The sequence below is a fragment of the Numenius arquata genome, chromosome 5 (genome assembly GCF_964106895.1).
Source record: "Numenius arquata chromosome 5, bNumArq3.hap1.1, whole genome shotgun sequence".
Lineage (NCBI taxonomy): Eukaryota > Metazoa > Chordata > Aves > Charadriiformes > Scolopacidae > Numenius > Numenius arquata.
This window is the reverse complement of record NC_133580.1, coordinates 48,297,660-48,424,856: the sequence shown is the minus strand read 5'-3', so window position 1 is coordinate 48,424,856 and position 127,197 is coordinate 48,297,660. Positions and strand designations below refer to the sequence as shown.

The window sequence follows — 127,197 nt, the reverse complement described above, 5'->3', positions numbered from 1 at the left end:
TCCCTTCCAACCCAAACCATTCTATGATTCTATGACACTGAACATGTCCTGTGTGGAAACTCATTCACATCAGCACTGTCTCCCAAACCCATTACGAGTCTTTCATGAATGTGCCTCCAGCACATCTAGCTAATCCTCTTAAGGATGGCTATCAAAGAAGGTTAAAGAGAATGCCAGGTTAAAGAGAATGGGTAACAAAGTGAATGTGATCTTTCTTTCTGCTCTTCATTTGCTTTAAAGGAAATTGAAACAGAGGAAAACTTGGACTTCCTTTATCTTTTACTTTTTTGTACAGTGCATACTGAGACATGATATCTGGAGTTGGCCCTATCCCAACACTCCTTACACTCTTCTGCCCTTTACTCAATGCAAACTGAACAAATTACTGCACAAAGACCTGCATATTTTGTCCAAATATTTTCCTCCTAGCAGCAAATCCCACCAAAGCACATGGGCAGCGTTGCACTTACTTACACTGAACCCCGACTCGGTACTGCCTGCATGTTCGCCCATGTCTGCAAAATCAGCTAGAAAGTGCCAGCCTGAGAGGTTCAACCCTACCAAAGCAAGGGCCCAATACCCCATGGGAACCTCTGTGGGGAAACACATCCTTTTTTTTTCACCCATTTCTTTGGCCTTCAAGGGAAGTGAGATGGTATAGTGATGATGGGGTAACACAGAAAGTCATTTTGCAGCTGCCACCGGTTTCCTGGGCATTTTTGGGATCCTGACAGGAGAGCACACTGCTGGCACTGGGGACGTAGCAGAGAAGGCATCAGGGAGAGGGCAGTCACTGAAGAGCAGAAGCGCTTGGAAGGTCAAGGTGAAAGCATTACTTCTCCCGCCTTCTACCCACCTCTTGGGATGCATGTGCACACATGCCACTGTTTGAGGGAGTAAATTTTTGCCACCTGGTGACATGGCTTTGCAGGTCTAACACAAGCAAGTGCATAATATACGCAATTTGGGGACACAGTTTAGGACGAGCTGATACAGACATCATCATAAGTATAAGTCTAGTCAAGGGGTAAGATGGACATTTGCCATAAAATGTTCTCTGATGCTCAGGAGCAGATTTTTCTGGTGTCTCTCCACAGCCAGACACTCATAGCTGATGGTAACATGTGCATCCATGACCATACAGAGACACAGACACATTTTGCAACATTTATATATATAAATGTCATCTCCAAAATGGCAGACATTGTCCTATAAATGGAGACTTTTCAGGGGCTTTTAGCAATTGCTGGCAAGCAGTTCATTCCTACAAATGAGTTGAAAGTATTGCTTACGCTTCTACCTGATCTTTTAAATATACTTCTTTCTTTTTTACTAATTTTGAAATATTTACATTTGCAGCATCGGGCCCCTTGAAAGCATCCAGAAGGGAAAGAAACATTAATCTGGGGGTTTATTACATAGAGAAATGCCCAGACTCTGGCTCATTTACTTACTGCATTTGATCAGTCCCTGAGGGATACCCTAGAAGATGCTATAGGAAAGTCTTGAGCTCTCTGTGCTGCATTCAGGCAAAATATTTGTTTCTCACCTAAGCCAGGGCCCTCCTTTCATTTAGCACCTTGCATCACAAGGAGCAATGTCAGGACCAGATTCTGAGGCTGTTGGTGTAGAGCTTCATTTAGAGTAAATGGGGCTGCCTTTGCTGGCAGGGGAGAAAGGCCAATGTTGAATTAAACATGACCTCAGTATCTAAAATTGTGCATTTCCCTCTGATTCACTTAACCTCCAACCTCTCCCAAGTTTGGAAAAACAGGCTCAGACCTTCAGGATGTAGATTTGGTCTGATCCCGCTGAGTTCTTTGGACCCACAAGGATGTGACCAGCTGAGGGTATGGCCCCATTTCTCCAAATTTACCAAGCAGGTCGTTTCCCAAAGCATCCGTACGTTGGTTATGCAGCAGCTCTCACCTCATTGCTCTGGCTTTGTGTCACTATGGCATGGTCAGACCTTGCTGCTTCGATGAACCAAGCGTGCAGGATAGTGAAAAGCAGCTTTTATGTCAGTAGATTCTCACGAGTCCTATTTAAGAGGGAAAGAAGGTCTCTGTCAGCCTGAGCTGGACTGAAGTTGGGTTGCGTTACTATTGTTTACAGTGTGTATATAAGTGTACATTTTCTTTAGCAGACATTGGAATTTTTTATGTATAGATTTTTATTTTTCATCCCCAGATGTATTTATTAGCCAGAGTATTTCTGTTTTGTGACTCAAGTTCTGTCAGATTGATGTAAGCTCTATGAAACAAAATGCACATATTTTTGTTTGTTTGTACCAAATACATGCACAAACCTGTCTAAAACATCTCTGTGTATTGTTGCTACGTCTGATTTTTAAAACAGGGGTTGTAGGGGTTGAGGGAGGGAGGAAAAAAAAACCTGCAAATTATCTGCCTTTTTTTTCTCAAAGACTTTTTTGTAATTTCACAAGGATAATTGCTCCCACATGCAAGAATTTATGATAAAAACTAGTCAGAAGAGGACTCTCAGCTTTGTGCCATGCGGAGATGAAGGCGTTGTACCAGCCATGTCTTCTCCGAGATACTCCCTGGAGCAGTAGGAATCTGGATGCAGCCATGATCCACAGGAGTGGAGGAGGGCAGGAGGAGGGAAGGCTGTTGTGTAGTTAGTGGTCAGAACAAGCTCTGGTGAAAGAACTTCTTGTAAGAGTACGGTTTTTTAATGAAAACTGAAATTTCAGCTCATTGAAGATTTCTCTGGAAATTTTTGCTTTTTTTCTAAAGTTAAAATTCCAGCATCACTGACAAAACCAGTACCTATGGTGAAATGCAAATAGCATTTCTTATGCTCCCATCTCACTCCAGGTACTCCATTTCACAAAATGCAGCCTGGTGGCGCCTCTGAGCAGTGGTGTCTCAGGTCTGGTTGTCATGGGAAGGACTCTAAACTGGAAAACCCAAAGGGGAGAATGGCAAAAGAAGACAAAACACCTGGCTCACCTTTGAGAAACTAGAGCAATATGATGTAGCAGAGTCTGAAATTCAGTGAGGGGAGAAACAGAGCTCTGCAAACATCCAACAACAAGTATCCCAGAAATATTTCTTTGCAAAGTAAATTACCAAACACAGTCTTTCAGGGACGGCTCCCAGCAGAGGCAAAGTGAGCAGCCACCAAGTGCAACTCAACAGCTTCAGAGGAAGATTGTCATGACTTCACCGTGCATTTTGCTAATGTTTGCGTGTGGCTGAGTCAGACTGATGCTGGGGAAGGGGATGGATGATGTGTGTCCCCTGGAGACCGTGCAGAAATGAATGCTCTTGACTGATGCTGCTTATACTTTTTAAAGGGACATCTTTCCCTTATGTATGACTGTCAAGTCAGGCTGCTGCCCTGCTTGGATGCCAGGAAGAAAGCATTAGGCATTTTGCTGTTGACTTCCCCAAGGGTATGATAAGAAAGACCCATGCCATGGCCACATGGACTGAACGAGCCTTCGGAGCCACAAGGCTGGGCTGGGCATGTTGCTTTTGGCATCCTTCCTTGTCCCAAGTTTAATCCATTAAGAACATTGTGTGCCCTCAGCTACGCAGACAGGGTCAGGGGCCACGGCTATGCAGCCCTGGTGTCTGTCAAAGCCTGTGCTGGTGCTCATCTGGCTCATCTCAGAGCAGCCCATAAAAGACTGTGCACCTATTAATGCAGCCTCACAGGGATCATATATAACCTGCACAACTCCCAGTGCCTCCTTCTCTCCCTTGCCCTATGCATCCCCAAATCTGTTCCTCCTGCCCACCAAAATCCATGCTAGGACATCTCACACTTTCTATGAGCTGGTTGGGCATTGCCCAGGCAGAGTGGATCCGCTCAGAAGGGCAAGAGTGCTGGGGCATCCTGGGAGGAGTTTGGTTCCCTTGTCTCACCTGAGTCCTTGGTGTCCCTTCCCCATGGCATGACCCTTGCATACAACCTCCAGCTGCAGAAGAGGCTTTCTTCTGCCCTGGTGGGCAACCAGTGGGGCAGGTGATACTCAGTGCACCTTCCTACTGCTGGCCATGATCCAAAGTGCAGTCAGTTATCAGGAGCATGTGCTCTTTGATTGCCAGTGAGATAAGGTGCACCCCTAAAAGCCTGGTGATAACTGTCCAACTAAGCTCATTACTATTTTTTTTTTCATTTTTATTTAGGTTTGAGGGAAGATACAACTTGATATTTTGATTGCTCTCCACTCTGTGATGGACTTGTCAGCATTTGAGACTCAGCATTTGCTGAGCTCCTATATATGGGTCCAAGTGTGTTGGAGCTAAATCTGGGCAAAGCCTGGACACTGGCTTGGAAGTGGGACCATCAGTGTACTTTTGGAGATGGCTTCTTTGTTTAACAACCTTTCTGAGGCTGGAGAAAACAATTGAGTACACAAGGCCCTGTGATCTGTGTCTGGCCACCCAGGCTCCACAAAAAGTTAAGCAAATGTTCTTCCAGATCCCTCTGCAGCCTAACAAATACCCTGGGCATTGCCTTACCAGTGATACATGATATGTAAAGAAGGTAGCCCAGAGACACTGCAAAAAGCCAATCGCTCCTTTAGAAAGCAAAGGTCATTGGTAGCACCTGGATAAATTTGACTCTTCTGTTTCTGCATTCCCATTTTGGGGCATGTCTGGACACTCCTAGGCAGCTTCTGCTTTCTCATCTCATCGCATCTTGGTCTCCTTTTGCCTCCTCCAGCAGCTTTCTTTAGAGCTGGTTGGCCTCATAGTCGACATGTCATCTCACCCTACAAAGTCTGTGCTTTCTTTCCTCTATCCTGCCCAGCTGTTTTGCCTATTTAAGTCCCATAGCTCTGTTCCCCTGACCCCATCTTTCACCCCAGGGTTGCCACACCTCTGATCAAGTCCAGGCGGTCCTGCCCCAACACCCACTTATAGCATTTTCTGCACGTCCTGAGCCTAGCACATCACAAGGAAACCTTACCAGGAAAACCTGACAGGGACAGCACAGCATTTGCAAGAGCTTAACAAAAGTGCTGCTGAGGCTTTGTGGAGGATCACATGTTGGGATAGATGAGACATAAATATATATATATATATATGATAAATATCTGAGATAGGAAAGGGAAAGGCAAAAGGGAAAATCAAAAGGGGACATAAATGAAAATATTGGATCAATATTTCATAGCAGTCACAGGCAAAAACTGCATTTTAGGGGATTTTGGAAAAGGTGATGAAGAATGGAATAGATCAAGGATAACCTTGAAAATATCTTTGCACCTCTGAATAAATCTATGATGTATCTGTAATTTGATTGCTGTTTGATTTTCTGATCAGCCAAGCTCAAAAAGGATAGAGTGGACTTAGAAAGGGTTAAGAAAAGGCTGACAAAAATGACCAAAGATATGGGATAGTTTCCATCCAAAGAACAATTAAATCAAATGGCACTTTCCTGGAAAACAGAGATGGCTGAGGAAGAACACAATGGAAGTCTATAAAATCAGGACTGTCAGGGAGAAGACAAATAGTGGATGATTCTCTGTTTTTCTCATAATACAAAAACTAAATGACATCAAACCCATTATCAAAATGAACAAAGCAAGGTAATTCTTCACGTGGTGCATATTTAAATAGTGGAACTCATCACCACAAGATATTGCATCTGCCAAAAGTCTGTAGGGGTTAGAACAGCAATTAGATGCCTTCATGACAGAAAAGTCCATCAAGGACTGTTGGAAACATTTATATAATCTCTGAGCGGAGAGGTCCCTGAGGCAGCAATTGTTTTCAGCGGGGCGAATATTTCAGGGGATATTTCATTGTAGGCTTTTTTTTTCCCTCTATCTCTCCCAAGGTTTCCATGGTTAGAGAGCAGGAGCCCACCTAGAAGCATCAAGGCTGTGAACTGGTACAGCCCTTTGTATGTCCCCTTCATTTGCGTGCTGGGTAGCCCATCCATGCCACAGTTAAATCATTCATTTCTCTGCCCTTAGGCTAAAATGAGAAAATATACAGAAAGCTCAAGGTTAGTCTCCAATGCACATTAAATCAACAAGTTTGTACCATTTTGCCATCACTGTGTGTCAGTTCCTGCAGGGAAATTTCTATTACTGACCACCACTCAGAAATTGAAAACCATCTCCTCAACAGACTGACTTTTAAGATCTTTCCACAGAGGACAGGCTAGTAGCTGGGGCTGGGAGTTGCTCAGAGATTTCCCAAGAAGCTTCAGCCATCTTGTGCAAAGGTTTCAATTTCTTTTCCACTTTCAGACCTCTAAATGTCCCTCCATGGAAACACACATCATGTATAGTGACATTAAGGCCACAGACAAGTAGGTTTGCTTTTCCTAGGTACCTCCAGTGGGATTCAGCTCACAGATTAAGACATCTCCATTCCAATAATGTGCCAATGTACAAGCCAGATCTATAAACTCCATTATGGAGATTTAGAGAAAAAAAATATTGTTGCCTGAATATAGATGTTTCATGTCATTTGAGCCGTTCTAGGCTATCCAAGATGTGCACATGGCCAGGAAATAGGACAGAAAACCTGTTGTGCAAAATTGACTCAGCAACATGGCAGAAGGACCTGATCTGTAAACTGGGAGCAGAAGTAAATGTTGGGCAAAGAACAGACAGAAAGGGAAGATCTGATCCCTGGTTTTCCCTAGGGGAAAGAGGACACAGGATATTTACTGTGGTTGAACATGTCATCGAAACTCAGATGAATGCTTGACTTGCAGGACCACACCACCCAGTCCCCACGGTATCCTGGGAGACACAATCCTGCCAAGAGGGTGGGAAGGACAAGTAACCTATCTTGAAGACTCATGAAGCCAAAAAAAAAAAGGGTTTAGAGCAAAATTAGTTAAGTTCAGTTCAATAAACCAAATTTAGCCAACTTTAAAGATTTCCTGTGTGCAGTGCCAGTGGATAATAGATGTCTTGGGGTTTGGAGGGTAGGATGTAGGCATCAAAAATAACTTTTATGCATTTTCTGGAAATATTATCTACCATTTATTGTGCACAATTCTCCAATTTCATCTTCACAACACAGTCCCAAGCAGGACGTTTCACACAGTTTGGAGATTGCTGAGCTTTCCGCACTTCTCTCCTTTACCTTCAAAAAGACTGAAGCAAGACAGAGAATCTGACCATGATAGGTCCAGCTGCTAAATGTTAAAAATATATATGATAAATGTCCAATGTTAAAAACCTTAAACTTAAAGAAATCATTTGAGTATTTCACAGGAAAAAAAAAAATAATAAAAGGCCCAATCCAGCTCCCGTGATGAATATTTTACTATTCCTTCCTCACAGCTGCTACCTTCTGGATGGAAAACAAAATTCCCCGAGGGCTAGAGTTGATTCTGAAATCTCATTGAAATCTGACCAAAATTGAGTAGCAGCAGCACTGCTCAGAGACACAGCATTGCCTCTCCAAACCCCACTGCTGTCTCCTAGCAGATCTATGGTGGCTATAAAGCCTGATAGAGCAACACGTGGATCAGAAATTTGAGTTGTTGTGGCAGGAGGGTGTTTTTGGAAAGAGAAGGTCCCAAAGCCTAGCCCTGTCTATGGCCAGGAGGCTTCAGGTGGCACGGTCAGAAGAGGAATACTATTGCAAGAGTCTTTCTCCTTGCAAAATGGAGAGTTTCCATTTCCAGAGTTTCATAGAAGATGTTTCAAATACAGAAAACTGGCAGGAACACAAAAAAAGACCCCACAAAGCCCAAAGCCCATCATACACTGCTCTGAACACGCAAGGCAAAACTATAGCTACATTGAGTTATTCCACACAGGTTGGAATTTCTCAACAAATTATTGGAAAAAGGGTATGCCCTTGAGTAACCCTGTTGTTATCAGAGCAAGGTAGTTTTATGGATTTTAAAGGTTTGCTACCTTGACAACATTAATGTTAATCTGTGAGTAAATTGCCATTGTTTTATGCATGTTTATTACTACAGTCTCCCACAGATGATTCACAGCACAAATCCAATTTAACTTTGATTGCTGTGGCACTTTCATTTCTAACATGTTTTAGGCTTGCATGTTTAGATGTTACTTCTCAAAGCTTTAGGGTATGGGAGTTTTGACAGTGTATAAATATGGGTTTATATAGGTATATATTCATGTATGTGTATAAGTAGATATATCTACAGAGATACACATATTAATATGTATAGATTTTATCCTTCAAATATTTTTTTGTGCTTTCTTGGCAAAAGCACCCTTCTGTCTGTGGCTATCTTCATACTCAGGCTGTGTCCAATGTCTTCCTGAGCCAGAAGCTACTAACCAAAAATCAGCATGTTGAGTGCAGCTGCTGAATCACCATGTGGGTGACACAGAGATCAATAATGAGTTTTCTAATATTCCGTTATTGAAATCAGTTGCCCAGAAAGGATGTGGATTCTCCATCACTGCACTACGTAAGGCAAATATTTGTCTTATGTAGCACTTTAGATAGGACGGATCCATCACGCAGATGGTGGGGCAATTTGAGGCTTCTGAAGTTCCTGTGGGCCATATTATTCCATATTCTCTACTGTTCCATATGTTCTCCTCCTTATCGTATCCCTGAGGAATTAGAAGAAATTTTTTTTGAAGTTTTGTGCATTGGCCACCTATTGGTGATTGCACTATGGGTATTTCCCCTGCCTCCATCTTTTAAATCTGAGCAAGGATGAATGACTGTGCAAACAAACTGCCTGTAAAAAAAGAATATACATTCTCCCCCTGATTAATTTACTAGTAGACATGGTTTAGCTTTTCTTTCCAGTTTCCACTTTCTCCTATTAGCCTCTAAATGATCGTCCTTCCTCTGGCACAGTGTTATTCCTGAGAGTCATACGTGCTTCAGCCGAGACCCTCTATCTGCCGACCACATCTACAGCAGTGACCTCTTGGGATCTGGATAAGCAGGACACTTTAATTCAGCCAATTCAAAATTTGTTCTCCTGGCCTGCTTATACAGGAGGTTGGGCTAAATTATCAACATATGCTGTCTGGCCTTAAAAATAAATATTTTTCTGCCTGAGTTGGTAAGTCCTGTTGAGTTCAAAATATTGCCCAAAGACTGCACCTGTTTTACTGAAAGGAGAAAATACACTGTGCTGAGGCATCTGTTGCTGACCCAAGGGAACCTGGATGGAAACCTCTCCTCTCCTCTCCTCAGTTTGGTTTTTTCTTATTTTATTTTTAGAGTCCATTTTCTTTGCATTGCATTTTTCTATCAAGGGCCCCTGCAGCTATTTTTAGGTGGTGGAAATTGGCCAGACAAGTTATTTTTTTAGTCTTTTCATTTAGGTATTTATTTTGGAGGGATTTATTAGCAGAGAAAGGAAACTGACTGACAGCCTGAGAGGTCTCTCTCTGGTTGTTCTCTCTTTAAGCCAAGGAAATTAATTTTGACACTCAGGGCATGTAAAGAATTGGTCACCAATGGCCCTCAGGCCGGTGAATTTTTCTAATCCCTTTTTTAACCCACCTCTACGTTCAGTGTGCAATTTACCCTGTGTAAATAACTTCTGTCCATCGTGGATGGGCTCCCCGATGTTTCCCCATTTTGAACTCTGTCATGAGACAAATAACTGATCCCTGTCTGCTCTCTGTAGGTGAGTGTAAATAATACACAGTTTATAGACCATCATGTCTATCCTCACCATCTCTTTTCAAATGAAGGAGTCTTATCCTATTTAGCATATCTGAATATGAAGTTTCCCGGACTTCTTAATGCTCTCCTTCCCTTGACCTTGTCTAGGTCCATTACACCCTTTTTGAAATACATGTGGCCAAAGTTAACCTGACTACTTCAGTTGTAGTTCCACCAGGGATATCATTAAGTTGATAACATCATCATGCAGATGGCATAATGATATTTTTCTTTATTCACAATTCTTTTCCTAGTAATTCCTAACATTTTATTGGCCTTTTTGACCACCGCTGAGCACAGAGCTAAGGTTCCCATTTCAGCTATTCACAAAGATTCAGCATCTCTTTCCTGAATGCTAATGACTACTTTTGAATGCATCATCACCTATGCATAGATTTTTCATCTACATTATTTTGCATTCATCAGTATTAAATTCGCCACCTGCTGATCCAATATCATGACATCTCTTTCACAAATATTCATATTTAGCATTAGCTTTAACTAGCCTGAATAATGAAGTATTGTCAACAAACTGTCACCAACCTATTTACACCTTTTCCCAGATCTTTTTGGAATACAGTGACTATTATGGAACCCAGCAGTACCTTAAGAAAATTCTAATAGCCTTCCTCCACTGTGAGAAATGACTGTTTAATCATATTTTTTTTGCTTCTTCTCTGTTTATTCTACCAGTTATTAAACCAGAAGACCTTTTACCTCATCCCACGACAGCTTAGAGAGAGCTAGGAAGTGTTTCAGGATACGAGGCTGAATATTGCACACAAGACAGTAAACAGTATGAAACCTTCATAAAAGAAGGCAATATTGACTATATGAGAAAGAGAAGAGGAAGAGTAATGGATGATATCACTGGAGAGGAATTTTCAAAGGCCATTAGCTTATGGACATTGTGTACAGTATGCGTCACACGCCAACTTCAGTAAATCAAATACTTTTTTCCATGGGAGCAATGGACAGCCTAATAGCAAAAGTCAACGTGACAGGCAACTGCATAGTAAAAGGCTCATGTATTCATTTTAAACAAGAAATTAGTGTTTGTGCCAATGTATTCCTAAAAATACTGTTAGCAGCACAGAAAAAAAAAAAGTCATGGACAGTGAACAGATACAACTCAGATTTTTCGTGAGTTAGTTTATTCCCATTAATAATTTAGGTAAATATGAAAAAACAAAATCCACAATTGCACTAGGTTACAAATACCTGGTGTAGTTTAAAAATATTCCAACCTGTAGGTCTCTTCAAGAAGTAATATCTAATGCAGGGATCAGGTACTAAAATAACTGAAAAAGGATTTGGAAGTATCTTCAAATGAAATTGGAATCTCTTGGCTGAGTGCAGAGCAAAGGAGAGAAAGGTCTTCCTGCTCTGCAGCTCACTATGTGAGAGGCTGAAAGAGGAGCTGGATGAACCTTCTCCTTTGAGAGTCTTAGATCAAACAGAGCAACCGGAATACCATCATCAGTTGAAAAGAAAAGGGGAAAAAAAGGAAAAATTAAAAAAAAACCCATCTTTGTATTTGTATAGGCCATAAATAATTGCTGAAGGAGAAGAAATGAAAAGTTAAACAAGTGTTCTGCTTCTCTGGCTAGGGGACACATCCAGGCATAGATCCTGATGCGTCAGCAGATCTCTAGGCAATGCCCCTGATATCCACCAGTTTGGGGAGGGTTGTCAATTTGCTGGAAGGCCAGGCTGCCATGCAAAGGGACCTGAACAAGTGAGTCCAGAGGAGGTCATTAGGAGTTTGGAGCATATATGCAAGAAGAGACTGACTGAACTGGGTTCATCCAGCTTAGAGAAAAGAAGGTTTCAGGTGGGTATCTGGTTGCACTGCTCTAATGGGGTTGCAGAGCAGACAGAGCCAGGCTCCCCTCGGATGCAATGGACTCAGCATTCAACAAGGAAAATTCCCATCAGATACAAAGAAACAAGTATCTCCTCTGAGTACAGTGCAGGCCTGGATGAGGGGGTTCAGAAAGGCTGTGAAGCCTCCATGCTTGGAGATATTTGAAACTAGACTGAATAAGACCCTGAGCAGCCTTGAGGTTGGCCCGACATTGAAGCAAGGGGCTGAAATAAAGACCTCCACTCTTTTTCATTCCTCAAGCCTACGATTCTGTGGAAAATAGATCACATACATGTTAAGGCTTCCGGCTCTCCCCTTTAGGAGATGCTTTTTTTGTAGGCTACCATTTGTGTTGGGCTGCATTCCTCTGAGGCTCCAGTGAGAAATGCCATCCTTTTTCCATGACATGCAGACCACAGAGCTTTACAGCAGTCATTTTGTTCTGGAGAGAAGCAGCAGGAGGGCATGATTAGAAGCTCTGAAGAGCCTCAGAAGAAACAGCTCTTATCAGGCTGCAGAGCAGCCATACATACACCCCTCAAACAGCGTCAGAGTTCGCTGGGCACATTTTTTAAAGACACTTCATTGAAAAACATTGGCCACTGTCCAGAATATTAAAAACATAATAAAAAAGTAAAAATGGTCTTCTTCCCTGCTGGTTTTGATTTACTTATATCAAGGGGAAAACGCAGTCCCTGTTGTTTCATTTCAGATGTGCTCTGAAGGTCGGCACACCCTGCACCCCGAGGTTGCTCGTAAATCATTAATGACCTAACTTTTCATCACCCAACTTTGTTCTGACTGGTTATATCTCTTCATTACATCTGTCCTGTCATCAGAAGGACCAGTGACAAAAAGGGCACCAAGGTCAAGTGATGTACATCCAAGGGAAAGACCTTTCCACCCTGACACCCCAGTATTTACTGTTTGAGTCTCACCAAGGCAGGTACCAGGAGAGAGAAGAAAAATCAGCGGTGCATGGCAGGGGCTGGTTGTGACCGGTTTCTCCAGGACACCCCACATTGGTGATAGCCAACACCTCCCAGAGCCCATGTTTCTGAGCTCAGCAGGGTCTGGGAGCCAGGACACACCACCATCTGGGGGCACAAACAGCATTTGCCCAGATTATGGAGAAATTTAACTAAAAATGCCGGTCTCATTTGGATTTCTCTCAACTCACTCCAAAACAAAAGGCGTGTAAATATCATCAGCTAGAAAAAATTGCTGATGACTGAAAGTGAAATTTGTCATTAAAAGTGGAAAATAAACGGGGTGTATTCAGAAGCATCTAGACATAGAGAGACTGAGTCACTTTTATGCTAATACATCTTCATCAGATCTCCCCAGTGAATAAGTAAAATGGTCTATTTATTGTAATTGAAGTTTATGATAAAAGCATTTTCATATTCTCTACGTATATACACAGCTATTCAGAAAAACTTATTTTTCTCTCCCTTTTTTGTTCTCCATAACTTCTCCCTATTCTTTTCTCTTTGGAAAGTATTGCTTTCAAGCAAAGCAAGCAGCCAGATCTGCTCAGCTGTATAAAGACAGAGGTCAGCTCATGTGGGTACCACATCTCCGTCTTTTTTGTCCCTGGTCACCTGTGACTGGTGTGACACTGATTGCCTCTCGCTGCTGAGGTGCAAAACTTCATTTCTCATAGCTTTCTGCTTCTCTTTATCCTCCTTCTTAATGACTCTGGGCTAAGAAGAAGAAAATGTTTGCTGTTGCTCTGATCTAAAATAGTTGTAGTTCAATAAAGGCCCAAAATGCAACACTTAACTGTAAAGCAACCTGATCTAGGGTGGTAAAATCAACTCCAAAGGAAATAAATGTAAATCTTACAATTTTTCTGGTCTGCTGGGAGAGTTGCGTGTAAACGTTCACATATTAAAGTCCACTGATCCTGCTCTGATCCCTCCTAATGCTCTCTTAGTTGTGGCTGGCTCAGATCTCTTTTTAACCCTGAGTGTTATGAACCACATCACCATTTCTCCTACTCTCTACCCCCTTTAAAAATCCTGATCGTGGTCAGAATACTCTTCATTCATTGAGGGATAGGGAAATTCTCCCCAACTCCCAGGCCCCCTTCCCCAGCATGCAATTTAACCCTCACCTGCACCATAGCAAGGACGTCTGCTCCAGGCCGCCATCCCTCCACCACACCCACACTAATGACCTGGAATTCATTAAACTTTGCAAAATTTACATTCTCCTTGCATGAATTGCCTTTAGTGAAGCCATGTTGGCTGTCACCAATCACCTCCTTATTTTCCACATGACTCAGCAGAGATTCCAGGAGGATCTGCTCCGTTATCGTGTTGGGCACAGAGGTGAGACTGACCAGCCTGTAGTTCCCCAGGTCATTCTTTTTTCCTCTTTTTAAAAATGGGGGTTATGTTTCCCCTTTTCCAGTCAGTGGGAACTTCACCAGACTGCCACAGCTTCTTAAATATGACAGAGAGTGGCTGAGACACTTCATCCACCAGCTCCCTCAGGACCCACAGATGGCATCAGATACCATGGATTTGTACACCTTGAGGTTCCTTAGATGGTCTCAAACATTATCTTCTCCTACAGTGGGCAGTTCCTCAGTCTCCCGGTCCCTGCCTTTGCCTTCTGCAACTTGGGTGGTGTGGCTAGAGCACTTGCCAGTCAAGACGAAGGCAAAAAAGTCATTGAGTACCTCAGCCTTCCCCATATCCCGGGTGACCAGGTCTCCCGTTTCCTTCTGGAGAGGGCCCATATTTTCCCTAATCTTCTTTTGACCACCCATAGAAGCTTTTCTTGTTGCCCTTGATGTCCCTGGCCAGATTAATTCTATCTGGGCTTTAGCTTTCCTAACCTGATCCCTGGTTGCTCAGACAATTTCTCTGTATTCGTCCCAGGCTACCTGTCCTTGCTTCCACCCTCTGTAGGCTTCCTTTTTGAGTTTGAGTTTGTCCAGGAGCAACTTGTTCACCCATGCAGGCCTCCTGGCGGTTTTGCCTGACTTCCTCTTTTTTGGGATGCCTCACTCCCAAGCTTGGAGGAGGTGATCCTTGAATATTAACCAGCTTTCTTGGGCCCCTTTTCCCTCCAGGGTTTTATCCCATGGTACTCTACCAAGCAGATACCTGAAGAGGCCAAAATCTGCTCTCCTGCAGTCCAGGAGTAGTCAAGGACAGTAGTCCATACTTCTCCTGCAGTATCCTTGCCTTTCTGTGAATAACTCAAAATATGCGGGGAAGCTGTCAAATTTTGCATAAGGTTGCTGCTTCCAGAGGTTTTGGCTTTCTGGAAAACAGCCAGTGCTTTTGATCAAGCATCTAAAAATTGCCTTTGGTCAGAGCAGCAGCACTTCTATAGCTTTGCAGCTCCCAGAAGCAAACAGCCTGTACCAGAGTGGTGCTCCAGAGGAGTTGCCGTCATCAATGTCCATCTGGCATTTTTAGATGACAGACATTGAAAGGAAGGGATGTGAGATTTAAAAAAACCCTGCCTCTTTCTGGCAGTGGGAGCAGGTCCTGTCATGCCATGGCCCAGTGGGACGCTATACTGATGGTACTGCAGGAAGGCAATGCAAACTCACCGCCATGGTCATTAGCCTGATCTGGAAGGAGAGCTGGCCAGGTAACGTAATCCCAGGAGGTGTTTTTCATTTTGAACCTGCAGAACACCTACGGACTTCTGCATCCTGTGACATCAAACAGTCTGTATTATTTCATACGCTTTTGCAAAATATGGATCCTATTGCTGCATGGAGAATACCCTGTGGGGGTGTGCAGGTAGATAGACGGATCAGCGGATTCATCTACCTCTGTTTCCAAGCCAGGTATCAGCACATTTACCAGTACGGCATGCCTGGGACTAAGCACTGAGCTGTGACCTTCTGCCATAATTGGCCATTTAATCCTCCTCTTTGCTTTTGATAATAGTTTCCCACTCATCCTCTGACCACTTGGCTCCCTCAGGAGAGTCTTTAGTCTGACCTTGTCAAAGACCTTCTGGGTATCCAAATGCACCATGTCTACCAAGTCTCCTTCATCCACTGTTTTCCTGACACAGTCATTGAGTCACAACCCCTATGTGAGACCTTTCTTCTCCACAAGCTGCTGAGTCCAGGCTCTCCTGTCATGAGCTATCATCTCCTTGAAACTTCATTATCCTGCTTTTAAATACAAATTCAAACTAATTTCTCCAGGACATGTATAAGAAGGGCTGACTTCTAATTCTCCCAATCTCACATTAAGGCTTTTGGAGTATATATGTAACCTTACCTATATCCCAGTCCTTGCTTCTTTTCCTTAGTAAGGCAATCAAGCCCTATTTAAATTGCTTAAAAATGTCTGCCCAGACAATCCGGACCCCCAGGAAAGGCCTCCTGAGACAAGCTGTGGACATTTGAAGTTCATGTCTGGGTTTCTCTCTGACGGTCTGCAGGCAGGTCTAAAGGGCAGATACCTGACATGCCTGCTTCATCTACCTTTAAGCCCAAAACTAAAACTGCAAGGTCAATCAAGCAGAGACCCAAGTGTAAGCCAGCTCATCTCTGGAAACCACGCTGAAATATTAGCATGGGGCTATGCTTCAGCTAATAATGCCTCAGGAGGAGATCAAAAAGAGACCACAAGCACCATTTTGACAGATGTCTTCCTTCTCAGCCTCCTCCCTTTCTATTGAAGCCCAGGGAAGGTCAGAGGAGTCACAGCGCCTGGCAATTTTATACCCTCTCCACCCCCAGCACACACCTCATTCACCAATTTATTCAGATTTAAGACATACATGTTCTCCAGTTACTCTTCTCAGTTTCCACAGGGGGACTCCCAGTATCAGAGGAACCTCTCAGTTTATATACTGTTCATATGTTCTGTGTTGCATATGGAAACAGCATCAGTGAGCTTCTGTAATGAAACCATTCCTGCATCTGGGGCTTGGTTTTAAAAACTCCTATAAATAATTCCTCTTCTACTTCCTGGGGTCAACGGGGTTTCTGCCCAGCAAATACAAAGGGCTGGGTAAGCCAGAAAGAGCATGTAATACAAGGGAAGTGTGCGAAGTGTATAAGAAAATCAGAATTGACTGGGCAGAAATGGAAATAGTGTCATATCGCAGGAGGCAGATAATCACTGAATTAATTCCTAACTGTCTATATGACACAGAGCCACTGGCAACCAGCAACCCCCAATATCCTGAAGTCATCCTGAGTCTTTCCCTTATCATTAATGGTCTTTGGATGAGGCCCTGGATGCTTTCACTTGCATCCCAGTGTAAAATACCTTTTTTTTTTTTGCTTAATTTTTCTTTTCTTTTCTCTTTTCTTTTCTCTTTTCTTTTCTCTTTTCTTTTCTTCTCAAAGCCTGAGTGCTTTACCCCTTGTTGGCCACTTTGTGTTACATTAGAAAAGCATCCCTGTAGGTGTGTCCACAGCACAGGGGCAGTTCAGTACTGGGCAGAGAGCAGCCTTCAGAGGAGGGAGCTGCTGGAAACCTCTTAAAACCCATCTGCTCTCCAAAAAAATGAATTTCATCAGATGTCCTTCCAGAGATTTTCCACCTAACGCTGGGCAGTTGTCCTCACCTTTGTCTTGTCTCCTCCCGCACCCTGGTCAGAGTTTCTTCTCGCTCCAGATGGGCCAGAGCAGCCCACATATAATTGAGGGGCAAGAGCACAGCGGTAGGTGGCATGGGGAGAAGGGAGCAGCGACAGCAGTCTTTTCCACCCTGTTTTTATGCACGCCAGCTACTTGCTGTGCCACAAGGTCCTGATGCCAAAGGAAAAATCCCTGAATCCAGATACTGTTTCAGTGTATTTAGCAACTCTCTTCCTTGTGACTGTCGCACTTGTAGCTTGCTATTTTCCTGCTCAGGTAAATATTCCTATGTATTTTGAGTATGGTTAGGCTCTGCCTTAGTCACAGCCCAGGAGACAAAAGCCACATGGATTTTCATTCAGTGACTCCATGCCATCCCCTGCTCCTAGGAGCTCTGCCTGACACTCAGGCAGCTCTGCTCTCAGGACCCTGATAGAAAGGGAACATGGGACTGAAGGCAATGAAGGCATCCCATCTGCACAGCCCTGCCCACAGTGTGCAACCCTCCACAGCATTTGCAGGAAGGGCCTGACCCAGCTCCCCATCAGATGACTGGGGGCTGTGTACCTGGCAAGATTAGTTTGGATGCAACAGCAGGACAAAGACGGACATGTACACGTATTTTTCTTTTACCACTATCACAAGGCAGTTTTGGGTACTTCCCACCATCCTGCATTTCGATAAATAACTACCTCCATGGACTGATCTTCTTAAGCTAAAGGTCTAATCTGCATCCAGCATTGGATCAAGAACATGCCACAAAAGAAAAATCTTCAGAAGACATGGCCATCTACATTCAGGTCAAAGGAAGAGGTTGCAAAATTCTCACTGAAATGCAGTACAGAAAACATTTGCCCTTATGTCAAACACTTTCAGGGTGATGAAAAATGACATTTATTCCTCGTGTTGTTTACATCCAGCAACTAACATGCTTGGGACTGTGTTCAGAGCACCTGTCTCTTGGAGATCTCTTTTCCAAAATCACGTCCTTTCCCCTTTCTAGATTTTCTTGTTATTTGCTCTTTCCTTCTCCTTACTCACTGGGGAGCTCTTTTCTGTGTCCCCTGGAAGGACTGGTGAGTGGACTGTCTGCATCCATCCTGACCCAAATCCTCCACCAAAAGGCAACCTACCCCAAACCAGGATCAATTGATGTGGGTCGTTTTAGGTCAAGAAGAATGTGTCTCATCTGTCCTCAGCAGAGGGATGAGCAGCGATGAGCCTCTCTTGGTTCAGCCAAGCTCCTTCTCTCCCACTCTCGTGTTTCCCAGTGGAAGTATTTGTCCTGGACAACAGGCGTGGCCGCAGTGACGCTACCGCATAGCAAGGACATGACACTGTGCACAGGCTGAAGGGAATAGGAAGGAGGGTGGAGAGTGCATGGCTAGAGCAAGCTTTGGGAGGGGATCCTGCTGAAAAATTAGTTCAGGGCTCATCTGATGAGTTCAAGGTCATGCAGCCACTTTTCAAAGTCCACTGCATGGGCAGTCTCTGCTTAGGAGAGCTCTGGAAATTAGGGTCATTGCAATTTTATATATCTAAAAAAATATTAAAAATTATATATTTATAAATATCTTTACCAAGAGTTTTCAGTTCAAGCAAGTAACACTGTGACTCAGCTGCAGTGACAACTGCATACAAGTCCAGACAATTTATGGGGCATTTTATCCAAATCTACCCTTTCCACCCACCTCTGACCTGTCATTATCTATTCCAGCTCTCTCCCTACCCTGCTGCTTCTCATTTGTGTGCAGATTACCTGAAAGTGGGGATACCTTAGCACTGCTTTTTCATGACGTGGGGCTTTGTGCAGTACTTCAAATACAGCTTTTCCATCTGAAAATATGGTCCTGTGAGATGCAGGACAGAAGTGGGCTTTACTAAAGGAGCCGTCCCTTGCTAAGAGGCCACACACAATACACCAAGTACATCGTCTCCAGACATGATTCAGCCAGCAGAGACAGTCGGCCTAAAATTAATCCTTGACTGAAAAGTTATTACAGGAAAAAGCTGTCGTTCCTCCATCCTGATTGTGCTGAAAGCCTGGCCCATTTAGAGCCGATTGTGTCAGCAGGCAGCTTGATATTCCTATTCTTTGGGGATGGCAAAGTTTTTTGCTATTTAAAAATCATAGCAGAAAGCTTTCCTTGGGCTCAACATCATGGAATGGCCATGGAAAATCACCTAGCCCTTCCCAGCAGTCCCATCAGAAGGCTGCTACGTGGGAATTAAATGGGTATTTTAATTGAAAGGGCAACAGAAACTAGAGGATCAAACTTTAGTTTATTTGTTGGGCGGTATAATTTTTAAGATCCAAAAGGGATGCTCTGCTTGTGCAGGGGGGAGACAGTGCACCAAATGTTCCTGTTTGTGTACAGATGAGTGCCAGAACCCTCCCATAATGAAGGTGATGGACAAACACACTCTCAGCAGAGGAACTGTTGAGCTTTTCAGATTAAATGAGACAAAAGGGGATTCAGTGGTAGGTTTCTTTTCAAAACCAAACAGAGCTGAACCTTTCCAGTAGGTCGTCCCTAAACCTGGGCAAAGAAGGAAGGTATCAGGGTCTGACAGAGACCTGATGTGTGATGGAAGAACAGCACGGGGTTCAACCGGCCCCATGCACAGGGGCCAACAAGCACCAGCATGTGCCCAGCACATGACAATGGCAGCACGTCACATACAGACAAGTGGTGGGACATTTCTGAAAGACAGGACCTGAGGACAGCTCATGTAGACTACAACCCCTTCCCTCTCTACGTTAGAGAGACATCAGGAGGGATGGTGCCAGGGAATGAGGTGTGCAGCAGGTAATTGCTCTGACAGGGACAAAATCAGCCTCTGAGGTGGCCATCCCAAAACAGACATCCTCAAAACAGGGGCCTGGGTCTATCCTTATGCCAACAAGTCTGGTTCAGCCTCTGGCTTTGCTTGCAGAGCATTCCAAGGGTCCATGGACCATCTCAAGAACACATGAACGGAAATTCACTGCCAAGCTAAGGACCACCCTCCTGGACCATGGTCCCTCTGCAGATACTTCACTGAGAGCAGAAATTAGTCCAGTAACAGAGATCCCAGGCCAAGATGGATTCTCCTGATAAGCTGTGAGTGGTGGTACACAACCACCACTGGATGCAAACCAGAGATAAAGAAGGAGGACAGACCAAAACAAGGTCCTTGCTCATGGTTCTTTTCATGACTGCAAATTGAACCAAGATCCAGTGCAGCCATGTCTCTTCCCTGAGGCCAAAATACCCCTTGTATGATTCTACATGACAACTGTGAGGGTCAACTGCTGTCTCCCCCTTGAGCACTGTAGTGTCCAGAAACATGAGCAAGGTAGCACAAGGTCACTGACTCAACTAGCAGACGTCCCTCCATGACTGCTGGGCATTCATATACACTCAGATTAGCAAGGAGCAGGCAGCTATGGTCCAGATCAGAGAGTGGAGAAGTGTGGGACTGGACAGGAGCACATCTGGCTTGTTTAAGTTTCTTCTCTTCTTACCATGCAGGAGCACAATGGTTGTCATCACAAAAGCGGGTAAAAATTCAACCCATTCATCTGGGAAACAGCAGCATGACCGGTAATAAGCAATGATTTCTGGGCATATTTATGAGCACAAGCAAGTCCAGGTGTTATCAAGATGGTCTGAACATCCCCAGGTCAGGGAGAAAGCACCAAGGAAGGAAGGAGAGGTTTTGTACTGATGTCCCTGTACTGAAGTTTTCTGGAGATTTAAGGCCCTCAGCTGGTGAGTTTTAGCACAGCACTACTGCAGACATTGGCACATCCACGTTCCCATCAGCAGGATGGTTGCATGCCCTCTCTTCTTGCTCTGCTGTCATCCCCTGCACCCAACCATGCCATCCATGATGGCCACAAATCCTCCCTGAGCCTCCGCCAAATCCTCCTGTGTTCCTGGCATCCCACCAGCTCAGCCTTCACCCGCTGCCTAGACAAACACGACATATTTAGCTCTGGTAATTTTATTTTTTTTTTAATCTCTCCCTTTATAAATCAAATTCTCCAGCCCCTGAATCACTGCCTGTGCTATTGCCTTTCCATTAGGCAATGCTCATTTGCCAAATGCCTTGTAAATTGCCCGCTGGCAGCCACCCTGGCCGGGGCCACACTGCCCGTGAGAAAACCAACGCTGTTGCTTCTCTTCTGAACATAATTGCTTATTTTATTGCCACTCTCGCACTCACATCACTTATCTTACAGATACCCAAAGCAAAACACCCTGCTGTGAAGCTGCCAGGCTAACTGGGAGATTTCTCCCAGTGCTTCATAGAACAGAATCATAGAATGGTTTAGTTTGGAATCCTTCACAAAGGATTTTTTTGCATTGGACAAAGTTGGCATTGCTGGGATCCAAGTCCTTTGCTTGGGCCAGTTTCGTGCCAGTAACATATTCCCTGTAGCCTGTCCCTCTAATGAGATGCCACCAGTACCTGCCCATGAGAAGGGAGGCCAGTCCACATGGTCACCAGTCCATGACCTCGTGTGACCAACTTCCCTTGTAGGCCAACAAGTGATGAAGGTGGGAGGAGGGATGGAGATCCTAGAAGGAGCTGAGCTGTTAGATGTCCCTGCAACTTGTGGAAATCCTCAATATTCATCACACCCCTGTTGGACCCTCATGCAGGACCTGATTAATCACTGTTATTTCTACAAGGGGATACCTGAAGACCCTGGGGGAGGTGGAGGCTCACATGCCAGCTGCTACAGTCATGCAATGATGCTGACCTTGAAGCTCCTGTGGGCCAAGCAGATAGGGGGCAGGTGGAGTGCCATTGCCCAAGACACCAAGTAATTGGCAGTAGGGCTCCCATGGAGCCGGCAGCATGGCCAATATCTCACACGTATGCACACACACAGGCTCTGAGAGATGTGAGATCACCCAGCTTCTTCTGTCTTTCTAATGTTGTAGTTACAATTTCTACTGAGGTGCAATTTAAAGAGTCTAAACTCAGGTAATTGAACTTCATAAGTTTTCAAAAACAATTCCAGGCAAATAGAAAAAGATGTTTTGTAGTAGCTCTTTCTGTAGCTCTCTTCTGCTTAGTCAAAATGTGGTAGATTTTAAGTTATTCATGCTCCTTTTGCATCAGAAAATTCACAGTCACAGGCAGAGCATGGCGTTTAAATTTGGCACTCTATAACTCAGCTGAGGGCCTTAACACCCACACAGAGAACCCATCTCCCCAAAATTGCTGGAGTATCTTGACTCTTCGGATGCCAGAAACTGAGGACCGCATCTTCAGTGGCCACAAATCGGCATGACACAATTGAAGGCAGCTGACTTAAATCAAGCCTTTTAACTTTCTTGAGATGTAGTCTGACACTGAACTAAAAGAAGGTAAGAATAGACTATTTCAGTTGGAAGGGACCAACTGCCTGAGCACTCCAGGGCTGACCAAATAAACCAATTAAGGGCAATGCCCAAATGCCTCTCAAACACTGACGGGCCTGGGGCACCAACAACCTCTCTAAGAATCCTGTTCCAGTGTTTGACCACCCTCTCGGTAAAGAAATGCTTCCTAATGTCCAATCCAAACCTCTGCTGGTGCAACTTTGAATCATTCCCATGTGGCCCATCACTGGATACCAGGGAGAAGAGCTCAGCACCTCCTTGTCCACTTCCTCTCCTCAGGAAGCTGTAAAGAGCCATGAGGTTGCCCCTCTGCCTCCTTTTCTCCAAACTAGACAAGCCCACAGCCTACATCCCACAGCTCCTGCCAGCCTCACCTCACCACCCCTACCAGCCCTCCCTCCCAACCTCGGCCATGACTCGGACACCCCAGGGCATCTCAGGTTATTGAGCTCTTCAGCTCCATTGACTGGAAACAAAACTCACTGATAAACGACCTGCTCCCTGGACCATGTCTGTGCTCACCCTTTGGGCACCCACCTCTCTTACTTCACTCATATATATGTGTGTAAGTATGCATGTATTTCTTACAGCATATAATTATTAATAGTTCGAGACAAGATTTTAACGCCACAAGATGGCAGCATAAAATCATCTTTCCCAGGTTTTCGTTCAGTTTGCAAAAGGTCCCCAGGACTCCCTGCCTGTGGTCTCACCCCGGGGACGGCAACAGGAGGAGGAAATATCCAACCCCACCAAGTGCAGAGCCAGGACCCACTTTTTTCATCACTTAACCATCTGCAATTTCAGCATCCACTCATTGCAAGCACCTTTGTTTTGTTGAGTTTGTCCATCTTTCAGGCACTCACCTAATAACTCTGAGGTGACTCTAAATCTGGTTTGGACACCGAGAGCCTCTGCTTCATCCCACAGGACCAAGGTGCTGGAGAAGCCGATTTGATGTGCTCAGAGGGGTTAGTCACTGCAGATGAGGCAAACAAAGCCCACAGGCATTAATGCACAGGCATTAATGAACTTCAGACAGATCAGTCCTGAGGGCACACAGCAGAAAGCTGGGCTTTTTTTTTCCTTTGTTATTCCAGCTCTGCATCTCCACAAAGGAAAAAGCCTCTGTAAGAGGGGCTGTTTGGGCTGAGAAAAAGGAGACAAAGGCTTCAGCGAGCTCTGGGAAGCAGCAAAATCAGAGGAACAGGGACACGCCAAGGCAGCGACATGGTATGGTCAGACACAGAGGAACATCCCAAACTGCTGCCACTCCTTCCTGTCCTGTCTCCTAATTCCTGCTTTGTGTCCTTGGTACCTCCCAGGGGGTCACAGTCTTTTTCCGCTTTGGGTCTGTGTTTGCTACCACAAATAAATCAGCACCAGGGAAATTGCCAGGGCACTAAACTCCGTTCTTTGCACTACTGTATAATTAGCCTGGTACAGCCTGGCTTGTGCCCACCAGTGCAGTTCAGAGACCACTTTCCATCCTGAACCATTCCCACAGGGCGAGGGGGAAAGGGCTAAACACTGCAAACATTCACAGCCCTTAGCCAAAACGTTGTGCTGGAGACATAGAAAGTGCTGATGCAGATGCAGTCCGGGCAGTCCCCTCCCTGCATGGCAGCATGGACAACTGCAGGCCACTTAGTGCCGCCAACTCAGGCTTAACCACACTGTGACAATAAAGGGGTTCTCTGCTCACCACGGGTTGGTAACGATTTGTGCAAGGAGGAATGTTAAGCCAAAAGCCAGGACCTGGCCTATAATACCACCCCCCTCCTGGTGCAAGAGAAGCTTTGAGCACTCACTTCAACTTTTCAAGCCACCTCCTTTTAAAAGCATTTCTTCCTACCAAGTTCAAGGATCAGCCAGGAAACAGGCAGCCAGGGACAGATGTGCACCCACCCATGGGGCTTCAGAGACTCATCTCTGCCAGCACCCTGCCTTCCCCACCCTCTGCTTTCCCAACCCAGCCGGCCAGGAGGAGCTCTCTCAAATTAATTCTGGGTAATTGGGTGCCTCTTACCATCACAGCACCCATGTCTGCTTTCTACCAACCTTCGTCCTACCAATGAGCGTATTGTGGACACAATGGGAGAGAGGACGCTGCAGGTTTTGGAGAAGGGAGGGCAGGGTGAGGGGGGGTCACAGAGCCCCGTGGTGATGCCACCTCTCCTTGTCATATGCTCAACGTGTCAATTGCAACTGCCCCTTAGTAAGAAATTGCTAAATTTAGTGGCTCTGAGAGAAACATAAGCCTCGTTTTAAAGACTGGTGACAGAAGCAGAGGAGTGGAGGGGTGAAGGGATTGCCCCACAAGATTTCTCTGATGGTGGAGACATTAATTTGAAGCCCCCATAAGAAGGGAACATGAAAACCACCACCAGGCAAGGAGGCATGGAGCTTCAGCTCAGCCTTCTGCGCTGTTCTTCACCTCTCCTTCTTCACCGACCTGCCCACACACAGGTTTCCAGTTCTCAAGCAGAGCAAAACCTCAGCAAAGAGGAGAATCGTGCCGCAACTTGCAGCAGGACCAGCCCTCCCCATCCCCTTGAGGGCTCCCAAACCGCTGCCTGTGCACCCCTCTTCATCAGGAGCTGCCTGTTTGCACGTCCAGCTGTTTGTGTCAAGCAGTTGTTGGCGCTGAAAGTTCTGCTGGGTTGCACAAGGGATGGCAACACCGCAGCATGTTGCACTGGCAGGAAGAACACTTCGGGTTTCGCTGAGAAATGCACAACCTCTCCAGGCAAAGGTAGGTCCATGGAACTGGGTGATAAAAGCAGGACAACACCCCTTGCTTGTGGGGATGTACCCCGGGATCCAAGGCTAAATGGCACACAGAGAAACAAGCCATGGAGATAAGACCCTTTATTAAAGGCCAGGGTCCCGGGACATTCAATTCTGAATGTGTCTTGAAACGTATCGATTGAGTGAGTACTGACATAGATCCCTATTTAGCAAAACCAGACACCATCATCATACTGCCTGCACAAAGCAGAAGGATCTTTGAAGCCCTGATTACCAGCACAGCAGCTTTTCTTGGATATCCATGATAAAGAAGGCACAGGAGAAGGCAACCCTTTGGCTTTTCCTGGGTCATGGCTTCATATGCCCAAAGCATTTGGTTTTCTCCTCTGCTTCCACTTTGCAACAGCTCTGGCAGCTGGGAAATCGACTCTGGGTCCTTGAGTTTAAGCTGTGGCAAAAGCTGAATGATTGAAGCTCGACAGATCTTTTATCTTTTGTTCTCTTCAGCTGAAGCACACTGCTCTCTCTTCCTACAGCACAACTCTCTCTCCACTCAGTAACATCATGAAAAGGGGTCTGCTTCTGAGATAAAATGGGAAAAGTCAATGTACTACAGTCCTTTCCAGTTTTCCAGCAGCCAGGAAAGCCTCCCACCTCCACACAACAGCAGGGAATCAGCACAACTTAGCTGAGGTTGGAGAGGGTCAGTCAGAGATGGTGCCTCCTCTCCAGACATCTATCTTGGGGTGCAGTGATTCACCCTCTGGAGAGGGTTTTTTCCCCTCTCTCTGCCCCTTTCCCTCTGTTTTTTTTTTTTTTTTTTTATCTAGGACCCTCTGTAACTAAGTTACCCACTGGACATCCCACTTCTAGATAGCTGCAGTTAAGCAATGCGACTCCCACCCCAGATGCTTCATAGAAAAGCACAAAGAGAATGCACACACTTCGCATGGGGCAGCAGATGCCAAAACAGACACATTCTTGACTCCTTGCATGAACCCTTGGCCAGCAGCCAGCCAGACGGGTTAACGAAATGCAGAGAGATAAGGCAACAGCTAAACACGTGCCTTCTTCCTCCTGAAAACTTTTTTATTTTTGGAAAATCCCTGTTTAGACATTTTAAAACTATGATGATGTCTACATTTTGTTCTCTTGACTTTAAAATTTAAAGAACAGGATTTATATATCCAAGGAAAAAAAAAAAAAAAGTCTTTTCTAATTCCAGAAGGCCCCTTTCCCAAGGTCAAGACAAAACCTTGCTAGCTACTAACATCTGTGCCTACTGACACACATCTGCACAGTTCAGGGGCTGCTTAGACAGGGGGAGAGTGCTCCTGTTAAGTTAGAAGACATGCAATTAACGCATAAGTCAACAAATGGACCAATTAACAAGGGGCCGCACTGTATACAAGTCCTCATGGAAGCTGTTAACCCAGGGGAAGAGCAGAGCCAAACATTACTCCGGTTAAACACCTACCCCTGCAGTGAGGACAGCCATTTGCCTGAAGGTAGGCTCCAAAAGCAAAAGGCTGAGCTTCAAACCCTCATGCCACAAAGCCTCCCAGCAAGAAAGCGTCCTCTGAGGACTCAAGTGCCAGCCCTGGTGACACCGAAGCATGAACTGCCAGTCCCGTAAGCGAGCTGTTGGCCTTGATGCACCACGGCTCGTAACATCCCTGCCCAACGGTGCAGAGGACACAGGTATATGCTCTGCACTTGCTGTAGTGGCACCAAGCGCTGCTGGACGAGATAGAGCCTCAAAGCCAGAAAGAGTTATCCAAAGCCTTCTCTCTACACCCACACAGTTCAGGGGATCCCAAACCCTAATGATCTGTGAAGGGAGCACATTTCCTGACCCTGCTTCCAACTCCTCTTCAGGACACACTGGAAGTTGGGGTGGCTGCCATTGGGCTTATAGTTTATCAAGAAACATACGTCCTAGCTAATACGTGCCCACACAATTAGAGAACTCTTTGGGGGAAACAAGCCATGCACACAAACACACGCTCACACACATATGCTTCAGTGACTAAAACTAGAGCCCATTTTAAAAATAAACAAGTTTCTTTACAGGAAGCCTATTTGGATCAACGGAGAATTCTCTTGCTAAACTGAGGGGCAGCTTGAATACAGCACAGATGGTTTCCCACTCACCTGTTTGTCTTGCACTTGTCTTGCCTCTTTGGTCCAGATCACATCGCAGGAGTAGGAAAACCCCAGTTCTGAGAGATTCTTCCATAAAAACACCATTTATGTGACGTATTTCTGACACGGTATAATCAGATTTATTTCCATACAGAGTGCTATCAGTGGTTACCTTAGGGCTCCACTAAGAACCAGTTTGTCTCTCCACCGAGAAGGAAAGTTTTAGCCTGGATGCCTTCCTAAAGGTTTAAATGGTGCACATTAGGACAGGCTTGTTGCATTACTTTTATTCATTCATCCCAAGTTAAATTTGAAAGATTTAGCTTGTTAACTTACCCTTCAATTTTATTTGTAGCCATTTTTTCAAGCAAATTTGAATGAATGTGTTTGGGTAGGTTTTTTTTTTGTTTGGTTTGGTTTTTTTTTTTGGTTGGACTCGATGATCTCAAAGGTCCCTTCCAACCAAGAAGATTCTGTGATTCTGTGAATTTTCAAGCAGCTCTACTCGGTCATTGCAGGAGGTGTCAGTGCCAGAGGTGCTCTTCAGATGAAGATGTGCTCTCCAGATCACACAAGGAGGATCTGGCAGGCTCACAAACAAACCTTGCCAGACATTCCTTATCCTTGGCACTCGCGCTTATTCTTCTTGTAGTTCAGCAGCGTTGGCCTCTCTGCCCAAAACATGGAGGAGGAACTGCTTCCACCCAAGCAAAGGAAGAAAGAACATCTGTATTCAATCAGCCTTCAATCCCTGGCTGGTCTGGCAGTCCCCTAAAACAGTGTCTTCCAGCCTTTTGCTTTACTGCAGAAATAGTTTAACATGAGAATGAATCTCATTGATAAACCAAGCACATTTATACGCAACTGGGCCCAATCTGAACATAAAGGGAGGGACATGGGGACACTCACTATATATCAGAGGCTCTCGGGTGCCACCTCCTTGCTGAAGTGTGAGATGCAGCATCCCACAGGGAAAATTAAGCTTTCCAAGCTGTATCCTGAAGTCTCAGCTCTTCAGAGATAACCCAGGGCTTGCGCAGCTTGTATTTGGACCAAGCGTAAAGCTGGGATAATGGCATTTAAGAAGTTTTAACTGAAGCCTGTGTCAGGTACTACATGTAGGCTCCATGAAAAATATGGTTTTAATCCAGATGTAACATGATTGAGCCAAGCTTTTACATTCCTTCAAAACTCCTTACTAGTGGGAACAGCCTTAACCTCCCTGAGAAAACTCTTCAACATCAATGTTGTCATTCAGACTTTTGGACCGTCTCTTCTGGGGATGGGGGATGAAAACCTCACCTGTTTTGGGTACTGCAGAGTTTCATCATAGTAGTAGTTCAAGAATGCTGCTTCTCATCATTCTCCTTCTGGCCCACACTTCCACTTCCACACCGTAGACTACTCTCCAGCTGTATCTGCATTACCAAGGTAGTTTGGGGATTTTACTTTGCCCTTCTGTCTGGCACAGAGGTACGAACGCTCCTTCCACAACGTGGTTCAAGAATTTTTTTATGACAAGCGACGGTTTAGACTTTGATGTTCTCTTTACAGGCTGCACCATACCTGGGGAGGTCTTGGAGAAATGCTTCTGGTTTAGTTTCCTTAGAGAGAAACCTAACTTGTACATCTCCAAACCATTTTGTGAACCAAACTAATTTTTGAAAAGCGTGAATGACTGGGGCACTCTCTGCAAAACCAAGAGACTATTCCAGACCAAATGTAGATACGATCTCCAACGCTGCAGCGCTGCAAATCCTTTAATAACTTCCCACAGACTCATTGAGTGAACCCAGAGGGAAGACAAATTCCTCCACAAAATTATTGGCAGGTTTTCTGAAGCACAAAGGCCTGCACAAGCTGATAGACAGGTGACACACAGAATTAAATACGCAGTGATACGGAGTGATTTCTATGCTAATCTGTACAAGACAATGTGTCTCTAAGGTATAATTCTTTGAACGAACAGTTAAGATCAACCAATACCTTGAATATCCAGATCTATCTCAAGATCTTCTTACTCCAAATATTGTAGGAGAGAGAAAAACTCTATTTTTATAATATCAAATAAAAGAGTTGCAAGTTACTGAGTGAAGTGTCCAGGAAATACAAAAGCACCCAGTCTTTTTATTACAACATTTATTTTAGTATAGAAGGCACTTACAATACAGAAAGAAAAAAAATATGATAGGCACCAAAAGTGAAGTTAGAATTAAAATGACAAAGAAACAGTTTACCAGACAAAAGGAGCACCCTTCCCTGTTAACAATACAGCACACAGAAATGAAGCTATTGATGACTAACTTTTTAAACAGTTAGGGCTTATTTTTTAATAGAAAAGATAAAGGCTGTTCTACTGTGAACTGAAATTAAAAAAGAACCCCTCCACATGCCTGTACAAGGATGTGGGAATTGGTGGCATTCACAAACATGGGGCCTTTCAGCTCCGGCACTGCAGGAGGTCCTGGTACATCTCAATGAGGTGAGCGGCCTCTCTCTGCCCAGAAAGCACAGCACCGTGGGTAGTGGAATAATACTTCCTGTGAGTGGCCTCCCCTGAAAACATCACCTGCATCGGCTGGAGAGGATAAGAAAAGCAGAAAAGCTCAGCAGCACGTACTGGAAAGCAGATGCAAGGCTAAAAGGAGACAAAACTTTCTGTGCCCTCCCACATCCCCATGAGCTGATGCCAGTGTTTTTAGAGTGCTGGTTCTCTAAATCCCAGTGTGGTGCCCCACTGGGACAGGCACAGCACGTCTGCCAATGTCAAGCTTGTCCTCAGTGCCATATGCCTGCCCAGAGCTGTTTGCAGGGTCTGAGGCACCACCCCAGAGGCAGATACTGGCTCCAATAACCTCAAAGAAATCTGCGTGAGTCACAGAGCACCTCACATCTCTACCAACTCCTCCCTTTGCTCCCCTGAATTATACTTTAGCCTTTTAGGCATTAACGATTTTTTTTTTTGGACAGCAATTTCAGAAGGAAAAATAGTCATGTCTCAAAACCCACAGGGTGAGACACAGCGTCTCATCTCTTGCATCAATAGTTAGGTGCTTGCTAAAATTGCTGCCAACTCAGTTCTGAGGCAGGAATTTCAGGTACCTCTCTTCCCTGGGAACTACAGAGAAAGATTCCTAAAGCTCCTAATATCTTTTTTAAGAGATTTCTGTGCTGAATAAAATTGCATGGTGGGGTGAGGCTCTGGGTGGAGGAAATGGACTGGGCAGCTGCTTGGAGGCTACATACTCATCACCCATTGTCTTTGGATTTGGACACATAACCCTGAATGATGGGGTGAGTTTGGCTTAATCTGTTATTGCTCATCTGCTGAGCTGTGGTAACTATCTCTATCTGTGCTCTTGCTCTCCTTGCTATATTCAGAAAGCAAAGGAAACGTCCGAGGAGCAAATTCATTGTCCCCTGCCAGTGCATGTGTCCCCCAGTCAAGGACTGGGCCTCCCTCACCCTCTACTGCCAACACAGAAAGGTTTGCCAGTATGCACCTCTGACACATTCAGACCTCGACATTAGCAGGGTCATGTATTTAATGCTGCATATTCAGGCTATGCTTTAAAACCAAATACCAAATGTCTTAGGAAAGCATGGGGAACAGGCCAATAAGGCTAATGGTCACTAAGTGCAGAGAACACAATTCCAAAAAGCCACATCGATGAGCAGCTCTTGATAATTTCAGAGAGAGATGTGGGGATCCCTAAGATGTTGGCATTCCAAAGATTAAAGAGGTCAAATCCTACATACATCATTTGTCCAGAGGGGTATGCATAAAAAAAACCAACCAAACAAAAAAAAAACCAACTACTGGAGGCCCACCCAAAGATTGTCTCTTCCAACCTCCCTCCCAGAAAACCCGCTACCCAGTGTCATGTTAGTCTTATTGCCAGAGAACTGATTTGGGCCATACTTACAGTAGTTTTGGAGCTTTCAGCATAAGGCAGTGGTTTAGCGAGTTTCTCTACATCAGCCCCACTAGACCCAACTTGGGTGTAAGAGTAGGATCCACGGAAGTTGGGATTGCTGCCCCAGGAGGACCGCAGGATCCGGCGAGGTTTTGGAATGTTTGGATTCCCTGGGTGGAAAGCAGGAGAAGACAAAAAGTAAGACCATGCTCAAGAGAAAACATGGCAATGCCTGTGAAAGGTGCGGGGTGGCATGTATTCAGTCTGATTTATTGAAAAAACTTCCTAGCATAGCCTGTAGGCTACAGGGAAGAGGCCCTAAAGCAAACCTCTTTTCTATTACTGAGTTCTAAGTAACTATTTAAGAGAAATAGCATCCCTTTTAATCTCAGCTGCAGTCTTCCATTTTGGGAAAGCGTTAAAATGCTTATGTTACTGAAAGACTGGGGAGCTTCAGTGAACCCTGGACATGGTCTCGTTGAAAATACAGAGCATCTCCTGGTCTCATTTGCCATGGGGAACCTGATGGTGATCAAGCATATGATTGATCCCACCTAATTTTAGGTATTTAATTGGATGACCAGTCTAAATTGGATTTTTAGCTAGTCTTGTGAGAGAGGTGTGCCTCCAAAGAGGAATGGAGATAAGGATGTTAGAAGGCAAATCCTCATTATGTAGGGGCACAGGAAAACCTGTCAGAAAGTTCTCGTAAACCTGTATTACTCACTCCAACTGCTACCCAGTTGCCCCCAAAATTAACTTAAAATTCAGCAGACCCATTTTTTGGGATGTATGTGGCATAGAAAGAAGGCTTTTGAGGCTGGAAGTAGGATTTCTAGATGGAAGTGGAAGATTTCCACTGCTAAGAGGATGTAGGACCTAGAGGTGAGGGGCACTTGAGTGCACCAATAAGGCCATCATCAGCCACTGTCTGCATCCCAAACAGTACAGGAGCACATGGGATCCAAGACTGTAGCCAAGGAAACCCACCCGCTGCTGGCACGAGAACCTCATGTAGAACTGAAACAGGATGGGGCATACTTTGGAGACCGTCTTCCTAGGCTGGTTTGCGAGCACTTCAGTGTCATTCACTGAGATTTTGTTGGTGTCCCGTGATCATATCTGGCTTGGCAGGAGAGGAATGAGGAGATGGGACATGGAGAACTGCAAGGAAGAGAAATTCCCTCTGCAGGAGAGTCAAGACCCACCCTTGAGGCACCCTCCAGACAAGGTTCAGCTTCTTGGGTTGAGTCTAAGTCTTCTTTATTGAAAGGCTTACCAAGCACTGGAAGAGGCTGCTCAGGGAAGTGGTTGAATCTCTATCCCTGGAGGTATTTAAAAGATATGCAGATGTGGCACTTTGGGACATGGTTTAGTGGTGGACTTGGCAGTGTTACACTTATGGTTGGACTCAATCTTAAAGGTCTTTTTCAACCTAAATGATTCTATGGTGCTGTGATTCTAAGAGGCTGTCAGCACAAGAAGTAAGAGTATAGAGACATGTTTGCTTCTTGCACAGTTCCTGTGCCTGCTTCAGACCCTGACTCTGTAACACTAGCCTGCTATGAAGACGATCCAAATTCCCCCACTTTCTTCATCACGGCTTAGAAAGGAAGACATCCAACTGTAAAGACTACTTAGGCGCTACATTATTGAGTTCTACAAAACAATTATTTAGTCATGCCTTCAATTCCTTAAAATCAGGAGGATGTTACTTCCCTGGTTCAGCTACCGCTTTTAGGAGTACTCTGTGTGTGTGAACCAGAGCTATGAAATACAAGGCAGAAACAGAGCAAAGGCACCTTTGGATGGCTTGCCAGAGTACACTGTGAACACTTTCTAACCACTAACCCCCACATCAAAATATAAATATGGCACTGACTAGCAAATAAGTATACCCTACAAACAAAATACATCCTACAACTGAATGTTGTTTCAGGAGTAACAACTTAGGATAACAAAGCCTCTAAAATATGCTCCTCCAAGAATCTTCAAAGCAGGAATGCATGGGGTGGAAGTGAAAAGCCCAAGGGAGTCTGAGAACAGGGAGCGCTCAGACGCGTCAAGGAAATAAGTTATCACGTTTTATTTTTAAGGGCTGTGGGAAAGCCCAGGAGAACACACCATGAAAGCTGTTAGACAACACAACACCAAACAGGGCCAAAAGAGTCATCCATCACATTGCAGTACATAAAAACAATCACAGAATGTATTTTCAAATAAAAGGAGTCTCTGCAGTGAGCTGGTGGTGCCTCTTCTGTAGCTGGTGCATGTTCTCTTGTTCCACTGTCAAGGTACGCAGAAGATTTTCAATACAGGAGTCAACAAGTAAGATGCTGATAAAAAGATGATTAACATTAGGAACACAGAGTGATACAAGCAATGAGATGAGGGCTTGTCAGCCTGCAGATAAGCTCACAGATCTGCTAAAAGACTGAAATTTGTTCTTGAAAGGGTTTGTGGAGTTATCAGCTCAATCAACAATGATATAAATCCAGCAATATTTAATAGGGCAATTGTTCAGACTGGTAAAAGCAACAGCTTTGTTCCTCTCTAGTGTTTCCCATGGATGACTTTGCACTGTGTATACAAGCAGGTAAACAGCAGCCTTCCCACCAGGGAATTATTCCTCACATAGCAACTCCATCACACGGGAAATGTGATGCAGCACAGCAACATGAAGCATGTGGCACTGGGCAGATGGCAGAGTTTCACACAGAGATGCCTGAGCCAGCTGCCAGCATGGAGCAGGGCTACGGAGCCTGGGTACATTAAAACACAGCTGTGCAGCTCCCAGAACCAAAGCCAGATTCCTTCCCTAGCACCATGCTGTGTGGTGCAGATGTACCAACTCTCACAAGCTCCTTTAAGGTTCTCCAGCACATCAGGCCATGTGAGCATGATCTAAGTGCCCACTGTGCAACTACTGTGCCCCCACACTTCTGCATTTATGTACCTTTTAATGTGAGGAGCTGTTTCTAAGAGAAAAAAATCAGGAGACCTTCATTTCTGCTGCACACAGAGAGGAGGAGCTTGGTTGAAGGTCAGACAGTAACACGTAACCCAAGCTCTGATCCTGAACTGTTGTTTGCAAGAAAGAAACTACAAAGACCAGGAGGGCCACACTCGTTCAAGGAACATATTTAATTGGACTTTCTCAATCTGCTTTTAAATAGATGGCCAAACATGTGCCTTTGCTTACAGATAAAAGTAACAATTGATACAGATATGGAAACTTTTAAGTTTCCATTGTCCAAAGAGAGATTAAATGGCTAAAAAGGGATCTTAGCCTTCACTAAAATAGGAGGGCACATATCTTTATGCTACAGATTTCCATTTGTGAAGCTATGGAAGATAACTCCATGTGCCTCAAACAATCCCGTCTTTATTCAGCTACTGGCAAGCGTGGCTACACAGATTTATTGGGTATGGGGCTGATTATGAGACACAGGATTACCATAAAATCAACTCACTGACCTAAATTAAGACACAAATTTAGTTGCCTACCTGAGAGCAGAGTATCTAAGATCCTGTCAAAGCCAACAGAGATTTATGGTAGTACTCACACTTCTTTTGTGCAGCCACCAGAGAGAACTTAGGGTATCCCAGGCATCCACATGGGGCTAGTAGATATGTCGTAGAACCTAAAAGAGATCTGTTCTCCTCTACAGAAATAGATGGAGGACAGGGAGGACAACTCAGGGCATCTCCAGCCACAGCTTGACAAATCAGTGAGTCCTTCAGAAGGGAACAGGCCTGCTATTACTGCTGTCTGGCTTCGAACACTCGGAGCTCAGCCAACAAAGAAAGCAGAGCAAGACTTCTAATTGTTCAAAGGCATCTCACTTAATCAGATTTAGAGGACACTGCTTTTCAGCCATCCAGTTGTGAAAAGAAGTAATTGTCAATGCTTCTTAGGTTAGAACAATCCTCAGAGCTTTTCACAGCAAAGCCAGATAAGCCACAACACTAACCTGCATGTGAAAATTACAGTCACCTCTCAGAGAGAAATTCTCAGCATTAGTCTAAAAGAATGGATTTAACATAGGACTGGTCTAACACCCTCTGAAGTCAAAGCAGAGGCCTCCATGAGCAACAGACTGGGAAAACACAGCTGAAGATGGGAACCCCCCGGTAATGCATTAATTCTTTAATAGAATAAGAAGTAAGAACATGGAGGATTTCATACCCATAACATGAAAGCTACAAAAGGGAAAGTGACCGTTAAAAGGATCAAACTACCTACTTTCATTACTGAATATAAGGCTTTCTCTACAATCATTAGAGAAAAACTTCTTCAGAAGATGTTGCAGAGCACTGAGTGAAGTGTGAAAGATCTGAACTGTCTTATCAAAGAGTCTGTCTTTCCACTGAGCTTAGCATCCTAGGAGGACTACTTTCCCAACTCAGTTAGCTGATTTACATGAAGCTGGGTGGCGGGAAACACTTTAAAAGCTGGGTTTGGAGGTGCTAATTGGACCAGAGGAGTCCAGTCATTTTCAGAAATCAAAGTTAGATCACAGACAGAAGGTTGCTTTGTCCCTCCACAACCCCCCTCTAGCTAGTCTAACCCACTCTCACACTCCCAGTGAAACAGATTAGTGGAGAAGACGGTAGGTGCATGGAGAGCTGAGCACACTTCTGTTATTTCAGCCTGCCTGGAACCTGGCCCAGATTAGCCTTGACATATTGCTGCCTCTGTGAACCTGCTAGAGAAAACAGGAGCAAGGGTAACAGGAAAAACCCAGCTACCTTAGCAAGGGCATCCTGGAAGATCTGTGAAAAGGTTTTCTACAAACTAAGAAGGTTTTGGGGCAGAAAGTGGAACAGGTCATGTTGTGTACCGGGTGCTCCAGAAAAAGATTTTCTTCTCACAGTTTCAAGCAGCTGAGAGGCCACCTCTCAGCTCACGCACAAAACGTTCACCGCAGGGGAAGGGCCCTGGTAAATTCTGTCTGAAATTCTCCAGGGTTAGATAACCCAGAATTAGCATAAGGCTGAGATAGAGATCACACTGCTGAAGAGTCTGATGGACAGTGACCAGGTGCAGTATCAGCTGGAAGAGCAACTGCAGCACATACCCATGACCCACTGCCAACATATTTCCATCCTGGGAGGAAGAAAGGAACATCCAACACATGCAAATAATAACAACAGTGAAGGAGCACAAGAAGGAAGAGGGAGAGCATACTCCCACCGGCCAAACTAAGAAAGACCCAAAGAGCAAAACTCCCACTGATGAAATGAGGTGTGGTTTGTTGTTTGTTTTGGTTTTTTTTTTTTAAAAAAGAGGTCTTAAGCAAGGAGAGCTGCAACAAACTAGGTTATTTATATGCTCTGGGCAACATCAGCACTGGAATAACTTGGCCTTAAGAGAGAAGCCTCCTGCTCTGCCTGCGTAAAACAGCAGTTGGCCTGCTGAGGTCAGGAGGAAAGAAGGCGTGTGTGTACTGACCCTGCAACATAACGCAGGGATACCCAACACCACTGAAAACAAACAGCTCAGGAGGCAGAAGCTGCCCGGAGTCGAGCATTCACTGATTCATCCCACTTCTCTGCAGGCTGCAGGGAAACCACAGGTTCATCAACCAATATAAATGCAACACTGAACAAGCCGAAACAAGGATTCAGTTTTGGTCTCTGCATTAGGGTTTCTGAATCCAATATCTACCCTACGATTTCTGAAGAGAGTAAAACCTCTTTCAGCAGTAGTCACTGACACAGGTAGTCCTCAGCTTGCAGGACTCTTTCTCTAGATCTCAATGCTGTTGTTAGCAACTGGTCTGGAAGCTCAGGGGAAAGCTACACTTCTGAAGGCAAATTATTTCTCCAGTTAAGTGGAGGTCCATGGCCAAGTGGTAAGGCTGGAAGCCCACTGGGTGTTGAGATTTGGCTAACCCGAGCTAGCAGGCAGATATAAATAGATTAATCACAGAACCTATCTCTAGAATAGCATAAGATACATCTAATCTTGGAGGATGCTGCTCATAATTATGTGTAAGTTCAAAATCCTTATTTCAAGACTGCCAATGAGTCAACCACTATTTCTTTCAGTGCTTCTACCTTACACTTGTGCTTGTACAGTGTCTTCCATCAGAAGACCTCAAAGACCTCCAGACATAAAAATCTCTTTTCTTGGGAAGGTATGCAACCTCTAGAGAAGTGACTGCAGACAAACTGAGGCCCAATATATTCAAGTATTACCACTTTTAGTGATTTCATCTTGGATTTTCTCAATATAATACACTAAGATCTGTCTTGCTCCAACTGCTGCCTTTAATGTGACATGTGCTCATTAAACATGAAAACTGTGATGTCCAGGAAGGCTTAAATGAGGTACCCAGAAAATGGGAACTCTCAAGATCAATTGATTCTTCGAAATTTAGGCCAATGGGATTTCCATATAGCCCCATGTTTAATGGAAGTCAGGGATGTGATTCAATCACCACATCTCAGCTATCTAAACAGGTCCAACTCCACAAGCTCTAAAACAGCTTCGCTGCTTTTCACAGCCGAGATCAGTCCTCAGGAGTACGGAGTCCAACAGCTCCAGCTCCTAAAGAGTTACTTGTAATTAAATAAAGCAGAGGACGTGGCATCCTCAATCTGCCCACCACTTCCTGAGCTGGTTATTAGCCTCTGTGCATAAATAGCTTCCAGGCACACCCAAGCAGGAGGTATGCTGGAAGCATATACACAGCCCATTCAAAGGGACATGAAATGCCAAATAACTAAAAATTACTTTAGTGCATTTCCTTCCTAGGGTTATTCAACACCTCAGACCCACTTCTCCCTCTCTTCTCTACTCACCAAAGGAGTCAAAATGGGACTGACCTGTAAATTTACGTAGCATTTCAGTGCAGGTTTCTGCCACAGTTTCATCATCGCACTTCTCCATAATCAAAGCCTCTTCTCCACAGATCCAGCCACTCAGGACATGGCCGTACCTCTCTGGTGGGTAGAGTACATCAAAGCTGCAGATCTTCTTGTACCACAGCTCCTCGGGATAAGTCAAGCTCTCACTCTCTGCCTCATCTTCCCAGACAAACTGGATGCTGTTGCATTCGGAGCTCCAGAAAGGCTCTTCAAACTCCAGGAAAATCTTGTCAGTCGTATTAATTCCTAGTTTCTCAATGGCCATCACCTTCTCCTCGGGTAAGCGGGGATGAAACAGGCTCTCATGGCGTTTCTTCAAGACTCCCAGGGACACAGTCACGATGACATGGTCAGCTGGAATGAACTCACAGTCCTCACACTCTACGAAGACATCGGAGCCCTTGTCCTCCTCAGGGAGGTCACTGTTGTGGTCAGCCACCCTCTCAATCTCCTTGCTGACCGACTGGTTCCAGTGGATGCACTTGACTGGCTTGCGGAGCTGAATGACAGACTCGGGAATGGAGCGGGCCAAAATCTCCACAATTTTAATGAAACCGCAAGGAATGATGTGATGAGCCCCAGGAATTTCGGTCCATTCCCCAAATTCACTGAGCGAGACTTCATCCATGCTGTGGGAGCTGCTCTCACAACTCTCTACCTAAGAAATAGCAACACAAAAGCAACATTGCCGCAGAGTAATTTACTTTGCCATAACACAACATTGCAAGGGCACGGGGGAGCTGCACAAGCTGGGAATCCCACTCTTAAACCACACTATTTTTGCTAGTAAAGAAGTGTTTGGCCATAGGATCTAACAAAAAATAAATCAATCAGTCCTTAGCCTTCCTTTCAACCAGAGAAACCATTTTGTCATGGTAACAAGCTGCAACAGCTTTGGTTGCATCAGCCACAGTTGCATCATCCAGAGTTCAGAGATGATGCCTTTGCTTCTGCATGATTCTGGGTTACAGTTTTGACTGTTTCCTATAATTTAAAACCCACTTCACTGGCCAGGGACTAGCTGCTTGGTGTTCCTACAACAGAAGCTGGAGCTATGTAAATCAGATGTTCTTTCCAATGTTAATAAATGTTCCTACGAGGAGCCATGAAAAACTTTTGGCAGCTATTTCTGCTGCCTGCAGCTTTCAACGTGCTGTCAAACAGTCAGCAATTAGCAAGCTAACAATCTGCAAGAGATGAGAGGACCCAACACAGAAGGGGTCCTGAAGGAGACAGAAAAGGGAAATGCCAAGATGCGAGACACTTACATTTGATTCACTTGATGTGATTATTAAAGCTTTAGATTTGGGACCTGTTGGTTAATGTTTGCAGGAGTATTAGGCAGAGCCGTAGCTTCCGACAATCCCTGGAACAAAGGCAGGATGTTCATCCTGTCTTGTGATAAGTTTCTAATGATAATACCAAGGCATGGGACACAGGGATCTTAAAATCTTCAAATCACTGGAGTCACAATGATTCACACGCTGTAATTCTTCAAGCATTTTAGGCAAAGGGAACGTTACAATTCCTTGCCTCACCCTTCGGCCAATTTTCCAGGCCTTTACACACTTTAATGGAAGCCTAGCAAGTCTAGACCCTCCCCCTGTGGACCATCCTGGTGCAGGGCAGGAATCTCTGCGCTGTGCTAAGATGTCAAGCAAACAAGTCGAAGTAGCACTAAGTAGTTCACAGGCTGCTCCTGTGACTGTATTGACAAACAGGTAGTTGCCCCTTCCTGGTCATTGCCCGATGAAGACTGAGCAGGCACCACTGCTGGGCCAGGTCACCAGCAGCTAGGTCTTGAAGAAGACTTATCCTCTGAGACTGCTACGATTCCACTCCACTGATGACTGAGTGAGCACTCTCCATGACTCACCCAGGGTCAGTTCTGATGGCCCACAACACAAACCCTGCACCTTGGGTCATACAACAGGTCACTCATCCTGCCTGGATGCTTCAACAGGACACTCCACATTATGAAGATAACAAAAAGTGATGGCTATTTTATTCTTTCAACCATGAAGGAAAAATGGCAGGGAGAGAAACAGGCAACTACCAAGACTATACTCTGCCTGAGACACCAGTTAATCCCCTTTCTCTCAGCAACTGCTCTGATCTGATAGTCTTAAGTATCAGGTTTGTTGTTGTCAGGTATTTATACATGAGAAGGGATTCACAAGACATTCAGAAAAGTCTCTGGCAACCTGTAGCAACCACAGACGTAACCACGAGGAAAATACAGAGCTATATCAAATGACTAACATTGTCTGCATGGGTGATGTTACATGGATAACACAATAAATAACTAGTCTGTATGTGGCAGCTGTGGAGATACCCTGTGACACAAGCTCTTGGGTTAGGACACTGAGATATCAAAACAGCGCTAAGGACACCTGGGTTCAAAGTTCAGCTTTATCCCAGATGTCCTGTGAGACTCTTTAGGTCTTTATTTCTCTTTGTTTCAGCTTTCCCACCTGTAAAAAATGAATACCACATACTTACCCATGTCACAGAATGCTGCTTGCCTCCCCTGCCTCATTTCATAAGCCTTTAAGCCATTATAATTGAAATAGGAATGACTGTTACACTTTACTTGTGGAATGCTTGATGCAGCATTAAGTCCTCATCCCACAGAGATCTCATTTAGGCCAAGGCATCAAGGAGATAAAAAGAACTAGGGAAGCCATGAGGAAAGATGATTAGGACATGGGTTTATACAATCTACCTTTGATTTTATTACTTTACCTTCAAAATGCTTTCTAGGGATTTCTTCAGCAAATTACTAGTATCAAAGTTATGTTTCTTCTGAGATATGGACAGAGATACAGTCTCTGAGATACTGACAGAGGCAGAAGGGGGCAAAAGACACTCAGGCAGGATCATGTGGTCCCAGGTGTTAGGCACAAGACAAGACTTTACTAAAAGAACCTGACAATAGAGCAGCTTCAGATGGTAAGAAAACATTAAATCACAGCAGAAAATTTAACAGGGCCTAGGAAAGCCCCTTCTAATTAGAAAGTTGGAAGTTTAAGGTAAGAAGAAAACAGAAAAAACAAAAAAACAGTAAAGGCATTATCTTTTGCAGCCCACTGTCTTTGGACATGGCTCATGAGGACAAGTTGTCAATATGAACACAAACTTCCCCAGCTACAAGGGACCACAGAAAGCAATTCCCCAGCAATAGGCAAGGCTTAGCCAGGTGTCTGAGGTTCAAGATTTGTCTGCTCTTAGCTAAAACAAAATAACAACAATGTGTGCACATACCTTAAGGTACTGCTGGATCATGGCTAGTTTCAGCCTCTTGATGGCCTCTGTGTCATCCGGATCGGCCTTGACACGTTTGCGCACTACGTCCCGTGTAAAGACGCCCACACTATTCTGGCTCTCAGCATTGACTGGTTTACCTCGTTGGAAGAACTCCTGAGTCAGGTTATAGACCTGCCAGAGACATGACAGAAAGATGGACAATGTGATTCACAGCAGAATCCAAGCCCCAAGCAGGACGCTTTTTCCTCCATCCAAGTCCAGCACGTTCAGATCACCTTCTCTTGCAAGCTTTAGAAATCAACTTTGGCAGTTTATTGTGCACTCAGTTCCAAGCCCTGTCAAATTGCACCCACAGCTATGCTGGTTAGAAGGCAGGAAGCAACAACACCTTCCAGGCAGGTAGCCACCTTACTTACCTGCAACAGTTTAGTTACTATTAAGTTGTTAGATTACTATTAAGTTAATAGTAAGTTACTTTTTTAATTTGAACATGTCTGTTCTATCACTTGCAGAAGACCAAGTGAGAGTCCTGCCATTCTCAGTCGCTAAAGCCTGATGTTCACCCAGTTGTTTAGATACTGCAGCTGGATCAGTAAGCCAGGCAAATGCAGACTGCAGAGCACTGCTAAGAGAGCAAGCCTGGGTTTGCTACATGTAATTCCTCACTCTGCTGAGCAGTGTCACAGTCTGACCTGGCCTCAGCCCCCATCCAAAGTCTACAGGGAGCAAACTCAAGCAGCAGGACCCATGTGCACCCTCACATCTGACAATAAGGCACCAGCTTTTCTCCCACCCCAGTGTCTCAGGTACAATCCCAGGCGCGGTCTCTGTATCTAAAACCTTTCTAAGGTTGCAGGGCTCAGACCTTTAACTGCTCTGACCTAGAACCAGTCCTTCCAGTCTCTCCATTAGTGTAATTATTTATCAATAATGCCCAGGAATCCAGCGGGATGGGGAGATTCAGTTTCATATTTAGTTTTCTGTTGTCACCTGAAAAATAGGAAGCAATCAACACAGGCTTACCAAAGGAATTTTGTACGCACACACATTTTACTTGTTGAGCACAAGACAAGTACAGACACATGGTAAACAAAGACATCATCAGTAGCCTTCCACCAGGAGCCAGCCTGAGTAGGAGCCACAAGAAAAAAAACCCTCTTAAGAAATCATTCTTTGAAGGAGATCTTCCTAACATTTTTTAAACCCCAGTTTTCTACCATACAGAATACTTAAAAACAAGAAAACAACTATCCACTTTGGCCATTTGCTTGTGGCTATCTGGAATAATCAGTGCTTCTGTCTGGGAGCGCAAAGAGCCTGCAGTTGAATCACGGCCCTTCATTTCCATGGAAAAACTCCAAGGAATCTTTTAACAGGAAAAGCTTTAACAGGAAAGCTTTTAAAAGATGCCTCCCAGATGTGCAACTCATCTCATTAATGACTTGCTTGTCCAGAATGAGTCACCTTCTCATTTATATCATGCCACAGGGGTGCCCAGGACTCTTACAAATAGAGAGGCAAGATCCCTGCTTGGTCAGTTTTTCCTGTCAAAGATGGTTTGATGACAACTTATGATGCTTCTTTGGACACAGATTATTCGGACATGCTGAGGAGTTCAACTCAAAAGTAAATGCCTGCTAGGAAGCTGGCAGAACTGTTACAACCACTCCTTCAAAGGCTTCTACAGCTTCTCATTCGCTGCCGATATGGTTAATTCATCATGTTTTAGTTTCTTCCCATCCCAATGATCCCTAGAAGCTTAGATTTCTCCTGGGGTTTAGGAGTAAAGTGAATTTAAGAAGGAAAAATAGAGGGATGATGAGGAAGGGAAGGTAGTGATAGAATATGCACGGTAGTGGTAGGAGCAAGAGAAAGCAGGTCTGTGAAGGAGACAGGAAGGAGAGTAGATGAGGGCAACTAAGGGATGACAAGGAAGCTGAAGAAAAAAAAAAATAAGTGAAAGAATGAAAAATGGGGAAAATAAACTACAAAAACAGAGAAGTAATCACAAGAAAAATGAGTGAAACTGCTGAATACAGAAGAGAACTGTAGACACTGATTGGGACACAGCCTCTCCAAGGAAATTTCCAGACAAGAAAGGTGGAGACCAATGACCTATATGAAACGAAAGCTCCCAGCGAACAAAAACAAATAGTGTCTTATCTGTTCCCCAATACTAAAAGCTCTTTGGCAACATCCCACAGTTCTCAGGTCCGCTGATTTCTGAGGCCCAAACCACTTCCTGCAAGTACAAGCTGCATAGACCTTGCGTCAGCATAATGCAGCTCAGCTTTCATAAGCCGATTCCACACCATAAGCAGATAACGCATTCACAAGACAAGTAAAGCTGTGTTAAAACCCAGCTACCATTTGGCCAAAAGGATAAGCAAACCATGGGTACGTTTTTATTAACCATTATATTCTTCATTGCCCAACAGAGAAAAGAGCAGAAATGCACAGTGCTCTGTACTGTAAACATGAAGTTCTTCCTATATATGTCACCCCATCAATCAGACAGCAGGTAAGTATAATCATCATCATCATCAGGATTTATTATTTTTTCTCAGAATCCCTGTTATTTCCTTGCTTTTCTCTTCTTGGCGGTGCTGAACTATCCGATAAAGAACAGAAGGCAAAGCTGTTGTAGGAAAGAAGCAAGAGGAGAAACAACAGCAAGTCCCACATTAATAGATACATTGTCTTAATAAAACAATCAAGACGTTGCTCAAAATGTATTCTTTAATGTTCACATGCAGCAAATATATTCTGTATAAGAAACTATGGAAAAGGTTCACTAGAAGTCTTGTTTAAGGTACATTTCTAACAAAGTAGGAGCAGAATTATACTGTCTGGAGTTGGAGTTAATTCAGCTTTGCTTCCTTAAGTGGGAAGCTGCTCATAACAACAGAAAGCATCATCATGCCTAAGGGACCACCTTAGTGGTGAAGTCACTGGGAACAGGCATTTGTGAGATTTAAAAAAACATTCCCCTTCAATCATTTCATCATGATGTGATGACAGAAGGGTTCCTGAGAGTTCATGTGGGCTTTATTTCAAAGAGCCTGGTGAGATGCAGCATCAAGAGCCACCTGAAGGATCCTGCTGATTTTCTAATTAGTCCTACAAAATATCCACGCATCCAAACTGAAAGCACTGTGCCCATGAGCAAGGAGACCTACACCATATACAGTCCAGACTGATCTCCCTTTTCTATTATCACAGACCTGATACATCAAGTGCACCCTCAGCAAGTTTGCAGATGACACCAAGCTGAGTGGTGCAGTTGACACGCCTGAGGGACAGGATGCCATCCACAGGGGCCTGGACAAGCTCAAGAAGTGGGCCCATGTGAACCTCATGAGGTTCAACAAGGCCAAGTACAAGGTCCTTCACCTGGGTTGGATAAACCCACAGCATCAATACAGGGTGGGATATGAAGGGATTGAGAGCAGCCCTGCCGAGAAGGACTTGGGGGTGCTGGTAGATGAAAAACTGGACATGAGCTGACAATGTGCACTCACAGCCCAAAAGCCCAAGTGTATCCTGGGCTACATCCAAAGAAGCATGGCCAGAAGATCAAGGGATGCGATTCTTCCCCTCTACTCCATGCTGGTGACACCCCACCTGGAGTGCTGCATCCAGCTCTGGGACCCTCAACACAGGAAAGACATGGACCTGTTGGAGCGAATCCAGAGGAGGGCCACAAAAATGATCAGAGGGCTGGAGCACCTCTCCTATGAGGACAGGCTAAGAGAGTTCTGGGTTTTCAGCCTGGAAAAGAGAAGGCTCCAAGGAGAACCTATTGCAACCATTCAATAATAAAGGGGGCTTACAGGAAAAGCGGGGACAGACATTTTAGCAGGGCCTGTTGCAATAGGACAAGGGGTAATGGTTTTAAAAAGAGGGTTGATTTAGACTAGATGGAAGAAATTCTTTACTGTGAGGGTGGTGAAACACTGGAACAGGTTGCCCAGAGAGGTGGTAGATGCCCCAGTCCCTGGAAATATTCAAGGTCAGGTTGGACAGGGCTCTGAGCAACCTGGTCTAGTGGAAGATGTCCCTACTCATTGCAGGGGGGTTGGACTAGACGACCTTTAAAGGTCCCTTCCAACCCAAACTATTCTATGCTTTTATAATTCTAAAGCTCCTCTGAGTTTGAGCAGAACCACTGGCTCTAGAAACCTGTCTGAAAGAACCATCAGCAGAAGCAAAAGACGCAGAACATCTCAAGTGACCCTTCTAAGCAGATTTCCATCCCTAATTCTGAGAAGTTTACATACAATCCTGCAGGGAAATAGGTCTGAAGGTCAGAAATTTAAAGGAGTTAATAGCCATTAGCCATAATTCTAAAAAGGCTTCACCTCAGCTTACATATTGTGTCTTCCTTCTGACCAGCTTTGGGGCATCTCACAATTGGTGTGTCCACAGGGAACATGGTTTCCACCAGAGATGCGCTCTGTTACCTACAGGCTTCCACCTACACGTGTTTACTACATACGTGCTCCTCCACCACAGGAAGAGGCAGTCTCTTAGGAAGAACAAATCTAAATAAAGAAGTTTCTCAGCACAGAAGGAGGTCAGGAAAGCACATCCCAATCCATGCTCCTTCCTGTCAGTGCTGGTGACAATCTGTAGCATTGTCTTTTTCTTACTTGGCTTAAAAACTGCAGTGACTTAATCCCCGGTCAGTAAAAAAACCTCGATGGAGATAGGTCCATGCTGTTACCAAGCCAGACATCTGTCAGTGCAATAGAGGGGCAGGGAGGGAACGGTGACTCTCGGTGGCCCTTTGGTCCTGCTTTCTACGATAACACAAGGCAAGGCACTGGAGCTTAATTGGGGATGGCACCAAGCCCAGCACAGGGTGGGGGTGAGAAGGGTGGAAAACTTTGTCATTCTTTGGCTGCATCCTTCCCCCAGAAGCTGTGCAGCACACAGGAGAAAGCTGACAGATAACAAGGCCATTAATTAGCTGATTGTTAAAGGGAGGGTTCCTGTGAAGCAGGTCTTTAGGGACCACATCCTTACTGAAAAGCCTAAGTAAAAATATGCATTTTTTCTAAATCAGGCTGGCCAATGGACTGTGAAATTCTTGGGCAGGCAAAGCAGTGTGATTTTTCACCTGCATTTAACTTGTCAAGTTCACGTTCTCCCTCCCTTCACAAATACCTGGGAGTTGGCCTTAAAAACCTTTTTGTAGAGGGAAATGCGGATTAACCAGGGATGGAAGAGCAACTCTGAGATGGGTTGTCCCTATTCACATTTTCTCAGCAGTTATACACAGACAGAGACACTGAAGCTGCAGACTTTGCCCTCAAAGGTCACACTCCTGACCCTTTTCTTGGAGGGTCATGCAGATGCAGTATAGGCAGGCAGAAGACAAAATCCACCCCCCAGCCCCAACTCCCTCACTTATCCTAGCAGGAGTGGAGAGGAAGGCAGGAAGATGATGAATACGTGGCACGGACATCACATCCTGTGGAACCTTCCAGTACTGGTGCCCCTTTACTTTGAGAGACTGATCAAATGGACTGATGATGACCCTAAGGAGAAGGACAGTCTTAAAAACATCAGTGGCTGGAGGGCTGTCCTGCCAATAGCAGGCTCAATGCTCCTTTCTCACAGTGCACCGCTTGGCAACGCGTGGTTGGAAATCCAGGCAGTGGCTCTGCAGGACTGGAGACCTTCATCACAGGCACTGCTCAGTTTTCTAGTGGTCTCATGGAGGATGACTCGGGTCACCTCGATCACAAGCTTGTGATCAGTCTTGACTGACTTCAGTGCAGTGAAACGGCCTCTCAGTTAAGATAGTCTCTCACAGGTAACTTTCTGCTACAGAAACAAAGAGCTGAGCAGTCTTACTGTTTGGCTTCCTCGTAACTAAATAAAGGCTTCTGTGAGGCATCCCTACAGCTATTAAAAATTCAGGCTACCGCAAACAAAAAGAAGCAAAACTTTATTGAAGTAGAAGCAGCCAGCCAAAAAAAGATTGGATAAATGCCTGGAAAAAGCGTAAAGACTTTCCAAATGAACTAGCGAAGCAAAGCTCTGGAGGTACTGGGGTGCCTTGCCTTTCACACCAGGAAAATTCAGCACAGAGGGAAGAAAGCTCGCCTTGCCAGGCTCCAGCTTCAATGACTCCATGTACCCAAGTGAAACACTAAAGGCAGCCCCTCCACACTGCGCATTCCCTAGAATTTGGCGTCCAAATGACAAGATAACTGGGGCTGGAGAGATACAGATGGAGAAGCAGAGCTGAAGGCATATGCTCGAGCCCAAGCACATGGCAGCAGCTGCAGGGAAAGAAGGGCAGTGTGTGAGCCCATGGGAAGCGAGCCAGCTGTGCAGGGTAGGGCAGGCGTTTGAAACTGTGACAAATTTAGCCCCGTTCATTCAGGACTACATTTTCCACTGTTAATGCCAGTGCTCTGTCCCTGATTAGGCTTTTTATCCATCATGTGGTTTCTGGTTGTTTTGTTTTTTTTTTTTCCTTTTCGAGTCAGGACAGCACGTGTCACAGCCTTTGCTACCTCAGCCTCTTCTAAAGGGGGAGATGCAGCATGGTGGTGGGATTGCTAACAGCAGGCTGCCCCAAGACTCTGAGAAGGGTCTGGGAACTCCTACAAGGCAAGGGAGGAGCCTGATCTCAGGATCAGGTGATCTGTAAAATGGTTAAAAAACCTGGACAATTTCAAAGGTTTTAACAAAACCTCTCAAAAAACCTGCCTCCTCAAAACAAAAAAACAGAGATGCAGAACTGAAGATCAAATTCCTACTGTTGCTCCCCAGCACCCATTTCATCACCAGTTAAAGCAAGAGAGGATTGGCAACCCAGGAGGAAAAACAATTATGGTAAGGGAGGAAAGAAAAATGAAAAATAGTAAAAAAAAAAAAAACCAACCAGAAATGCACCAGGCTGACTCAGCATGTGTAAACAGAAACATTCTCTGCACCTTATGCCAGAGGAAAAGGTCCCCAACTCCACATGCCACACACTCCTGAATGCAAACACACCGGAGCAGTTATACTTCATAAAACTCTTTTTAACTGGAGATTTTCAGGAGATAGTGTAGCTCACCTTAATTCCCACTTTTCCTAAGCAGCACAGGGAAGAACAGTCAGCTGTCTTAAATCACTAAAGAGTATCCAATCTGACACCCCAAAGAGGCTGGAACAAAAGCTCAACAAAACCGTGAGCTGCCCCCCCAAAAATTCCAGCACACTTTGAAGGAAAACAGAGAAAGCACCTCCCCAGCAACAGCAATTAAGACGTTGGCTGATGTCCTCTTCTTGGCTTAAGCTGTCTCTTACATATTTTTTTATTGCAAAGAGTAGCTGTAGACATTTTTACAATCCATAAATGTGAAAGCCTTTTCTGTCTCCTAGAGATAAAGATATCCTGTGGCAACGATAAGCTAATTACGTATTGCGTAAAGATTAACTTTTCATGTGTTGTTCTCTCATGTCACTGGCTGCCCCCCTTCTCTTGCTTTAAAAGGAAGGGTAGATTTACCAAATTAATAATTTCTAGAACACTGGCACCTTGTTATAGCCTTTATCTTATCGGCTGTATCCAGAGCTAAGCACCTCTCTCTCTTCTCGTTTCAGAGTCTGCCTGCTCCTGACACTCTCCCTTTGCTGGAGATTTTCCTATCATCTTTGAGACAGGATGATCGCTGAGCACTGCATGCAGTTTGGCAATGTTCCATTTACATAAATGATGCTGCTCACTGCAGTATTTTCACTTACTCCCTCTCTCTTTTCTAGTCTTAGTTGCTGTTAATTTGCTCCACACGGATCTCACCTGTCTTTTTTCCTGGCTGGCTCTGGTTCCATTTTCAGTCAAGTAATATGAAAAAGTTGTTCAGATGAATTATCTCCACCTGCATTTGCGCAAGAATTCCCTCCCTTCCACAGGTTGCTAAATTCCTTCCATAATGAGGTTTCCATAATTTCTTTGGAATTTCTACTACTCCTCTCTAAAACTGAAATGATTTTATGCCGTCTCATCACAGATTCCAGTTCAGAACCCCAGGACGGTGTCAAAAGTCTTTTCAAGTAAATAGAAAAAAACCTCCCCATTTCTGCTCCCCATTCAATTCTTGATAATTCTTTACATGGTACAGTAACTTTTCTCTTGGTGGCTTTCTTAATGCTTATGAACATATTTTTAAAAATAAAGTATGCAAGAGTAACCTGAATCTACTGTGTGCTTAGCCAAGCGTCAAATACTGGTGAAGCTCACTGTCAGGTGAAAATCTGAAGGTTTTAGGCATGGCTACAGCCTGGTAAAAATTATAAATTTTTGCTCCATTTTATATAACCCACTAAGAGATCACATTACCTGGAGGACCTGCACTGACCCCCCCAAAATGCACTTCATAAGTGACATTAAAAATAATGTGGGAAATAATTAGAATTAACTTTGGCAATTCTCCTTCTTTCCCGTCACTCTACCTAAGGCCAAGTCTTCCCACTGGAAACAAACAGAACTAATACCAATCTTTCGTATGTGTTCAACACACAGATTCACAGATTAATAACACCATTTTCCCTCTGAAAGAAACACTAGGATGACAGCAGCAGTGCCAAGTAAATTTGGCCCTTTTTGTCCGAGTCTAACACTGGCTTATTGCTTTTTTAGCAGACGTTAATCTTTCCACTAAACGTGCATTTTCATTTCCATCTTGCAGGCTTCTATTTAGTATTTTTAGGTTCTGTAGTTGTTTGGGGCTTTTTTTTTTTTTTTTTTTTTCCCCCTTTTTGGCTCTTCTGGCACATACTGAGGCCCTCATCTACACTGAGCTGAAGAGGATGGCACTGAACATTGATAAAAAGAAATTAAAATAACCTGAAACTGAAGTTCACACTGGTCTGAATCTACCAGAAGAGATGTTCCTTTCCTTCTGATACAAGAAAACTTCCAATTCCTATGATACTGCGCTGACTTTGGCATACTACACAGCACACTACAGTATTTATAACATCAATAAAATGTCACAGGGCTACAATATTTAGCTGGTTGTTGCTAAGGTTTTGCATTCTACTTTGTTTAGTAATTTGATCCCTCCTCTACTCTTTTAATTAAGTAACAACTTTCTAGAGCAAATGATTAGATCTCCCCAGCAATAACTGCTGGAAGTGATTAAATTGATGACAAATGTGGAAAGATTGTTCTTACTAGTAACAGTGAGTTAATCCCACATCAGGGACAAATGGGGTACAGTTAAGCAGACAACAGGAAAAAGTGTTGGCTTTTTGCAAAGAAGTTACTGGTTTTCTACCTTTGTCCAGTACCCGGAATATTGTAACTGTTAAGGGGATCTCACTGTTTCAGGCAAATCTACAACCTGACAAAGGAGCTGAATACCAACCTCGTTGTATAAATCACTGAATTCTTCAACCACATCTTTCGGGATCCTTTGCCCGTTGTTGGTAAGATGATAAGCCACCCCATTCTTGGAGTAAAGACTGATCCGTCCAACACTTCTCTCACCATCAGTAGTCTCTTCAAGTAAACCATTGTCTTCTGCTAGATGATAGACTGGGTTTCCATGTGAACCATGAATCCACGTAGCTCCCAGTTCAAAAGTGGCGTGCCCTGCAGGAGAGTAAACCAAGCAAACTAGTTATTGAAACCCATTTTCCTGAAAGCTTGTCTACTCAACCGTAAGTAAAATGCACATGTGCAAAAGCAGAACAATTGCTCAAGGACAACACATGTTTGAACGTCACTTAAGAAGCTTTCTCTGTTAGACAAGGGCAATGCCAGTGTTCTTCAAACCAGTCCTTCGGGATACAAGCTTTAGATAGTGCTAGAAGGATGGGATGTTTCCGTCAAAGATACATCACAGTGACACACCTCTGATACTTAAGGCAAATTTCAGAATCTTCCAGGTTTCCAGTACTTATCACAGTTGTTGCTAGCTGCTCTGTCCTTGCTACTTGGCCTTTCTAAATCATCTTCTCTAAACCTGCACTTCAGAACATGACCAGAAAGCAGAGAATGTACTGCTCATGCTGCAGCAGAAGCCATGTACTAATGAAGGGGGTGCGGAAAAGAAAAGAGCTGTAAGAAGCCACTATTGCAAAATGGACATATAAGGATACTTACATAAATATTATAGTTGTAGGGAAAGAATAGAGTACCTAAAGACTTCAAATATCCACTGTAGTCGAGAGGAGGGGGTGGATACCCAGACACAGGAAAAAAGGCATCTGCAGCAGGGAGATGTAGGAAAATTTGGATTGCCCTGGGATAGCAACATTGGCCTGCACACTTAACCTTGTCCCATGATTAAAAATGCATGTTATTTACAAATATACCTCAGATTAACTGCAATACAAAAATGCATTTCCATTCCCTAAATGAGTAAATGGGTTATATTTTACTATTTAGGCCTTTGAAAATTTAAATCAGGTTTTTTTAAAAAGTTGCACTGTCAGATTAAACACAAAGAGTTTGGTCAGCCCCACTCTCTCCCTTCCTTATAACTAACAGGGCATGCACCAGGGCTGTGACCCCCTCCTATGCCAGCGCTGCCACAACTGGGCTGATACCACAGGGAGATGTTCAGCAGCTGAAAGAAGGTGCTAAAAATAGACTTGGGTCATGTCCTCTACCCACATTTTTACAGATTCTCAGAAGTCCAAAGCTAACCATTTTAAAGCCTGACAAAAGCTGTGTTCTCCCAGCATCCCAGCCAACACCACACTGTGCAGCTCGCTCTGCAGAGTTGTGTGAATGCCTGATTAAGTGGGATGCTTAATAGGATCCTGCTTGATGAAGACAGGATTGTGCAGTTACCAGTCATCATATACTGTTTAACATGTAAATATATGCTCAGACAGAAAGACACTGCAGCACTATGCTCTAATGCAGTCAAGCTTAACAGGTGAAAGCTCCAAGAAATGCTGCTCTCCGGCTGAGACATTGCCTCCGAGGCAAGCTCCACATATCTTGTTTTTCAAGCAGACAACCACCTCATCGCTAAGGAGCATGTTGATTGCCCTTCAAAATATGCATTACAGGACTTGAGAGCACAAGATTTCTACGTGTACCTAAAACAAAGCATATGCTTCAGAGCGTGCAGCATCGAGTCACAAATGTGTGAATATTTAAGGTGCCACAAACTGCAACACACTCCCAGAGCACCCAGCCTAGCGGAAATGACTGCTGTACATTGGCAGCCAAAGGTACAAAGCTCATAAATATTGCATGTGGCAGTCACCTTGTTAATGCAATCCTCCTGCGAGTCATCACATGCCAGATCAGCAGCAGGAATATTCCCTGCTGCTTTATGTCAGGAGCTTGCTCTCTGCTGCACTAACAATTCTCCTGTATATAGCTCTTATTTATAGGGCACCTCATCTTTGAAATAAAAAAATATGCCAGTAGGTCCCACTGTACTGGTGCTCAGTAACAATTAGGATGTGTTCTGAACTCTCCTGTTTTCAGTAGCTGTGTGGAATATAACCAAATACCAACAATTAAAAAAATAGTAATTCTTGCCTATAATACTTAAACTCACTGTCATCACTCCCAAGCATATAAGCCAGTTGTTACCTAGAGTTAAGTTATATAGAATCATACATTAAAGTGTAAAATTAAATAACGTCTTTTTTTAAACAGAGATAGCTAGTTTACTTTCAGGACCTTAAAAGATTTTCGTTTCAGCAGTATTCTATTTTGAACGAATCATCCAATACATCAAAAATAGAAAAAGATATGCTTCCTATTCTGTGAATATAATTATTGAGACACAAGCAGCAGTCAAAACAGGCCTACACACAACAGTATACCATACCAGCAATTTTCCAAAGGAATGCACAGATTGTGTATCAAGCCTTCTGAATACACACGGGAACTTTCACATTTCCCTTTGCAGCCCTGACTATTTCTCGGGCATCCTGTCGTGATGTATCTGTAGTGGATACAGATGTTGGAGATCATGTACAAAGAAACACACTTACAATCCACAAACACACAAACTCTCTGCCTCATCTGTGCTAGAGATGATAAACCAAACCTCTGAAAATCCAAATTATTCCCTTGCGCTGAGTAGCGACACACTCCATGCAGCTGAAGGAAAATACTGTCCCCTGTAAGACATAGCAGGATCTCTAGTCAAAGATGCCCTGCAGACAGGGGAACAGCCAGAGAAGTTTAACTTTTAACAAGCAGATTTAACATTTAGACAAGCAGATCAAAGTGGTCATATGTTAGAGAGCCAGAAGAACCACTTCCACAATTATTTTGTAAGCTTTAGCCAGTCCTGAGCAATGAGCAGGTCTTGAATGCCCCAGGTGCAATCTTGCTGCTTCAGGCAGTACAGCCCAGGATCATGTTGCCCTTTTGCCCTTGTACCAAGAATATGAAGATTCTGAGTATGTGCCGCTTCTGAAGATTTCACCACCCAACAGAGCTCCAAAATTGTTTGGAGCTAAGGGCATGTGAATCTGCAAAACACAAGGGACCAGAACATGGATCCACCTTGGGAAAAACCTGGAGTCCTGGGTCCACTGTGTTACACCCACACAGTGTAACACTGATAGTTTGCAGAAGATAAGAAAAGATAGAGAGCATGTAGTTTTAAGAAAAGTATTAAAAGATCAAGACTTTGGATTCCAGTCCTCTGCTCTGCAAATAACAGCTACATCTACAAACTGCAAGATCTCCACTGGACTGAAAAGCCTGCTCTTGTCTCATGTTAATTAAGAAGAATTAACAAACAGGAGGTAGATTCCCAGCAAAGGCAAAGATATGAGTAACCAGTGAAGGTGTCCAAAGGTGACAGAATTGGTCTCAATACTACTACAACAAAACTATTTCCCAGGTGCGCTGACAAAATTATATACTGCTCCCTGAAGATTTCAGGTCTTTAGCACTTCCCTCCTTTCACAGACATGATCCAGGATATTTTTAATACAGTGTATTGTGAGTAAACAACACACTTCCCATTCTAACCTCTATGCCAAGTCTCAGCAGAATGTAAAGTGCCCTATTCAAACCCTGGAGATTAGATTTGTCCGACTGCCTTTTCATTCATTTCCCTTCTGAAAGTTCATAGGACACTGCTGCTTATTTACTATGGCAAGTTTATCGAGTAAAATGTAGTGAGTGATGTAAGCACCTGATAAATAAAAAGAAACGAGGGCAGCAAGAGGTCAGAGTTAATAAATAGAAAGAGGGATCAGAAACAGAACTAGTTAGTTGAAATCAGGGAGGCAATTCATTAAAAATGAAGAGCTTTTTATCTCCTGCAGAGAAGAGACAGGCAATGCCCTTCTAGATACCGGGGAAAGTGTTGTTGACTACTGTGCTGCAGAGAGCAACATTTGTTCCAGTAGTTTTGTATTTAGAGATTTTACAAGCCCTTCCAATTGACACAGGAGTTTTTTGGGGGGTTTTTTTGTGGTTTTTTTAACACCAAGAAAGGAAGCCACAGAGGTAGGAAAGTTGCAAATCAGGATGAAAGGACACATTGAAGAGGTTTTTCCAGTAGCCTGATTCACAGAGGGTAGTGCCCTACACAGTAAATTAGTTATAACGAAATGAATGGGGCTATTTGTGAAAACAGAATAGCTTAGAGCTTGCCCCTTCGCAAGTCATGTAAGTCACTAAGAAACAGCCCTTCACTAGCCAGGAGATTTACTGACTGCCCCTAGTCTAGAGTCAAGCCTGAAAACTTTGGTGGAAACTGTCCTGATAGTTTTTTACCCACAGATTGCTTCTCACAGACCTGTTACACAGAGTTCTTCCTGTACAAGTGAAAACAATCACGAGGTCTTTATTTTATAGAAACATGGTTTTGGAGCAGCTGTCCCTCAGAAGGAGATGCACAAAATAGCTCAGATTCACCCACCCACCCTGAAAGGAGCCCAAGGATCTAAGTTCCTGACAAAATCACTTCAAATAACTTTTTGCATGTGCACATTAACTGAAAAAGCACATTTACAAGGTCAAATTAACCTAATGACAGCACAAAGTCACGCTAGCAGAATAAAGCAAGCCCAATGCAATAGTCCCAAAATGCTGCTCTTACCAAGTTTCACACTTTGCACGCGGCCTCCAATTCGGTCAGTTGCCTCAAGGATAGTTACATCCGTGAAACCGCTTTCCAAGAGCGCTTTGGCTGCTGACAGGCCTGCAAGCCCAGCACCGATAACTACTATTCGAGGCTGCCGCTTTCTCCGTAGGCCACTACTAAGAGGATCATCCGTGCTGTCTGCAGATATTTCACAACTTTGCATGCCGTCCAAGCTCTCTTTCTAAGGAACCTATGGAAAAAGCAAACAAGTGTGTTCAGAGAACTCGGCTCAAACTTATCCTCTGCAGTTAAAAATCCTAAGGAAATCTATTAAAAAAAAAAAATCCAGCAGGGAAGAAAGATAACTGGTGAACTAGACCCAGCGTTCAAAATGGGATGCATAGGAAGGACAACTGAGGTCAAATTGGGATGAAACAACTTTTTAGCCTTGAGCACCAGTACTGGAAACTCCAGAAATCTCCACCCTCTTGTACCATGTAGACTATTTCCCAAGAAGTCAAAGGATTTTCAAACTCCCATCTCTTTATATAACCTCTAAAAGTGGCAATTTTGTGGTAAAGACTTAAAAAAAAAAAAAGAAAAGAAAAAAGAAAGAGAAAACCACATGCTCAGTGCCAACAAGCTCCACAACACAACGATGAAGCTTCACTTTGCCTCTGTGGCAACCACAAAGCATAAGCTTCAGACCATATAACTATGGGACTAGGTAAAAAGGATTTAGTTCAAAGCACAGAGATCAGATATCAAACCAATCATTGCAGAAATGGTACAGACAGAAAAACGTTTCAACTGATGAAAGCCAACAAGGGCCACTTGAAAAATTCACAGCCACATGATGCAGGCCCTGGAGCCAACACTGTCCTGCCACATGACTATCAGCCTCAGTCTTTGATGAAAAGAGGTTCAAACCCATACCAGTCTTGACTAGCCCAATTCTACCTCCACCTCTACCCAAGGCATCCAACTGCTCCTCCAAGCAGTATCCTATTTTTCTTTGCAAACCCCTAGAAGCCATCTTTATAAGTGCGTATACTCCTAGTTCTTGGGTCCCACCACCTTATTTAAATACACAGCCTGAGTCCATGGTTCAGGTTAAGTCTTAATCAGGGATCACCAATGTAGGATGTCTTTATAGATGAATATCAATGTCTAGTCATCTAGTTCTGGGTAGGTTCACACCTGCTTTCATGATCACGAAGAACAGGCTACAGAGACCCATACTCCACCAGGCCCAAGATGACATCAGTCCTGACTTGCAAAGGATAAAAACTCAGCCCAGGATTCATCAGCCCTTGAGTCAGTTGGTGCCCAATGATCTGGACAAAGCACACACATGATTCCTAGCCCCACCGTCCCAAGGCTTATTGAATGCAGCAAAATCCAAGGAACTCATATGCTGCCTCTGCCTGTTACCCAAGCTGCTGGATGCTCCTTCTGAGCTCTTCCCTAGTTCTGCCAACACTTGGCCAGTGTCAGAGACTCCTGTTTCTCTCTTGCATCACCAGGAGAAGAATCAAACCTTTTGTGCTTAAGAAGCTGCTGGACTATTGCAGTACACAATTATGTGTACTAATGAAATACAAAGCAATAGCGGTTTCATTTGGACAGGTTCTTAAAGCATTTATGTATGTTGACCAAGCATCTCCTGCTCTCTGTAACAGAGGAGACACCAGAGTGCAGTCAGTAGTGATTTAAGCAATAGAAAAAAGAGTAAAGTGGTCCTACTAGAGCTCTTGACAACAATTTTGAAAATGGTTAGTTTCAATGGGAAGAATTTCAGCTCAGTCCACCCTATCTGGGCTCACCTGCAAGACTGATTAGCAGAGTGCCTACAACAAACTCTGCTTTTGCCAATACAGCTTGTTCCAACTGCCACTGAACAATAGAACAGGGGACATGAGCATGGCTGCAGTCAAAGCTGGCTCAAAAACTTCTACCTGTGATTACGTCAATCATCTCACTGTTTTCATCTCCTGACCAACAGGTCTCAGCTAGCAGATATTTGTCATAGGGAGCCAGAGATCACTGTTGGGAGAGTCATTTCCAGGCTGAAGTCAAATATGTCAAGCATCCAATGCTTTCTAGTCCATGGCGAAAGAGTCACGAATCACGGCCATTTGACAAGCTCAAAAGCTGTGAGCAGCCAAAACCAGGCACTGGAGTTACTTCTGAACAAGCTGGATTCAAAACCAGTATGCAACAGTTTGAAGAAGCAGCAGTGAATGATTTCTTCCCTGGTTCCACATGAAACAGTAAAGATCTGGAGCAGGCAGGGACGAGGACGATGCAAAGCTCCTTCCCTACACCAGCTGGTGAGGTGGGTCAAGTTTCCAGCTGTAGACACTTTAGGACTTATCTCTACCCAGCTTTGATGCCAATTCATTTCTCCTGTAGACTCTCCTCACCTGGGAGAGGAGTGGGTTTTTTTTTTTTCCTTTTTATCTTAATCCACTCTGAAAGTGGATTTTCAGAATGGTTTAAGATAAGCAGGAACATGGCACTCCAGGTATGGAGGGCCTCCCTCAGAAGTTAGTCAGGATCTGCTTCATGATGTGTAGGTTAAATCCTCACCACTCAGAAGCTGATAGGAAAGATGAGACCGCTCCTCAACAGACTCACGCAAACACACACCACAAACAGAGATGAGGGACAACATTCTAGTTAAAAACCCATCTGAAAAAAAGGAAGCATCGCTTTTCTCTATTTACCAGTACACGACAACAGGAAGGAGCTGGGCTTCCTACAAAGAAATGTTTTTTCCACCATCTTCTCTTGAGGTTGAGAGAAGCCACTGCATTTCTTGGGCCCTGTCGGTCGCTGGTCCTTTACCCTCCCCTCCCAAGTATGCCAAGTTATTGGCTTTTAATCTGACAAGGTAAGACATGAGATTTCTCTGGTTTCTTTTACGATGGGCCGTGAACAGTGGGATCTCTGTATTCAGAGCTTCAGGGAAGTCCACCACTGCGATATAAAGGGCAAAGCATATAAAGTACAGTTACTAAAGGGTACATAAGAAATGCCACAGCAAGTTGTATTGAAGTGTCTGAGGTCGGTACAAAGAGGAATGACCCTCTTCTGGCAGTACCAGCTTCCAGCAGTGAGTGCAATAAGCATTGTAAGGCATCCACACCTCTGAGCGTAACAACAAGGGGGACTTCCCCTTGCATTTGCCAACTCCTTTTTGAATCCCTACATACTTGTGGCCTTCACAAAAATTTTGTGCTGAAGATCTCCACAGTCTATTAACCTTATGCAAACATTAATGTTCTTTTGGTGGTTTCAAAACCACTGCCCAATGAAAACTGCGGACATCCAAAATCATGTTATAAGAAACACTGAAGTCACTCCCTGTTCATATGCTCCTTGGTGCTAAGGACCTTCATATATGATTCTAGTCATCTCTTCTTCAGAAGAAATAAGTCATAATCTGGCTAGTCCTTCCTCATTTGTGAGCTACTATAAATCCACAGCTGAAATAACTCTTACTAGAAATGCCTTCAGAATTTATTGCAACCCATAGACATTCTATAACACTCTCCACTTCCCATCCACTCTCCAGATGATATTTCAATGCATGTATTTTAATTGCTACAGTAAACATACATCTTTCCTGCCATCTACATCCTACAGAAATTGAACTGGTTTAGCTCAGTTCTTTAAATACAGCATTCCTAATCCTGGCTTCAGCAAACTCATGTGAATTCTTCACATGAAAGCTTCAAGAAAGTGTTTTCCCTTCCTGTTTCAGCATTTTAATACTGGATTAGGTGACCTGTCTAGACAGATGAGAAAATAACAGGGTATTTTGTGTGTACAGAATCCTGATTTAGAAATCACCCTTAATTAGGCAACAACCTTTACCGTATGATCCAGAGGAAGACAATTAAAATTTAGCAAGAACTTGGGCTTTCCAACCAAGATACATGCTCCACTGAAACATACAGACAATGTGAATATATGAACCCTTACTACACTTTATTTCAGTATCAATTATAAACTCTGTTAGGCTCATAAGGAAGACAAGCCTATAAAACACAGTCTATTATGTGCAATGTTCTACCTACTTGCCAAGCCAACAGCCAGGGCTCAAGCCAGAGAATATTACTAGGTCCTGTGACACAAAGATAGTTTGGCTTTTTACTTTTTCTTGATTGCCAAAAAGGGTCAGGTTTCTTGTTGTTGTTAGGGGTAGGTTTTTTGGTTTTTTGTGTTGTTGTTTGGTTTTTTTTAAATCACAGGGTAAGAAGTGTTAGCTGTTCTACCATGAATCTGAGGCTGTAATTTTACTTTATGTTCATTTAAGAGCATCGCTAGTACTAAATCATAGCTTGACTAACAGTAAAATTCCCCCTGCTTTGTCTTGCTTATAGCTTTCCCCGAGACAGCTAACAGGTACATTCCACAATAAAATAAAACTAAAAAAAAAAATTTCAAATACACATCTTCCTTCTCTTTTAAAAATACAGCTTTGATCCTCTTGCACTTTAAATGTCTCACTTATGGTATTTTAATCACTTCTTCCAGACCAGCTCCCTTTTCTCAGTCTCTATCACTATCCTGACCTTTCCTTCCCTAAGTGCCCCTACCTTTCATTCATCCCTTCTCATTACTGTCCATTTTCTTCATCAAAAAAAAAAAAAAGCTTAAAAAAAAAATCCCTAAAAACAACCCCACCAAAACAAAAAAATCCTGAGCTCAATTGCTGTTTCCCAGCAGGCAAATCTTTGCAAAAAATATTTTTTCTCAGACGGGCATCATTCTACCAACCCAGAATCATGGGTTTCTATTCCTGGCATTTGTACCCTTCAATCCTATGAGCTCCCCATCCCTTCATCACTGCTGATCTTAGTTACGTACCCAGCCCATTGACTGCTTCCAGGGAAATGATTCTTTTCATCTGCACAGAGGAGCCTTGTTAGCTTTCAGCAGGACTTCACACGAGAGCTACCCTAGCAATAACTTAAAAATAATTTTGAACAGATTCTTGTGTTTCATCCTTTTAATAGGGATATATTCTGGATATAACCCCTTTAACACAGAGTGCCTTCTACTTATTTAAGTTACAATGATCCCACAGACAATGGCAACCTAGAAATAGCATGAACACAAATGTCACTCTACCCTTCTCTACCTTTAATCAAGCATCAATAGCAATAAAGTTCAGAGGTACATCCACTTCATGATATTTTTTTCCCCCCCCCTCATTTTTCCAGTGAAACCTTGCAGGTCACAAGGAATAAGCCAGAGAATTAAGGCAGTTCACAACCGCTCTCCTTATTACAACAATACTCTCTGGTCAGGCTATTCTTCTAGGACCCTTAAGAAAAAGGTCACCAAGGCTCTAACAATTTAAAAATACAAAACCAAAATAAACAAAAACATTTCTCAAGGAAATCTGCTATTTTTAGCTCACACAAATACGCCCGTGGCAGCACTCTTAGCTGTGATGACACAAAGATTTAGGCAAGGCATCATACTGAAAATAAGGCTTGCGTGCCTAAAAGCTTGTCTGCTGGTTGGTTGGGGATTTTTTTGCTGTGTTTGTTTTTTTCACCAGGATTGGTTAGTTGAAAGAAAAAAAAAAAGTGTCCTTCCTCTCCCTTTCAACTTCATATCACACAGCAGGTTGTCTTGTACTCAGGAGCCATAGCTGTGAGCTCCCAGCATGCCATAGACCACAATCATGGTCATCCCAGGTGGGACTTATCTCACCCCATTTCATCCTCTGGGTGTCCAAGTTGCATCTGCTGTCTGCAGCCTTTCAGGTGGTGGAAAGGAAGGGTAATCCCTCCTGCTGATCTTTGGCATACCTATCTTAGGAAGGACAGGCTGAAAGCAAGTTTACAGACCAGCGTAAAACAGTCATCTAACCTTTCTGAGTCCTCTCACATTAGCAGTTTAGCTAGGATCAGGAGTTTGCTTTGGAGTGACATCAACACCTCCACTTCCCATGCTTTCATTCATGCTGCACCGTGGTATCAAAGCAGCCAAACAGCTTCACTCCTTGTGAATGAAACTAAACTAGAAGATGCACTCCAGAAGAGCCAAAATGCATCCCTGCCACCAAGGGGCATTCATTGGGACAGAGTACAGCAAGTCCAACCTGAAGCCTCCAGGAACACACACTCAGACACAGGGACCTCAGCACTGACTCTTTCACTCAACATACCACCTCGCATTACCACAGCATACTTCCTGATCTAGAAATAACTTTCAAATGGTGAAATGAGGTTGAGAGGAACTGTACCTCCAGAAGAGGCAGCCAGTGGCTACACTTCCACATGCTATTCTGAGACTCCTGTACAAGGACCGATTTTCTTTCCTAACCAAACTAGTTCCGAATTTTTCAGTCCTTCTATAGAGCATTGAATTGACAGTCTTCACACTAACAACTGTAACAGCCAGTTACACTAACAGCCAGTCTGGAGGTGAGAAATGCAATATCAACACAAACAAATCCCCTGCTGACCACACAGACCAAGCAGCTCCAGCATAAACCAACCAGAATTTACCAGAACCACTTTATTCCATCTAGATTTTTAACTGATGGGAATTAAGCATCATCAGAAACCTAAACAACAATATTGTGTGTGTTTGAAACGAACTCAGACAAAAACAAAACTTCATTTCAGTTGAAAGGTTAAATGGAAACACAAGAAAAAATAATAATAAAATAGTGTGTTTATAAGTGCAACTATTCAAGATACTATCAACACATGAAGAGGCACTACATACACATCTGTTTATAATGCAGGTCTGTCATCACAGTCTGAAAGCATTTACAAACGGAAAACACTTGACACCAAAGCATTAATTCAATCTAAGCAGAGACAAAGCAAGATTGAGTAACCAAGACCAGAAGCTAGAAAAATTCAGAACAGAAATAAGATGTCTATTTTTAACAGTGACACTAATCAGCTGTTGAAATACTTTTCACTAAAGACAGAGAGGATATTGTTTGAAGCTTTTAAAACAGGATCCAATCTCTCATAGACATTTACACTCCGGTCCTACCAGAACACAGGGTTGTGGTGCTCAGAATGCTCCTGCCTATATGATGGAGATAGCCAGGACAGATGTTCAAGACAAAGCTTTCTGGCCTTTGCTCCTCAGGAGTCTACTGTCATGCACAACTGTATGTCTGTGAGCATGTGAATCATTAGCATGGTGTTGTAGAGACAGAGCACACATGCAGGTGGTTTCCAGCGATCCCTAAGAAACGACAATCGGTCACACAGGACACCCAGTGCAGGGCATCTCCTGTGCCTCAGAAAACAATTTAAAAAAAAAAACCCACAACCGAACAGCAAAATTTTTGATACAGAGTTTCAAAAGCCTTTTTGCAATAGATGTAATAATCTCTATTATTTGAAAGCACTATTAGCAGAGCCCATATGCAAAAACTCCACAACAGAAACAGAATGACAACTTCTTTAGCAGATATAAAGACACTCCAGCATTTAGGCCATTAACTCATTACACAGTCTAGCACTACTTGTACTGAGCAACTGCAATAACAAAATTTTCAATTATCATCTCTAATGCACTTTTTTTTTTTTCTAAGCTGAGGGAGAAGTGCTTGGAAGGATTATTCTAGTTAGAGCAATTTTATCTCCTTTAACACCTTTCCAGGCTTCAGACTCAGGCTGTCCACTGAGCATAGGTCAGGATAAAGCAGATTGGTTTGGTGTCTATTCAGAAATATGAAGTGAAAAGACATCTCTGCTCTGGCCCCAGCACTGCCTGTCACCAGTGCCTCCCGTCGCTGTTAGCTGTGGTTCTCCACAGCTCCTGGCACAATAAACAAGCATTTTGTAACTTCTCCCTCTTTTTCCCTTTCATCAGCCTTCTCAATAGCAAACACATTAATCCTTACTGCCTGTTATTTCAAAATGCTCTTTCCAAGCTCTCCAGGCTGTAAACATGCCAAACTGGAAGATATGTCTCTTTTCTCCTTCTCCACATACCCTTCCTCCTTTTTAGTCCAGCAGGTTACACGCCCAACTTACTTACAATCCTTCTCAGAATCACCATTTATACCAGCACGGGTTAAGTACAGGCACCCTTTCAACAGAAGGCAGGAGCACTATTAATTGAACTTAAGTACTCCACGTCAGTCAGCTACGTGAGTGAAACAAGCCTGCTGTTATAAACCGCCTTTGTACAGGAATTGTGCAAACACCAACCCAGCAAGGTTGCATCTGCAGCACAACAGGAGGTTTATTGCACACCTCGTTTACTCAGCTACCTGGAGAGCTGCAGGAGGAGAATTATGGTCCTCGGCCATCTATGTACATACCAGGGCCCTTCCCAAGCTCATAAACCTATGTGACCAACAGCATACACACCAGTGAGATCAAGGTTAACTTGTTACGCCTGCACATGCTGGAAAGCCACCTCCAGCCAGGCTGAAACCACCTGGAGAGTGGCCTTACATCATCACCCTCGTGTTCAAAGCTTTATCCAATCTGGTATTTTAGTCTAAACAAGTGTGCTGGCCGGATGTGGGCTGCTGGAACAAGTCACTCAGCCCCTGACCAGTCCTGCTGCCCTCTGTTGCAGGCAGCTGCCAGGCATGGGCAGACAGCAGGTCTTGGCAGAGGAGACATGTTCCGACAGCTCACAGAAACTGGAAGTGTCGGTCAGAAGCAACCCCCAAAAGGTCCCAGTCCAACCTCGATCTCCTAGCAGGACCATCACCATCACAGTCTGCTTGAATGCAGTGTTTTCCCGTGTTTGAAACAAGCAAGACAGATCCAAAATCCCCTGCTTTTCCCACCAGTGCAACTTCAGCCCCTTGCTCTTCACCACTTCACACCTGACCAGAGACAGGAGCCTTGTAGACACTGCATGGGACCACATGAGCCTGAGTGAGCAGTTCTCACTCGCCCCAAGCAGGTTTTGAGTGAAGCATCTCCATCAACCCTGCAGCATCCTCTCTACTGCATCCCATACCATCAATAATACCCATTTATCCTGTGCGTCTCACCTTTGCCCACCAGCCTTGGTCATGAAGAGATGACCATGCTCATCTTTCTCACCACGGTGATACAAGGAAGCCAGTGAGCTTTTCACAAAAACAAGCCAGCACTCCTACTGCAGATGAGCAGCTCATGTCCTGCCTCACATCTCCACAGGCAGAAGATGAAACAGAGTGGTTCAATTTCCAGAAAGCTGCTGGAGTTCATAGGGGTAGCTGTGAGAGAAAAGCAAGTTGGAACTGAAGACAAATGCTTCCACTCACTAAAATTTCCCCATGTAGAAGCCCAAGCCACCATATGTGGCTTGAGGCACTGAAAAGGCTGCAGTTCAGTAGCGTTGATCTCACATTAGCATCTACAAGCTCCATTTACGAATTACTGACCCACCCCAATGACTGACACACAGTGAATGCAGAGCTGGACCAGACATCAAGGAGAGAAACACATTAATAGCACACCATTAGACAGCAGCATGAACAAAACACTTCCCATTTTACCCATATACCAAACCTGTAGCCTTACGCCCCAAACCTCCTCAGCATCAATTTTTTTGAAGGCAGCAGAGACCTTCAGGCTGACTCTGCACTCCTCTTCCTCTAGACACATCCCAGAAGAGACAGAGAGAAATTACAGCATTAACCTTTGCCTGTCCAAACTCAGGTCTCCTCCAGCCTGAGAAGATGACATTAGCTGGGCTACCTAGCTTTATTCTTGTAACAAACCACCACAAGCCTTATCTTCATTTACTCCCTTACTTCCAGAAATATCAGCTCCCTGCATTTCAGGAGAGAGAGATGGGGCCATACTAAATTGTTTCCTCTTCCCAAGCTAGGAAGAAGCTGCACTTCTTCGATACACACACAACAAACAATGGACTCCTACTCCTAGCGTGACTAGTGATGGTCTGTGGGACCTTGGACAAGCCATTTCAGCTGTGGCATATAAGGATGACCACCCAGAGCCACCTCTGTAAAACTACTCTGCTAGTTATGAATGAGAAGCAGCCCAAAGTTGCTAGGTCTTAGACTTGAGACCATCAGACCTTATGCAGGCTACAGGCTCCAACGATGGCACCACTCTGTGGTCCTACACTGCTGGCCTAGAAAAGGAAGCAGAAATGTTTCAGTTCTTCAACAACAACAAAAAGTTGTTCTGAGAAACAATATTTCTCATAAGTATGATCCAAGAGAGCTGTCTCCTTTGCATCTTCCCACAGCTCCATCATCCAGGAAAAATGTGGGGGAGACAGAGAGAATAAACTGTCAAATCTGACATTTTTATAATTATCTCTGAATCAGCAAAGATGACAGAAAGGGCTCCATGATAAGATCTCCTGCCAACTTAAAGACCCTGGGCACCTCCTTCGCCACCTGATTTTCTGAGCAGCTTATCTGAAGCTGCATTGCAAGAAAAGACATAACTAGCAAGTGTCCAAATGTCTAAGCGATCAGACCAGCAGCCTGCGGAGAGTAGGAAGTGTGGACGAAACAGCATCTGTGATAATTCAGTCTTCAAGACAAGGAGGGATAGGAAGCATTGCAACAAGCCACTGGCACCCATACCCATCAGATACAACTAGCCTCCCTGCTGATAGATGATTTGCAGAGCTGGCAGGGGAGTGGGCTGGGCAGACAACAAGCCAGCAAAGATGGAGCAGGCAGGGAGCAGAGCTCACTTTATAAACGGGTGCCACAGTTCTGATTAAAAACTAACCTGTTGAGGAGCACACAAACATCACATGTGGTTTATACACCAGTGAGGAACCCCACTGAATAATATGGACTTCAGGCAAAGAAGTGCCAGGATGCTTTGTCTTGTTACACCCACACCCCTGCACACCGATGTTCAGTTCGCATTCACTGCAGCAAGTGTTCCAGTAACACACCGAGTGGCTCCCAGAAACACTTGCCCCAGTAAGGCACCTCCACTCTCCAAAGTCACCAAAAATTTGCTAACTGGGAAAATCTCTTACTTTTGAATGTTTAGAGGAGATTAAAATTTAAAGGGGGGGTGTCACTGGATGGTGCTTTTGATCAGGAAACCACTGCACATTTTTACCACTGGGATCCAACTTGTTTTAATGCCTGCAAACATCCCTCGAGTCAAATGAACTTGTTCAAAGCTGATTCACACCAAGGATACTTTTTAAATTGGGTAGTTGTTGACAAGTAGAATATATTTAACAAGCCCCAAGCATCTTGGCATGCAGTATAAAGACTTCCTATTATGAGCTGTTTTTTTTTAAAGCTAACATATGGGCAGAGCAGGTTGTCTGCCACAGGGCACTTCCATACAGTGCTTGGCACTAACAGAACTGCAAGGATATCCAAAAAATAAACCAAAGAACATCATGCCAAGAACATAGGGGATGAATCACACCATTTAAAACTCACTAATAAAATGCACCATTATGTGTTTTTCAAACCCTTCTCATCTGAGGGAAAAGAAAAGAAAATAAATCAAAATAATTGGCTGGCCTATGGCTGATTCTCAAGTACGTTCCTCTGGCTGAAGGGCACTGTGAGAATAAATCAGGTTCAGCCAGCTCCAAGATGCTGGGAAGGGAGCAGGCTATCTTGAACTACTTTTCAAAAGCCCCCTCTGACAGCCTGCTGGAATGCACCGTGGCCAGCCAGTTGGCATCTTGATTTACAATATGGGGATAAAACTAAGAACTAGGTTATTTCCTCCACCGTCAGAAGCTCCTGTGGAAGTGCTAGGAGGTGGTCACCATCCCCAAGTGATTCCCAGATAAATGGGCTGAGAATGAAGTCAAAAGCCTTTCAGGAACACACAACACTGTGATGGTAAGATGGGTCAACTATGGTCAGACTGGCTGAGCTTTTGGGACAGTTTTGGAGGCATAAATCTCTTCCTTCCCCTTTTCATTACAGCTTTTCTCACCACACTAAGCTAGTTAGGTCATCTGCAGCTCAGACAATGACTTCCCTGCACCATGTGGTCTGGGCTATGGAGCTTCTCCTGCCCACGCAGCTAGTAAGATCAGAACACTCTCATGCTGTGGTTCATGTGCCAGAGGCTACAGTATTACACAGGACACAGTTAAAAAGAGTTTCACAGCAGTAACAAAAAGCATAGCTTCAGCATGTTCCTTGCACAACAGAGGAGCAAATCCAGTAAACCCTCTGCTCAACAAACCCCCTGAAGACAGAACAAATATATGCTGTAGCTGGCATATCAGCTTTATTTTGAGAGGTTGCAGAGATAGGTACCAGGGCCCACCTACCTAGAAGGCACCTCACAACATCTATTCAATCACCAGGAACAGCCTACACTGTCACAACACACTTCTACTGCATCAGGAGCAACAGGAGAAAATAGGGACACCAGAATGGTAATTCAACCTGCTGCAGTGAATGGGATATTCCTGTCTCAGCCCTGGTGATAGAAATAGTGATCTAGCAACTAACTCTAAAACCTGCAGTAGAAATCATTGTTTGCACATCTTATAGACCACTGGGGACCGATCAACACCGTGAGCTGGCCAGAACATAAACCAGTAGAGCAAGATGCAGTTTGGCTGCGTTAGCCTCAGACAACATGGAAGGTAAACAGCTCAGGAACAGAGCTGCTGAGCTAACCAGGACAAGCAACAACCAGACTCAAACTGGCCTGCCTTTTACCATGTCTCTACAAGCTTGCCAAGCCCTGGTTGACCCCGTGGTGGGCATATTCCCCTCATTTCCAGCTCCGTGATCACTTTCAGTATTGGGAGGTATCCACCACTGTTAAGCTTCTCATGATATCAAAGCTTGGTGCTTCAGGACTGTAAAAGGAAGGAGAGACAGACAGTAAACTGCAGTAAAAAAAAAAAAAAAAAAAAAAAAAAAAAAGAGGTTACAAACTAAAAACACTGGTCTAATGGATCAGAACAATGCTGCAAACAAGTTTCCTGCAGAACTTGTATTCTGACTGCCAAAAAGAGCTGTACCCTATTCCATCTGCATAACCGTGCGATCTTATCTTCACTATCCTCCTCCTCTCTCCAATTGTTTGGGAAACTATATTGATAAAACTAGCCTTAATTAAATAGGAAACTTGCCCGTGTTTGCACAACTTGGAACACAATGGGGTCTCAGTCAAATAAACACTGGTGTCCATAATACATTTGGGAATTATCTGTGGTTTTGGGGTTTTAAATGCACTGCAGCAAGCTTGGGAGCAAAGTTTCAACAGGCATCTTTTCTTCTCCTCCCATACCGTGTAATAGGAGAGTGAGACAGGGAATGAATCTGCATGCAGAGAGGCTCAGTACTGGTTCCAACTCAATGTGTACATGAGGATCATTTCAGGACACACCATACGAGACATGCTAGCCCAAAAGCAATTATTTTTTCTCACCACTTCTCAGAACCCAGACCTAACAAACTGCCCTGAAATAGCAGCACAACTCTCTAAATAGCATCATTTCTTCTCTGTTTGAAAGCAACACCCACACTGAATCTTTGATTTTAAGCCATTCCCGAGGAGTTACCACATCTTTATCATTCAAGCCACAAGGAAAATCATTAAATGCAACAGAAACACTAAGGGATGAGAACCAAAATTAGAAGAGCCTAACACTGCACAAATTTACTCCCACAGTAACTGGATTGACTTCAGCCTGGAAGAGACTAGTCATGACTCCAGGAAAAGTATGGCTCTTCAGGTGGAGCTGTATTGAGGGGACTTCTCCTGGGCTCGTGCTTTGCTGGAACGTTAAATGCAAACCATATGCTCCAGCTCTAAGACAGCAGACACATAACCTGGGCTGGCTTTAGCACGCTGCAATACACACAGGTTTCTCCATCCTGCTGTCTGCATACACATGCTCATGTATCAGACAAGAGGCGAAGGGAGGGGAATTCAGGTTAGGAATCATGTCCTTAGATCTTGATGAAGTCTAGCTCATGGCTGGTAGACTAATTTTCTGAGATTTTCACCTTGAAGCTTCTCTTGAAAATAGGTGTTTTCCCCATGGTGCTTGAGGTGTGGGGTTTTAAATATGACAAGAAATGTTTCAAAACAAAAAGCATAGACCTTCTAACTAAACACTGTCTATATCCAGGTCATTTAAAGATATCCAGAGGAAACTGGTGACTGCTGAAAAAACCATCACATACAGGAATGCATCCCTGCTATAAAGCAAGAGAAGTAATTCACCCTGCTGAGGGATTTTCCTCCTGAGTGCTAGGCACACCAAAACAGAGCAGAGAGCAGAAACAGCTCATGAAAGATAAGGAAAAGAAGGGTGTGAGCAAAAAGATATGAAAGCACAACAGTGACACCTTTGGCTTTGTTTCCATCTTGTTTTGAACTTCAAAAGAAAGCCCAAGGATGAAATTTTGTCTGGAGATTCCGACAGAAAAGCTCCTCCAGTAGATTTCTTATGCTTTGAGGTTACTAAGTGCCCTGCAGGCAACTGCAGCCTGGAGTGCCTTGGGATGCACACTAATGATGGAGTATCACTTCTGCAAGGTGCTTTTCATTCCTCCTGACACACCTGAACTCAAAAGCATTTCTCCTCTGTGACAATCAAGACATTTCACTGAAACAAAGGGAAGTTTACTTCGCAATGCTCCTCTTCAGGAAACTCTGTCTCAAACAGCTTCACAGAATTAAGATAAAACATTGCTCAGAAGGAGAAAAATTAAATAGCACAGGCTGAGGAAAAAAAAAAAAAAAAAGAGAAAGATTTTAGATCTAAGATATTTTTTACAGAGCAGGAAGACTTGTCATGTGGTAAACAGCAGAAACCAGGAACTGGGACACTTGTGATTTATCTGTTCTTCCACAGCCTTCCCATGTGACTGGGGGTAAAAGAATGACAATCCTATCCATAAGTTGCTAAAAATATAGCACAATTTCAATGTGTTTAAATAGGAGCTCATTTTATTCAGCACATCATGCTTTATCCTTTCAATACTTCAGCTTCACCATATGTAAAACAGCATAAGCACCTAGTTGTGCCAAAGAAGCACTTCAATTAATACCCTCACATGAAAAGACATCAGTGTAAAGTATCAGATCCATATAGCTCAGTCTTGGTGGGTAAGTCAGAAGAGATAATAAGCCAGTAAATTTCAAATCACTGTTTGCATCCATCCCATAACTACATGCTGAAATCCATACAGCCTACAGATAGGCTGGCATGTTGGCAAGAAAAATTTGTCATTTCTAAATTTAGCAGACACTTCAATTATTGTGCAATGCTTCAAAAGCAACAGAGATATAAAGTAGAGTTTGTAGGACAACCATTTAAGCTTAACTGAGTGCTCCGCTCACTGAGCAGTCTTTTCTTAATTCCCTTCCTGTTTGGACAATTTGATCCACTTTTTTTCCACCACAACCACAAGGGTCTGTCCTGCAGTGAATGGATAGGCTTTTTTTCTGGGATAACTTCCAGGTTAAAGAGAAAAGATTTACACTTGAATGAAACATAGGCTCTGTATTTGGAAAATTTGTTTTGAAAACTTGGGAAGGAAGCAAAGCCTCCTTCACTTAAAAAGGGACTCAATTAACATTCTCCAACAAGTCTTCCTATCGAAAGGACAGTACTTGCTGGGGGACATGTGATTTGAAACTTGTTCTTCTCGCTCACAATGTCCCTTTCTGAAATACAGGCCACTGTTTTTGAGAGACACGAGGATCTTTGCACAGCTTTCCAAGGGGCTGCTTGTCACAGTCAAGGCCTTGACTCCAGACATAAGATGTTCTATGACTTAGGCTCAGGAAACTTAAAATAGTGCTTAAAGACCCTAATGAAGACCTAGAGCGACACATTCACTCTGTGAGAACTGTGGATCCCTCTACAAGGACAGCTCATCCACGCTCAGCCACAACCACAAGATGAATCCTCCCCAAGAGCTAAGCAGCATCACACATCTCACCACCTTGTCTTCTTGAAAACGTGGAGCACTGCACAACTGGTTTGGTTTTAAAACATTTTCTAAAGAAGATACTAATGACCAACCAAGCAGGTGTTCTGTTTTTGATTCATAAGTTACTGGGTGTGGGTTTGATCTGCAGAAAGCAGCGGCCAGACAGGCCACCATAATGCTGAAAGTGCTGGGCATGTCTAGATATTCCCCACACAGAAGGAAAATAACCTATGCTTTTTTTTTTTTTTTTCTTTTCAGCTAAAGCAAAAAGGAAAAAAAGGCCACTGACAATTTAATATCCACTTTTATTTCTGAATTCCCTTATCAACTGCCTATGACAGAGCATTCTTCACCCTTTAATCAGTATAGGTCGAAGTCTAGCCTGACTCAAACTTGATGATGAATTGAGTATGGGAGTTTACTTCAGTACGCAGTAAACTGGGATGGTAGATAAAGATGGTACACATCAGTCTTGTATGTTGTTACAGAAAGTATGCAATCTTCACCTCATTTAACACTTCGGAGAGATCATCTGTAACAGACCGCTCTCATTCACTTCCTCTGGATGCCTCAAACTGAAACCAGCCCCGGGCACACAGCAACAGAAGGGAACAGTTACCTGTAGCTACCCACTGTCAGTGACTCAGCTAGGAGGAGAGGCTTTCTACATAGCGAAAGCAAGGACACAGATGCTCTCCAGAGCCTGTCCCAGTAATTTACACGCGGAGATGTGAACTACTCTTTGGAAACAATACAGTTTTCCCTGCCGACCACACTTTTAGTCCAGACACTAAATCAGGTGTGGATAACTATAAAAATGCTTCCACATTCAACAATTATTTTCTAGTTCATCCAAAATAAGTTGGTGGTTTGGGAGTTTGTCTACACTGAAATGAACCAAAACAGTTACTCTGCAGCCTTCTCCCTTCACTCAAAAGTCATTTAGGGGGTTTGTTATTTAATAAGATTTTCCACAGGAGAGTCAGCATGCTTTAAATTCACACCCCACTTTACAGTGGAATAGTTTCCTCACATGGACAAGTGCCTAACTCTTAACCCTTGCTGGCCACAAAAACACAGATGTCAAGACAGAAAGCATCAGAGAATCCTCCAAACTTCCCACATAAATGAACCACAAGGTACTTTGCACAGCTGGGAAATGAGCTGTTTAGTGATAAACACACTTAAACAGAGTTTACATTTGCTGTAGACATTTAAAGATTAAGAGGTCTACTACTGTCTTTTCTGCCTACTACAGACAAATATTGGACAGCATGACAAGCTGAAGATACTTTTTAGATGAGGTAAGCAGGCTATAAATTAAACACCCTAGGCACCTCACTCAAGATAAAGGGCAAAAAGCCGAGTTTAAAGCCCTCCATCAATCCCAAAGGAATCCACAAAACATTTGGACAGGACACGTTTCACAGAGTCACTCTCCCATTACCTTGAGCTAGAGATCCCCTTGGCAGATGGATCTTTTGTACCCAGAAACATTCCCTGCACATACCTTCTCCTGAGATATAATAGGCGGTGACAACTAGTGAAATGTGCTCACATCCACTTCTTTCAATAAATAAACTAGCTGCTGGGAAAATATAAACACACACCTTCTACAAGAGCCTGACTTTGTTTTCATTAGCCATTGAAAAGAGCCAATCTACTCCAAAAGTTTTTAAATGGGTAAATCAAGTAACTGAATCTTCTCAGGAAAGAAAATGGGAAGACTACTACCATAATCAAATAGCCTCTGTTTTCCATGTAAAGAACTGGTCATGCCAACCCCTGTGCAAGCTTTCTGGTCCTGTCCACTCTGCACCTTCTTCACATGCTGGAAACAAGACCAGGAACCTGCTGCAAAATCCAGTTGTCCCACACACACATAAGATGCATCTCTCTGTTATATCACATTGGATTTAAAATGAGGGATGAAGTTATCCAGCATGTTTTATTAAAAGACACTCAAAGGTATTTAACCACTAGAACTGTGCTTTTAAAAGTGAAACTGTCCAGCTAACATGGGCAAAGTCTGAAAGTGTTGCCACTCTCTGTTATGGGACTCAAATATTACTGTAAAGGCTACAGACAAACAGAGCCTCTGCCACAGAAAATTCCTGGAAGTGAAGTGATAGGGAGAAAGGATCCTGTTTACACCGCTGCTCTACCATGCAGCTTCTTGTTTCCATTTGTCACCAAGTGCATCTTCCCCTCCCTGCTCCAAAGCAGATTAAGCTTAATATACTTATGTAGTTGTGAAGTGTACTGCCTATTATCCAATTAGATAGCTAACGAGATCTGAGTAACAGCACGTAGGCACAGATAACCATTGGCTGATATCTGGTACAGATTAGACACGTTCTCCCTTGCAGAATAGCGGTTGGGATTCGTTCAAAGGCAACTCTGAAGACTGGATTCAGGTAATTGTTTAATTTTGTTTGGGATCCATAAACACACCACATTTGTTTCCTCTTGATCTCCTGGAGCTGTCATATGGCAACTGTCCCGTTACAGAACTCCTGATAAATCTGGCGTGGCTTGCGCATTTAAACTTTCACTGTGGACAAAGACAGATCTCATCACTTTTAAGGTCCCTCTAACTTCCCAAAATCTATGGAACAATAAAAGCTGTATGCATCAGCAGGGAAAAAAATGCATGCCTGTACAGAAGTGATAAGGGTATTAAGAAATGCAATCTTTATTAGCTCTGACACCATTCCACATGACATTCCCATAAGATATAGCTAAGAAAACATAAACTAGATGTAATCACCAAAAAATGGCTGCTTGACAACATAGTTCTCAGAGCATAATTATCACGGGTTTGCTATCTAATTGGGAGGGCACCAGAAAGCGGGTCCAGCCAGGCACAAAAGCTGTGCAATATTTTCATTACCAATTTGGATGACAGACTGGAATGTATGGCCATAAAACCAATAGATGATTCAGCTGGGAGGATTTGCAAGCCCTATGGTGTGCAGGTATAGATTTCTAAATGATCTTGACACACTGGTCCAACATCAACAAGAAGTACTTAAAGAGAAGTCGCAGGTATAAATGCAAAAATGGGGAGCAACTTCCTATACAGCAGGACTCCAGAAAAGATTCTGGCATTTTAGGTCATGGCACAATTGCCAGGTTCAACAATGTCCCACAGCTTCATAAAGACAAACCTCAGCCTGCAGTGATGATCCATGGAAAGCACCTCGCTTGCAGAGTTTTGCTCCCTGCTCTGCAGCTAATATTCTTTTTATACAAGTGGACTGGAGAGAATCATGTGGAGAAAAACAAAATTAGAAAACACGAGGTGTGAGATTAAACTGGATCTATTTAAGCCAGACATGTTCCTAAGAACAGACTAGCCCAGGCAAGCAGGCAGGCCACAGCCTGAAGGAAGCCTCCTTCTTCCTACATCCAGCCGGAAAAAAAATAGGGTTCAGCTTTTCTGAGTTTAACACTCTGGCTTTATTCATTGTTTAATAACAAGCTATGTGGATGTGGATGGCAAGAATGTGGATGGCAAGAACAAGAGTCCATGGGCTTATCAACCTAGAGAAAGAAACTAGAAACTACTTTTTGGAATCCCACATATTTACTTCACACCCCTCTTCTTCCAGCACTCTTTTCCCATAGCTCAGTCCTAACACAACTTTTTCGAAGCAACTCCCTCATTAGCAGATCTTTTAAAGAGTGACCATCCTAGAGACACTTAACCTGTCTCCACAAACGGGGATATACAGATTGGATGAGTGGAACACAAGGTGGTTAAAATTTGGTTGGATTGTTGAGCTCAAAAGGTAGCATTCAACAGACTGAAATCTTAACTGGCAGCCCTTTATGAATGGTGTTCCTTAACAAACAGCCAGTACTGACACTGTTCAATATCTTAATTAATGGCCTGGATGAGAGGATAGAGAGCTCCCTCAGCAAGTTCAGAGACAACACCATGCTGGGTTGAGCAGTCAATACACTGCAGGGCAGGACTGCCCAGCAAGCTGGAGGAACGGGCTGAAGAAAACCTCATGAAGCTGAGAAATACAAATATGAAGTCTTGCACCTGAGACAAAAAATATCCATTGTCAGCACAAACTGGGAACGGACTGGATAGGGAGCTCTTCAGAAAAGCACCTGGTAGTCCTGGTGGGCAATAAGGTGAACAGCAATCAGCAGTGTGCCCCTGCAGTGACAAAAGCCAGCCACATACTGGTTTGTATTGGGAAGGACAATAGCAAAAGCTCAGGGAAATGGCTCTTCTCCTTTTGGCACCAAGGAGGCTGCATCTGGAGCACCACATAATTTAGCTGCACTCCCCAGAAAAAGATACTGACAAACTCAAGACTTCAGTGGAGCACCACCAGTCATTGGAACACATGATGTAAGAGAAGAGGATGAGGGAATGGGGTTTGTTTAACTTGCAGAAGAAAAGGTGGTTAATAGAGGATCTAATTTCTATCTCTAGCTACCTATGGAGAAGATGGAGCCAGACTCTTCTCAATAAGTATGAACAAAAGGACAAGAAACAATGGGCATAACTTGCAGCAAGGAAAATTCCAATCAGACAAGAAGAAAATATTCTTCACCCTGAGAGCGCTAAGCATGGCATCAACCTGCCACACTTGCCTGGAAAAGGTCTGAAACTTGATCAGAAAAGTTCACAAGAAATCTACCTTTGATTCTAGCTCTGCCTGGAGCAGGAGGTCAGATGAGAGAGCTGCAGATATCCTATACAACCTAAATTACTCTTCTGTTCTAAGAAATAATTATGAAGAAACACTGAACAAGGGATTTTGCCCAGTAGCCTACAGCACTCTACACCTGTTCAGTGATAACAAGTACTTTAGGCTCAAAAGCCGTCAATAAAATACCTTCCACGTGACTAAAGATCCCTGTACCTGTAATTAAGGGAGAAAAAGAGTAAGAAGGAAAACACCAGAGCTTTCACTGCTATTTGAAACAGAACAAGAGAAACTGGAGACTCATATTATACAAGTTATCATACGAAAGCTCTGCAAGAAAACTGTCAGGAATTCATAGAGATACGCATTGATAGTTCAAACAAACAAAAATCAAGACTGCTCCTCCTTACCTGCTCTTCCCACTGCAATAAACATGAGTTGACACCAAGAAGTGTTTCAGACCTGTCCAGACCAGCCTTCATTTTGGTGTGAGCTCCTTCAGTTGTCTCAGGACAAAGGCTCTCTGTATGTAGACATACCTTTGATACATACTCCCTACTCTCTCCCACTGAAAGGTGTAAGAGGTGTTAATAGATTTAGAGAAAATGCCTACATTATACCCAGACAATATACACAGAGAATTTTTTTTCATTTTTTTTCCCCAAAAAATAAAGTGAAACAGTCCACAAAGTGAAGTGCTTAGAGACAGGTCAAATGAAACTGCCTCTGAGTATCCTGCAAGATGAACCCCCTAAAATCTGACAAAAATAGAGACAGTTATGGTGTACAAGAAAGCCAGTGAATGCAAACTACAGTGTTTTCTGTAGTGTGGACATCTGTACACCTTGAAGCAGCCTTTAATGCTGACTGGCATAGTTACCCAGTTTACCTTAAGCACTAGAAGCATTACTTACTATCTGCTGCATTTTCTGCCATGTTTTATGTTTGAGTGTTACCTCTCCTCTCAGAGTAATCTTCACAGCTACGTTTTATCAGCTTTGGAAACACATGAATAACTGTATCCTTCACAGAAATGAAGGGACAATTCCTACAAAATCGGATGCACAGAGCATAACTGCTGCAGGGAGGGAGAATAGAAGGTCACTCGTGAACTACAGCTGGGAGGTCAGATTAGGAGAGCACAATTGCCCAAATTGCAATCCAGCTTGTCATGGTGAGAGCAGCTGGCAAGGACCTTCACCTGACAACAGAGGGGCACTACAGTCAGTGAAGATCCATACTATACATCCCTGTGGAAAAGATGGCACTTGAGCAAGAGCATGTTCTCTGTTTTTATAGTGGGTAAAGAGACAAAGCCATAATGAAACCTTCCATGACAAAACACTTTATGCTGCTGTCAGAAAAAAAAGGATCCATTATACTCCAAAGCCTACATATGAGAGTCATAAAATTGTGTCTATCGGCTCAGTACAGGCAGGTGCCAGATGGAGCACTGCAGGCAAGTTTTGGGCCCTGCAGCTCAAGAAAGATATGGCCAAGACATTCCCAAAGTCTACTGCAAAGAGAGGACTGAACAGCTCACTCTGTACAGTAACAAAAAGGCAAAAGGTCAGCAATTCTCAACAAACAAAAAAAAAAAAAATTGAAGTCAGAAACTAGGAAAGTCTTGGTAATGGTAAGAACAATGAAAGACTTTAAAGGATCACCCAGGGAGGATGGGGAAAGTCCATCACTGGAGACTTTTAACAACTGTGTTGGACAAACATCTGCTGGGAAAGTTTAGATAGATCTGACCCAGTCTTCATGAAGGAGGTCAGATTAGACAACTTATTAAGGTCCCTTCTGGCCCTGCTGTTCTTTGCTTATAACAGAAATATGACAACAGAACATATCGGCAGCAGCCCCAGAGCACAAAAACTTCCATAATATGTCAGAGAAATGCTGTGAGATCCTGCATGCAGCAGTTGCCCATTCCCATATGGTAACTTCTCCCTCTGTTCCTGGAGGAGCACTACAGAGATAACATAAACCAGTCGGTCTTACCGAACAGGCACATGAACAGGAGCTCCCCAGCACAGCCTTCCCAATGAGACAGTCCTTCTCACATCCCACGGCACAGGGACAGTTGTTAACAGGAGCCCATTTGCACTTTTTCCTCCCTTTTTTGCCTCCTTCACATCTCACCCCGCAGTCAGAGGAGCTCTTTTTTTTTCTCCTTAGGCCATTCTTCTGCTCCTCCCTGGAATATTTTCATGTGTAAGATCTTCAAGACTGGATCCCTTTCATGTTTTGGGGAAGCCCCGAGCAAAATATCTGTGCTTCTAACAACAAAAAAGCTTGCAGATCATCTATTTAGCATTACAGACTCATCTCCCCTCCAGCACTCCCTGTCCCCCTGCTCAGCTGGGAAACTGGCATAAGAAATCCCACCTGCATAAACTCTTCATGCAGAAACGCCTAGTTAGTACTGACCTTTTGGTCATTCCCAAGATCTGCAACCTTCAGTGCTTCCTACCGGCTTGCCTGTGGCAGCCAGCTATTGAGAGTAAAGCTGACTTTACGTAGCGCTCTCATCAAAACTTTGGACCCTCTCCTAATGCTCTGCTGTGCCACAGGGAGCCCATCACAGAATCCTGGATCGCACCCCAAAGGAATCAGGCGACAAAAAGGGTAATGACCCAGTGCTTAACCCTAAAGCCTGTGGTCACATTCAGCCCTTTGTCAAGTTCTCTTCAAAGTCCAAATAGAGGCACCAGATGCTATTGTATAACTGGAGCAATGGTGTGAGCTCCCCATGACTATAAAAGGGACATTTAATTTAGTCTACTACATTACTGGAAGCACTGTGCTTCTGCAAGCATTAATTAATGGCACATAGTGTTCTGCGAGATCAGGCCATCCAAGCAGCAGAGTGTAAACTGCAAGCCCCAAAGTGTTAACCTTTATTTCAGGGCTAAAGCTTGAGCTATCAACTTCAGCAGTTAAAGGGGTTTTAGGAGGTTTTACTTCTTTGCGTGCCCCCCACAACTCCTCCTGGCTCATTCTTGTAAATGCAAAGCCAGCCTCCAAGCTCTCAGCCGTGGAAGCAGGCAGTGAGTGAGATGACAGGAGTGGTCCAAGGAAGAAATACCCACTCGTGTGTGTGTGTGTTTGTGCATACACCCCAGCACATCTGAGGGCACAGTTTTGCAATCCCAGGAAACTTAGATCTAAGTTTGCACTGTCCTTAAGAAGGACAGTCCTGACTGTCTCTGTAGTGCTGACAGCAGCAGTCATGGGACGGGCCAGGGATTGGATCCAAATGAAAAATAACCCTATAAAAATAAGTAATAATCTGCTGCCAGGTGTGTGGGCTCCTTGATCAAGATCTCTCACCCACAGTCACAGCATAACATACCCAAGAATAGGACCAACCCTTTCACTAGAAGTAGTGCCTTAAATTTGCATATGTCACCCATAAGACTATGCCCTGACGGGGGTGGAGAACAGTTATGCAAGAGAGGAAACAAGCAGTCAGAGATAGGACAACACAGTGAAAGTATCTTAATGCAGTTTCACTGCTGAAGCCAGTGTCTTACAGAACAACGCTCCTTCCAGCAACCCAGACTTTCTGAAAGGGTCTACGATTTTTAGGAGTTCAACCAAAGGATTACCAGACACACTAATGATGCACATCTTCCTGGCAGAATCCTCTGGGATCACAACTGTGACCGATTCCAAAAAAGAAAATCCTGTTAGAAGAAGACTGGAGATCAAAGTAAGAGGTTACACCTACATCCTGGAACATGCATACCCATGGGACAAATTAATTTTAAATTCGGTTTCAGGCTAAATGTCTATTTGTCCAGCAGAAACATTAGGTTAACATACTTGAATGTTATACCTACACAGTCTCTTTGGGAGAAAAAACTATACCCCACCTGCCCTGCAAACTGAACAGAGTGTTTAGAAAGGAAAAGAAATCGCTCCTTTCCGATGCAATTCCCAGCTTAGGGATAGGCCAGAGCTACCTGCTTAGCTTAGCACAAGGTATTTTCTGGATACATTAGCTAAAAGGTAGCCTGAGTAGGTACCTCACAATGGAAATGATCCAAATCAAAGTGCTTTGCTTTTTTTTTTCCACCCCCTCAAAGTGTGCAAATATCATCATATCCTGTCCAATATTTCAATCATTCCAAACATGCCAGCAACCTACGCTGTTAAATGCCACTCAGTTAAATCTAGCTGACACACTTAAAAGAACTCCTGGCATTATGCAGAATAATGAACGATGAAGAAATGAGTAAATTTCTGAAGAATGGATAGTTATTATCTACCTCCATTTAGTTCTCTACTTTGTCAGCCAGGAAAACAAATATTTTCTTATTTTTAAAATGTAGTTCCTGCCTTTGAACTCGGTAGGTGCAAAAAAAAAAATTAATAAATAAATAATGTGGATTTAAATGACATTTTCAAGCCATTATAAAGATTTGCAGCCCTTTAAAGGCCTATTGGATAAAAGAAATGCAAGGAACCAAACCCAAAGATTCCACACAAGCTGAAATCGTCTTTATTTACATCAATTCAGCTCTCTGGGCTCCCCACAGCTGAGAATCTGCCTCCCTTACTGTGACTTCCATTCTGCCACTGATCTGCTCCATGGCCTCCAGCTCTCTCCCTTCGTCTTCCTTTTCCCAGAAGGAAGATAAAGGTGGTCTCAGAGGATGATGTGGAAAAGGGGTCTAAAGAAGGAATGCAACAACCAAAGCTCTGTGTAAATCACTACTCTGTGGCTGCAAAATCTGTTTCCCTCAGACCCAGCAAGTTCCCAGCCGCCATCATTTTGAGTTATCTGAGAGCACTAACAATAGCCGTCTTGTTTTACCGAGACTCACAGAAAACCTTAAAGGATGGCCTGGTAGCAGAGAACTACCCTGAAACAGCTCAGGGATCAAACTCCAGTGTGAGCAGCAAGGAGGGGCTTTTTGACCCCTCTTGCATTACATTCCTACCAATGAGCTTCAGAGCAATCCAGGTCTTCCTCACTGCCAAAATACTCCCTGCTGCATCCATCCTTACAAGCTCATGTCCCTGGCCCCAAGATGTCAGAAAACCAAAACTCCAGTGGCCACAAAAAAAAAAAAAACCAACACCACACCAAAATTGCACTTAAAACCAAGGATATGATTAAAATTCACCAAAGCAACACCACTTTTTAAAATTCTACTGCATTTAAAGATCTTTGGAGGAAAAGGTCACCAATATATACACCGATATATACAGAGCATCTCCCAAAGCAAAGGTCTGTGTCATGCTGCTGTCAGGTTCAGCCTGCAAACAGGTTGTTATAAGAACCCCGCATGCTGTGTTATCCACAGCCAGAGAGGGTAGTGTAGGGCTGCCAGCTGAATCCCCACCGCCCATAGCATTCCTCCAGCCCGCAGTCCAGTCCCTGCCCCAGTGTCCCTCAAGGGTGCTGGCTCTGGTACTCAAAGCCTTTTCTTCTCATACAATGAGTAAAGAGCGTGCTGTATGTTTTGGTGATGTGATGGGCACCCTCTGGTCAAGTGAAGGTAAAGGACAGTGCCATGAACTCCATAAGGAGCTTACGTCCAGCACAGCCAAAGAGCAATACCTCTGCAACACCAATTGGTGATATCCTACGTAAGGAAAGATGTGTCAAGTTTAACCTCAAGAGGCTTTACGACAGGTTGCACCGGACTCCTGGAAGGTACAGGGAGCTGAACCCCACAAGCTGCTCAAAATATGTTCACAACTGTACACAGACACAAACACAGGACCTCAAACCCAGGTTTTTACACAGCCACTCTCCACAGCAGAGCCACACATCATGTGAAACAGCTGCACCACATCAACATGCTCTGTAGGTGCGACTGCACATGCTGCCAACCGGAGTAGCCACGAACTTTTATTTTTCCTAGTAGTTCATATTCCCACCCACAGTATTTATGGAACCTTTTCTTAAAATAAAAAGAAGCCACAGAAACGTTAGATTTTTTAAAAGAGCAAAGATTTGTAACCAATTTCCATGGTGACACTATAAACTCAAGTGATATTACTGTGCATACACCCACACACCCTCCACACGGAGCATGAAATACCTGGACACATCAAAGCCAACACATCAACAAGAGCTGATGCAAATGTGACACATCATCAAGGTGACTGAAAATTTTCATGTTCCCTCAACAGGAACACAACAAGGATGATAACATGCTCTGGAAACACCACAATGTTCTGGGATGCCATTTGTTAAACTGTTCACTTCTTAGAAGGCCATAATATGAGGAATTGTTTGCATTCGTTGTTTCACAGTTATGCTTCTATCCCCTCGTGACATACCTGCTAGGACACTCGGGGTGCAAGAAGATTTGAACCCCAGCACCCACCAGCCAGGAGAGAGCTCACCTTGCTCACCAGCCACAGTAGATCACTATCACCCTCCCGCATTACTGCTCTGCTACAGCTTAATTTTTTCATCCAAGCAGAGCAGGACAGATCCTTAAGCCAGACAGTTTAGACACTCTCTTGAGAAGGACAAGTTCAAATTCATTCTTCACCCATTTCATTTCCAAGAGGTGATCTTTATACCTCTTTAATTTACTATTTACCACTCTGACACAAAGTTTTAGCTCTTCAACAGAGCTAAAAACCTCAGTTGTTTACTTTCCATAGACTTGACTTCATTAACTTCTGGAGAGGACTAATGCTTGTGGCTACTGGGAAAGGATATTTCTACATTTTTCCATTTTCTGGTCTGTTAATTGTAGTTACTGAGAGGAGGAGACAGCAGTTAGATTTGTTTAATACAACAGGCTGTATTTTAATATTTTTCAAAGGCACAGAGAAAATTTCTATTTCTTTTTGATATAACCCAATCATACAAAGTAAATAAATCCACATACTTCAGAAATCAGCATTGTTATTCTCCCTAGACTCTAATTTGGGCCAGCAGGAAATTGGATTGAGAATTTTAGATTTCATTAGAAGGGATTATTTTTCTGTGGGATGACAGTCACAGAAAACATGAAGTGAGATAACTGGTGTCCAGAGAACAGGCAGCTACACTTCTGTAGCAGGCAGCAGGAATACACTACATGCAGGAGTATCTCTCTAACTGTCTGAAGCTGAGATGGACAGGAGTCCACTACCTTTTGCAGAAGGAAGATTGTTAAAAACCCAAATCATACTACTTGGCTAAGGTGGAGACCAGTCAAAGAGCATCATCGCACATTTTAGACTAAAACGTCCTGTAGGGACGTCATAAACCATTAAATCTCCTGTTTGTGAAGAATGCTAGCAATTTCACACAGCTTTCCAAACTCTACCTCAACCTCTCCATCCCCACCAAGTCAACTGAGATTGCTCCACCCCAGGAAAAGACTGTGTTTCAGAGTCACCACAGTTAACTTGTGACAGGACTCAGGCACATTTTGATGGGCGAGACACAACAGAGAGAAAACCCTTCAAGTGAAAACCAGAGAGGGCTATCCAGGAGTGCTTTCAGCAACACAGAGACGAGGACAAGGGCTCCCAGGACACGTGGGTTGTTTGTGGTGTTCCAGCCACACACTCCACCATTTCAACATAGCGTGGCACAAAACGGTACAGCTTAAGAGCAGCTTCTCCATCAAGCCAAAGGACTGAGAAGGATAAATGACCATGGAGCCCAACATCAGCTGGTGTTTTCAGGACTTAAAGACCCAGACCTCTGCACCTATTTCCACATATAGTTTAGCCAAAACGCCAGCTAGTTCTTCCTCTAAACCCAAAGATACTCAGGGAAACATTTGAGCAGCTATGTGATGATTTGGATCCAGGCACTGAGTCAGAGCTAAGACCATCGGGTTTGTGCCAGCTCAGTGGTTGTCTGAACCCATTTCCCAGTTCGGCTCCCCACTCCACAGCAGGCTGAACAGGAGAACGAAGGAAAGAGCATATGTCTTTTTTAGAGGCAAAGCCAGCTGAAACCACAGACCTTGCTACTCACTGAAAAACATCGTACATCTGTTCCACAGCAGTGCCACAAAAGATTAGTAAGTGCTGGGCTAACAATCTGGAAAGGGAAAAGGACCTAGGAGAGCAAAATGTTATCACTAAGTCAATAAAACAACATTTGTAAAAGACTAAAGACATACAGCATTCTTGTACAATGGGCAGAAATGCTCCTAGGCTGATTTCTCGTCCTCCACTAAACCTGTCTGGTAAGTCCAGGAACAGGGCTGCCTCGTACAGGCTAAGGGAAAAGTGGATCAACAGGGTGAGCTAAGGACAGAGCTCTGGACTCGACTCTGTGGGATCACTGAGTGGATACGCATTAGCCGATACATATGGTTTCACTTTTACATAAAGCTTGTGTTTACATCTAATATATCAAGGCAATTACAGCTGGCCCCGGCACTGGATTTGAGACAGCGTGCCTATGCGCTACGCAAAGGATTTTTAGGGGTGATTAGAGAGCACGGATTCAGTGGAGCAGCTGTATTTCTGGGGCTGAGGATGTAAATTGCTGAAGAGCTTTGTTTTGAGGTCAGGTTCTGTAACTGACGATTGGCTTTGTACATTTCGCTACTGCACATCCAGGACTAATCTCTTATCCACCGCAGAGACGGAGCAATTCTGCAGAAGTCAATGGATCTGCCTGAAAACACGAGATCGGTAGGAACTGCCAAGCCCCCAGTATTGTAACAGCTCTGTGTAAACAAGAAACACCAAAACGCAAATGAACTGCAAGTCTTCACAGCTCGTAATTTACACCCCGCCTCACGCAGCGCATTATGGTGACTTTCCTACTTAACCTTTAGTCTTCATGTCATCACCCCAAACACCGAGGCAGAGAAAGCAGCAGCGCCCACGGACACACAACGCATGTAAGCGATACGCTGACATAAACACACACACGGGGGGGGGGGGGGGGGGGGAGACGGGAATTAAAAACGAACCCAAAACACCCCAAAACCCCAATGAAACCCGCACACATGCCCTCAGCCGAACCCTGCACACCCACAGTGAGGCAGGGGGCCTTTCCCCCACCCACGCCTCCCCAAAAACACGGGTGGGGATAAAAACAGCAGCCAGCTGCCTCCCGCTGTCCACCGGGGCTTGGTGTGGCACCAGCCGGGGTTTCTTGGGGCTGAGGAACGAGGGGTCATGAGCATTTACAGGGCGAACTTGTGAGGCTGGGTGTGTGGGGTGCTGAGACAGGCCTTTCGGGCAAACACCCCCCACCCTGCCCCATGCCGGCCACCCTCTCTCCACGCCGGGCTGCAAATCCCCCGTGACCACCGTATGAGAAGGAGGAGAGCCGGGCTGGCCACCGCCGAGGTGGGCGCTGGCCCTTCCCGCCAGCCCCTCGACGGCGGCCGGCGCTGACAGCCGCAGGTGGCCGAGGGCCGGGCCGGGGCGCGGCAGGTGCCGGCCGAGGGGAGGACGAGGGGGCCGGGGAGCTGAGGGGGCCCCTCGCCCGCCGTGCCCTCTGAGGGGGACTGATCCCTGGCAGGCGGGGAGGGAGCCGCCGCCTCCTCACCCCCCCCAGCGCCCCGTACCTCTCTCTGCGGTGGCCGGAGGGGACGGGGTCTTGCCGCCCGCCCGGCTCGCCTCAGCGCCTCACTCCCCTCCCCGCGTCTGGCGGCTCCCGGCGCGGCTGCGGCGGCGGCGGCGGCTGCTGGCACTGCGAGCCGAGAACCAGCGCCGGCCTGTTTTCCAGCCGCCTCCCCCTTCGGCCCGCCCCGGCTCCGCCTCAAGGGTCCGCCCGCCTCCTCCTCCTCCTCCTCCTCCTCCTCCACCGCCGCCTCCTCCGCCTCCGCCCGCTTCCCCCCGGCAAGCACCGGCCCGGCGCGGCCTGCGGGGCGGGCTGGGCGGCTTCCCCCGCGGGCAGCAGGCAGCCTGCCAGGGAGATGGAGAACCTCACACCCAACCCACCCCAACGGCAAAGCCCTGGGGTTAATAAACCCTCGTCGCCTCCATCAGGACAGGCCTGGGAGAGGACGGTGTCGGGGGATCCTGCGTTAGCCCATGGTGCCCCTCAGAGGCCCTGGCCAGGGTGATATGGGATATGGACTCTTAAATGCCTCTGGACATAAAGCCTCCACCATTCGGACCTCTCCCGAAGGGTAGGGGAAAGCAAAAAAATCTCATCACAGTGTAACAAGCCGGGAGACAGCGTGCAAAGCCCTAAAGCAGGAAGGGAAGGGGCGCTCCCGGCTTCTGAGTGCGATGCCTTTCATGCAGCTGCAGGGTTAAAGTCTTGTCTCCAAGCAACAGCCCTCTAAACAGCACATTTTATTAAATTATAGTCTTCAAAAAAAAAAAAAAAAAGTTTGCAACCAGGAAAAAGCAACATGTAAGACACAGGATGAGGATCCACCAGTGGAGCTGAAACATTCAGATGACCCCCAGCCTTCCCGTTAATCGCCCCCTGAAATTGCTTTTGGATGTCTGGAGAAAAGACTGTGCCTTGGATGAAAATAGTCATGTCTGCAAATTGCCTTCAAGCGTTTTAGGGTTTTATAAAACATGTTTAGCTGCCTGCTGGAGGTTTGCACCTGCACAACTGGGGTGAGGTTGCTTAGCTGGCCGGAACACCTGGAGAAAGCAGCAAGAATAACGTGGGGCTCAGGTTTCTCAGCTTCAACCAGATATTAAATAATAACTGTGCAAACCTTTCCATTTTGCATATACAGTGCTTGCAGACCTTTTTCTTACAGAGCTTGCACTCTTCTGACTGCCCTTTACTGCTGCTGTCACTGCTGGAATCGATGCCTGTGAAGCACCTCAAAGTACCCAGATGCTGAAGCCATGGTGGTATTTGACAACCAGTATAGGACGACAGGCGTCTCAAGGCCACACACAGTGTTTGAAACATGGTTTCTGAGCCAGCAAGCCATAAGGATGGCTGTCCTCATCCAGCACACCGCAGGAGCCAGCCAGCGCTGTTGGGCCAGCGTGGGCATGCTGGGGTGCTAAGGGAGAAGAGGCAACAGCTCTTCTCTCACACACGTGCCCCGCAGCCTCAGCACAGGGGCTCCACCAAGCCTACAGGTGGAAGCAGAGCTTTGAAAATTAAAGGACTTGAGGGAAATAAGCCATATCCTTGTTGTACCCAGCTATATCTGGAAAGAGGAATTGGCAACGAGTTTGGTTATGTTGGCTGGAAAGAGCAGCCTTTCCCACCAGACTGGACAGAGCCCAAAATGATGAGGAAATAGGATCAGTTTGATGGTCCAGCTCGGAGCTACCTATCTGGATGAGATGGAGGGGAAGGCAGGATTTCCTGCCCGTAGTCCTCAGAATCTCATAGAGTAATACCGGCCCCCGAGGCTGCCTCTAATCGAGGCTGCATCTGTTCACAGCCAAAGAGGAGCCACAGTGAAGAGCAGCCTGGTGCTCCCTGTTCCCACAGAGAAGCTGACCCATGAGAGATGCTAGTCATCCAGCAGCTGGGAAAGCTGGTGAGCCAATTCCTACTGAATGGCACCTCTATTTCCTCCATAGCAAATAAACAACCATGCTCCAGGGCTGCACTAGCTCTCAGCTTGCTTGGCTGCAATTTGAAGGATTTGAACTAAATCTAGAAAGCTCTGAGTAGCTGGGGTCCCCTGGGCTCTACCCTCTTTCTCCAGTTTAAATTTGGCAACAGAGCCTAGACAGCTCAAAAGCCCTAGGCATACTTGCAAGACATTTTGAGGGTATATAGAAATGCAATTACCTGTGGGAAAATAAAGCTAAAATGCATTGCAAGCGCATGTTTAATACAGTGTTCAATCCATTAAGAAAGAGGAATTGACAGATAGAGCTGATGTTCGTGCCATACTCGGACAGTAGTTCCAAAGAAATTTGATGAAATCCTAAAATAAGCACTTTTTGTGCCTCTGACATTTGTTTTCTTAGCTTGTGGTCTATGAACAGCTGGCCTTCAAGGTAAATAGAGCATCTTTCCTGGAAGAATCCATGAACCACAGCTTTATGAATGAAATGCAAAGTGAATGATAAAAGTCTAGAGAGTGTAACCTAAAAGCCAGGGAGAAAGACCTCCTTGTGCAACACACCTGAGAAGATGCCAAGAGCTGCAAGCCAGAGACATAATCAGCATAAAGGAAAAAAAGGGCATTACTGCCTAGAAGGTCTCTTTCTAGGAGTGTTGTTGAGTTTTTTGCGCTGCAGTAAGATCTCCCAGGGAGGGACAGAAATAGCTCAGGTCTCATGTCCTTCAAGACACACGCATTCAAATGGAGAAGGGACTCTAGCAAACTAATCAGGAGAGCTCCTGGTGGCCATGAGGGGGGTGGAGGGGTACCTGGACACTATATTAGGCTGTACTTCTGGATTTGGGGGTGTTTGAAACCTTGGCAAGGGGATCTATTGGATAGATTGATCCTTTTTTTCCTGCCAAGCAAAATAATGATTTAAAGCCATTAAGCAATATTCCTCCAGATTCCTATTGACCAGCATAATGCCCTATTCCTAGAACTGTCAGGCAAGATGAGGATCAAGCCTGGCATGAAGCCTTTTTTAGGAAAATAAAGATCCATCTGCCTGGAAAAGAGAGCAGGAGTAGAGATGAAAAACAGGCAGCACTCAGAATCGCTCCATGCTCCAAAACACCGCATTCCTTACATTCAGTATAGAAAGGCTTTGCCTCTTACTGTTCTCACACAGTATTTTTCATCCAAAATATCAGTAAAAGTGCCGTTATCCACTAGAAGTCAGCAATCCTTCAATGCAAAGCCATCTGATACAAGCCACAGGGCTTGCTGTGCTTTACAGATTGCCCACTCTTGCTAGGATTCAGAGTTGGTAGTAAGACCATGTCTGCTGTCAAGAGGCCTCATTGCGTGTCAGAAGCTCGGCACATGCTCACATCTTCGGGGGATCTACGCAGACACCAACATCTAACAGGACCCTTGTCAAGTTAAAATATAATTCAGAAACAAACACAAAATATGTAGCTTAGAACAGGGGTTTTCCAATTCTTTAAACCAGGAATCATGATTATAAGGGCATCTGGGTGCCGATTTTGGCTCCTGCTCTGGGCTGGGTAATGCACAACAGCAGAGCTGCCTGTATTCCTCCAAGCATTATGCTAAGAAACGTTTGGAAATGCCTGTGCTAAATAATTGCATTACAACAACGCCAAACAGCCCAGTTGACTTTTCCATCCTCTACACTCTTTGTTTACTTGACAGAGACTAATCTGTTCTACCTGCAAAGTAGAAAAAACAAACTTAGCACAAGGGCTCAGATATAATGCTTTATTATCTTTCCATCCGTACATAATACGGAATTTCCATGATTCATTCACCCACTTGAGGAACACTTCAATAGTCAAACAAAAACATACATTCCCAGGAGAAAAAGCAAAACCACATCCGGTGCAGGAGAGAGGAACATTCTAACATAAATACAAAATCCCGCTAGAAGTTTTATCTGAAGCAAGACCACTGATCATAAACACAACGGGGAAAGGCAAAGATCAGTGTTGCTTCTTGTGAATATTTTTCCCCTTTTCCTCACAATCTCCTGACAATAAGTCAATAAAAGGTTTTAACAAGACTACAAAGGGAATCTGAAAACCCAGCAGCCTCCCTTTGAAAGTATATTCAGGCTACAGGCAGTTTCAAAAGTCACTTCAGAGAGTCTGCCCTTTGCTAAAAAGCCTTGTGACCTCCCAGTCACTCCAGCGTAGCTGCAGTAATTCATAGGAATGAGTAATAATGACGTCTGCTATTCAGTCATCATTTGACAAGCTGTCTAAGCGACAAGGAGATTGATCATAAATATTTCTCTGTGATGATAAACAATCTAGACACAGAACAGCCATGCAGCTCGCCTTTATGGTTAGAAACAAAACAAGCCCAGGTGAGGAGGACAACTCCTGAAATTCCCCTCACAAGTTTTTTCTTCTTTATTCCCTTCTAAGAAGGTGATTTCCAGAATGATACAGCTCAAACAGTAATTTCTTTTAATTTCCTGAGCACTACAGGCTTTAACACTTTCCTACATGGATTCCTGGAAGGACATAGCTGATGAGAAAAGTATCCAATCCCAACAACACTAAAAAAAGATCTACATGGGGAAGATCCATTGCAATCCTCAATGAATTGTTGTAGTGAGCATGCACCCTGAATGCTTGAAATGTGTCGCTATTTCTAGCTTGTCTCTGTCAAGATTCAAGTCCCAAATATGTATTCTTACTGCAACCTTCTCTCTGCTAAATTTAAAAATCCTTTCTGTTTCCATTTCTGCAAGTTCTCATAGCTAAAGGGCCCCTTTGGTTTCATTTGGATTAGGAAAATTGGAAATACAGGCAGCAAGCAGGTTAAAAGATGGCACTGCCTCATACACACGCACACACACACGTCTGCACAATGGCCAGGGGCTGTGCTGTCCTACAGCCGGGATATCTCCCACTGCCTTGTTGTGCACAACATCTGGCTCCTTCGGGAAGGAGCTTGGACAATTGCTATGTCTTACGTTGGCTGAGTAAGTGCTGCAAGACTCTCTGGGATATATGGTGACGACAGCCTGAGTCGGTTGCCTGTCCATACAGACAAGGCCAAGGCCGTTGTCTGTCCATACTATAGAGAGAGAAAGTGCACAAGAGACAAATCCTTGCTGGACCTTCAGTCCCCACCATCATCAGCTGAGCAAGGCTGTTAGTGCATAGATCCCGGCTTTGGCATCTCATGCTTTTATTACACACTCTTTTCCCTTGCACCTTGCTACATGTCTCAAAATCCTGGAGAAAGTCACCTTCAGGAGACAACAGGAAGGACAGCAGTACCCCAGCTACATGACAAAGCAGACGCCTTTGAAAAAAGGCAAATAAAAAATAAAGAGGCAGAAAAATGAGGCTGGCAAAGAACAGCAGAAGAACTGTCCCAGGTGAGAGCAAAGATCTGCCTAGACCAGTATGCTGCCTCCACAAGTGAAAGAACAAGACTCGCCCCTCTCAGCTCCCACTTATTTTCTCCTCAGGGGTTCGTGAGATAGGCATGGTTTCTCTGTATTTAGTAACCTCCTTTGGATTTTGTTTTCATGATCTTACCTGCTCTCTCCCTGTGTAAACATTGATGACGCCAACACTCTGTGGCACAGAGTTCCACCAAGAAACCATATCAATGACACATCCTTTGGTTTGCTTGGAGCTTGGTATCTTCATTTGACTCCCCCATGTTCTTGTATCGGAAGAGACAGAGAACAGATGACTTCTCTGCAAGTCTGTCACTATTTTGTACACCTCTAGCATACCCTTCTTAAGTTACCGCCAGGAGAGACCTAGGTCACTGAGTGTGACTTCCTATGAAAGCAGTTATGAGCCTTTACTCTACTTTGTTGCCAATTCAGCATAGGTTGCATGAAACCGCAATCACTTAAACTGTTCTGAACACAAAGAATCCAGGAAATGAAACTTTGGCAGGTACAAAGGAACAGGGCTGAGTGTGGAAATCTGGGAGGAGGCTTTGCCGATGATAGCAGCCCAGCTCCTGCCTTATCTCACAGCAGGTAACAGAGGAAAGCGCAAGCAATGGCAACTGCAGTGAGAACAGTGGAAAAATGCAAACTAGTCCTATGAGTCTCATTTTCAATCTCTAGCACTGGCCAGGTGACAGCAGTACTTCCAGCCAATATATCTCTCTTCCAGCCAATATCTCACTCTTTTGGATGTTCCCCCTTAAAGGCCAAGGGCTGATACCTGCAAAGGCCAGTGAATGATCCCGAGAGTCCTCCTGCCCCCACCACTGTTTCCACCCTGGCCTCAGCAGCCCCTGCCTCTCCTCCTGTGCCTTCCCTCTGGGCAGTGTGGTGCCCACAGATGCCTGCTCGCAGCCTGCAGCCGTTCTCGCTGACCAAAGCAGCCCTGTTGTTTCGCCGTGCCCTGCTGTCTGACCGTGCCTGTCTCTCAGCTCCTGACGATGCCGAGTTCGCAAGCCATCCAGGACAGAGGCTGCCTTTGTGTTCTGCACGTGTACGCTGCCAAGTGCTATGAGCCATCCTGGTACTGTGTTTTCCTAAAAATAGCTTGCCCCATAGATAACCTGCAGTCTTTAAAAGTCGCAGGTCTTGAAGATAAGCCCTCATATAACCTGCACAAAATGAGAAACAAAGGCACTCCTGGGGTGAAAAGCTCTGAAGAAATAGTCTAAGAGTATAATGGAGAACACAGCCTCGGTACATCCACAAGCAGTAGAGGAAACTAGTGCCAGGGGCCCAGGGAGCAAGTATTGTGTATAACCTGCACACAGACAACTGCTGAGCCACAAGGTTTTTTTACAGCCAGCCTCCAAGTTCTGGGCATGAAGATACAGCACTGCTAACAAAAGTAATCCAAAAGAATAACAATCCATCTAAATTATCTGAAAAGCACTCAAATTTAGCTCATTCTTTACATAAGGGTACATATTTTGGATATGAAATATATCCAGATAGCATTTTACCCTTCCACAACTTGCAACATATCCATTTACTCTTTCACATTTTATTTTAATAACAAGGGAGACAAGTAAGCTCAATTGATGGGCTGGTTCCCAGGGAAACATGAGCAACTTATTTCTCTTAAATAGCAGGCACAAATGTTTCCTGTGTTACACCGTGCAGCCTGCTGTGACATTCAGATCTCTAACATATAATCCCAAAAGGACAGAATGTGTTTGCCTGGCTCTGAGGTGGGGAAGGAGAAAGGTAGCAGCACGCTACAACTGGTGACAGGCACTAGCAAGGATCTGGCACCCAAAGCATTTTGTGGAAACAAGTCCCTTCTCCTAATCCCCAAAAGAAGAGCAAAATAAGATTTTAACAAAAACTGGTAAAATTACTCCAGTGTTGCTGGGAGAGAAATGAAAGAAGGGAGTTGGCAATAGCAAGCCATCAAAATCTCAGTCAAAATGCTAGGCTGGCTGCCTGGTGCTGTTGGGACACATTAAGAGCATAAAAACAGCCACATGGATTTAGCCCAGGGTTTATCCAACTTGGGAGGCTGCTTTGGTACAGATAAAGGTGGGAAGGGACTTGGAAAAGAAAATGGAAGACAAAGCTGAGCATCCTCATAGGTGCTCTCTGATAACATTCAGGGCATTTCAAAACCTGAGATTACCTACCTACATAGAGACCGGTGAAGAGCACAATCCTGCTGCATGTCACCAAGGATGCTGTTCCCAGCTCCGATCACACACGGTGAGGTGCGGTGGCTTTGGTGGCAAAGCTCATTTTGCTTCCTGCTGTTTCTAGTTAACAAGATGAAAAAAACAGATAAAACCAGTGGCCACGAGCAGGCATTCAAAGATGGGTCATCTTTGTAACACATATGTAACACATATGATACTTCTCCCCAAATCTCTCCCTGCCTCCTTTATATTCTGCTCAGGGAATCTCGTGAGCCTGAGGGGATTTGTATGCTTAGTACATCCCAGCAGATTTCTCATCCATGTATTTGCCTATTCATCTCTTGAACCTTCCTGTGTCCACAATACCCTTTAGCAAGAAGTTTACAGCTCAGCTACCCATTGCATGAGGACCCATCTGCGTTGGTTTGCTTGGAGCCTGTTAATCTGCTGGCCCCTAGTTCTTGTTCTGGATGAGACACTGGACAGCCATTCCCTCGTGACCCCATCCCTTGTACACAGGATTTTCCAAACTCCCTTGTGTGCTACTTCAGTATCTAGGGCCACATTCTGCTTTCATTTATCGCCACTGAGTTGATATTCAACTGGTTTTTAAGTGAGCAGGTGATTATTTGGCCTTGGGACAATTTCCGCCCCCCCCCCATACAATTTGCTTTTTTGTTAAAAAGAAAAAAAAATATTTAAACTTTTCTTTTTTCTCAGTTGCTTTAGGATTCAGAAGAAAAGAAAAAAGATAATCAACTACAAGTTTTGGATGCCAAAGTTTCCAGGTGCCCAATGTCCTGTTACCGGGACACTGAACAAACAGCCTGCAAACACAATCCTTTGTTCTGCCAGCTGGAAACCGCAGGTCACTCTGCACCCGGACACCACCACAGGCCAGATCCTCAGCAGGAGGCAATACCCAACTGAGCAAAATGCTCCTTTCATCTGACAAGGGATACCAAAAAGGGACCTGGAGTTTTTTAATGAGTTGGTGGGGTTTTTTTCATTCACTGAGGAACATATTCTGTGGAAAGGTCTCTGTCCACGCAAGTGACTCAGCTCAACAAACAACATTGGTGATTCATTACTCCTGAGTGTGCCAGCAGTGGCTGATGACCTGTGTGGTGCCGAGTCTCTTCCTCACCAGGAAACAGCCTTAATAAATGACATCAGCAGCGTGATTCAGTCGGTAGGACCATGGACTGCAAGTCTCCCACTCAGGTGCTTGCTCCCGATTTCCCTTCCCCAGCCAGCTTTTTCTCTGCTGATTCCTTCAGTGCTGGCTCTCGCTGCCCATCTAAATGGTGCCCAGCACGATGGAAACTCTAAGATGGGCTACAACGCAAACACCAAAGTGGCTCCACAGTGAATTCACTCAAACGACAGAACTCAAACCATTTCCCTAAACTTTCCATAAATATACACCAGAAAAAGGTTGCAGAAAGGAAATGAAATGGGACAAACATCAAAGGTAAAAGATGATCCTTCATGGAATTACTTGCTCACAGGCACACATCCCAGGTCATACGTCCCAGTCCAGCTCCAGTTGGAAACTTCTTATCAGGTCATTAAAACAAATCAAAATAGGAGATGAGGCACATTTCTAATGCAGTCTGAGAAACAGTGAGAGTGCTTTAAAAAAAGTCATTCCTCTTTTCGGCATTCAGGCCAAATATCTGAATACCCAGCAGCTCCTGAAGTCCTGATGTTTCAGGTTTGTCTGAATCTTGCAGATAATTTCCACACAAATAGAGAAAAGTTGTCTCAAATAAAATAACTGTGATCTTATGCAACTTAAATATAAGTCTTCAAAAATAAGAATGACTGTTTGATGAAACAAGCACATTAAGCCCAGTTGTCTTCCTAAATGCAAAGGGTCTTTTCCACTTTTTACGATTGCGCTGTACTTCAAGGCTGCTGTGATATTCCTGCTACCAAGACATTGCACAAACCACAGAACACGGAAAGACACTTAATTCATGTACAATTTTTTTCAAATTCCTCTCCAGGTAATGAAATTAATCGCATGATAGTCCATGTCACAACTAAATCTCAGCCTGCGGACCAGAAGACCACAGCCCACTGCAATCCTATCCAAACACTGTAAGGTTTTCTTATCTCCCAGCGTCTGTTTTCCCCCTCTGCCGCTCAGTCACATCAGTGTTTATGCAGTTGCACAAGGCAATGTGATATACAGAAGAAAAATGCTATATAGACACAAAAATAGGCATAGCTTTAAACTTTTTTCAGCTTGAAGACCCCTAAAAGCTAGTGGAGGATCAGCCCCCTTTTGTGCATAGTTCATCCTACAGACCACAGTCCTACTTGTCTTAGTTACCTTCTGCTGAAACTTGCTGGTCCTGTAGGTGGATCAAAGCAGGTCCCTTTAAATACTTTGTTGTGCTTGCATAAGTGGAAAACAGCTCCTATAAAAGAAAAAAAATCCTCTCTGTTTTCCAAGCCGTGTGTAGAGATTATGAATCACTAAATGGCAGCCACGTGTCAGCAAAAGTAGCAGGAAGTGTCTTGCGTTTGACCTTTATTTATAGTAGCAAGAGCACTTCACAGCATATAGTTACGACGATCTAATTATCCTTGCTCACCAAGAAACATTGGATCAATTGCCTGAATAATATGTTTTTTCCATTAAAAAAAGAATAATATCTGGCTAATAGTTATTGGTCTGGAGGAACTTGGAGAAAGCCCTTTTAGTCTGTTGCCTTTGTGTGTCTGGAAGACAGAGGACTCCTTTGTAGGTTTTCCTCTGGGGTCCTAATGGAATGGGGGACTCGAAATCAAGACCGCTTGACGAGTCTGTTGACCGATCTTTTGGCACACCTCTCTTGTTCAATATACACCCTTGTTTCACAGAATTGAGCTGCAAGTTCGGGAAGCAATGAAGTGCTGAACACTCTCCTTGCTATTCACAGGTAATATGCTTATTTTTTAGTAAATGCCACACATCAGAGAGCATTACTAAATCAAGACAAAGTACCTGGGCTGCTATCCAGTGGGGAGCCTGGAGATGTGTGTGAATTACGCAAGGGTGTAAGTGGCACGCCTGGCTCTTCTTCGTATGCAAGAGAGCATTTTGGTACCTTTTCAGATTAAGGGCCAAGTCTAACAGATGTGGTGAGTTAAATTAACAGCTCCCTGCGTTAGAAGGGGGTTCGTTATTTCCCTGAGTCCTCTTTGCCCCTGGGCAGAATAAGGAGTTAAATCTGCTCTCAGAAGGGTCTGCTGCAGTGGAGGGAGGAGACGTGCATTGCCATGGGTAAGGGTGAAGGTGAGAAACATGGCTGAGATGGTCTCCATGTAAGGTCAATGCAGCCTAAGTAACGGCCATTTTTTACAGTGTGGGCATCTGAGAGCTGCATGCTGTGTCATACGATGAGGTGGGTGAGGGGTGCATGTTGGGACACATAGGAGCACCCAAGCACATCCAGCTGTGTGACAGAAAAGGGATAAAGGGATCTGCTGCCCAGAAGGGATGTCATGAACACAGATCCCTGCTAATAATGAGGACACTGCGCCACTGCCTCCATCCCACTTTGGGTCTTGTGATCAAGGCAACCCCCTGTGTCAGGCATATAGGAAGAGAGCAGGAGCTCAACTAGGGTGCTTTTCCCAGAGGAAAGGAGGGTGAAGTGAGGTCCTGAAGCATAAAGGTTAGTCCCCTGGGCTCCCCAGACTCCTGCCCTGATGAGGAAGGGCAGTGATCACCCTCTTACCTCTAGCCTGAGCCAACACAGAGCCAAGACTGAGCTGGGTTTTGTCCTGTATGACCAACTGAGCCTTGCAACCAGGTCCCCACAGGTCCCAGCTAGCAGCACTTAGAAGAACCAATACCAAGCCAAACGGTCCTTGTGAGCTCTGGCCACCACTGCTCCATGACTTCTCTCTGCCCTTCCCGCTGGGATCATCTCCATTAGCCCCAAGACAGAGATAAGCCAGCATCCCTCACCTGTTCAGAGCCTAGGGTCCATCCTGTGGTGAGCTGCTGCAACCCCACTCACCAGCTCAGTGACACCGTGCTGAGCAACCCTGATTCTCCTTCAACTTTTTTTTTAATTAAAGCTCATCTAATCAGATAGAGATGTCCATTCTGCTTTAGACATGAGTTAGGGACACAAGAACAGCCTGTTGCCTTCCCTCCACCGCTGGGTCTCCCTGTCCAGTCAAACCAACGCAGCAAGAAATTGAATGCTTGATGGTCAAATGCCATTGCACCTGGGTTAGTTGGTGGCCACTCCCAGAGGTGGCATGTATCAGCAGGATCAGGCCTGTAATCATACTGTCCTTCGTGGATTCCCATTTTCCCCCTCAAATTCCTTTGTGGCTCTTTCCTACACTTCTCCTCCCCCTGCTTTGTCAGGTTTGTGCTGATTCCCATGTTTTGTTCTCCAGGACAAGGCTGGGCCATTGCAGAGATCCAGTCACTACCCAGCATGCTCAGCTCTTCTCTGGAAATCCTTTCTCTTTGTCTGCAGCAGTGCACCAGAGGCAGTCACCCCGGATGGCAAGCACGCTCACGTCTGTCTCCAAACAGCCTCAGCATCATCTGGATCTCAGCTCGTCTAAGGATTCCAGCTCTGACTCCATGTCAGGTCTCTGCACCACAACTGCATTCTTGGAAAGGGTGCACGTACTCTGGCATTGGGTTGCTGCAGCAACCATGTTTGACATCATCACCTTTCCCCACATCTACCACTGTCATGCAAGAGGTTGTGAAAGCCCTTTTGGCACTGTCAGGCAGCTGAATATTTTGATGCTGGGGAGGGAACTCCTATTCAAAACCAGGAGCGCGAGGAGCAGATGTGTCGTGTCTCCAGAAGAGCAGGGTCAGAGGGCAGTATGATCTGCCTAGCACAGCATTGAACGTGGAGCTGCAAAACAAAGAAGCAAACTAAAGCCCATGATCCCACAAGGCTGGAGTCTGCTGCCTCCAGCAGCAAAAAGGAGCAAGTGCAGAGTTGGCTTGGCAGCACCAGGATATTCTCCAAAGGTATCCCTGGCTGTCAACGCAGGGGCTTGCTACTCCATCACAAAATCCTTCTTTCCTGCAGGACTTCAGGGATGCAGCTGGGAGCAGAGTCACCATTCAGCCCACATACACCAGCAGCATAGAAGTAGAGCCACTGTATGGACTCCATCCTTAAATGACTTTGGCATTCCTGTGGGAGGTGAATCCTGGAGCTTGTGCCAGACCTCCTGTGCAGGTGCAGACAACACGTGACTCTTACTTTTGGTGGTAACTGTGGCCAATTTACAATGAGGGCAGAGTCTGGATGCCAGAATTCAAAGGTTTTTATCAGATGCGAGAAAACAGAATTTCTGTATTGATGCCCTTTATCCACCTGAGATAGTTCTAGGACAAGAGACTTGGCCAGCTCACACTTTGTCATCAGGAGTGTCCTGATCTTTGGCATCCGGAAGGCACTAGGAATAGCACCTAGCCTTGCAGTTGCTCAGTTAGAGGAGAAAGCCAGGTTTTATGATGGCACGTACACACCAGAATCCCTTGAATCTTCTAGCCTCTGGTTTGGTGCTTTATCGAAAGAAGCAGATAAGCCTAAAACTTCAGTTAAATGCTATGCATGTGGGGAAAAAGGAGGCAGGACTGACATGACTTTGAAATGTGTGAGATGGTTACTCCTGGAGCCTCCCTGCAATCCCTTGAGGAGCACGTGGATTTTCAAGCAGGAATGCTTGTTGTTTCCACAGCATAAGCCAGGAGTCCTTCGCTAACATGAAACATTAACATCTCCTCCTTTTGTAAAGCTGCACCCTCAGAGGGTTTTGGAGGCCAACGCAGGATCTGGAAGGCAGCTTCCTGGGCAGTTATCACCAGGTTTCTTCTCTTCTGAGGAACATCCATAGGGGAAAGAGAAGGGACCCAGCCTGATTCACAGTTTGGCAGAGCTATTATGGACCCCACAAAGGAGGCAAAAGAGAGGCAACCCTTCAGCTTCCTTCTTCTAGCCATGGATAAAGACTATTGACCTTCCCTAGCCCCCTCAGACCCACCCTACAGGGACAGAAAGATACAAGGAGCAAGAACGAGTAGTTCAATATGCAACAGAGATGATAGTGCCCAATGACTCCACACGGATTTGTGCCTTGTGGTCAGACTCTGGTACAAGTTGACTGCAAACTTGTAAAAGCTTTATATCTATGACTCTTCTGCTGTGAAATCTGGTGGAAGTTGGTCAAACGCTGCAAGAGAGGTTGAAGCAGAGAAGGACACAGATGAAGCCAGTCATCTCTTACATACGTATGCAAAGTGTTCTCACAGAAGTTATGTTTCCTTAGAAGAACAAGATAAAGCTATCACCATGGCAGACATCCATGGAAACAAGCTCAGTAGAGACAGGGGAGCTGGGAACAGGGACAGAAAGCCAGAGCCTTTAGCCAAGAGCGACAGGTTATTCAAGTCTGGGATGAGGTTACACCCAAGAGACAGGATGGACAGCATGACACTCATGTTTCTCAATACCACTCCACTCCCAGGCATGCTTCACACCACGCCGACCCAGTCAAGCTGCTTGGGAATTTTCCAGACAAACATTTTTTCCCATCAGAATGTGCAGATTTGTGGAACACTGAACATTTCACAGAAAACACATTGCGTTTGGTGAACCTCTGCTGGAGCCCAGGCAGGGAGTTGTTTCCACTGCATGAGACAAATTTCCATTGGGAGCTTGACTGCTAGTTTGTGTGATAGTGTGAGGAACTCCTTACAAATCAACTTGTCCTTACTTCCAGTGAGCCAGACTTGTAGATTTGGATTCAGGATCCCAGGTTATCCAGGCAGAGGACTTGATAAACTCAAGGCTTCTACAAAAGTCTCTCTGATAGCTCCTAGTCAAATACTGGGATAATCTTGGCAGTTTGTGGCTCTGAGGCAGTTTGTTACAGGTGCAATCCCAGTTCACGTTATCTCCAGGCTGTTGGACTGTTCTTCAGTAAACTTCACTGCCCCATCAGCCACGCAGCCCAAGGAACCATCCAACCAAATGGCCTAGGTAGACCGAAAACTCATTGGACTGCCTGAGGTCATCCTTCTTTTAATCCTAGAAATCCCTACAGCCATCATCTGAAACCAGCACAGCCCTTGTCCGCTCAAAATGGCAGCTTTAAAACTGGCAAGAATCACACCAGCTCCAGTTCACAGTGCTGGATCCTGGAGTCTACGTTTGAGTTTGGAAGCACTTGAATTTGGCATGGCCTCAGAAAAAATTTTATGAGATTTCCATTTGGAAGGGAAAATACACATTTATGTAGCCAGTGAGGACATAAATGAAATTTACTCTTCCAAGAAATTTCTAGTGCTGACTACACTCACACTCTGACAGCCCAGAACCTTCAAAGTCACCTGCTAGCCATGTCTTTCTATGAGATATATGGTTCCACCAAGCTATATTTCTAACATGGTAGGAGAAGTCCACTTTTTCCTGATCTCAGGGCCAAGGATTAGCAACTCTGTCCAATAATTTCATGCCTGCAGGTGAAGCACAGGCAAGGGGACAGTGACCCACAACCATTAACTGTGTGAAGCTTGGGAAGTAACACATTCAGCGTGGTCCATGAACACACTCTTTCTCCTCAGCAGAACTCCTGAACCATTTATTAGCCTTGATAGCTCTGATGTGTGGAATGGAAATTTTTTTACTCTAGATCCCCATCTCATTTGTTGCAGGTATTGGCAGATATAGTGACCAAGGCAGAAAAAAAAACAGGTTATTCTCAGTTAGAAGTCACTAATGACGTCAGTGGTATAATAATAGTGACATTCCTGAGAAATATGCAATCTCAGCTTGCCATTTTTCTTATGCTTATCATTTCCTTTGCACTGGAGAATGTGTCCAATAGTACTGTCCTGCAGCATTTTGACTGCAGACCCCACAAGGAAGCCTAGCCAGGCATAGAAAAAAACCCAGCAAAACAATTATGAGCAGACACCTCAGTTATGGCTGATAACTCCACTTGACTCTCCAGAAACCAGACATTACCTAGGGAGGAAAGGGCCAAGCTCCCTGACCTGAAGAAACAGCAGTCTCTACCCTGGTGTGTAGAGTGGCAGAGGATTTTCATGGGCTTGGAAGAGTGTTTGGTGCCAATGGGAGATTTTTGAGTCTGCAGATTAAAATGCAGCTGATTCATTTGCATGTTGCCTTGCAGCCAGAGCAGGCTCATAGCTTCTCCCATAGGGTGCCTTCCCTCAGGAGAGGAGGTGAGATGTATGGAGATGAGACAAAGGAGTGGAGCATGAGTCCAGGACAGCCAGGCTTTCTCCTCCTGTTGGTGTTGATGGGGGGGACAGAATTGCCAAGAGAGATGGCAGTCACCCCCCTCCAAATCCCTTAGCCACAGTGCCAGATAAGAACTCATGCTTGAATAGGCTGGTGACCCAATTAAAGGGGCCCAGGAGGGACACAACAACATTTCAGATTTTAGGCTAGTCAGAACAAAAGAATAATGGAAAACTGTAAATGAGGATTAAGGGAGCAATGGGACAAGAAGTGAAATTTGCTGTTCGTTTTGGGATGCCATCCCAGAAGATGTAACTACAGTGGGTTACTCAGTCCCTCATACTCTGCATTTGCTAACAGATCAGGGAACAGTGCACAGTGATGGTGCTATGGGTAACTCCAGGAGGCATCTCAGATCATACAGTAATCACTTCTGAGGTGCATATATACACATACCATCTATAGACACATATATTCACGTGTCTTAGAATCATTGAACATTTTAGGTTGAAAGGTACCTCTGGAGGTTTCTGGTCCAACCTCCTGCTCAAAGCAGGGTTAGTTAGCTCAGGTTGCTCAAGACCTTCTCCAGTCGAATTTTCCGTATCTCCAAGGATGTAAATTCCCCCACCTCTTGATGCTCTGGTCCAGCATTTGACCATCCTCATGAGGAATAATTCTGCCTTCATATCTGATTGGAAATTCCCATGTTGCAGCTTGTGTCCACTGCATGTTGTCTTTCCACTGTCCACCTCCAAGATGAGTCTTCTCTATCTTCTCTACACTCTCCCGTTAGGTAGCCCTAAACAGCAATAAGGTATCATCTTGCCGTACCTGTCTGCTGGCTGAATAAACCCTGCTCTTTCAGCCTCTCCTTGTATTTCATGTACTCTAGCCCCCTGACCATCTCAAGAGCCTCCACTGGGCTCGCTCCAGTATGTCAATGTCTGTCTTTTGCCAGGAAGACCAAAGTAGGACACAGTAGCTGGAAGCGTCTCACAAGTGCTGAACAGAGGGAAATAATCACTTCCCTAAACCTGCATTCTTGCTATTACAGTGTTATTTGTGGCTCATTGCTGCAAGAGCACACTGTTGGCTAATGTCTAACTTGCTGTCCACAAAGAGCCCCAGGACCTTTTATGCAAGGTTTGGGGTTTGTTCTTTTTTTATCCAGGAGACTCATGGCCAGCTGTGCATTTATATCCACATATACGGCCTACATCCACCTCTAAACCAAAAAAAGGATGGTTGCGGTTGTCCTCTGGAGAGGGAGTCAGGGACCCTTCCCATTCTTCTGCTGGGAGAATGCCCTTCCCACTGTTGCTGCTCTCACTGCTCCCATTGCAAGAAAACACACAGAAATCCCCAAACAAAGCCAGGCCAGGATAGCCAATTACCTTGTTTCAACCCCTCCTTGCAAACAAGGGCCTTGCAGGTCAACTATCCATATGGCCAGTCACATTTGTTGAGCTTAAGTACTTTCTCAAGGGCTTAGACCTACCCATTTTACTCTGTAAAATGAGGCTGTGGACTTTTTCATTACAACAGGTCAAATAGATCCTTCATGCCCCTTGAACAAGCTACAAATGATCTAATTAACTTGGACTATCTCCGTACTGCCAAAGTCACCCTCTCCAGGAAACAGTTTCTGGTCTCCAGGCTAAATGTTGTGGGCTGTTGGCTATACTATTTGCCTAGAATAGACTAACCATGTCCACGCTGAACTGTGCTTGCTGCAAGTCTCTTTTGGGTCCCCTGGTCCTTTTGTGCACAAAATGGAATTATTCTTTTTTTTTTTCCAGTTCAAAGACCTTGCGAGGGCTGTGTCACAACCCACCAGAGTGGTGTCCAAGGGTATGTGTTGACTGCCCTTGGACAAAACTGTGGGCATATGGGTACAGCAGATGGTGCAACACATACGGGGATAGTGCTGGAGGACACCCGATTGGTTATCCAGAGCCAACTTGAATGCTTTTAGCCATGATGTCCTAACGAGGCAACAAGGCATACGGAATGAATTCACAGGCTGCGTGCAGCCCCCAGCCACAGGTTCCTCAGCCCCAGCAGGAGCCCAGCACCGACAAACATGGGCCAGGACAGCACTTCCCCATGATCAGGTTATTCTGTCAGTGCCCACTACAAGCTGCAGCTCACAGTCATCACCATGCTCAGTTGGTTGCTGGTCTCACTCCAGAGACCAGTTCCCTGCCCCAAGGACAACCTCTGTAGCTACGTCTACTGCTGGGAGATCAGTCCTCAGCCTGGCTGTCCCAGAAGTCCACACAATGCACACATGGGGCACATACATGCTCTACATGGCACCTACATGCCATTACTTGTCTTGTCACCATGTGGAATGGAGATACGCCTGGTCTTCTAGGCAGCTGGGCATCTGCTCCTCACCTCTTCTGCAAGACAAACCATTCCCTCCTGCAATTGCCTTGCTACTCCCAACATGGCATTTACCTTTCACTTAAAGTTGGCAAGCCCGTGTTACTCAAGGTCAGGCTATTTAAACACCAGCCACAGTGTTTGTCTTGCTTTTTTATCAAGGAGACAGTTTCAGCATGTACAGCACTTCCTCTTCTGAGACATTTGAGGACTGAGACTGTGACCTTTGGCTGCTGTTTGGGTTCAGCAGCACAGGCAGCAATCCCAGGGGTGAGTGGGTTGAAAGAGAAAAGCCCTTTCCCTCCTCCTCTATCTCTTTATGGACAAACTCATAACAAAGCAAGCAGCCATCTGCGGGTGAAACACATGGCCTGGACACTGCAAGGAAGATCTTCTCTGTGTAGTCCACAGCTGAAGCAGTAAAGTGGCCCAGCACTGGCTCAAGCCCAGGGGTAAAGTTTCAGCCCATCCTCTGAGCCTGGGCAGCATTTAGATGCAATACCTGATTTTCATATGACTAAAACTAAGGGAAATTAATCACAATGGAAAGTCCTTGCATGAAAGTATGAAATAGTGCCTACCACAATGTAACCTTTCTGCCCAAGATGTCCTGCCTGGGCATTGACCGAGCAGCACATCAAAACTGGAGTGAACTCAAGGGATCATTTAAGTCATTATAAGCAAATGCATTAAACCAGCCTGAGATACCTCCTTAGTGCAACTTGACAGGACACGGTTATACATGCTAAAGAGAAGAGAAGCAAAGATCCAGAGTGCTGGATCCTGGACTCGCATGTCCTCCATTCATGATGTCCATCTCCTGATAAAGCAGAAAAACCTCCAGTCTAAGAGTATTTTATGCTACCTAGTGAAATTGCACTTAGGCACGTTGAAACCCAGAGCTCTGGACACTGGGTCAGCCCTCTTCCTACAAAGGCTCGTGATATCTCAACTCTAAAATCCATTACATGCAGCACTGTTTGTTGCAGTCTGCAGCTATTCCAAATTTCCATCCGTTATTAGATGGCTCGGTATGTGGCCTATGAACTTCATGGCTCTGAATCCCAATAATGTCCTTTGGCTCATAACAGGCTAATTGATGCTGCATTTGCAGTGAGCAGCTCCCACGCTAGCCCTGCATCAAAGGCTAACGAGTTGGGAACTTGCAGGGCTTCTGATCTGAGCAACAGAAGAGATCTCAGAATTTGGGGTAGAAACGTTTCCTTTTAGCTCTTAAGAAGGTAAACATAAAGGTAAGTACTGAATCAAAGTGTTTCATTGTCACCCCAAGGGACAGGATGTCTCAACTGGTCTGAAGCTGATGTGCCCCAGTGGAGTACTTGGGACTGGCATCTAGAAATAAGAAACAGCACTTTCGGTGCTGCCCAACTGTGACTTCCCTGATGATGCTTGAAGGCAGCACAGAGACTCAGTACCCGCAATGGGTTGATGTTGCCCAGAGTGTGGACACCAAGGACTGTGAAAAATTCTTCTTCCCTTCCAAACTTCAGCCTGTCTTTTTTACCCTCAGGTCCAGACTTCAGACCCTCCAGCTGCAACTGTGCAAGAGCTGTCACAAGGACAACTAACCAGCCACGTCTTACTTGTGGACAAAGTCACCTCTCACTTTTGGCTCTTAACAGGGCAGCTGTCAGCCAGGTGCACACCTCAGCTTGTCCCAAGCTACCTCTGGCATGAAAGTCCTCCTTGGCCCTTTGGAGGGAAGCCAGATGGGGAAGCTGATGTTAGTTTGCAGCTGCAGCAAAGCAGAGACTCGTAGCCATCAAAACAGTGGCTGCTGGCATCGTGACTTTCCTCTTCCCTTGTGATCTGTGGGAAAGGGGAGGAGAACCAGGCTCCGCATGGGGAGACTCAACAGCCTGGAGCTTCCCAGGCAGAGACACCTCTTTCTTTGCCTCAACAGGTCACTCACTGGCAGCTGAAGGGAACGTACTAAGCCTTTAAAGGTCACCAAGTTGAACTGGGCTAGCATGGGCCACAGACAGCACACAGCGCAGTTCATGGCCCAGCTTGCTTTGGTCACGTCCTTAAATTATGGTGACAATTTCTATCCCTTCTGATTCCCCTGTATTCCCCACTGGGAAGCCAGTTTTACAAGTAAATGAAAACCTACCTCAAGCCCCCATTCTTCTTGACCAAAACACAAATCCTATTAAAGATACTTGAGGCCAGAGATCACAACAATCTGCCTTAAAAATCAACATGCTTGCTAATGGCATTGTGCAAATGCCAACATGCTTTGAGTCTGTGGCTTCACAGCACCAAGTCTGCAGAAAAACCTGCTTCATCCTTCCCCACCCATCATCACATACTGCAACTGCCTTGTCCTCTCAGTTGCAAACAGCACAGCTTTCAAAACAACCACATTTGCTGTTGTTGTTGTCTTCCTATTTTTCACGTGGATCAGCTCTCATAACTGCATCTCTGCCTGACTGTACAGTCCACAGACAGAGAGGAGATGGCATGGACACAACTGGGGATAGGCACTGGGAAGGGGGTGCATATTTATGTTTTACTAGTACTGTGGTACTCAGGCTAAGCAGACATAAGTGCAGGCAAGTGCCTTCAGATCCCAAAGGTGCTGCATGGACTTCCCAATGCTTCTGGTCCACACAAATCTGGGGTAGAAGGCAACAGCATTTTGTCTTATGTACCTCAGCTGTAAAACAAGTACTTGCTATTAACTGCAAATGAAGAAATAATAAAGCTTGGTCTAAGCCTTCCTGAGATTACTCTTGTAGATTAGGACCAAGAAAACAATGAGATGTCCATCACAACCAGCCTTGTTGCAGGTGTCTCGTATAGATGCAGTTAGACCTATCTACAACAGCTGGTTCCCACTGAATCCAGAGTGTCTCACTGTAAAGGATCCACAGCTGATCTGCAGGTGCAGGTTAAAGAAGCACTTTAACTTGGTAATAGAAGCTTTGGAGAGCATGGTGAGCATGGAATATTAAGCACACAGGGATGCCACAAACAGTTTCTAAGCCATTTAATGCATGGTCTCTGTGGAGGTGACTTACCCCCTACCTGCACAAAGCCACTGGCTAGTAATTCATCATAGCACCATATCCACCAGAAGACAGGAGAAACTCCTAGAACATACCGCCAAAACTCAAGTGGCATCCTCACAAGCCGTGAGACTTGAAAAGTAATGGGGGCCCTAACCTACTATCAGGTATTCAGGTAGAAAAATGTGGGACCATCAGAACCTCTGTCAAGGTCCATTCATCCTAGTGACTTGTCTTTGGCCGTGGCCAAGAGTGGATGTCTAGAGAAGAGTGTCAGAATACAGCAAATAGTTTGAGATACTTCCCCAAAATATCCAGTCAGCTTCCAACAATTTGTGGCTTCCTGTGTCATAGAGAGTATTTTCATATTTAATTACTCGTAGTGAATTTTTCTTTCATCATTTTATCTAGTTGCTTTATAAACCCCCATCGATTTTCAACATCCACAACATCCTGCTGCAAGGAGTTCCACAGCTTAATTATACACTGGGAGAAGAACCACCTCCTCTTGTTTGTTTTGGACTTGCAATTTCTGGTTTCATCTGATGTCCTGTAATTTTTGTATGGATAGAGATACATACTCTTGAACATACTCTCCCTGTCCACCCTTCCCATACCACTCAGTGATTTACAGTCCTCTGTCATAACCTTTCTCATATATCTCCCTTCCAGCCTGTTGAGCCCTCAGCTACTTAGTGACAGGGCAGCCACCAGAGTCCTGAGTCTTTTCCAACTTCACTTTGTGTTCACTTGCTTTTTGTGGCCAGGGAACCATCTTTCAGATGCTCCCTAAAAGAGACCATGAGCAGCTGAGGCCCCTTCCCATGAGGGTGTACATATCCTGTACAGGCTTAAAACAAAGGGGCTGCCAAAGATGTGAACATGGAATTCCATCAGGCCAAAGCATCTCTAACTTGAGTAAAGCATTCCTTCTTGCTTCACTGAGGAGATGGGAGTCAGCAGTCAGTGTTTACAAATGGTCTTGGAGGGCTGCATTTTTCAAAAGGGCACAAAGATGCCAATATTTTTGTATTATACTCCAAGGATACTGGAGGGGACAAAAACAGCAGAGGACATTTGAGTTTCTCCAGGGTGACTTCCCTGAATGAAAGGCTGGAGGATGGCTGACATGACAGTGCAGCGATCTCTGAGCAGTGGTATCCCCTGTGAACCTCTCCCTATTCCCTTTCTGCCTGTGTCAGCACAAGTCCTGGGCAAACCATCTCCAGCACTCACGTTGCTGAGGAAGCAACATCTTCCCAGCTCAGAGCAGGGCAGAGAAGATCTCACACGTGCTTTGCTGGGCAAATATTCATGTCTGCCTGATGTTTGTAAAGTCAGCAGGGATAGGATCCAGCCCCAGAGGGCCAGGCTCATTTTACAAACACTGACATGTGAGGAACCTCTATAACAGCCTTTGAAGATGGGAAGCGTAAGAGGACTTCGTCAAGTATTTTCTTCCCTTGATCACAGAAATCAAAAACTTGCAGAGCTGGTGTGAGACTGTTTCACCCCTCTCCCTGCTTCTTTGTTATTATCAGAGCACCTAAAGAGCTGGTCAGAGCACAGGACTGCAATGCGTTCAGGGGCGTACAAACACAGACAGCCCTTCCTATGAACACAGCTAAGCCTTTAAGAGGCTCAAACTGAACTACAAAATCACCAGCAGATCCTGTTTGAGACCAGCTGGTGTTGGGTGGCAATAACAGCCTGCCTGCCATGCGAACATCCGTCTGTCTCCCCAGCACCTACGTGTCCTTTCTAGGCACCGTCCCACAGCTTTGACTGGGACACCCCAGGAAACCAGACTCATTTCTGTTGATATCACAACTCCAGCAAAAGAGATGCTTAAATTAGAGACACTTCATAATTCCAGGTTCATTCAAATTCCTGTTAATTCAGAACCTCATAAGCCCAGGACTCGAGTACATATGGTTATAGACCATCAGTAGACACCAACATAACCAAAAGCAAGTATAAAAAAGAAAAGAGACCATACCGGGTCTTCCCAAACCTCCCATTTTGTAGCCATCATAGCACTGTGGTGTTTTAAGAAGATACTTAAAGAAGATCGAGGATATTAAAAAAAAAATCTTCCCACCTGTGTTTGAAGGGGCAGTGCAGGGGAGAGCATAGAGGCACATGTCTGAAAACAGAGCAAGAAGGCTGCAGACACCATGGGCTGAACAGAAGCAGAGGTCCGACATTCAGCACAGAAAGGCAGTCTTCAGCCACTGACCATCCATGCAGTGATGATGGTACCAGATGCCAAAGGCCATGGCTGAGACCTGTAGCTCTGCAGAGGGGTGGGAAGGACGCAGCACAGAAAGCATCAGCCAGATTTTGACACAGCACAATTTTCAGGGGTTGGGATAAGATGTGTGTAAGCAAGAGGGGACAAATTCACTGTGTCAGCAGACACAGTGGTGTCCTCAGGCTTCAAGAAAAGACACCAAGACACCACAGGAGGAACAAATTAGCCATGCTGGGCACAACCCAAAATCCATGAGGTCTTGTCAGACACAGGCCAAGGTTTTAGTGAATACATGAGCTGAGTCTTGGCATAGTATGTGCACACAAGTGGCAATCGGATCAAGCTGGAGAGAAAATCGGAGTCGAGGGAGAGTTGTTTCAGATGGGAAAGATTAAAATGTGTTTGGGCTGTGAGGAGGAGATCCAGAAGCCAGTGGAAGGGTAAGCAAAAAGAGAGCCAAAGCAGAAGGGAGCATCAGGTGACAGAGTGAGGAGGATGGCAGGGACAGGTCTGGGGCAGGAAAGAGGCTGCTAAAGGGAAAGGAAGAAATGTGATCTTTTGCCAAAGTCTCCTTGGAAGAGAACAGAGAGCTCCTGTTCAGAGCCAAAACAGGGGGGAGGATGAATGAGGAAATCGGCTTTATCATGAGATATCCCACAGCAGGAGAGCAGAGGAGGGGAAGTGGATGCTGGAAGGCAGCCAAGGCTGGTGGGATGGCCCAGGGGACCTGCAATGAGCTGCAGAGAGCCAGGCACTGAGGAGAGAATTTATTTTGTCCCTTTTCAGCAATAGTCCATAACATGCCTTAGCCTAGGGCCACTTCCAGCCAAGGAACTCTGTCTTTCAGGTTATGCAATATATTCGCAGGAAGCAGCAGTACAAGTCTTACCACCAGTACCTGCAATAATATAAGGGGCGGAGGACTCATTATTTCCTCTGACAGTATTGTGGCTTTCAAGCAATAACCCAGAAAGCAGTGTTTGCATTGCCTTGGATGTGAAGTCAGGTCATGATGCAAGCAGATAAAAACTGGAACTTAGAAAATCGGCATTGCATTTCTGAGCTGATGGAAAAGTTGCAATGGTATCCCTAACTTGAGAGGATCAGGAGACTCATGGCAAGTAGCCATGATGTTACGCATGGTCTTCCTGGACAACTACCCAACTCTCACACCTTTCCTTTTCTTCCTTCACAGATGGCCAAACATCTCTGCTCCTTCTCTGACACATGATGTGAAAACTACTTGCTTGTCCATCAGCCGTCAGAGCGTACAAAACCTCATTCAGATCAGAAATGTTGTTGTACCTGGGCAGATCACATACCCAAAGCCAGAAGTCTTTTTACTCTGATGTGGGTCCCAGTGCGGAGAGCTGTCCCAGGAAAGCACTACCCCCAAGGCCAACACCAGCTATGACATGGTCACCCTCTAGTGGCCACCACTTCTCTCACAGGGACTCCCCATCTTCTACGTGAACATCCATTGCTTACTCCTCCTTGGTAAGAGGTTAACTCAGGCACACAAAGAAACCATTGTGGAAAATCTTGCTCCCCCCTGCCAGCCCTTTGCAGCAGCACTGCATAGGCTCACAGGGCAAGAGTTCACAAAATGTGCATTCAAAATGTAAAGGAAAACATAGAAATTAAGGTGCCCACAACCATCACATCAGTTCCTCCTGATGGCAGTCCAGCAGAATATTTACCCTAGTCAGCCCATATAGCACCAGCATAAAAGAGAGACCAAGTAGAAATCAAATGCTGTTAGTAGGGGAGAAAAATAAAAGGGGCTTTTGGGTGCAGTTTCTTTCCATTTGTTTGGATTTCTTTAAATGGAATATTCTGATCCTCCAACATTTTTTCCTGTACTCTACATAGGACAACCCATTTCTGTCTCTGTCTCTGTCTCTGTCTCTGTCTCTGTCTCCTCTATATCTATATGGTGGTGTGTCAAATTAGGTGGGCATGAACATGCAGGGGAGAGTTTGTTGGGGTGAAAGGCACAATGCAGCTACTAAGGAACAAGAGCTCATGTCCTTCACTTCCTCAAGATAACAGCCAGATGTAACATGACACTGCTGACAACAACATTTCTCCCCCTAGAGTCTGTGAGGGTGTCTTGGGCAGCCCATGAAACCATACCCATGGTTGGTGTGTCCACTTAAAAGCTTCTCCATATGATGCGTGTTGTTCCCCAGGACACTGTGAAGGTTGCCCGGTGGGGTGCAGTTTGAGAACTGCTGGGTTGGGACCAAAACTAAAGCGGTACAAAATCAAGCAGGAAAAGCAGTGTAAATGTTTTTAAACAAAATATCCTGTGGTGATGCTAAAAACCAAACACGTGCTGCTTCTGTGTAAGCAGGCAAAGGAGAACTGGAACGAAACTGGGAGGTGAAGAGGAAGTCAGCAACCCAACAGCTGACAAGTAACTCAGATTTCTTGCATCAGGCAGGATCCAGTTCTGTTGCAAAACTCAGTTTAATCCTTCCCTCACCAGAAGTCTCATCAGTCGTGAGTCATTTCAGAGGATGACAAGAGACTCTGGACTCACTGAGCCCCGCTCCAAGCTTGTACTGGGGGACACAAGTGAGGAGGAGTGACTTTTGACAGTGTAAGCGCTGACAACCAAGTTCTCTCCAGCTGTCCTCAAGAGCATCATTAAAGCCACATTTGCCACTGGAAAGTGCACTTCCACACCAAGTGGATGTTGTAGGGGGTGCCTGTCAACCATCTCACTTACTCTAATAGCTAACAAGTAATTGAAACACAGCAAAGCAAGCAAGGTGAAGGAATCATCCTTGGGATTTCCTGAGATTGAAACCATTGAAACCTGCCAGCTTCATCTGATGACCCGTAGTTCTTGAGCTGTATGAGACAGCGACTAGCTAGTCCTTGTTCACACTCCCTGGACCACTTGTGAGTTTCCAATGCTCTTGTGTCCTTCTACAGACATCTCATCAAAGCTGAGAAATGCCTACCTGACTATTCCTCATAGGAATATCGCCCCATGCCTCTGCTCTGTCACTGTCCTTCTCTGGACCTTTCCCAGCTCCAGCTCCTCTGGTACAGTGGACACTGTATCCATGGAGCAGTGCGGAACTATATGATGTTTCCCTGTGTTCTTAATTCTTACATGAGAGTTCTTGGCACCTCACCCGTGCTGGAAACAACTTCACTCAGGAGTTAATCTATATAAGCAGGAAAGACACGGAGAAAGAGACTCGGCAGCAGGGAACATGCCTCTGATGAGGATGGGGATGGAAAGGCTTGAACTATCCTCCCTCCTGCCCCCATATCCTGCATGGCAAGGAGTAAATGCCCATGTTTACACCTCTATTGCAATGAGACAGGCCTAAAGCAAGATCTTAAGAATGTAAGTCAGGAGCTTGGGGTGCAGAGGAGGGCAGGAAAGTGCTTGGGCTCACACAGAGGTGCTCAGGGACACATGCGTGACCTGCTGGTGCTCTCCCTGCTACACGAGCTGTGGTGAGCACCCAGTGTGAGCTTACAGCAATGGGAACAGGTGGCTTACTTATGCCAGAGGAAGATAAAAAGCAAGAGAGATGAATTCCTGTGTTATTCTTCCTCAAGAAAATCCCTCTGGACATCAGCTAGCTCTGCACTGATGTTGTTGTGCCTCTGGCTTTTGCAGACTGTCTCTCTGTCTCTCTCCCCAAGCCAGCGCCATATTCGTGGTGGCTCACGGGCCAGAGATCATAGAATCATAGAATGGTTAGAGTTGGAAGGGACCTTAAAGATCATCGAGTTCCAACCCCCCTGCCATGGGCAGGGACACCTCCCACCAGACCAGGTTGTTCAAAGCCCCATCCAGACTGGCTTTGAACACTTCCAGGGATGGGACATCCACAACTTCCCTGGGCAACCTGTTCCAGTGCCTCACCACCCTCACACTAAAGAATTTCTTTCTAGTATCTAATCTAAATCTCTCCTCTTCCAATTTAAAACCATTATCCCCTGTCCTGTCACTACACTTCCTGACAAAGAGTCCCTCGCCAGCTCTCCTATGAGCTCCCTTCAGATATTGGTAGGCTGCTGTAAGGTCTTCCCAGAGCCTTCTCCAGGCTGAACAACCCCAGCTCTCTCAACCTGTCTCCATAGGAGAGGTGCTCCAGCCCTCTGATCATCTTCGTGGCCCTCCACTGGACCCGTTCCAACAGGTCCACGTCCTTCCTGTGTTGAGGACTCCAAAGCTGGACACAGTAATCCGGGTGGGGTATCATGAGAGCACAGTAGAGGGGTAGAATCACCTCCCTCGACCTGCTGGCCATGCTTCTTTTGATGCAGCCCATGATGCAGTTGGCTTTCTGGGCTGCCAGCACGTATTGCCAACTCATGTTGAGCTTCTCATCTGTGAGCACTCCCAAGTCCTTCTCCTCAGGGCTGCTCTCCAGCCATTCTCTGCCCAACCTGTATTTGTGCCTGGGATTGCCATGACCCAGGTGCAGGACCCTGCACTTGGCTTGGTTGAACTTCATGAGGTTTACACGGGCCCACCTCTCAAGCCTGTCCAGGTCCCTCTGTATGGCATCCCTTCCAGCCAGTGTGTCAACTGTGCCACACAGTTTGGTGTCGTCAAAGGTTGATAACACCAGAGCTCAAGGCAGCAAGGAGGACAAGGGCCAGCACTGCGCATGTCAGGGGATCGCTTGGGTTTGGTCAGTGTGGAGGCCAGTCCTGCATTTCTCCATGATGCTATACTTGGGACAAGCAAAACCACACCCAGTCCTTGGCTGTGCTCTCGTTTGCTTGATGGGGTCATGGGGATGGGCTTGTCCCCAGGGTGACCAGAGATGTTTCTGTCCTTCATCCCCTTACCAGGTGTTTTCTGCTGATCTTCCCTGCTTGGATCCCTTTTGTCTTTTCCTCCCCACAGGGCGGGGCTGATGAAGCTGAGTTGGGATCACGTGTTGCTTAACAACATTTATTATCCTGGACAACATCCAAGTTTACTCCGGCTGCCAAAGGGAACCAGAATGAAACAAGCCTCCCTCACCTCTGGCATGGAGGGCTTTTAACTAAATTTGCATTTATTGCTACCCTCTCTGCATGCAAACATTACAAGGGCACACAGTGGTGCTTGTCTTTTCTCTCCATCACTGTCCAAAGCCCTTTTGTGGAAGCATGATTCTACCAGGGCAGGTCCCAGATCTCAATTCTGGTTCAGCAAAACTAACAGAGATGTAACTAACACCAAGCTCACCCAGTGGGTGAGAAGAGGCCTTGGGCCAGAGAATAGCATCTCTCTTCTGGGCTATTTCCATCTTACACACAGCTGTGGGATGTTTACAGCCACTGATTTCAGCAACACATCATACACAAACCCATCCCATAGGGAGGACATTACCTGACATACCTTCTGTTGCCATTGTTGCACCATAGAAAGCCAAAATTGCATTCAGGTATTGGAATCTCCTGGAACGACACAGGTTACCAAAGGGATGCAACTTGTGAATGAGCTGGAACATCCTCTGCAAGGCAATGACAGTATGGATGTGTCACCCACACCATGATAGGGAGGAAAGAACCTCTTGCTGATGTGTCAGCATACCCTGTGAAATGCTTCCTCTCTTTAAGGGCTTGGAGTGGTCAATGTCCTTTTGACTCAGTAGGAATGGGGTTCATTTCACAAATAAAAAGCCCACTAGTATTAGGTGTCTACATTAGGTGTCTACCTGGAATCTAGGGGCAGGACTCAGCTGCCTAAATGTAGGCATCCATTTCCACTGGGGAGATCCTTGGGTATCCCACCCACCTCTTTGGAAATGCATGGGTCTTCTGTGCATCCTGTACCATACTGCCTACCCTTGAAGATGTCCTGGGCATGGTATGGCATATCTCAAAAGGCCTGAAGCATCTGAGGAAGTTCTGGGTAGGGACTCTTTGTCAGGAAGTGTAGTGACAGGACAAGGGGTAATGGTTTTAAATTGGAAGAGGGGAGATTTAGATTAGATACTAGAAAGAAATTCTTTAGTGTGAGGGTGGTGAGGCACTGGAACAGGTTGCCCAGGGAAGTTGTGGATGTCCCATCCCTGGTAGTATTCAAAGCCAGTCTGGATGGGGCTTTGAACAACCTGGTCTGGTGGGAAGTGTCCCTGCCCATGGCAGGGGGGTTGGAACTCGATGATCTTTAAGGTCCCTTCCAACCCAAGCCATTCTATGATTCTATGATTCTATGATCTACATTGAGGCAACTGAGTTTAGCCAGAGGTATCCAAGGGCTTTTTATAGTTCACAGAGATTTAATGCAGGGACCCTAGAAAGCTGTCCACCTATACAGAAAGTACCTCTGTGTGGTAATATGAATTACCCTCCAGACATTATTGCATGTACTGGCAAGACAGTCAATGTGGCTGCCAAAATATAGATGTGTTATCTGAGACCTGCTGTGGTGTCTGGGACATCCTCTTGGGGATGTGGCACAGGCTCTATGAGAATGGAAATATGGCCACTGAACCAGCAGATGGAAGGAGGGATATTCCAGGCAGGAGACCCTTGGTGTCTAAAACAGCACTGGAAACCTCTGTTTAGGCAACTAATCATTGCACAAGTGTATCTTCCCAGCCCTGAGGTGCATTCATCCCACAGCACAAAACAACTGGACAATGAGAAGCTTGGGCTGTGCTAGCTCTGGGCCAAGAGAGCATTAGCATCCAGGATGCCAACTCAGCAGGTTTCTGAAAATGCCAGCTTCCCTTCCAAAATAACAAGCTTCACCCACGAAGGAAAGGAACGATGATAGCTCTGTTCTCCAGCAGCTGCAACAAACAAAAGCTGTGTTAGAGCCCATTCCAGCAAGGAGGCACAGAGTAACAAATTGCCCAAGAAAATGCAAGGAATTTCCTGGCATAGCCAGCCCTCCTAGCATGATCCATGCTCTCAAGCTAGAAATTAGAATCCATGCGTTGTTAGCTAAGATGGGATTTAAAATCATATATAAGCAGGACTGGCACCAATTAGCCATCACAATAAGCAGTGCTATAAGGTGGTGATGCCTGGAAGAGGCAGCAGATCAAACCGAAATGCATTCAGAGGACAGAAGCGGTTTTCTGAGGGAATTTCTTTGGGATGAGCAGGCCTAATGGAGACAGGAAGATACTGAAGTGAGGACTGTGGGCTACGAGGACCTTGCTCTGTAGTAGATAACAGAGCAAAAGCCACAGTACTGGGAGAAACTCTGCTTTGGATGATGGCATTTCTACATGTCAACACACCTCTGAGAACATCACAGGCTTTCAAGAAGGTAAAATGAGTGTTGTAACCTCCATTTCGTAACAGAAGGGAAAGCACGGAGACTTCAAGGACAAACGAGAGGAGCAGCACAGGTTACAACCTGATGCTTTCTCCTTGACTTGGTCATGAGCACATGCTGCTTCTCTTGCTGATGTTCTTTGGGCTAAAAATCAAAGGGAATATTCAGGGAAGATTTCTGGAGGTGCATCCAGGACTTCCTGAAAGTGGCAACAAAACTTGGAGAGGGGCCAAAAATCTTCTCCTTCTAAGCAGAAAAGAAAATGCAGGCAATGCCTAAAATCCCCTTCATTTGTCTTGTGTGGACCCAGATATCCCAGGGTACATCACCCCATGGCTTCATCCCTGTGGTAGACTCAGACAGAACAACCTCCCCAGAGCATGGAGGTGAGCTGAAAACCTCATGTGGTTTAGAAGCACATCAGCACAGGGCTGGTGAGCCTTTGCCATCCTTCCAGCCCCTTGGGGTTGCTGTGCCCTGCATCTGAGCTACACCGGCTAACATCTACCTCCTGGTCCTAATGGTTTGCTGACCTGATTTTACTGCTGGTTGCAGTCTGGCATAGATAAGGAGCCTGGGGTGAGTTTGCTGGATGCATTTAAGGAAGGATTGATTGCACAGGATCTCCTGGGTGTGCTGAGCTCCCTGGCACTCAGCCCCTCTCCAGACCAGGATCTGGATCAGGGCATCAGCTGCATCACAGGGAGGGAAAGGACCTAATTTTGGGACTTCCTCCATGGGATCAGTTCATGAAATATGCAGCACCCCAGTGAGGTGGCAATAAGGTTGAAAGGAAACTGAGGCACAGCTAAGCTATGCACCCCAAAGAGAGGATCTCAGTTCCATGCCTTCCTCCAAAGCAGCCATGCTCCCTGGCAGATGAAGACAACATCTGGCAGTAGGGTAGTTTCCAAACCAACAGTTGGGATCTGGATCCCTTTTGGCTGAACCCCCAGCCCGTGTCTGATGGCTCAGATGAAAGGTTTCTGTGCTGGCCCTGCTCTTGCTGGAACTGAATGAGGATGAACAGCTTGGCTCCGACTTGCAAACTGAGCCAAAACCCTAATAGAAATTACAGGAGGAAGCTGAGCAGACTCCAGGATGTCCTTTCGTCCACTTCTCCCCATTTGCTGCAGCAAAAAAAAAGGGATGAGAGTGTTGCGACGTGCCCTGATTACCCTGCTCTGGAAAACACTTTGCTGTGCTGCTGTAGTTTCCTGCCCACCTACAACCAGTGGCCTTAGTGTTTGTGCTTTTGGCACAGCCCGATGAACCCGGGAGCTAAGAAGACATTCAGAGGGCTCGAATGAGTAGCCAGCCTGTGTTTGGGCTGAATAGCAAAAGGAGCTTGTGTGGGTTTCCCTTTCAGAGACAGCTGAGAAAAGGTTTTGTTGCAACTCTCTGTCAGGCCAGAAACGCCAGGGAGTCTTGAATTCTGATCTCTGTGCTTGTTTGTGCCTATTTAATTTCATTATTTACTCTCTAACTGCTATAAGGGCAGAAGCAGATCAGAGCTCTTGCAGAGAGGACTCCCATTGGCCCTAGCCAGGCAGGCTGGGGTCTGCCATTTGGCTCAGACACCCGGGAAGCCCCCTCCAAGACCCAAACACCTTCCCATGCAGGACATCAATGCTATGGGAATGGCCCTGTGACATAGCTTTTGTCCTGGCCCAGACCCTCCACTTGGCAGGATACTAAGAGGGTCCTCTTGCACTCAAGGATTTTTTCCAGTGCAAACACAGGGAGAGGAAGAGAGGCAGAGACAAGAGTGTGATGGAGCTGTAGCCACTGGATATCTTCCCCTTGTCCAAGACCTCTGCCCTTAGACCACCATGTCATCCCACAGCTTTTGAATCCTCTTCAATTCCCCCAAGCATCCCAGCAGCCGTGATGGGAAAGATATGCTCCCTCCCAGCTAGCCCTGACCTTAATCTGGCACCTCATCATATCATCCTTGGACCTGGCTTCATTTTCCCACAGATCAGAGATCTCCAGGCTTGATGATTGTAACTCACTCTGCCTTGGAAGGAAGACACAACACATTGCCTGGAAACACTCTCATGCCATCAAATTTCATCTCCTTGGGAGACCAGCACCATGGGAAGCCACAACTACAGTGGTTTGGTGCTGGCTCTGTCAGACGTCCCTTGGTGCCTTCTCAGTGCAGGTCAGTACATCTATGGCTGCCACTCAATGGCATGAGGCACACATGAAAGAGGGTTTACCCTCGGCGATGTAGGGTATTCTACAGTCTTAAAGTATCAGCCATAAGCTGAACCTGCTGAATCCTGGCTTGGAGAATGCAGTAATCATGGCCCCCATGGAGAGCATGTGATTTTGGCTGAGCCACCTCTGCGCCCATTCTTGGTACACATGCTCCAGACAATTAATTCCTTCCCCCAGCCTGAAACCAACTGGGAGAGTGCCTCGATTTCTGCTATTAAAGTATATCAGGTGCTTTGAAATATAGGTATCAACTTATACTAGGTAAGCTGCAAAGCATGGAGCTTCAGGAAGGTTTTGGGTGACGCTGATGAGACTTTGTAGTCTCAGAACTCGTCTTGAGTTAGTGAAGGAGGAGCAGCATAAAGAAAGAGAGTGGAATGGAACAGGATAAGGATAAATATTATTTAATGAGTATTAATATCTAATAGCCAGAACCTGTCCTGGGTTAGTCTGTGAATTTAGATATGAAGCTCCTGGAAGGGCCTGGAGGGATTTTTGTGCCTCATATTCTCATAGGTGTCAATTAATTAGATGAGCCAGCCTGAGATGCAAGACACTCGAGATGAAGCAGGGTAACCAAAACCAGTCAGTATGAAAAAAAATAATTATTTATGAATAATTCAGAACAAACACAGAAGTCCCAATTAAGGCCAAACCTCACAGAGGGAAATGTAGATGTAAGATTTTTTTTTACTGAATTTGGAGTTTAAGTTCAACTTTGGAGTTGCAGTCATGTGAATTATAGCTGCTGGGCATCCTCCCTCCCTGCCTTGTGCCTATATTGCATGTGCTGCATCTAAGGGCTGTGCTTTATAGACAGAGAAGCGTTGATTCAGCCGTGCCGGAATGGAGCCATCCATCCGTTGGCCGCCGTCACTGTACACACAGTGCATCAGATGTCTCTGGGGACATTATTCTTCCTGTCCTGGCCCTCACTCCACGGTCACCCGGTTTGACATCAGGATAACCCCATTAGTGGTCGGGGAGTACCTCCTGCTCTGCACGTGTGTAACCAGGAGGGAGATGACCCTGCCATGCTCCTGGCCCTGGAAGTCTCCTCAGAGAGGGCTCGGTGTCTCACAGCACCGCGCTGATGATGTGCTCCCTGCAATGCCTCACGTCGGCTTGTCTTACTGAGCCATGCACCCCCCAGAAAGACGTGACAGGAGATGTTCCTGCCTTAGCAGTGAGAGGTGGCCTTTTCTGCGCGTAGACCGTTAACACTTTGCATTTCATCACCTGCCAAACCCCATTCGACACAGCACTTCAGCCCATACCTTTAAGCCCACGTGTCCCACCAAGTCATTTCTCTGCAGCATAAAAAGTCCCTTCCCTCTCTGTCTCCTTCAGACCACTCAGGATCTCTCCAGCTAGAGGCACTGGAATATTTCCCACCCATCAGGAGAGCTCTTCACCCGCTCTGAAGCCAAGGTCTGGCCTTACCCAAAGGGAGGTTTCTGACTGGGCTTAGGCTCTCCGAGCTCTCTCTGGAGCTCACATACCCCCCAGTGAAGCATAGATGCTTCAGGCAACATGGATGAAAGGATGGGAGCCACCATGCTCATTGTGAGGAGCCCTGTTTCCCAGCCCACTCCTCCCCTCACAGTGCAGTGCACCTCTCCTTGGGATGCTGAGCATGGTTCTTTCCAGGGAAGGGGGAACATGGCACCACCAGGGAAGGCTTAGCAACCTGATAGATGAAGCCCAGAGTGGGGAAGCTTTCCCAGTGCTTTGGAGAGGGCCCTTTCCCATCTGCCCTGTAACCACAATTTGTCACGATATCTCCTTTGAATGCCGAGTGCTTCAAAAAGAGCAATCGCTACAACACAGGGAGGATGCTTCTGCCTCTCTCTTTCCTCCATGAAGCCCCCCATCTGGCAAAATCTCTGGCTTCCTACTTGCTGCCTTAAGAAACAAGGAGAAGGGGGAAGGGAAGCAAATCTCAACCCCAGACTCATGCATTCTCACCCATCAGAAAACACTTTTACATGATTATAGCACTTTCTATTCTGGTCTGCTATTGCAAGTTTATTAGTTAAGAGCACACCAGTAACTTTGAATTGTGACTGCATTAGGAGAAGCACTCAAGCTTCATCATCTTCTGAATAAGATACTTAAGGAAACATCCACAGCAGTTATAACCTTCGATGGATCTCTGCCTGTGGCATGACTTAATGTGCTCATGGTAGGAATAAGGAGAGGAGAGGGGGAAGGGGCTGATAAAGCTTCCGGCACAGAAAGCTGCAGTATAGCAGCAAATCACACCCATCTTTACAGAGGAGGTTCATGAGATATTGATCAGCTTTCACTGTTTAAAGCCCCAAAAGGGAATCAGGTTTAAGTAAATGAAAAGCTCTCTCTGAAAGTACAGAAATTGTGAAGGAAGATGTGCAGGAAATACAGCAAGGGCAGGAGCCAGCCAGAGATTTCCATAAGCCTTCACAGCAAAACAAAATCCATCCCGGGGTGCCGAACTACACGTCTCCTCTCTTGGGAGATGGGGCAGCTGGGGCTCGAGTGGAACCTCCAGTGACCCATGAGCATCTCCAGCAGACACGGACAAATCCTCCCAAGAGCGTGCTGGGAGATGAGTAGTTATCCTCGTTTCACAGCAACAGGGAATTATTACAAGGAAAGGCAAGGCAAGGACAGACTTAGACCCAAATCCTAAAGTATCTAAAGTCCCTTGACCGAATGGCTATTCATTCAAAGGACACAACTTTAATAGACTGTCAATGGTTGATGTATTAAACATTTACTGAAATCACTCAGATTTACAGCAGAATCAGGGGACTGAATTTTTTGTTTTTTCCTGAGCCACAAGCATCTTCCTAAACTGTGGAACAATCCTTCCACTCTGTATTTTAAAATAAGTGATTATAAAAACAGAATAACAATGAAATCAAAGCAGATTTCAATGACATGAAATTAAGATTACTGCAAACACCTGCTTTCTGAAAAGAAGAGAGATAATCTTGAAAAGATTTTGCTTGCAAAGGAGAGAGGCATCTTTAGCTTGAATGTTTTTTCAAACAAAGTGGGATAAAAACCCTCAGTCTAGAGGAGCTTAGGCAACCTCTCCTTCAGCAGAGACAAAATGCCACTTTCTGGGAAACTCAGCAAATTTGGACCTGTGTTCCCAGAAGATGCTCTTGCTGCAGGATCATTCCCCTCCCAGGGCAATCCAAAATGTTACTTCACACAGACCTGCAAAGCTAAATCAGGCAGAAATAAAATCACCTCCCGTGTCTGACGTTCCTGTCCCTCTAACGGGCCCCAGTGAGATTTGGCCCTAATGCTGGTAGCATTGGGCTGCCCCAAGGTTGCCCTTCAGTGGGACTGAAGCAGAATGGGGTTTATTTACCAAGTACAGGCTGTGCTGACCAACTTCTTGTACTCATGGAATACAGCCCATTTGCCCTTCAGGCAGCTCCCAAGTCCGACTCTTCAATCCTGCCGCCTCCTGCTGGATTTATCTGCAAGGACAGAAGGTCATTTTCCTGGTCACCACAGAATCCAGCCCAGTGACAGCAGCAGGGTGCAATATTTCCAGGCCAACTTCTGCTCAGCCCCTGAAGTGCTGCTGAGTGAAACACCACCTTTTAAACAATAATTTTCAGCCATCCACTGGCCGACCAGCTCCCTCTGCTGCTGCTTCTTCCAACTTGACCCAAACTACATTTTCAGAGATGAGAAGCCACCAGAAGCAGCTGATGAATTTAGCACAGCAGTTGGCTAGCAGAGCACAGTCTTTGGGATTAAGGGGTCAGCTGGCTCCCTCAAGATGCCTAGTGGCATACAAAATGCTCTATGATACCTTAAACATCTGCACACATCCCAGGTCCCGTAGGAGACCCACCTCAGCTGTAGGTCAGCAGATCCTAGGGCACGTCCAACAGCTTATGGCTGCTAAACTGGACTGAGCCCCACTATCCACGTGAACAGACTTCACCCTGACTTCAAGGTTCTTGGTTTATTTTCCATCCTTTGTGGTTTTTTGTGTTGTTTTTTGTTGTGTTTTTTTTTTTTTAATAAGAACGGCAAGGGTTGTATCAAAACCAAATAAATGCCTTCACTGCACACCGAGTGCAGGAAGATCATGTGGCATCTCCCTCACTGATGCTCCCTTGCTGTTTCTCTGTTCATGTCCCTCAGTGGGACCATACCCAGATCTGATGAGAAGAAATTCTGGGGAGGGATTATCACAGCAAGCTTTTCCTGGTTAAAATAAACCAGATTTACTTTAGATGTTACTAACCACTGCATGCTGTGCCTTCATTCTCAACTAGAGTATAAATCTCAATGGCTTGTCTTGAACCAAGGCATTTTATCAGCCTTGCATTTGCATCACTGACCCTTGGAGGTGTGGAGATGCCAGACACCTTCTGAGCTGGCAAAGATGGGGATTGGCAGCAGAAAAGTGAGAAAAATGATCTGCTGGCTTGTGGAACAACATCACCCGTGCCTATTGCAGGAGAAGCTACCATCTGCCATAGTGATGACAATCTGACAGTCTCCACTTGTCTCCAGGAGACCCGAGCTCCTCAACACACTTGGCAGTGTGCACGACATAGCAGGAGGCAGCCCATCTTGGGCTGAAGAGCATAGAGGTGAAATAGCCTCCACCTCCAATTAACACTTGGGGAAACTGAGCCACACAGTGGCTGTGATATGCCTGTGGTTTCACAGAAAGTTAGTGGCACAGTGGAAATGTGTCCTCCATGCTCTGGCATGATGATGAAGGTGCCACAGACGGGTGAGGAGGGTGACCAGGTTCGATATATGTTTAGAAGTGAGTGAAGTGATGCCAGGAGGTTCCAGCTGTGGCAGAGACAGCCTGGAGGGAAGGCAGGGGCATCATGCAAGCTGCTACTGACCCAGTCCTTAATTCTTCCGCAGGGACTGAGAGCAATGACACCAACCTCCTGGCAATCCTGCCAATGGGGTAGAGATGCAAGAGGGTGTCCATCCAGCAGGCACATGGAGGAACCACGAATTCGCTTCACCCACAACCACCCAACAGGTGCCGGATGTGACCACATTCATCTCTTCTACCAACCCTAGCCAGGTTGGACCTGATAACCTTGGGCTGTTTGAAGTGGTGACCCAGGGGTGAATGGCAGCAAGGTTTATCTCAGAAGGTTTATTTTGACAAAGGTGTCTGCTCTGAAAAGAAAATAACCAGCATCCTGTTTTAGAGCTGTACAGTGCTGCTGCAGCTGAGCAGCTCCTGGTGGGAGCAGGACAGCAAAGCCCTAGCTAACAGATGATGGGGAAGACTTGTACTCAACACGATCTTGAATCCATCACCCCAGGCCTCTGCATGGGCCCCAATGTCTTGCTTTAGCACCTCCTGCCTGCAGTCCGTGACTGCTAAGGAATCAGAGTGGGTAGGGCTTACTCCCCAGAAAAGGAGGCATGGTTGATCTGGAAGCACAGGAGCTACTCTGATTGGAGATGCTGGCTCAGAGCATGTCCACAGTTCGTTTGATGCAGGATCAACAGGATATGTTGCAAACCCTGCATCAGGATGCTTTCAGAGGGAGCAGGATGAAGCCAGGAGGCTGGACTGTGGGGAGGAGGGTGCAGTGGCAGAGAAATATAAATCCTCCTTAGGTCTGGGCTACAGAGGTAGGAGAAGGATGTGTGCCCATAGCTGCAGAGGTGGCTTTGGTCACAGTTAAGGAAGTGTCCCATCAGTGCAGGACTCCAGCAGAGCACCTTAGGAGGTGGCACCACCCACAGCCTGTTCAGTCTGTCTCCTCCAGACCAAGTATTCCCAGCCTAGGGGCACAGGCTACATTTTGGGCTGTATTTGAAGACACTTCTGTTTGGGTGAGAGAAGAGTGGGAGGATATGGGTAAAGTGACAACGCAGCAGAAGCTGTGCAACTGACCTGAATGAGGAGTGAAGCACCACAGGAAAGCAGCCCAGAGAAGGAAGGACAATACACCCCCTTTGCCCAGCAACGTCCTCCTGCTTGCTTTTCCTCTTGGCAAGCCCAGCAAACAAGCTGCGATGACAGGGGACCATATTCCTCTGCTGGCACCCCAGACAGATGAACGTTTGCTGTGCAGCTCACAGAGCAATGAGAGCTTCAGACCCTGGCTGTCCAGGTCTGATAGACCTGGCCCCCGTCCATTTAAGGACCAGAAGGAGGATTCATGTGACAAATGGAGGTGATTCCACTGGCTGCATGCTGCATCCCATATGGATGAGTATCCAGCTCAACCATAATCTTTTCCCACAAGGATACCAGAAGGGAGGGAATCTACAGAAGGGAGAGGAGAAGGAGAGCCAGAAGAGTAGGGAATAAGATGTAATGACCAGATGGGTATTTCCAAGTCCTGCCTGGGACCTTCTGCAGCCCCCATCTCCTCTCTGCCTCTAGCTGGAGAACCACCCACATCAGTGACAGTGGCACAGAGACTTGCTTCAGAGAGTATTCAAACTCCAGGAGGAAGCAATTTTGCAGAGGACACCAAATGGGAAAGAAGGAATGCTTGGAGCAAGGGCAAAAGTACCAAAGACCTGCCTACAAGAAAGCTCATAGTCCCAGATGGGGCAAAAGACCCAGAGGAAGAGAGAGATTCAGGGTGACGAAAGGAAAGCAATGCCAGTTCTTCATTCATCCACAGCGGCAGCCAGGAAAATTCATGCCAGGATCATGCTCAGATCACAGCATTTCCTTGTAAGGGGTGTGGTGTCTAATGTGAATTAAGATTAATTGTGCAAAAATTTAACCTAGCACAGGTCTATCAGCCATCCCATCAAGTTGTGTTTGAGGGGACATTGAAATAGCATAAACCCTCCCAGGGCACACTGAGAGCTGCTAACGAGAATCCATCTCTGCCTCAGGTAACAAGATCTGCTCTGCACAGCAACTAAAGAGGCCCCTTTTCAGGTGTGCAAGGAGGAGCCAGTTTTAGGGTGTTCCATTTTTCGTTCATGGCCAGAGGGCTGTCAGCTGCTGGATGCTTCTAATCTTATTGGCAGCGTGTAGCTACTGGTTTCTTGTCTTTACTCTTGCTTCCACTGGAAACCACTGATGGAGCTTCATGATTGTGAAGCTCAAGTTCACACTCCAACACCAGAGCTTGGACCGTCACTGCAAGAAGGGGAAGGCATGGGTGAGAAAACTCAACCTCTGCATTTCACACCATTGACATCTCAGCAAAGGCTGCCCAGAATGGTAGCAACTAGTCAGGATTGCTTATCTGCTGGCTCTGCCTGCTCATAAGTGGAGCAATTTGATGATGTCAGTCCAATAAGCCTGGCAATAGCTTAAGAGGAGTCATAAATCATCGACAATAAGTTAATCACTTGAGTTAATAGCTAAGACAAGGAATACATTGTTCTAAAATGAAGGAAAATTTGCCAGTGACAAAAAAACCACACATATTCCTTCTCATTGCTTTCCGCTGTTGCTGTTGACAGGAGAGCGATCTAAAGGGGATTTGCTATGAAATCACTGGTTCCCTCCCGATCAGGCAGGGGGAAGACTAAAGCATCTCTTAAGGCAATTCCAAATTTAAGATTTTATGTCACCAGCTCATTTGGGAGGGAGACTTTGTAAAAGAAGGAAAAAAAAAGTCCATCTCCTTTACCACATCACTTGACAGCCTTGTGTCAGCTTTCACCTGAGGATGTGAAAATGTTGTAAATGCAGCAGGATGCTGAACCTCCCGCTGCCCCTTCTCTCCTGAAGGAGTGTGGAGTTACTCCTCTTCTGAAGGAATACAATAGGATTCTTCTTTTCCAAGTACATACTTGTACAAAAAAAAATATAATTGAATTAGCTGGTCCTTCCTCCTTCTGCTTTGAACCTTGACTGGGCTGACAAAGAGCTTACTGCCTGGAAATGTTTTTCAGGGTTGTTTTGGAAATCACCGTTTTTCATGATGGAAAGCTGAACCAGAGGATTGCTTTGCTATTGCACCTGCACATGTAATCCTCTCCAGCAATGCAAAATGCATGGCCACAGCTCTGGTGTAGGTATCCAAGAATCCCCCCATAAATTTTGGCCAGAAATTCCTCTGAGAAATTGTTCCTCAATGAACAAGTCATTCCTTCCCACCTCTCCAAGTCATGCTGGATTTGATGGACCTGCTGTGTTTCCCCTGTTCCTTCCCAAGCTGAGAATCACAGAATCGCCTAGGTTGGAAGGGACCTTTGAGATCATCTAGTCCAACCTTAAAAAAAAAGCAAAACAAACAAAAACAAACAAAAAAAACCCAAACAAACAAAAAAAAAACCCACCAACACTAAACCATATTCTCAAGCACCGTCAACTTGTCTTTTGAATATCTCCAGGGATGGTGCCTCAAACACTTCCCTGGGCAGCCCATTCCAATGCTTGATAACCCTTTCTGTGAAGAAATTTTTCCTAATATCCAACCTGAACCTCCCCCGAAGTCCTGGCCTGCCTAACCATTCCTCTTACAGAAGTCCTGCCAGACGTTTGCCATCTTCATGGAGCTACAGGGATCTGACGTGCCTGCAAGAGACCCATGTCCTTCTGGGCCAGCAACCAGAGGACCGACAGGATATCCCAAGTCACATCAAACAGCACTTAGCACTTACACTTCAGCAGCTGAAATGAGCTGGGTGTAACAGGGATCAGCAAGAGAAATCAGAGGGCAAAGAGAGGATGGGCAGGTGGTAGGAGCATTAGTGGGGCATCCAGTTGTCTTGCAGGCGATGTGATTTTCACGGAGCACTGGATTA

At 45.1% G+C, this 127,197-nt stretch overlaps 1 protein-coding gene across 1 annotated transcript; it reads right to left on the bottom strand.

Moving 5' to 3' along the window:
- Positions 1 to 29,471: 29,471 nt before the first annotated feature.
- On the bottom strand, positions 29,472 to 85,671 carry SMOX (spermine oxidase). The gene is made up of 7 exons (XM_074147903.1): positions 85,492 to 85,671; positions 55,445 to 55,679; positions 50,774 to 51,000; positions 41,397 to 41,570; positions 38,091 to 38,790; positions 31,266 to 31,426; positions 29,472 to 29,917 (listed from the first exon to the last, which is right to left on the bottom strand). Exons 2-7 carry the CDS (start codon positions 55,650 to 55,652, stop codon positions 29,780 to 29,782), a joined length of 1,608 nt encoding a protein of 535 aa, XP_074004004.1. The 5' UTR covers positions 55,653 to 55,679; positions 85,492 to 85,671; the 3' UTR covers positions 29,472 to 29,779.
- Between the last annotated feature and the right edge of the window lie 41,526 nt (positions 85,672 to 127,197).

What these genes read in the sequence shown, in the direction of transcription:
- SMOX (XM_074147903.1), bottom strand. Translation starts at nt 55,652, where the DNA reads ATGCAAAGTTGTGAAATATCTGCAGACAGCACGGATGATCCTCTTAGT. An exon ending in CGTGCAAAGTGTGAAACTTG is followed by an intron (nt 51,001 to 55,444) that starts GTAAGAGCAGCA and finishes ACTCTCCTGCAG; the next exon opens with GGCACGCCACTTTTGAACTG. An exon ending in TCAGTGATTTATACAACGAG is followed by an intron (nt 41,571 to 50,773) that starts GTTGGTATTCAG and finishes TGTCTCTGGCAG; the next exon opens with GTCTATAACCTGACTCAGGA.